This window comes from Pinus tabuliformis, chromosome 8 (genome assembly GCF_031772625.1).
Source record: "Pinus tabuliformis cultivar Carrire ecotype Pingquan chromosome 8, CPIR1, whole genome shotgun sequence".
Lineage (NCBI taxonomy): Eukaryota > Viridiplantae > Streptophyta > Pinopsida > Pinales > Pinaceae > Pinus > Pinus tabuliformis.
The window spans coordinates 86,413,845-86,558,023 of record NC_142294.1 but is presented as its reverse complement, the minus strand read 5'-3'; the positions used below and the strand labels follow the sequence as shown (position 1 = coordinate 86,558,023).

The 144,179-nt window shown below is 40.6% G+C and overlaps 1 pseudogene; it reads left to right on the top strand.

Moving 5' to 3' along the window:
• Window positions 1-27,791: 27,791 nt before the first annotated feature.
• On the top strand, window positions 27,792-138,990 carry LOC149234262 (glyceraldehyde-3-phosphate dehydrogenase A, chloroplastic-like; annotated as a pseudogene).
• Window positions 138,991-144,179: the final 5,189 nt, after the last annotated feature.

Here is a 144,179-nt window from a genome sequence, read left to right as displayed (position 1 = left end):
GGGGGCTACCGAGTTTAGTAACTAGCGCTAGAAGACTGCTGTCACATGAGCATTATGCCAACAGAGTAAACAACTATGCCTCCAATCAGATCACAACATCCTCGAGCACATCAGAAGAAACAGGGCCTCCATCTGGACAAAGTCTCTATGACAAACTAGAAAATCTGTTCTACATTGCACATTAGATAAACCACCTATTTGAAGTCCAGCCCAATTTTTATAGATACACTGAAGCTGATGAAACACTGATAAAGATACAAAGACATCAGCTTCCTACAGAGGATTGGTGGAGAGGAATGATGGAGATATTGCTCAGGTAGATTTTATTTTAAATTCTTTTTGTCAGCTACAGGTCAGCACATACAGATGGCACAGTCCACCTGTCAAAAGAGAAGAAAAAGCAGTGCAAGGCAGAAACAAAATGGTCACTATAGCTCATTGAATGGAAAGAAACTGAGCACCGATGATGAAGACCAAGATAGCAACAAACAGTGTATCAGCATCAGGACAGCGCACGCAGAATGAATACGCAGCAAGTAGCCGACTCACGCAGCCCAGAAAATTCAAAATATCTCTGACTAATTAGACAGCTGGCACATTCATATTTATTACAGCATTTATTCCTTCATTTACTACTTCTTGAGAGTTGGTAAAGAAAGTTATGAGTTCAAAGACTTATCTTCATGATATTTTGTATCACCATTTTGTATAAATACCTCCCCACAATATGTATTTGGGGTTGGTGATTTTCTCTCTAAGCTACGCTGTAATTTCTGAGACTTCTTAATACAAATGGTTGTTGAAGTTCATGGTTTCTAAGCTGTCTGAACGTGCAAATGGTGTTCTGGGACCTGCTACTAAATTCCTGAGTCATTCGATGGAACACTAAGTTATTCTAAACTTCGTTTTATATTTTTTGTGTTTACAAATTTCACATATGTTTCATAATCTTGATAACAGGGAAAAAGAATAGCCCAGGATTTGTTTAATTACACCCTGTACTCAATTTCTATTATTACTTATGTTTTCCTCAGAATTAGTCATAGATATGAATTCTTAACTGCTCATGTTTGTACTAATTCTTTCACTTTGAATACTGTTTAGGAATTCTTAACTGCTCTTGGACAATACTCATGCACTTTCCCTCTGCCAGCTTAATGAAAGATTCTTGATTGCCTTTCATTCCCTGACTTCATTCCATCCTTTCACATTTGAAAATTGTTCCTAGACTGCCTACCTTGCTCTGTAGCATTACCACTTACCCCAAGAAGCATTTTCAGCTATACACCATCCTTGACTCCATGGCCCAATGGAATAGATTATCTTAGACTTTCTCCTCAGCTCTGCTTGGAATCACCATCCAACAAACTCAAAACATTTAAAACCTGTGCACCATAACTAGCCTAAAACCCACCAAAACAAAGCTAAACTACAAAGAGAGAGCCCTCTCTGATTGCAGGTAGGCTAGGACCTGCAGCTAAAAGATTGGTTAGTGGTTAGAATACTGTAAAAAACTTTGATCTTAAAACATTTCTAGAAAATACCAAAAACAAATTTAGAAGTTGGCTCCAAAGAAAAAAACTCGCTACACCAGGTCAAACCCTGACCCAGATCCTCCAGCTGTTTTTGAAAATCCCAACTTGATCCCTAAGGCCCTTAGGAAACAAGAAGAACAAGAAAATTATGTTGATTCCGACCCTGAAACAGTTCAATAGAACTATATCCCGACTCCTGCTAAACCCATAGTCCGTCCTCACATTACTGCAGCTTCTCCTAGCTCTTCATTCACCTCCCAAAGCACCTTCTCCACTCCTCCATTGACTGCACATATTTCAACTCCTGTCCCTGCTATCCCAGCCGTCCCATTGCTTTCGGTTGTCCCATTTATCCCTGTAAATATGGCAAATATATATGCTCCTTTATAGTTACCTGGAAATCCTGGGGCTATGCCTCAAGATTATCAAAGTAAGATCACCTATTTTGATGGTACTGGTACATATACAACTCAACAGCATATCAAGAAAATGCAAGACTATTTTTAGAACTATGAAATGTATGATGATGATGTGAGAATGAAGATTTCCGTCCAAAGTCTAACTCGTGATGTTAGGACTTGGTTTAGAGCACTTGCTGCAAACTCTATAGCCAATCCTGATGCCCTTTATCAGTCATTTTTGAATAGGTGGGAAAAGAAGAAGGATCCACTGCATATCCTATCAGAGTATGACAGTATAAAAAGAGGCCCACAAGAAACTGTCCTAGATTATTGTGCTAGATTCAACAGTGTATATAATGCTATCCCTCAAAACCTTAGACCTCCACCTGACTTAGCCTTAATCAAATTCCCTAATGGATTTGATTCTGACATGGCATATCAACTGAGGGAAAGAGCCCCTCCAACCTTAGCAGACATGCAGAATATAGCTGTTAGTGTAGAGGCAAATCTCATTGCTAAAAGAAATCGGGCAAGAGCTGAAAGAAGAACAACTTTCAAGGAAGAACCTTCAGCATTTGAACAAAAGCTTGATGCAATCATCAAAGGTATGGACAGACTTGGAGATAGAGTAGAGACCATTGAAAGGAAATCATCTTGGGAAGGGCAGCCAAGTAACACAACAAGGAACCCAAATTTTAGAAAAAACCAAAATCCAAATGTTGGGAGGGCTGGCCCTGACCAGAACATTAGACCTCCATTTCAAGAGAACTATGCCGAAGCCTCAACATCTAGTGAACCAACAGAGGACCCTCACATCAACTTAATGGGTTTAGGCAGTGAACAACAAGTCTTTCTAACACAAGAAGATCAAGAGGCCCATAATTTCAACAAATTTCAAACCAAATCAGGAGAGTCATTTGACTTTAGAGAAGGTTATGATGCAGCAATCTATGAGGTACATAAACAATACAAGTTGAGAAGTAGAACCATAGATGTGCCTGAACCTAGCAAGCTCAAAGATACTAAACAGCCAAAGAAAGCAAAAGATAAAACTGTCCTGACAGAACTCCCTGCCAAAACAGACCTAAATCCAAAGGAAGTCACTGTTGAGGACATATCAGATGAACAACCCTCAAAAAACCAGCCATACACACCCTCTCCTCCAAAAGAAAATGTAACCGGCCCTCCTGAAAACAATTTCAAAACAATTTTAATTCGGAACAACACTCATGATGAAGAGAAGGTCGCTGAAGGTTCAGCTGAAAAGGAAAAACCTGTTGTCCATAATGCAAAAGTGCAAATAGAAAAACCTTTTAACTTAGAAACAGAAATAGGGAAGCTGAAAATATCTATTCCTCTTTCTGAATTAGCCAAACATGAATTTTACAGACAGCAAATCAATAGGTCACTGCAAATACCAGAGAATAGGGATGCAGTCAATTTTCTTGATGATCAAAGCAGTAGATGGAGTGGTTCCTCCATTCTATGTAAGCTTAAAAATTCATGACAAGGTGCTCCATAATGCTATGTTTGATTCAGGAGCTTCCCACAATCTAATGCCTAAATCTGTGATGGAAAGACTGGACCTAGACATCACAAGACCCTAAAAAGATTTGTTCTCATTTGATTCCAGCCAGGTTAGGTGTCTTTGCCTAATCAAAGACCTTTGTGTATCCTTAGTCCAATATCCAGCTAAGATAATCTTGATGGATGTGGTAGTAGCTGACATTCCACCCAAGTATGGTATGCTTTTGTCAAGATCTTGGGGTGCAAAACTCCAAGGATCTTTACAACTGGACATGTCCTATGTCACTATTTCATTCTTTGGACAGCCAAAGAGATTATACCGAGAAACACTAATGAAATATGTGGTTAGTAGTCAAGAAAAGCCCCAAAACTTCCCCATCTATTCTTTGCTTTCCGATATGGATTCATTCATTTTATACAATGCTGACATGTGTCCTAGAGCTGATGTCAAAATCCTGAAAACAACAAAAACAGAAAGCATAAATCAACGATCTATTGTCCAAGATCAAAAAGTCTTAATGTGATTGATACAACAAAGCAAATTGACATATCACATGAGTTGCAAGAGTCAAACCTGCTCACTGAACAAGCTTCTGAAACTATTAAGGCTAGTCATAAACAAGAGATCTTGTGGTACTTAGAGTTTGATGGGTCTGTGAACAAATTAGGAGCAGGGGCAAGGGTTGGGATGCACAACTTGCAAAATGACCTTGCTGAAGGTCATGCATATAGGTTAAACTTTAGATGCACAAACAATATGGCCGAATATGAAGCCCTTTTACTAGGACTCAAATTGATCAGAGGTCTAGGGGAAGCCAACGTCTCAATTTTACAGGATTCAGATCTCATCATACAACAGATGAAGGGAAATTTTGTCACAAACAATCTTAGGTTGAGACCTTACAGAGGGGAAGCCATTGAAATACTTAACACTTTCTTAGAATCTCAACTCACCAAAATTCCAAGAAAGCACAACTTACATGCTCATAGCTTGGCAACCTTTGCTAGCACTTGCAAGCTCCCTTTTGAGCCCAATCACCACTTTACTGCCGAAATCAAACATAGACCTGCTGTCCTAGATAATGTCAAAAATTGGTAGGTCTTTGAAAATGATACACAGATAAATAACTTCCTGACTTTGAAAGAGGAATTCTCTGGCATAAACATTGATACTAGCACTATGGATGACCAACAACAAATAGAAAAAATTGAACAAAACATATCTGCTGAAACAACAAATTTGATTTTACACCCAACGACTTTTGATGACAAAAATTTACAAGAGCTAAAGCAAACAGACCTTGATGAAATAACTGAGGCAGAAGCTGAAGTAATTGAACTAAAAGACAATTTTCTGCCCACAGGCTTAACTCCTTTGGAGGATTTATTCGATTCAAATGATATTCCAAGGAAGCCAAAAATGCAATCACTCAATGCAGAAATTGAGGACTGTAACATTGGAATCACAGAAAACCCCAAAATGGTAAAACTGTCAAAAACATTGCCTGCTGATCAGAAACTAAAATACATTGACTTGTTCAAGCAATTCTAAGATGTCTTTGCCTGGAGTTACGAGGATCTCAAGTCCTATGATACTTCAGTCATCCAACACACTATACCTTTGAAAGAGAATCAAAAACCTTTTAAACAAAAGCTTAGAAGGGTGAATCCTATCCTCCTTCCCTTGATTGAAAAAGAAGTTAAGCGTATGTATGAAGCAGGAATCATTGCACCAATCAGGTTCTCAGAATGGATTTCAAATCTAGTGCCTACTAGGAAGAAAACTGGAGACATAAGACTGTGTGTTGACTTGAGAAATTTGAATAAAGTATCTCTCAAAGACCACTACCCCTTACCAAAAATGGACCATATCTTACAAAGGGTAGTAGGAGCCTCTAGGATCTCACTGTTAGATGGTTTCTCCAGATTCAATCAGATCTTAGTACACCCGGATGACCAAGACAAAATTGCCTTTACAACACCTTGGGGAACCTTCAAATATGTCAAAATGACTTTTGGACTCAAAAATGCAGGGGCCACTTTTCAAAGAGCAATGGATATAGCCTTTGCCAAAGAGATCCATGATTTATTAGTCATATACCTTGATGATCTCACTGTTTTTTCAAAATCAGACCAAGAACATTTAGAACACTTAAGGCAAGTGTTCCTAATTTGCAGAAAATACGGCATATCATTAAACCCAAAGAAATCATTGTTTGGCCTAGAGGAAGGTAAACTCCTAGGTCACATAATTTCAAAAGATGGTATTAGGATCGATCCAGACAGAATTCAAGCTATCCTTCAAGTGCTTCATCCAAGAAACATCAAAGAATTGCAAGCTTTTTTAGGAAAGATCAATTTCCTAAGGAGATTCATTCTGAATCTAGCTGAACTAACCAGACTATTAAACAATATGCTCAAGAAAGATTCTAAAGTCAAATGGACGATGGAAGCTAAACAGGCCGTTGAGAACATCAAAAAAGCTTTGAAAAAAACACCAGTCCTCACAAATCCCAGGTTTGATAGAGATTTCATCATCTTTTCCTTTGCATCTAAACATATTATTGCTGCTGTCCTATTGCAAAAGGATGACCAAGGATGTGAGAAGCCCATCGCTTTCTTTAGCAAAGCCCTTAGATATGCTCCCTTAAAATACCAGATCATGGAAAAATAGGCCTATGCCCTTGTAAAAGCCATCAAGGACTTCAGAGTTTATATCTTATACTCACATGTGATAGCCTATGTTCCAAATGCTGTGGTTAAGGATATTTTAACTCAATAAGGTATTGAAAGTAAAAGGGGAAAATGGATCGCCAACATCTTAGAGTATGACATTGAAATCAAGCCTACAAAACTCATAAAAGGACAAGGGCTAGCCAAATTAATGACTGAAACCAACTTTCAAGCCCTTGATATCAATCAACTGGACAACAAACAGGAGATGGCGACTCCACCAATCAGTCAAGCCTTTTTACAATCACCTTGGTATGCTGACATATGTTTTGTATTATTAAACCTGCAAGCTCCTCCAGGGTTGTCCAGAACTAAAAAGAGATTCTTGAAAATGAAGGTATCAAAGTTTTGTATTATAGACAATGTATTATTTTGGAAAAATCATGAAGGTATCTTGCTTAATTGCCTAACATTGGATGAAACTGACAAAGTCCTCAAGGAATTTCATGCAGGTGACTGTGGAGGACACTTATACTGGAAATCAACAGCTGATAAAATCCTAAGGGCTGGATTTTATTGGCCCTCCCTGTTTTCTGATGTGAAAAAATTTGTAATGTCTTGCCATAAATGCCAGATCTTTGAAGGCAAGAGAAAGCTGTTACCTTTACCCCTCAAACCTATTTCAACTGAAAGACCATTTCAACAATGGGGTTTAGACTTCATTGGTGAAATTCACCCCTCCTCTTCTGGCCAACATAGGTGGATTTTGACTGCCACAGACTATTTTACCAAATGGATAGAAGCCATCCCTTGTAGGCAAGCCAATGACTCAATTATTATGCAATTTTTAGAAACCAACATCTTGTCTAGATTTGGCTGTCCAGAAAAAATTATTACAGACAATGCTGCTGCATTCAAATCCAAAAGAATGATCAGTTTTTGCCACAAATACCACGTCACCTTAGGCCACTCCACAGCCTATTATCCTCAAGGTAATGGCTTAGCGGAGTCTTCCAACAAACGCCTCATCAACATCATCAAAAAGGTCTTGGAGGAGAATAAGAAAAATTGGCATAAAAAACTTGTGAATGCACTATGGGCAGACAGATTGACCACCAAAAGATCCATTGGAACAAGTCCATATGAATTGGTTTATGGAATGGAGGCAAGATTCCCTTCATCTTTGGGAATCCCTGTAATCAAGTTGCTGCAAGAAATACAAGCAGAGCCTAATGATATTCAGAGAAGGATCAATCAAACTATTCACTTGCAGCAGACAAGAGAGGAAGTATATCAGAGAACCCGGGTTTTACAAGATAAACTCAAAAAAATCTTTGACAAAAGAACAAAAGCTGAGGACTTCTTTATAGGAAACAAAGTGCTAAGATGGGACTCTAGGAGAGAAGATAAAGGGAAACATGGAAAATTTGATTTTCTCTGGCAGGGACCTTATGTTATTCATGTTGTACAAGGTAACAACACCTACTTTCTGAAGAGTTTGGATGGCATAGATACTGAGGAAGGCCCAGTCAATGGGCAAATGCACAAGCACTATTTTGATTCCCTTTGATCAGCATAACATGACTGTATATTGTACATAAATATTTGTATTTCCAGCAGTTTTTATTTACAACAATTAGACAAGAAACAAGATGCAGCAGATTTTGAAGCTAAAAGTCAAGGAATACACCACTTTGGGTGTATATTTTCAAATCACAACAAAGGATCAAGAAGAAGACATGGGAACCACTTAAATTATGATAAATACTCAGAAAATCCAGCAAAGACAGAGCTGTAATTTTGCACCAATCAGCTCATAAAGAATGCACACATGCTATAAAGGTTCAGATCATTGGTTTCCAGCAGAAGGAAGTTTTGGATTACAGCAACCCATCGAAAATAAGGCAATCTGACCTGTTGTTCTTGGCTTTTCACCAAGAAAAGCCATCCCCAAGTGGAGCCACTGTTAGGTTCCTATACCAATAGGTTTCATTTTTCATGATTGACCAGGGAAGTGCCAAATATGTTCATCTTTTCATGCTGCAAAGGTTCCATATTTTGTATACAGATAAAGAAAATAAAAAATGAAAAGAGGGTATGCCCTAAAAGAACAATCAAAGGGCAAGCAAAATGAATTGGTCATAAAAAATAACAGAAATTAACCCCAAACCAAAATACCAGGAAAGTGTGCTAGCTCAAGTGCCACTACTGTTCCATTTTTGAAGAACTTACAGTCATGAGTGATTTACTCACATTTGATGGATGGTCCAACAGCTCAATCTGGGCCACTCCATATTTAAATTTGTTGTTGTAGAATAGGGAATGAATATCTGTCCAAACAGTTCAAGCTTGGCAGATGAGTAGCCAGGTAGAGAAATCAAGGAGCCCAACTGCTTAATCTGGGCCCTTGGAAGAAATAAGGGTAGATTCAGATAGAAGGGCAGTCAAAAGAAAAGAGGACAATCAGGGTTTGCTAGTTCAAATGCACCCAATCCAAAGGAAGGAAAATTGCTAGGAGAATTAGGCTGGGTAGGTAGTTTGAGGTTGCAGAAGCAGGTTTATAACCACTTTGTCTTGTCAAAGAGAGACTCATATCATCAGTGACATAAGTACCAAGGCAATTGTTGGACTGAAGAACAAATGGAAGCATGACTAATTTCTGCTTCATTCCCCACAAATCTTTTACTAACATCCCCTCAAGGGCCTTGGGATCTTCCTAATAGTCCAGTTCACTTCATTTTATGAGAAATGATTAATTGATCTCTGAAATGACTTAGTGAAAAGAAGCCACATTTCTTGTGTAAAATGGTCATTCCGTATTCCTTTCACTTCCTTGTGCCTAAGTTTTTTCACTCCACATACTTAGCATTTCATTCATTCAATTTCAATCCATAAAGCCATATTAACTTCTAACTCTATTATTTAGCTCCCCAACTCATTTCCCTATCCCTATTATACAAAAAACTATATAAAAACCCAAAAATAGTAAATATTCCCACCCCTTGGCACTATAGCCATATAACCTAAGTCCGGGGAAATGCTAAGTTCATTTGGGGCTTGTATTAATCCCCTCCGCGTCCTTTTACCTTGGGATTGATTTAACATTTGGTTAAATTAATAACCATGTTAACCCCTTCCTAAACCATAATTTATTTACCCTCCGCGCTCATACATACTTTGGGTTTCGTTTTAATATTTGATTAAACGGATAAACCATAACCCTTGGCGCCCAAAACCCACATAACCAAAGTTTTACCCCCGCGGTGTTTTATATAATATTTAATATATGGGCGGGTCCCCACGCCATATCGTACTCGCAACTTTGCATCCCGTCAACCCTCCAATCTGCCCTCCCAAATCCGACGGCCCTCGCCAATTTTGGAGCTACCCCGCTGTACGAGGGTTAGCTCTCGATAGATGGCGGTTTTCTCGCCGTATGTGGGGACGCGTGGCCCATTTCGATTGCAGCAGGCCCGCACTAACACATACCGCCCCCGTACCAAAGGCAGTTCGATACCAAACCGCTTACCGCCTGTCCTCTCCACCACCCATGTCAGCTCTGCATCGGGTCTCGCGTCATCACTCCCACTGCTGTACAGTCCGCCGTGGCTGCCCCGTCACCAATCCACGCCAGGCGCCATGTTACCCGCTGTACCTTGCTACCGTGCCATTTTACGTCACGCTGACGTCAGCACGAAAAAGCACCAAAAGCCCGCAAAAGCACAAATTTTCGTTAAAAACCAATGAAAGTGATGCTTTGTTGTTTTTTACGTGACCAATAGCGAAAGCCTCTACATGCAAATCACGTCCAACCTGCTTTCGACGTTCCAGTCTGCTACCCGGGCGTAGTCAACCTGCAATCCGACCTCCTCGGCTCTGCCTGCAACCGCATTTCATAGTACAACCTCCAAAAACAGGTATTTACCGAGGAAACGCCTGTAACCCTGTTTTTCTTAGTTTCTCTGCAAAAATCGCCAATACACCTAAATTCAATTTGAAGACATTGGCACCCGCGAGCTTCTCCTCTCTGCCCCACTGTATAACCTGATTTACGACCAAAACCTCGCAACTCTGTCACCATCTGATAAAATTTCCATTAAAGCTCGAAATCTAGCCCCTGGTCACCTGCAAAATCACTAAAGAAAACCAGCAAAATCCCGCTTTCTCCTCTATTTTCGAACTCACTTGTTGCAGAGCCCTACATACTCTTTATTTTCCCTTGAATTCTACTCAGTAGAAACATCTTTACACAGAATTCAAAATTGTAGCAATTTTGCTAAAAACCTATTGCCAGCACCTCGTTTCCTGTTCACATACCAACTTAAAATCCAGTTATAAACACTGTGGACCATGGAGGCTCCACTGGCCTTAAATATTGCCCCCTTGAATGCACCGCATAAGAACTTAGAGTGGCTACCCCTTGCTGACAGGGATTTCCAAATAAGGGAAACAGTTGAACTGTGAAACAAATATCACATTGAAACCTTTTGTGAGATAAGGAAAAGATATAGAAGCAATATTGATGTCCTTGGTATCTGGGAGTCCAACATGCCAATATATTATCTCCCACAACTAAATGTATTCCCTGATCTCATCCATCAATGTTGTGAGAATTATGAGCCCACTCAAAGAGCAGTTTTGGCTCCATCTGGGACTGTTTTGTTTCACATCACCCCTCAACCGATAAATGAGATGCTAAACTTTGAGCCAACAAAGCCTCTGGTTCCTCTCTCCATGAAACTTCTACTTGACCAAGGTGCCAAACTACCCAGCTCAGAGATCACAAGGATTGCCCAGCTGTTCATGCAACCAGATTGTCAGCCCCGGAAAACTCCTCCTTATCTACATGTTTGGTTCAATGAAACAGGGAGAATGCTAGTAGACATGATATCCTGCATCTTAGGATTCAAAACCGGTGAGTTTGTTGATGACACAATCTTAGTGATGGTGTGCTCCAGGACAGCCCCCTGCTGTCCAGTATGATTATGCCACCTTCATAGCTGACACGATCCATGAGCAATTCATGAACCTGGAGAGAGAAAGAGTGTTCAAGTACACCTCATACATATATCATTTGCTGCTGTACTATCAGCCTGATAGCTTCCCAGGTTTCCTCAAAAAATTGGATGCTAAGGGGGAGCGAAGGTCTGTAATATTTTGGTCATCACTCTGCCACCATGTTTATTACTCTCCATATACCTACTGTGAGTTTATTGACCTATTTATACATCCAACTTCTTCCTTACTGGTGAGCACTCCTCTTCCTAGACTCACTGATGAGATGCAAAAGATTCTACAGCTCTCCAAAAGCTACAATATTGGTGACTGGTATTTTTACCAAAACCACATAGTAATCAGGATTTATGGCTGTGAATTAGCCCCCTACAGACTGCCAAAATTTGTCCCTATGAGACTATTTGCCTTGGAATACTTTTGGCAATTTGGTAATTCAGATATGATTCATTTATATGGCAAAAGAAAAAAGGCACAGCTCAAGATAAGACATCAATTGGGCCCATTTATTTTTAAAAAAGGAGAAGAAGCCTGGGAAGAGGCAGATAAGATTTTGAAAAACTTTCTGTTGCTAAAACAAAGCTTTTATTGGGCACCTTATGACCCCAATCACTTCATAGCCTTTAGAATGATCAAAATACAAGCTTGCAAGATATGTACACTGCAATATCCCTGAAATTGAACAATATGCTAATCAACAAAAATGGGTAGAGGTCACACTAGTTGAGGAACTTTCTGAAGAAGAGATAGCAGAAAAAGCAATCAAAGACCTTGAAAAAGCAGTTGACCTGGAATCTTTTGGACAGGTATTTTTCACAGCTCCTCGGCATCTTGGAGGAGGCACCTCATCTGCTACTGCTTCCCAATAGCCTACCCAAGAAAGTGCTCCACTAGCGGGGACAACTAAAGGAAAAGAAGTGCAGGATTCAAAACAACAAGTGCATCATTCTGAGTAGCAAGAGACAATGGCAGACTGACCAGTTGCTACATATGAAAAAATTCAAGGGCAAGATCCTTCAACTCAAGCAAAAGCAACTAAAATCCCAGTATTACAAACGCCTCTCAATGAGCAAAGGACCAAGAAAAGGGATAGACAAGAAGAGACACCTCCAGGGATATCTACAGATCAGCAAGGAGAAAAGAGACAAAGATTGAATCCTTATTCAGAGGAAGAAATTCCAGAGGGACCAACTGAACAACAAGCTCCCCCAAGCATGGAAACATCAGCTAGCTCCTTTCAACAGGAGCAAGAAAGACAATATGGGGTGGAGGTTACATCCACCAGGCAACAGAGTAGACAGGGCTCTGACATCAAAAAAGCATCATTGATATCAAGGCTAGAAATGAGCCAGTGAGGTACCAGCTCTACAACCAATTGCTAAGGATGGCTCCCACTAATCAGCAAAGGCTAATGGCAGCCTATGACATCCAAGAAGGGAAAATGACTCTCAGTCATTTTATACCTATAATGCAGCAACCACAATTAGCTGCTGACTATATCAGAACCAATCTGGAAGTTCTCTCCAAAGATATACATCCGATGGACCAGATTGAATTGCAGAAGAAGACAGGGAAAATGGTATATTCTACCTTGGAAGACAAAACACTGTTGGCCCATAGATTGCAAAATTCTCTGCACAATACTTCTGCCCAACTAGAATTGGAGAAAGCCTCATCACAGGCCAAGGACAATAGAATCAAGTCCTTGGAGGAGATCATCATAGAGTTGGGACATGATCCCCAGGATCCGAAGGGCATTCAGGCCTTGATCAAAAAGAAAGAGGAAGACATAGCAGCCCTCAGAAGACAACTCAGGCTACCAGCTACACTACATCCTCAAGCCATAGAGATAGCACAACAAAAGGAAGAGCAGGATGTGGTAACTTTGATTATGAGCTTGCACAATAGGTTGATAGAAACAGAGAGTGCCTTTGAGGCATCATTGCAAGGAAGACAGGGAGACTTTGCCTCTCAGCCAACTCAAACAGCTCACATTCTTACAGCTTCTCCTCCCATGGCCACCACAACAGTCCCTCCCACTACTCAAACATCAGAAGCAGGTACCTCAAGTTCAGCACCAGTTTCAGCGACAACAACAGTAGTAGTAGAGCAAGAGGCCAGCCTAAGTATGGAGGGGATGATGAAAGAAATTAAAGCCCTGGAAGTGCAAATGGCAGAATTAAGAGAGGCGAAAGAAAAGCTGGCTAAAATTGAGGAAAAATATGACAAGTCAAAGCAGGATGTAGCTGAGACGACAAGGGAAGTGAAAGCCCTGGAAAAAAGGATTAAGGAGCTAGAAAAAGAGCTTACACTTGATGGGACCCTAGTTGAGGTCAAGAAAATTTTGTGGGCCAAGATTGGCCAATCCATTACAGACCAATTGCAATCCATTGAAACCATTCATGAGCAAATGGATTTGATAGGCTTGGCTCAGTTTGAAAATCAAAAGGTTAGAGCATCTTTGGGAAATATGCCTGAGCAAGCTAATAGAATGATCCAATTCCTAAACACTCACACCAAAGAGTAGTTGGCAGCAATAGGAATCAGGAACAGGACTGATACTATCTTGCTAGTAAAGAGCGTGCTGACCCTAAGGAATTTTGTGCAAACTTTAGAAAGAAAATGCCAAGAAATGCAGGTAGAGGTGAATGAATTCAGAATAAAGTTTGCAGCATTGCAGAGCAGGGGGCTACCGAGTTTAGTAACTAGCACTTGAACACTGTTGTCACATGAGCATTACGCCAACAGAGTAAACAACTATGCCTCCAATCAGATCACGACGTCCTCGAGCACATCAGAAGAAATAGGGCCTCCATCTGGACAAAGTCTCTATGACAAATTAGAAAATCTGTTCTACATTGCACATGAGATAAACCACCTATTTGAAGTCCAGCCCAATTTTTATAGATACACTGAAGCTGATGAAACACTGATAAAGATATAAAGACATCAGCTGCCTACAGAGGATTGGTGGAGAGGAATGATGGAGATATTGCTCAGGTAGATTTTATTTTAAATTCTTTTTGTCAGGTACAGGTCAGCACATACAGATGGCATGGTCCACCTGTCAAAAGAGAAGAAAAGCAGTGCAAGGTAGAAAAGGAATGGTCACTACAGCTCATTGAATGCAAAGAAGCTGAGCACCGATGATGAAGACCAAGACAACAACAAACAGCGTATCAGCATCAGGACAGCACACACATAATGAATACGCAGCAAGTAGCCGACTCACGCAACCCAGAAAAGTCAAAATATCTCTGACTAATTAGATAGCTGGCACATTCATATTTATTACAGCATTTATTCCTTCATTTACTACTTCTTGAGAGTTGTTAAAGAAAGTTATGAGTTCAAAGACTTATCTTCATGATATTTTGTATCACCTTTTTGTATAAATACCTCCCCACAATATGTATTTGGGGTTGGCGATTTTCTCTCTAAGCTACGTTGTAATTTCTGAGACTTCTTAATACAAATGGCTGTTGAAGTTCATGGTTTCTGAGCTGTCTGAACGTGCAAATGGTGTTCTGGGACCTGCTACTGAATTCCTGAGTCATTCGATGGAACAATAAGTTATTCTAAACTTCGTTTTAGGTTTTCTGTGTTTACAAATTTCACATATGTTTCATAATCTTGATAACAGGGAAAAAGAATAGCCTAAGATTGTTTAATTACACCCTGTACTCAATCTCTATTATTACTTATGTTTTCCTCAGAATTAGTCATAGATATGAATTCTTAACTGCTCATGTTTGTACTAATTCTTTCACTTTGAATACTGTTTAGGAATTCTTAACTTCTCCTGGAAAATATTCATACACGTTCCCTCTGCCAGCTTAATGAAAGATTCTTGATTGCCTTTCATTCCCTGACTTCATTCCATCATTTCAGATTTGAAAATTGTTCCTAGACTGCCTACCTTGCTCTGTAGCATTACCACTTACCCCAAGAAGCATTTTTAGCTGTACACAATCCTTGACTCCATGGCCCAATGGAATAGATTATCTTAGACTTTCTCCTCAGCTCTGCTTGGAATCACCATCCAACAAACTCAAAACAAAAACCTGTGCATCATAACTAGCCTAAAACCCACCAAAACAAACCTAAATTACAAAGAGAGAGCCCTCTCTGGTTGTAGGTAGGCTAGGACCTGCAGCTAAAAGATTGGTTAGTGGTTACCTCAGCCGTATTCCCTTCAGGAGGCAGGGAACAACCTGAGTGATAACATCATTGGCGACTCCACTGGGGAACTGAATGATTGTTTACAATTGTTGTCCATTTTCTAAAGCTACAAATGGAGCCTGAAGTTAGCCAGGTAGCCTTTGAAACTGTCTTTGCTCTGCATGGAGAGGAGTAGATAAAAGCTGCTTCAATCAATCTCCAGTATAGTTTTAGGCTATAAGCAGCTGTTCCAAAAGATTTGATCAGTTTCCCTGTTTCAAAATATTCAAAGGAAAAACTCAAAGCATCCTATAACTCAAAGAACTATCTGTAGAATACTATAAAAAACTTTGATCTTAAAACATTTCCGGAAAATACCAAAAAAAAAATTAGAAGCTGGCTCCAAAGAATAAAACTTGGTACACCAAGTCAATCCCTGACCCAGATCCTCTAGCTGTTTTTGAAAATCCCAACTTGATCCCTAAGGCCCTTAGGAAAGAAGAAGAACAAGAAAATTTTGTTGATTCTGACCCTGAAACAGTTCAACAGAACTATATCACGACTCCTGCTAAAGCCACAGTCTGTCCTCACATTACTGCAGCTTCTCCTAGCTCTTCATTCACCTCCCAAAGCACCTTCTCCACTCCTCCATTCACTGCACATATTTCAACTCCTGTCCCTGTTGTCCCACCCATCCCATTGCTTCCGGTTGTCCCATTTATCCCTGTAAATATGGCAAATAGATATGCTCCTTTACAGTTACCTGGAAATCCTGGGGCTATGCCTAAAGATTATCAAAGTAATATCACCTATTTTGATGGTACTGGTACATATACAGCTCAACAGCATACAAAGAAAATGCAAGACTATTTTGAGAACTATGAAATTGATGATGATGATGTGAGGATGAAGATTTTCGTCCAAAGTCTAATTGGCGATGTTAGGACTTGGTTTAGAGCACTTGCTGCAAACTCTATAGCCAATCCTGATGCCCTTTATCAGTAATTTTTGAATAGGTGGGAAAAGAAGAAGGATCCACGGCATATCCTATCAGAGTATGACAGTATAAAAAGAGGCCCACAAGAAACTGTCCTAGATTATTGTGCTAGATTCAACAGTGTATACAACGCTATCCCTCAAAACCTTAGACCTCCACCTGACTTAGCCTTAATCATATTACCTAATGGATTTGATTCTGACATGGCATATCAACTGAGGGAAAGAGCCCCTCCTATTTATAGCAGTCCCTAGTCTATCTATAGGAACTAAAATTAATTTTGGTCTTAACAGTAGTTGGAAATATTAATTAATTAATTAAGTTGAGTTAATTAGTTAAGGAAATTCGAATTTGAAGTCTTTGTGAGCATGCACATGAGTTGTCCCACTGATTGAGGAATTTATCCTTAATTTCCACCACTGATTGAGGGAATAAGTATGAGTTCGATAATGAGAGAATCAGTTGACTTAGTTCTAACTAGTCAAGTCCAGTTAGATTATTTTAATAAGTTGTTAAAATAATAAAATGTAGTTTGTTAATGCTTGCATGCATGTGACAACTATTATTTTAGATAACTGAGAATTCACTCATGGATAACTGTTGCATGTCAGTTCTGTCAAAGACCTAGTTGAGATAAGATGTGGGACAGTGTACTATCAGATGCTTGGATATTTCTAAAAAGTATTCCTTGCATGGAGAAGGATCTATTATAGGAGATTTGAGGACTTTTGGCCTATATATTGAGGCCTAGGTAGTCCATGATTTTCATCTTCTGATTGAAGATCATCAGAATCCTCTAATTACAGAGAGAGCAGGATAGTTATTGAGTTGATTCTTTTTGTATGTGGTTCAGGATCTCCACTTAATTGATAATACATGGTTGGGGTTTCATGCTGGTGCTTTCCCCTGGATATATCTTGTGTTATGTGTGATTATTTCTCTTGATCAGTTATGAATTTTTCTACTTGATGTTGCTCATGAATTTGATTATGATTCCGCTTAATGTTTTGTAGAAGTAGAACAAGTATTCTGCTTTAGGACATTGCATATATCGGTTTTTTCTACAGGTGAAATTTCTACAATTGTCGGTTGCATTACTAGCACTTTGAGCATTAGGGTTGGGACAAATGATCTGGAGCCCTGAAACAGATTGGGTTTATTAGAGATTGTTGGTTGAGTTACTAGTTCCTGGAGCCCTGGATAACTTGGGTAGAGACTGATCTAGTTGTTTCTAATGATTTTTAGACCGTATAGGTCAAATCCCTGTGGTTTTGGGTTGAGGTGGTTTGGCCTCTAGAAGCCTTGGATGGTTTTATTTTGGTTTAAGCCATTCATGCTTGGAATATGGCACGGGGGTGATTGGCTGCAAGAGAGATTTGGTCTAGTCTAATCTATGGTTGGGTGGTACGTGGAAGTCCTTGACTTGGTTGGAATTTTCATATGTTAATATGAGATATTTTCCTATTGTGATTTATGAGCACTTATGTTGGTTATTATGTGATCTTAAGGTTGATTTTCCATGCTTTCTATTCTAGTTGTATGTTGGTTATATGTTGCATTCCATCTATGGCTCTTGTCATGTTTTGATAAGTTATTGAATGGTTCATAAATGCATGGGCTAACAAGTGTTCTTGTTGCTAGCTTGTGAGGGCATGGAACCTTCTTGGTGATTCTCAGATGTAGTTTAGAGCCTCATGATCAAACATGCATTCATGACTTGTAGCTTTTATGTTTACCATATATTTGACGGAATGTATATAATGGATTAGGAATGTCTAGGTCAAGTTCTTACTTGAGTTTTGATTATTTTTCTTTGTCATCATCATGTCATGTTTCTGGAAAGGTACAGGTAGTTTTGGGCAGTGTTCTAGAGGCTAGCCTAGAAAAGTGGCTCACATCTCGGAACTGCTGGCACAGAACTGGAGTGTTTAGGTCATAACCACATGAAATCAAACTTATGAGTATGGTTATAGCTTGATCTAGGTGGATATTGGTGGCCACCTTCCTATTCAACCTAGACTTCCAGTCAGTTTCATATGTTTCCTTGATTATAGCATCATTTACTATTTTTAGCAGTTTTTCGGGTCCTGAAAATCCGGAGCTGTTTTGACCCCCTAAACGACGCGTTTTTGAGGTCTATAGTAGGACCCATGTCATAGGAAAGCACCTGTGGAAACTCCTATAGTACTCTGAGAGATATTTCCAATGAGGTATCGTACGCACCAAATGGAGATCATATTGCCAAGTTACCACCCCGAGAAGTTGGCTACCCAACTAACCCTAACACGACCCACAAACTCTTGGTGTTTCATCTCGTGGGGCTAGTGTTCTTATTTTTTAGGGTTTTCCCTTATTGTTTAATAAAAAAAAGTCCCTTGAGCCTCATTTTAGCACAATTCAGAGGCATGTAGCCACCACATCTCTTCTCATAGATAAGCTACCATCGCCTGAGCTAGTTTATTTCCATTTTTTATGTAAGCATAGATTAGTTCTTTGATATTAATGAAATGAATTTTTATTTCTACCACATCTCTGTTTTTATGTGTATATCTATATTTTTTTTGCGTTCCTACATAAGTATGGACCAGTGGTATGAGAGAAGTCTTCTCTCTCTCTATTTTTCTTTACATGTCTCCAACAAGGTCAGGGTATAAGGAGTTAGGGATTGAATTGGTTGAGCCTTTGCAAGACTAGCCTTACAAACTTTGATGGCCTCCCATGGTGAAACAAAAGAAATATGAGGGGGTAGGAGATCCTTTCAAAATAATTCTCGAGGAAGCCCTCGAGTGATAGAGGAACATGATGATGGATAACTTTTTGCAGATCCATCGACGGCTACCCACAGGTGACACATCTTCATCCAACAACCACTCTAGAGGTGCCACTCCTTTTAAGGTACAAGTTAACTTTGACATTCCCATATTTGAAGGATCGATAGATGCAAACACCATAGATAGATGGTTAAATTTTTTGCAAGGATATTTTTCCATTCATGACTTTTCCAATTGGGAAAATATTACCTTTGCACTACTCAAAGCCACCCCACATGTCAAGGACTGGTGGGAAACCTGCTATGAGTAAAACGACGAGAGGGAATCCTCACTATTTTCAGATGCACCCACTTGGAATTATTTTTGAGATTCCATCAAGGAAAAATATTACACTTTCGGGAGCTATGAAGATAAATACATAAAGTGGACCACACTCCGGTAGGGAAGGGACCAAGATGTGTCTGAGTTCACAAATATTTTTCATACCCTTCGCATGAAACTGGGTACCAAGGATTCTGAGTGGCATTTGGTAATTTAGTATAAAAATTGTTTACACAAGTACATCCAAGATGAGATGGAATTCCTAGACATCTCCTTGCTTGGTGCCACCTATTAATACATTGTCAAGATCAAGAGGAAATTTAAATAGAAGAAGCGAGACTTTGGATTTGTGAATCCAAAGCAAGGGAAAGGTGCCCCCAAACCACATAAGAAAGGACAAAGCCAAGGCGGGTTGACCTAGGACAACCCACCGAAGCTGCAAGAAAAGAAAAATACCACGAAGATAAAGAAGGACACAGGGAAACGGTTTTTGTTCCATAAGATCCCCACTCACAACACAAGTGAGTACCAAGCCAAGCAGTCAATGGTGTCCGAGCTGAAGGATTCTAAATCAGGTGCATGTTCCAACTCTAAGTTAGAACCTGACAACAGGAATGACAAAGGGAATCAGATTATTGATGTGGATCCTAGTGCCACCATTGCCACCACAAGGATCTAGAAGGTTGAGACCGAAGCTCCACAGGATGGGGAGTGGCTCTTTCACTCATAGATGTGGGTGAAGGGTTCTACATTGTAGTTTATTATCAACAACGGAAGCCAAAAGAACCTCATTTCAACAAAGGTCATGAAGTAGTTGAGCGTATCGACCACACCACACCAGTAGTCATACACCATCAGATGGATTCAGCAAGGGAGAGATCTCAGCGTTAGCCAATAATGTCACCTTTCCTACTGCATCAATCCCTTTATATATGAGGTATTGTGTGATGTTTCTCCTCTTCAAGTTTGTGATGTATTATTAGGCCAACCATACCTATGGAAGCAACATGCTGTATATGATTCTAGGCCTTGCACTGTCATTATTTACTTGGGCAATAAGTTATACATGATACTAGAGGTAGCTCCTTCTACCATCATCTCTTTGATCTCTGTGAAGTAATGCAGCAAGATCATTTCCCAAACCAAGAAATTTGTCTTCCTTATCATTCTCCTTAAGGGAAAGAAGAAGATTGTGGCCACATCCACAACCTCCAGATAAGGCTCCTCCACATGGTAGCATCAAATGGATAAGGTCGTCGAAGAGTATAGGTACATCTTCAGCTCACCCATAGGGGTACCCCTACATTGTTAGGTTAAGAGCTCCATCAATCTGATCCCAAGAACACGCTACCCAACAGACCCATCTACTGATGCTTTGTTATGAAGAACGAAGAAATTTAGAGGAATATTCAAGAGTTTTTGTAGAAAGGACACATCAAGCCAAGTTCATCACCCTGTGGGAGTCCAATCATGTTGGTAGAAAATAAATATGACACCTAGAGACTCTGTACTGACTATCGAGTGCTGAATAATATCACTGTCTAGAATTGGTATCTAATCCCACAGATTGATGACTTTCTGGGCCAGCTCAAGGGAGCCAAACATTTCAGTAAGATTGACTTGAAGTCTGGATACCACCAGGTGCCAATTGAAACCTCTGATGTGTGGAAGTCTTCCTTCAAATCCAAGGAGGGCCTTTTTGAATGGTTAGTCATTCCTTTCGGGTTGACGAAAGACCCCACAACCTTCATGCAGCTAATGGAAGACATATTGCATCCATTTACCAACTCATTCATGGTAGTTTACCTAGATGACATCTTGCAACCCTTTACCAACTTGTTCATGGTAGTTTACCTGGGTGACATCCTGATATTTAGTCAGAGTTGGGAAGAGTACATACACCATATCCGATAAGTCCTCCAAACCCCGTGATAACGAAAATTGTGTGCCAATTTGGAGAAATGTACTTTTGGTATGAACCAGGTTTGATATTTTGGGTACATCATTAATGAGAAGGGTTTACATGTGGACCCAACAAAGATACAATTTATTCGATATTAGCCAGCCCTAACCACTCTAATAGAGGTCTGCAGCTTTCTAGGACTTGCCAATTTATAACACATGTTCATGCTGGGATTCTCTCATATCACTTGGCATTTGAGTTAAGTCACCAAGAGTGGAGCGAAAGAAAAAGTTATTTTGGTCTGAATCCCAAAATAAGGTATTTGTTAAGTTAAATCATCGCCTCTACTCTGCACCAGTGATCACATTACCAGACCAGCACCAACCATTTGAAATTGAGACAGATGCTTATGACTACACTATTGGGTGCAGTTATTACCTAGCAGAGGCATCCAGTGGCATATCACAGTTAGACACTTTTGGATACAGTTCGAAAGTATCCCAATTATGACAAAGAGATGTATTCTATTATTCAGGCCTGCCAAAAATTGAATAATTACATTTTGGGGAAGGAAACGGTCATCCACACAGATCACTCACCCCTACAGTTCATACAGAAACAAGGGAAGTTGCAGAACGAAAGCCATTAGAAATATTCCATTTGAACATCAAGTACAAAAAGGGCAACACCAATAATGTTATAGACTGTCTCAGCCAACCACTGGTCATGTCTCTAACCACTGTGCTTGACTCTTGTGGGCACGAGACTTCAGGGTGGCACATATTTACAAGAGCTATCCAGAATTTGACAACACCTACCAGATTCTCCTCGAAGGCAAGCAAGTTCTAGATTTTAACCTCCAAGGGAATTGTTATGTCACATGGGACACATCTATATTCCTACAAGAAAGCATGCCAAGATGATTTGGGAGGTGCTCTACAGTCAGGTCGTTAGACATTTCAGCATAGAGAAAACAGTGATAGTGCTACAAAAGTACTTTTATTGGCCAAACCTTTGACAAGATTTTGGGAAGTACATCAGATCCTACACCGCCTACGCCATTTCCAAACCAACAATAAAGAATCAAGGCCTATATATGCCTATGACTACTCCCACTTGGTCTTGGGAATCCATCTCCATTGATTACATGTCGGGCCTTCCTTCTACTAAGCATGGTAATGACTACGTCTTCGTGGTTGTCAACAAATTCTCTAAGATGGTCATTCTAATGGCCTGCAAGAAGAGTATCATAGCAGAAGTCACTGCTAAGCTCTTCTTTGAATGAGTGTGGGTACATTTTGGGATCCCATAGTCCATTATCTCAGATTGGGACAAATATTCTTGAGTATATTTTGTTCAAGCCTCTGGTTGATGCTAGATACCAAGCTCACTAGGTCCATGACCTTCCACCCCCAAACTGATGACCAAATAGAGGTCATCAACATGATGATCGTGCACATTTTTCATATGTACAGCTCGAAACATCCACCCATATGGGATGAAATCCTCCCCTATGTCCAACATAGCTACAATAGAGCTATCCATAGCTCCAATGGCCACAACCCTTTTTAGGTGGGGTTAGGATTCCCGCCACTATGTCCCATTGATGTGTCCATACCATTTGGAGCTACTAAAGCATATTCGGCTCATGTCCACTCCAAATCTCACTAGGCTAAAAACTTCATTGAGCACATGCATCACATATGCCAGCAAGTCCATCACATATTGGAAAGAGCCAATGCTAAGTAGAAGCAATGTCATGATCAACATCGAGTGCCACACGAGTTCCAGGTGGGTGACAAAGTTTGGTTACATTTGCAGAAGGAGCGCCTCGTCATGCCCAACCATAAGCTTCGACTGCTTGGATATGGGTCATACACTATCACCAAGGTTGTAGGGGACAATTCCTTCGAGCTCATCATTCCACTATTCCTTAGTCTGCACCCAGTATTCAATGTTGAGCTATTGCCACCATACTTTCCTCCATTGTTGAACACATCCAATGTCGCAGAGCATCTAACACCAACAAACCTCAACCTAGGTTGCATTAAGTAGGCCACAACTGATAGGATCACGGACACACATATTAAGACCACTCGCCAGTAGAGGATCCACCTATATTTAGTTGTCAAAGCATGCCATCTCCTTCACTACGGAAACTGGTTCACTAGGGACCAGGTTCAACAGAAATTTCCTCACCTCATGGAGGCTCTGCATGCAATGGGGACCATTTCTTCCTAAGGGTCAAGGACTAATCCAGTTGGATATGGGTGGCCACCCACCTATTCCACCTATACCTCCAACTAGCTTCATATTCTTCCTTGATTATAACAACATTTAATATTTTTAGCATTTTTTTTGGGTCTTGAACTTCTAAAGTTGTTTTGACCTGCTAAACATAGTTTTCTTGAGGTCCTAAGCAGGCCCATAGCCATAGGTAGGGGCCTATAGGAAATCCCATAGTATTTAGAGAGATATTTCTGATGAGGTATCATACGCCCCAAACAAAGATCATATGACCAAGTTACGACCCCAGGAAGTTGGCTTCCCAACTAACCTCAATGGGGCCCACCAACTCTTTGCGTTTCATCTCCTGAGGTTAGGTTTTTGGTTGTTTAGGGTTTTCCCTTGTTGTTCAATAATAAAAAGACCCTTGAGCCTCATTGTAACATAGTTCAGAAGCATGTAGTTGTCACATCTCTTCTCATAGATAAGATACCATCACCTAAGCTAGTTTATTTCCATTATCTATGTAAGCATAGTCTTGTTCTTTGATATTAATGAAATGAAGTTTTATTTCTGTTGCATCTTTGTGTTTATGTGTATATCTATATTTTTTTATGTTCCTGCATTAGTCTAGATCAGTGGTATCAGAGCGGTAATCTCTTTCTCTATTTTTCTTTGCATGTCCCCAACGAGGTCAGGGTATAAGGAGTTAGGGATCGAATTGGTTGAACCTTTTCAAGAACAACTTTGAAAATCTCGATGACCTCCCATGGCAGAAGAAAATAAATATGATGGGGTAGGATATCCTTTCAAAATATTGCACGAGGAATCCCTTGAGCAATAAAGGAACACGATGATGGATAACTTTTCCCAAATCCTTCGACGGCTACTCTGGATGCGCCACTCCTTTTAAGTTATAAGTTAACTATGACATTCCCATATTTGAAGGACATACAGATCTATATGTCATAGATAGATGGTTAAATATGTTGGAAGGATATTTTTCAGTTCATGACTTTTCCAATTGGGAAAATATTACCTTTGCACTCCTTAATGCTGCCCCACATGTAAAGAACTGGTGGGAAACCTACTATGAATAAAAAGATGACAGGGAATCCTCAATTTTTTCATCCGCACCCACTTGGAATTATTTTCGAGATGCCATCAAGGAACAATATTACCCTTTTGATAGCTATGACATTAAATACATAAAGTGGACCATGTTGTAGGAGGGAACGGACCAAGATGTGCCCGAGTTCACAAATATTTTCCATACACTTCGCACAAAGTTGGGTATCAAGGATTCTGAGTGGAATTTGGTACCCAAGTACCATGGATGTCTACGAAAGTACATCCAGGATGATATGGAGTTCCTAGACATCTCCTCCCTTGGCACCTCCTATTGATATGCTATCAATATCGAGAAGAAATTTAAACATAAGAAGTGAGACTTTGGATCTGTGAATCCAAAGCAAGGGAAGGGAACCCCAAAACCACAAAGCAAAGGAAAAATCCAAGGCAGGGTGATCCAGGACAACCCACCAAATCCACAAGTAAAGAACAACACCACAAAGGTAAAGAAAGACATAGGGAAATGGTGTGAGTTCCATAAGAGCCCCACTCACAACACAAGTGAGTGTTGAGGCAACCAGTCACTAGTGGCTGAGTTGAAGGCTTTCAAATTAGATGCATGTTTTTAATATGAGTCAGTACCCAACAAGGGGAATGAAAAAGGGAAACAAATTATTGATGCATAGCCTAGTGCCACCGTTACCACCACCAAGATCCAGAAGGCTGAGCCCGATGATCGAGATGAGGGGGAGAAAATCTTCCACTCACAAATGTGGGTGAATGGTTCTCTACTGCAGTTCATTATTGACAGTGGAAGCCAAAAGAACCTCATTTCAATAGAGGTTGTGAAGCGGTTGGGCATACTGCCCACACCACATTCACAGTCATACACCATCGGGTGGCCTCACCAAGGGCGAGGAATTTGTGTCAGCCAATAGTGTCACCTTCCGTAAAGAATCAAGCCCTTCATAGATGATTTATTGTGTGATGTTACTCCTCTTGAAGTTTGTGATGTATTATTAGGTTGTTGTTGCTGTGACAAACACCCTCCAAATTTTTCATACACTAAAATTTTGGAGCCTACTGTGGATCTTGTGATCGGTCATTCCATAGTCACTTCTTTGTTAGTTGATGCTTTTAAGCTCCCTTCTTGGATCAAAAGTGTTGAAGTCATGTGCTCACCCATGCTCATTACGCAACAAGTTCATGAGCACATAATTTTTTGCAAGCTTGGACAATCATAACATGTTCCATTAAGACTATGTACGTGCGATTTCTAATCCATGTCGATAGTCATTACGCATAGACAACGACATTTTCTCACATTCTAGTTGCGTTTGTACTTCTATTTCGGTGATCTTTTCAAACTATCGCTTCCGCACAGCTTTGTTTTCGCGAGTGTCACTTTCATTTTTTTGGTTGTCATTTTTTTCTTGCTTTCACTCTAAGTAGTGTCATTTTCATGTCATATTTCCTCTGCTGTGTGTTACTTTCAATGTCATTCACATATCAACGAATTCATTCATAGTTTGGCAATTGTCGTCTTTTGCATGTTAGATATCACACAATGTAGGAATGTTTGTTCTGGTGGTTTCAATAGGTTACCTCTATTTGAATGAGTTGGTCTAACCATGTAAACATCAGTCACACTCATTCCCAAAGTTTTAAACATTATCACACAAGTGTCGTCACGGTGATCTCAAAGTGCATCTTAAGTGTCACACTTGTCGTAAAGATGGAACATGAAGGGAAATCTCAAAGTGCATCTTAAGTGTCACACTTGTCATAAAGATGGAACATGGAGGGAAATGCATTGTTCATGTGTCATGGATGATCTATGTTATTGTGTCATAAAGTATTTTAAGTGTGTGACCATAGTCAAAGTTTTATCACTATTCACATCAGTCTCGCCAGTGTCACACTTAGCCATTTCTGGAAAATTTTCCCGACCAAGCAACCTAGCTTCACCCATCCACCCTAAACTGTGAACTATGCAGTTTAAATCCTCTAGCTGTAACATTCCCCTTTGGCACTACATAATGCACAGTTCATGCCTCCGAGGACCATATAAATTTTTAGGGGTGAATTTTAGCCCATGGGCGAAACTTAAGGGGTTTCATATTTTATAGGGGTAAATTTTTAAAATTACACACCTTTCAATAGTTAACCAAAAAGAAAAATAAATGATTATTATATTTTAGCCAATTAAAAATAGGGCAGATAAACATTGTAAAGCCTACTTTGCCAGATTTGGTTGTAGAATTTTCTTGGCATCGCTAGATTTCTGGTTTGGCCATAGAATTTTCTTCTTGGCATTGCCCTGATTTCTAGTAATAGGACTGGTTAGGGGCTTTTTCCATTCCTTGGAAAACAAAAACTAGGTTGTATTCTCCCTGGATTTTAGGGTACATGGGTTAGCAGTTTGATTCGTTGAATTTGCATTGCATTTGACCAGCATCTAAGGTATCTTATAGCATTTGGCCCTCATTGGCACTAGGATTGGTTGACTCTAGCCGAATGAGATATATAAAATGGAGGAGCTAGTAAAATTGGACCTCTCAGCCAATGATTTCTCTGGGGACATTCCTGGATTTAGACAGTTGCCTAAGCTTGAGGTATTGTTCTTGCACTCTAACCTGCTAAATGGTACTAACATGATGAATGGTATTGTTCTCTCCTTCCTTGGAAATCTCTCTTTGTTGAAAAACTTAACACTGGCCTACAACCCTCTGGATCGAGGGGTAATCCCACATTAACTCGGGAACTTGTCAACGTTGCAGTACTTGTGGATGAAAAATTGCAGTTTAGTAAGCGAAATTTCAGAGTCAATAGGGGATATAAGAGATATGGTACACTTGGACCTCTCACATAATCATTTATCTGGAAGGATCCCCAACATGTTGATGGCCTTTTCAAAGATGAAAAATTTATTTCTATATAAGAACAATTTATATGGACCAATTCCAGATGATATCAACAATCTTAAGAGTCTTATGAATTTGGATCTGTCAATGAATGAGCTAAATGGAAGCATCCCCATTTGGATTGGAGATTTGACAAACCTAGAGACACTATAGTTATACAACAACAAACTCTCTAGCTCTATACCCTCTCGGCTTGATAAGCTTACTAATTTAGTCCATCTCAATCTTTTTACCAATAAGCACACAAGAATACTGTAGCAGAGGGAGTATGGCCTCAACTACACTCTCCATGGCTATTGTGGCCAACTATAGCAACAATCATGCATATTTTCATGTATACTCTACTTCCCATGCCACTCACCATCCATATCATTCAAAATTACAAGATGACACCATATGGATGTTTGCTTATTCTTGCATTATTCTCTGCTAGATAATAATCTGTTCATGTAGGTTTTTCTAACATACAGTGTTGTTTCATTTCATTGCAGTTGCCATAATGCTAATGCACCATTAGAATTTTGTGTGCTGATGCAAAATTGCCTAACCAAATGAAAGAATGATGAGTGAATATTACTTGGCAATTCATTAATTTATATGGGTTTTTACTACATGAAGTATTGGATGGTGGTACTGAGCTTATTGTAGTCAGTTTGATTATTATTCAGTTCAAACAAGTATATTTGTTTTTGTTTGTTAGTTGCATTAGGATTTGGGGTTGAATTTGTAATTGACGTGTCACGTGCTATTGTTAATGGGCAGACTTCAGGGAAGGGATTCTCCAAATACTCAAGTCTCAAGAGCTCCAGTGGCTTCCCTTGCCTAAGGAAATACAACAAGGACTTGGTTTCAGTAGTTGCATTCCAAACTAATGCGGTGAGGATATGTTCACACTTTTGATAATATCCCATATATGATTGTGAGTCACCACCACTGTTGTTGGTCTAATTAGTAGATTTCTTGGTCTGATAATGGCAAAGTGGCATTGTGATAGTAAAGCAAGTTATAGAAAATTAGGAGCTTCCCACAGTGGAAATTTTCTCCATGCTGGACATCACACTGTTATATGTGTAGGTGATCACACTATTGATTGTCTTAGTAGTTATCTTCCACAATGGCCACTTTGGTGTCTCTGAATATTGTTTTGTTGTATAATTGTGATAGTTGTGAGTGTAGAGATCATTTTTCTCTATGTGGATGTCATATTTCCATCCTTTTATTACATTTACATGCATGGTTTAGCTGGGGTTAGTTGAACTAGTTGTCGCCAATGTCATTGGGGATTTACAAGAAATACCATCTACTTATGTGAGGAAACATTCCTTGGATTTCCCCAAAAATGGATCTCTTTACCATTGATCTAGTTTTTGAGAAATCACTTTGCTTTGAGATTATTCAATGGTATCTACGGGACTATTTTTGCTGGATCAAAACCACTCAAGCTTGTCTTGATGTTGTTTTAGATTGTAAAATTGTCAGACTGATTTATATGTGTATGCAGTTGATTTCAGATTGTTGTGATCATGGTGGTTGTTCATATTGAGGTCACTTGACAATCTAGCTACAATTTGGTTTATATGGATGTTAGAGTTTGATCTAGAGCTTAAATTTCTTTATGATTCTTGGTCACTACATCCTATTTTTTTGTGTATAGGGAGAGAAACGGATGCTTAGATTACTAGGGGATGAAATTGCATTCCTTTACATAAAAGAAAATCACTACATCAAAATCCCCTCTCCCATGCTTAACTGTGCCACCACAGAAAATATTAAGCACCATTCAGTAAGTCAATTATTGGCTAATTACTTTTCCATATTGTCCCTTGGATGAGAATAAACCAATATTCAATGGACAGGATGAAAAGGCAGTAAGCCAATAATAGGCTTACTACATGGTGCTTAATATTTTCCGTGGTAGAAGATCAAGTGCAAGTGATCTAGCACTTGGATCTCTTGTATATTTACATTGCAAGGCTATTGAGTCAAAAATTGATATTCTTTCCAGTATAGAAATCTAATTTTTAGGAAGGTCTTTGAAGGTTCAGACTCATCTTTTTCACAATAGAAAGTGAAGAGTGGCCATCCTGATTAATTACCAGGCATGCCATGTAGATTATCACCCACCAGGTATCTCTAAGGTAGCGCACTGCGAACTTGAAAATACCCAAACACCTTTTGTGGACAGGCGTCTCAGAAAAACATGCACAACATCTTCTAGTTTCTATAGTTTCTGCAATTTCCTACTGTGAAACCTGATTTAATTAGTCTTCCTTTAGTAAGGAGCTGAGTAGTTTGTTTTTCCTATGTGATAGTCATCACATTGTTGCATGATTATATATGTAAGTCCTACTCTCTTTTTTATGATTGCTACACTATTGTTTGGAGAGCTTGCTTTATTTCATTATGTTTAACCTGGCATACAATTATGTTGTTGTAATTTAATTACCCCTAGTGATTTAGAGCTCATATCACAGTTCACCATCCAATTATCACACATATAATTGGGTGTCATTTCATCACTGTTTGATTGTTGATGTGTTGTATGCAGAGGGAAAATATGAAGTAGAAGACATATTTATTATAAATACAAGTAGTATTTTCATGTTAAGCCAGGCATTTAGGAAAAACATACGTTATATCAAAGTTATACTTTGGCTACCTCTTTGAAGTGTGGGAAGAACAACGAGTGTAATATTGTTGTCTATAGTATGTACAGGTCTTGTATGGCTCTCTTCATTGTATTGAATTTTCTACAAGATACGCAGTAGAAACCAATTTTCTGATTTGATAATTACTACTTAATGATCTTCAAATAGTTTATCTAATGTCACTGATATCATTGAGAAATTATGCACAAACGATTTCAACAATAAATACAGAGGAAACAATAAAGATCATAAAGATACAACCATGCACGATAGTGACAAAATTTTTTCCCTTGGAAACCCAAGCTTGGGAGAAAACCTAACAACTCTTCTTCTAGGAGAAATCTTCAACAAGGTTTACAATTCCAAATTGTCTAGATATATGTGGCAAAAATCCAAGTCCAAAATTCAGTCAAATTCATTCTCTATCTGCTCCCACGTGTGGTTGTTATAGAAGAGAGATGATGATGATAATTAATCAAATGAAGTATTGCATTATGTATATATATACAAGTCGAATGGGCACATTTACCCCAGGGGACACGTCCCTTCATGAGCTGGGTCGACTTGTCCTTTTTGAGCCTACATGAAGCCCAATAAAAAATTAATTTTTTATTTGTATTTTCATAAATATTCTAGGTCGACTTAGGAGGCCTCTTGGCATGTGGGAATACCTCCTGACACTATGCAAAAATCAAAACTTTTTCTTAGTGAGGGAGATATTCCCCTTGGCTGCAACAGATTTCCCCTTAGCTGAAATTTCTCCTCCATAAGAAAAGTTCATGAGCTTGCTATGTTGATTTATGTCTATAGATAACTCCATCTTGGAGTGGGAAATGTGAGTATCTAGGGAATTTCACCTCTGGCCAAAATATTTTATGGCTCCTTAGACAAATGTATCAATCTCTTCTGGTCAAAGTCCCCTTCTAGTTTCTTAGGAGAGAATCTTCCCTTGGACCATTCAGCCTCAGCCAAAATCCTTTATGGATTCTCAGGTGAATTACATCTATCTCCTCTAGTCAAAGTCCTTTATGACCTAGCCAAGTCGTTATGGCTTCTTAGGAGAAGTTTTGTCCAATCCTGTAAACTTCCCGTATAATTTCCTTGGGCCATTCACCTTTCTAGTCAAAGTCCTTTAGGAACTATCCAAGTCCTTCTAGCTTCTCAGGTGAATGTATCCATCTCCCCTGGACAAAGTACTTTAGGACCCAGCAAAAATCTTTTATGACCTAGCCAAAATACTTTATGGCTTGAGGAGATGGCCTGCCCTAATCCTACAAAGAAATCAACCCTTCCTCTCAACAAGGGAGACTTTCTGCATCATGCAAAGCTTGTCTATGAAGTATACAAACTTCACTATAGAAAGAGGCTTGGTGAGAATGTATGCAATCTGCTCATCTGTGTATGCATACTGCAAATCCAATACTCCTTTCTGCACCATGTCTCGGATGAAGTGACCTGATCAAATATTCCTGCAAGAAGCTTTTGAAGTCATATTGTTTCACAACTTGCGACATAAGCTACGATATACTCTGTCTCTTATGTATTGGGTGCAAGAGAAGTCAACTTCCTGCTGAACCAAGGTATCATAGCTGATCCCAAGCTAAAGAAGCACCATGATGTGCTATTTTTTTCCTCTACACTCCCAACCCAATCTGAATCCATATATCCCTGCAAATTCACTTCACCACCTGAGACATATATCAAACCATATCTATTGTATCATGCAAGTACCTTTGCCATGAGTTTTGACAACCCAATGTATCTACCTCAACTCGACCATATATTGGCTTAGGGTGTTCAGTGCAAAGAAAATATCAAGCCTGGTGTTAACCAACTATATCAAGAATCCAATCAATTTCTTGTACATCGTGATATCCACCAAATCTAAATCTCCAATCCCAATAAATAGTGTATCTTTCTAGAATCCATCATTTCAATCTTCGAGGCCAACTCCCTCTGACACTAAAGAAGGCCTTCCTGTGGTAGTCATGGTTTCTCCCTCTGTCACAGAAGCAAATCCTCCTATCACTGTTGCTCCCTCTGTCATGCAAGAAATTATTTTTGTTGTTATTGATCCCTCTATCATGTAATTAAGTCCTTTTGCTATTTGACATTGTCTCCTCCAATAAGGCATATTTCTCTTAGAGACCTTCTGTCTCTGAGATCTTGACAATCTCAACCCATGACAGCCTCTTTGGAAGGTTTCTCCTTCCACTCTGCTTGACTATCTGCTCCCTCGGTACTAGAAGCTCTTCTGGTCATCTAGCATAGTCTTGGATGTCTATACAATTTCTCCCTCTCGAACACCAATCACTTTTGTTGAGTTTATGTTCGAGCCCTTAGGTCATACAAGAAATTATCCATTAGATACTGGAGCAAGAAAAATCCTTGTGGTACACTCCCTCTTATTGGGAGAACCCTCTTGCCACAAACTTTTCTTTATTCTTATAGAGGCTACCATCTATTACCATAATCATTTCCTTGGGAGCCTTCAGAATGCACATGCAAACCTCATTCAGGAGGCCATGGAAGAAACAAATATAACCAAGCAAAAATTATAAAGACAAGAGGTTGACCAAGGAATAAAGATAATAATAATAATATTCAAGGGAGAAAGATAGGAATTATTTATCTCTTGATTAAAAAAAAAGAAACTGTTGAGGGTTGTACGAAATTGTCAACTCCTTCTTGATCCTTGCCTCCTTGCATAAATCAATGAAGTCCATCTGCAATATCATCAAGCTTGGATTCCTTATATTCATCTGAAGTGGATGCTCATCCTCGTCCTTAACATTCATCTACTAATGCATTCTACTTTCCATTCTTGCATGATCTGTAAGAGATAGGGTTTCTTCATCCTACAGATTAGGTTTAGCAAGCCATTCATTGAGTTATCTAGCCACACCAAAGGCTTAACAACAAGATAGCATCAAGTACAATTCCACCCTTGGATATTCTGCTTTCATTCCACAAGCTATCAAGGAGATAAACAAAGTAATCATCTCACAAATTCCACTTGCATCCAACACTCCAAGTCTTGCTCTAAGGTTTGATTCCACAAGCCCTAAGACTTTCAACAAGTATAAAGACTTCAAGACAAATAAAAAACTTCTCATGTCCCTGATCATAACAACCACTTATCACCTATTTGTTTTCCCTTTTGTTCATTGTTGATTAGCCTACTTTTGCAGCCTCAAACCTATTCAACCTTGGCCTAACACAGGCCTGCAAGTCTACCTTTGACCTTCAACAACCTTCCTTTCCTCAACCCTTCAGGTTGTAGCCTTTTTCTTTGCATCACTTTCCTAGTTGCACAACCAACTCAACCAGCCTTCTTAGTAGTCTCCAATAGGTTTTGGTACCCTTGTTGATGTCCTAAAATGCCTTGCAGCCACCTTCTCTTCCTCATTATGTGTGTTTATACTTCAAACACAACCCAAAAACTTCCCTTCTGCTTGTGGCCAGACACCTTGTGGCTATTAGCCCTCAACCAAGTTGAAAAGACTCAATACAAGCCTCACGGATGCCTTCTTTCAGCTCTGTCCAACCTTCAGTTTCCCTAATTCAAGTCTATATAGCTTCATGGATACCCTATTGCAGACTTGTGGAACCTTCCTATGCTTGTCACCCTACGACCAGGCCTACATCCCTTGGCCTTATTTATGCAGCCCCAGACCTAACTAGACCTCGATTAACTTGTTTGGATAGACCTTTGACTTAGCTATTCCAGAATAAATCTCCTTGTTTGTTCCTTAATTTGACCTCTTCTAGCTTGTTGTCTGTGGCTCCTTCTAGGGCTCTCTTGCTCCACAAATGAAGTCCCTCTCCCTTGTCTCTTAGGCTGACTTTAGTGGTTTTTCTCTCTGTAGGTTTTAACCCTGTACATAAATTACCTGCATGCAAATTCTAAAACATAGAAAATAAACAATGCGAGAGCATAACACATAAAACACATATACACAAATATTTTCCCCTGGATCCGAAAACTGAGACTACCAGATTGATTTTTCATTATGTTCCTTTCAATGTTACAATAAATATATATACATGCCTAAGCATCCAATACCATGGACCGAAAACCATCGTGTCCAAAACCATGTGTGAAAACCATGCACAAAACCATAGGTAGGTTCGCCCTACCTAATATAGGGTCCAAAATAAATTTCCCCAGGGCACTGGTGCCCCGAGTCATGGAAAGAATATAACAAAACCCAACATTCTCCCACTTGTTGTTTTCTTTCCACAGGGGGACACAGGATAGCTTAGTCATTTATCCAGCCCTACAATACCCATTATTTATCTACACCAACTGAACTTCTCAGAGCTCACAGATTTTGTCAATGCATCTGTAGTATTCTTCAAAGTGTCCACCTTTACCAACAACACCTTTTTGTCTTCTATCATATCCCTCACAAAGTAATACTGAACATTAATGTGTTTTGTCTTTGAATGATAAGCAGGGTTCTTTTCTAAGAAAATTGCACTTTGGTTGTCACAGTCTATCCTTATAGCTCCCTATATGTTATCGGGAAAACTAATGTCCATTCAGAGCTACAAGTCCCACTAAGATGGGTAGCTATCTTAGAAACAAACAAACTAAAGTCACTTGTGTTTTCCTTTATGAGAGATAGATGAGAGAGAAGTAAAGAGTACCAACCTCAGTCTTTCGCTAGTCTCCTTGCTCGTTTCCTCTCTCCCTTGATAGATATTTCGCCACTCCTTTCTCACTTGTCCTGCTTCAAAGAACACCTGTAGAGTCAACGCAACAAAATACCATCAAAGCATAGAGATCTATAACCATAAACAATGTAGGATCATATGTACATTAACCATATAAATGCATATACAAATACAAGATTCAGAGATACACAATCATATGGAGGAAAGCTCAAATAGCTTTATTGATAGAAGTAGTAGAAGAGAGGATTACAACCAGGCTGTCTGATCCAGTATCATCCTCCCAGCATGAAAGCCCTCTTCACCTCATACAAAGCAAGATCACCCAACAATGTCTTCAAAGAGAAACCAATAGCACTTCCTTGCAAATTACAAAATTCCAGCCTTTGGATCTCTTGGATGAGGGATCCATATATAGATGTTTACAGCAGAGTCAGTCAGCTTCTGGGATTTTTATTAGTGTCATTTCACTAATAGTTCTTGGTTCCACTTGGAGATTTCAGATCTCTTACTCATCCCTGGGCGAATTTAGAGAGGCAAGTGTCATATGAGCAGTTTCTAGAAGATTCTTTGGCTTTCCACCTAGCAAACTGCTTCTGCCATTTGTCTGCTCTGGCTCATCGCACCCTACAGAAGGGATTTCCAGTATGCATCGCACCTCCCATGTGTAATAGGTGAGATGAATCGCACCCTATGCATGGAGCAGTCTGTATGGTCCAGTTTTGACCAATTCTGAGTTGTTTTTCATGGAGAACTTATGGGAGATGATGTAATCAGTTGACCTTGTTTCTTTAGGGTATGAAACAACACTTTTAGGGGTTTAGAAACCCTTGGTTTATGGACATATGTGATTGGGGTTGCAGTGCCCAAATATGTCTATAACAGTTGCCCCTTAAAGCATGAGGTCGTAAATCTTTTGATGTCGAGTGAAATGCTTTATAATGAGGATCCGAGGTTTTTCAAACTGGAAGGTGACCTGTAATAAGATACAAAACAATACATTATCTTCACAATATTTTCATGATCTAGCTGAGGCGGGCATTCCCATGCTTAGCTTTATAAATTCATATTCATGTACATAAGACAAACAATTGTCTGTGTGGCAGACCGATGATTCTGGTAGAGCCATCATCCTTTAGTTTGGATGATTATCTATGCAGCTGTGATTTACATTTGATGTCTTTATTTTCCTGAATATATCGCAGCCCAGATGGATGAAACTAGATCCGGGGTCTTCAAAATTGTTCAATCTTCACCCGAAGTACAAGTCGATCCATGCGAAAGGATGTTCTGATGTAAAACATGGACAGACATTGCCTGATTACCAGCCAATGATGTAAGTTGTTAACAGGCGCGAGAGGAATCACCGATAATGATGATGACCCTCAAGGTACTGCAATACAATTCACGTGGTGTGAATACATGAGTTGATGTCGAACGCCACATGAAATCTTTCGATCAAAGGCCATTGATGTAAACCTGTTGCTAGAAGTGAGAAACTTGCCATTGAGGCATGCAAGCTTCAAAGTACTGAAAGGGTTTTCCCTAAGTCAACTTCTTGGATAATGAGCTAATGTCGACAAGAAGTGACCCATCGTAGGAGGGCCTTAATGAATCCCACATCTACAACATGGAACAAAGCAAATGATTTTGTGGAGGTGAAAACAATATGATGATACAAGGTTCAGGGGGGTAGTCATGAAAAATGGAGAGTGAAGGTATTGTAGCGGATGAGATGTTAGCTAGGTTGGTGAATTCTCTAAGCGACTTCTCTTGAACATATTGGCGACACTGAAATGGATTGGTAGAGTTAACCCCAAAAATGGATGGTACGGTGGACCAATGGTGATATGACCGGTGAACGGAATAACCCAACCCGACTCAATCACGGTGACAGAGTGAAAGTGTCATGTTCAAGAGCGACCTGCTACCAATGAAGCTATTCAAGTTTTCTTCCCCTTTTTCCTCAGTCATTGCTGACTAGTACCTCTTTACTTTTGTCAAGCTTTAGGAGGATAACATATGCTTGTTCTATAATTTTCCATTCAGGAAAACCAGTCGCTATGTTTTAACGAGCCTAGCGACAGTGAAACTCGCTCTTGTCTGCATGGACAAGTTTGTCACTGTTGTTTTAACAAGTTTAACGACAAATATAACTCAGTACTTTTCAATTTTAGAGAGTCTAAAAAGAGATGTAAAGGCAACTCTAGTGGTCCTTTTTCGTAATGTAATCCCTTAAGTCCGAAAAAGTGTAAAATAATATGAAAGGGATGATTTTTTGATAGTTTTGACGAGCCGAACAAGACAAGCGCTCGATATTTTTGTGTAATAATCCCTTAGGTCCAAAAAGATTAAAATCTAGAGGAGGGATGGCACTTCCGATTACTTTAACGAGCTGGAGAGGCCAATTGCTCGGCAATCTTTTCATATTTTACGAGTCAGATGAAAAGAGCTTAAAGGAGACTTGTTTTTTTGAGGAACGAGTGATATTTTTGGATAGAAACTGGTTCCAGGTAAGGTTTGGAACTTTTCAATCATGGCAGTGTAAAGAAGGTGGCTAATAGAATCACTCGTCACAGATGTTCCTCAAAAGGGGTAAACAATCAAATGGAGGCGTATGATTGGCTAAAAAAGAGTGGAGGTGATGGCAAGAACACGACCGAGGTTCGAAAGATGATAATTATTCGATCACAATGGTTATTTACTGAAGGTGGGGTTCATTTTTTAATGAGCTTAAACTCTATGGGAACATTTGCTCATTGCTAGGTTTATTTTTTGATGATCTTGAACTTCGCGTAAAATTTCCCATGGCAAGGTTTATTTTTTAACGAGCTTGAACTTTGCGTAAAACTGCTCGTGCAAGTCGTATAATAAGGGTGTCTCATGAGTAGGTTCATTTTTTAGGGAGCTTGCCCCATGTGCAACTTTGCTCCGAAGCCTTTCGTTATGCAAGCTAGGAATGACCAACCTATGAGTCTAAAGGGTTAAGAGCCTACAAAATAAGAAAATAAATGGTCACTTTTCACTTGCATGCAAAAAGGTTTGCATGCCCCCAGGTATAAAGTAGAGTTTCCAGGTTACCATATGGAAGTTCTTGCATTAGCAAGATTGTTCCATCTGCGTCGTAGACAAAACACTTCCTTGGCGATGTCCATCGAAATAGACAAAGGTGAATGGTGGGAGCTTCCACTCACATAACGTTTGACGAGGGAATATTTTTCCAGTCTGAATCCATTTTCCTAAACAGACAGAGGTATCAGACTAGTCATATTCCTACGCGGAAACCTGCCTTATATCTGGGATTTTTCTGCCGAAGCAGACCAGGGTGCATGCCTCCTGGGTTTTAGTCACAATCACCGAATCACTCGCGATCATCAGGTGGATGGACTAGAGATTGATGAGACATTCCTTGTGCAAAAAGACCAGTTAGGGATGGCATTTGACTAATAGCTGTGTTTGAACCAGGGAAGGAAAGTTGGTCAACTAGGTGGACCACTTTGCCTTCATGTGGAAAACACATCACTCAGAAGGGTGAGGAAACAATAGCTCCCATGCTATAAATGTAGTCACGCCCAAGGAGTATATTGTAATCTAGAGGTCCTTGAACTACCATCACATTTAGATGAATGGTTTTCCTTCTCAAAGTTATAGGCAAATTTGGAAGGATCCCTAACGGTCGACTGGTTCCTTTGTTGAAGCCTGTCAGATTTCAAATCTCAGGCAGAAGCAATGGTGAACCAAGTGCTTTCCAGGCAGTTGAGGAAAGGACACTCACAAATCCCCTTCATCTATAATAGTACCAACCATGATCATTCTGTAAGCTTGTACTATGATTTGGAATGGTACATTAGATGGTAGGCGGGGTCTGCCTAGTAGATTCCAATCGAAGAAAACGACTAGATTTCTTGGAGGTGGGACCAAATAAATGGCCAGATAAATTTCTGACAAACTTCCTTCTTGTGGTAAAGGAATGGGTAGATTGCCCCCATGTTCATCGGAGTCTGCGTTTACGAAGAGAATTTGAACGGTGTCATTCTCGTTCTCCTTGGTGATAGTATCATCTAAAGGTGGACCCTCTAAAGACAAGATTGTGTCGACTGATGTCTCGACCTATTGACTTTGGTCCAGTGTGGACTCAGAGGGTTTATCTTTAATGATAGGTGCTTTGATTGACAACAATGGTGTGTCAGTCAGATTTTCAACTAGCGATGGACTCGGCAAGAGTTTTTTGTATTTGGGAGGAAGTCACTGCGGTGAAGCAGGATGCTTATCCAAGACTCTCTTAGCTTCATCTAGGAAGGGAAAACGGTGGAGGGCATGATCACCTTCACATAGCCTACAAGGAAATTTGGATCTTCCTTTTTGTCCATTGACTTCGTTTTCACTAGTTGACGGTGTGCTCTTAACATGATCATCAACGGTTGAAGACACTAGATTGTGCAAGCGGGGAGACCAGTCCCTCAAGATCTATGGGATGCAGGGACAATCTCAATGATAGTGGTCTCCCTTGCAAATGACACATGGAGATTTAGGTTTGGAAGGTGTAGTGTGTGGATTTTCGCCAGATGATGTATGGTTGCCCCCTTTTGCTGTTGGATTCTTCTTCTTCTTCTCCTTCCCTTTCTTCTTCTTCTCAGTTACTTGGTTTTTAGTGTGACTAGCTTCACCAAGCAAAGAGGAAGAAGGAGAGGGAGAAACAAATGAAGTAGAAGGTTGGGGAGCAACTTCATCTGGTTGTTGATTGGATTGCTGAGGAATTGCGGTGTTTTGAATGACAGAGGTTGAGAAAAGCCATACTGGCAGGTCAATTCTGAGTTCTGGAAGGGACAATGTGGCCATGTGTGGAGCACCAACATCCCCCTAAGAGGAGAAGGGACTAGGACTCCCCCCAAGGGGAAATCCTTGATTGGTAGTCTCCATTTTCTCAACCTAAGACCAACGAGGGAACAATGACGTTATTCCGATTAAAATAAATTTTATGACGCTTTAACACAAATTGCTTTTTCAATTTTTAAGAGTCGAGAAAAAGCTAAAGATGACTCTAGTCACCTTCGATTTTTAATGAGCCTGAAGTGACAAGTGCTCAGATGGACCTTTTCTTTTAAGGAGTCTGAAAAGGAATGAAAGTGACTACTCTAGAAATCTAGACAGAGGGATTACCAAACCAATCGCAAAACTGCAGAATAATTTTTACGATATGGCAGTCAATCTTCCCGAATGCTCTATTCAGTGCATTGCGATCGATAGGGCGGTAGACACGGCTTCCTAAGGATAAAGGATGTAGCCTATTATGGTTTCCCAATATATACTCGATGGTACATGGGAGCACAAGTCCATACTAGCACTTGTTGTCTCAAATAGGAGGAATCACCCAACCTACGATGAAAGCGATAGTTACCAGGCTTTACGACACCGGAATACGTCTCTAGCCTAGACTTCTAGATGTTGTGCATTAGGTTCCAAAGCGTTTTTATGTTCATTGAAGTTTATTTTACAATTGATCTTTCTTAAGAATTTTTCCTTTAAGGTTCACCGTGTGATGTAGATATACAATTCCTAAATATGCAATTGAAGATGATAAATAGTCATTTACTTTCTTTTTGCAAGGAAAATCCTAGCTACTAAGGAAATAGAAATGAAATTCTTTCAACATAGAGTAGAGAGCACACACTAGATGCACTTTTCCTAAATCAACTTCAACATGCAGTCTTAATGCAAATGCACATGCATGTATTGTTTTTCAGTTTCCTTAATGTTAGAATGACAAAAAGAAAAAAAAGTATAGATCTAAACTATCTTCTTTCAAAGCGACAGTACTAACAATTTTCTTTTCAAAAAACCAAAGTAAAGCCAAGATGACACTTTGCGATTCGAATTTAAAATTGCTTTCGACACTTGAAATACTAATGCTTCAAATCAAATACTATGGCAAAAGTGTAATCGACTATCTAAAAGAGGAATTCTTTGTGACACTCTTTTTCTTGACTGAAAACGACACTTGCGACACTTTCAAATCAAAATACGACAGTTCGATTAAGCTACTATTTGCCAAGGAGAACTCTAACTGATGAAAAATACATAAAAAACATTCACAATTCCTTCTGATGGAGGCTGAATAATACAAAGGAAAATGGTTTCAACAGAGATATACTGATCATAGACAGCAAAACTACTAAATAAAGCTGAAGACAATGAAGGAAAAACCAAAATCTGGAGGTAGAAACAATCTCATTCAATCATCACACTTGTAACATAGGGAAACAAGGATGCATCTCACCTACAATAGACGGGAGGTGCGATGCATCTAGGTTGCCAAGAAGAGACAATGCGATGGACCAGGGACGAGACTGAGCTTGGTTTTCACTCACAGTTTGCAGCTAAGTTCAGGGATTTAGGCTGAGCTAATGATTGTCAGTAAACACAAAGTATAGGGGCTGATCTAATGAGGTTATTTGAGCTACCACCAAGGCACTTAGGATGTTTGCAAGTCAGATGTTTAGTCCATAAACCAACCTGGAGATTGACTGAAGTAGCGTTGATCTACTTTGCAGTTGCATAGAAAAAGCAGTTCGAAGGCTAGCTGGCTTAACTTCAGGCTCCGTCTGTGGTTTATAAAGAAAACAACAGTAACAAAACAAACAAACTATTCACTCCCTAGTGGAGTCGCCATTTTGTTATCGAGAAAACTAGTGTCCATTCAAAGCTGCTAGTCCCACAAAGACGGGTAGCTATCTTAGAAACAAACAAACTAAAGTCACTTGTGTTTTCCTTTATGAGAGATAGATGAAAGAGAAGCAAAGAGTACCAACCTCAGTCTTTCGCTAGTCTCCTTGCTCGTTTCCTCTCTCCCTTGATATAGATTTCGCCACTCCTTTCTCACTTGTCCCACTTCAAAGAACACCTGTAGAGTCAAGGCAGCAAAATACCATCAAAGCATAGAGATCTATAACCATAAACAATGTAGGATCATATCTACATTAACCATATAAATGTTGGAAATAATACTGAGAGGGGGGGTGAATCAATATTATCAAGTTCTTTTAACAAATCTTCCTTATTTACACTTTGAATTATTTTTGCAAATCAGTACCATAAAATAATGAGCATGAACAAGAAAAACAGATAGTCACACCAAAGAACACCAGATATAAGGTGGAAACCCAATGTGGGTGAAAACCACCTGCTGCAATATGTCTCTATCTTCTTTCAAATTAGAAACTCCTTTTACAATGATTTTGTACTGGTGCAGTCCTTTAGCAGTACTCAGGCTGCAACCTGCAGAGAGCTACAACTCTCTCTCATTTTCCAGTCTCTCCTGGAAGGGAGCTACAACCCCATACTTCTTTTCTTACAAGGACCACTTTTCATAAATTTTCAAACTGGATCCATAAACATCAAATGATCATCAAGTACATGTAAATTGCACAGTCAACTGCAGTAACCAGATCAACAATAACAGAACTAAACCCAGAACACCTTATCAACAGAAAAATTCAGTCAACAGAAGATCTTAAGACAGATACGCAGTTTTTCTTTCTCTGGCCTGCGTCGCTACGCACTTCACCTTCTGCTTCCCTACGTATACCCGCAGAGAGCCTTCTGCTGCACGGCGTACCTACGCACTGCTTCTTCAATCGAGCTGCGTACTGTTACTGTAGGTACGCACCCAGAGACACTATCGCGCCGCGTACTGCTACTGAAGCCACGCACTCATAGATACTATCGCGCCGCGTACGTTTATTGGGCGTACGCACCTGAACCTCTGTCACGCTGCGTACCCACGCAGTTCTGCTTCTTCTGCTCAGCGTACCCACGCAGCTCTCCTGTTTCTCCTCTGCGTACCCACGCAGTTCTGCTTCTTCTGCTCTGCGTACTCACGCACTTGCACCGTTATTCACCTGCGTACTTCTGATTAGGGCCGAATTGGCAGCTCACCAGTGTACCATAGTTAGTCGGATGCCCAGATCTGATCATGCGCTCGAGAGATCACCCTTCACAGATTCGCTTTCAACTTCACTTTCATATAGATCAAGCTTTTAAGACAGTAACCCAATATTTCAGATCTTAAGATATTCAATTTGCAAAGATACTTAGCCAAGTGAACTCCTTTGCTTTATATAGGCAAGCTCCTCCTAAAATCATGGATCAATACCGTAGATAACCAATACCAAGGGCCCAAAAACATGGGGCTCAATAATAATAATAATATAAAACAATACCACGGGCCAAAACCATAGAATCAAGAGCGGCGGGCTAAATACCACGGGCCAAACATAGGAAACCCCACGTGAACGCGCTTCTCTGCCTTGAAGTAAGTGAAACTGGGGGTACGCACCTTCTGAACGGGTGACCTGCGTGTCTGGCCGCGGTCCCTTCATGGTGTACCTGCGTGTACGCATCTTCTGAACTGTTCTCCTGCGTACTTCTTAATTTTCAACATTTTGAGAGCCTGATCAGAGCATTGCCACTTGGGGGTGTTGCCATCAAGTACAACATCTGTAACATAGAGCCATACCAGAATCATAATGCCAACAATCTCCCCCTTTGGACTTGATGGCAACCTCAAAATCTTCAGCTTCATTCTCCCCCTTTGACATCAAGGGCAAAGGGTTATGCTCCCCCTAAGAGCATGCTCCCCCTGAATATGAACCAGATCTGCAAAGAAGAACCATAATCCACCAAACACCATAAATGACCATGAAAGAGATAGAGACATATTGCAGCTATATTCAGACCAGCTTCCATGATCTCCTTCTGTACATCCTCCATAATGCCAACAATGCATTATATGCTCCCCCTGAACCTGTGCCATTCAATCTTCAACCAATCAGCCACCCAGCACATGTACGCATATACCCCAGATGAACCATGCGTACAACCATCAATCAGAAGAGATTCAACAATAAGATGATGCATCAACAACCCCCAGCTTTTGCCTGAGGTATTCAAAAGTCTCCCTGGGCAATGGTTTGGTGAGTATATCAGCAACTTGTTCCTTAGAAGGAACATACTGCAACTTGACCTTTTGTTCAAGCACTTGTTCTCAGAGAAAATGATACTTGATTGGTATGTGCTTGGTTTTTGAATGCATGACTGGGTTCTTTGAGATGCTGATTGCACTTGTGTTATCACATAAGATGGAGATAGGTGGTGTACAAGTGATTTGAAAATCCTGCAAGTTCTGCATCATCCAAAGGAGTTGAGTGCAGCAAGATGCAGCAGCAACATATTCCGCTTCAGCTGTAGACAAGGCAATCGAACTCTGTTTCTTGCTGAACCAAGATACTAGTCTGGAACCCATAAAGAACGCACCACCACTTGTGCTCTTCCTGTCATCCACGCTTCCGGCCCAATCTGCATCCGTATAAGCATGAAGTGTGAGATCTGTATCTGTAGGATACCATAAGCCATAATTTTTTGTCCCTTGAAGATATTTGAAAATTCTCTTCACTGCCTGAAAATGAGTCTCCTTCGGATTTGCCTGAAATCTTCCAACTATTCCAACTGCATGCATGATGTCCAGTCGGGTACCTGTCAAATAAAGTAAACTTCCAATCATAGATCTATAGGTTGGTTGATGGACTGCTGCAAATTCATCATTTGCACTGAGGCTACATCCTGTGACCATGGGTGTACATACTGGTTTTGCATCTTCCATGCCATATTTCTTCAAAATCTGTTTGAGATACTTGGTTTGAGACAAAAAGATCCCTCCTTCTTTTTGTTGGATTTGCAAACCAAGAAAATATGTCAGTTCTCCCAGCAAGGACATTTCGAATTCTTTCTGCATCACTAAGGCAAAGCTTTGACTCATAGCTTCTTCATTGCTGCCAAAGATAATGTCATCTACATACACAACAAGTATTAGCAATTTGTCATTTTCAACTTTTATATAAAGATTGCTATCTGCTGATCCTTTTGAAAAACCTTGTTGATGAAGATATTTGTCCAAACGATAGTACCAAGCCCTTGGAGCTTGTTTGAGACCATAGAGAGCCTTTTTCAATCTGCATACAAGATTTGGATCATTTCCAAGAATGAACCCATCTGGTTGCTCAATGTATACTTCTTCTTCCAAGTCTCCATTCAGAAAGGCTGATTTCACGTCCATTTGAAATACTTTGAAGTTTTGAAAGCTTGAGAGAGCAAGGAACATTCGGATGGCCTCAAGACTTGCAACAGGAGCAAAGGTTTCTTCAAAGTCTATTCCTTCTTGCTGTGCATACCCTTTACAAACAAGTCTGGCCTTGTTTCTAATTACTTCTCCATTTTCATTCAATTTATTTTTGAAGACCCATTTTGTTCCGATAACATTCTTATCCTTTGGTCTAGGAATCAGCTCCCAAGTGTTGTTCTTTTCGATCTGCTCAAGTTATTCATCCATTGCTTTCACCCAACATTCATTTTTGCATGCCTCTTTCACATTTTGTGGTTCAGTGGAGGAGAGTAATGCCAAATAGCTTGAAGCTTCTGCAACTGTTCTTCTTGTTTGTACACCTGCTTCTTTCTGCCCCACAATCTGAGATTCTGGATGATTCTTCTGAACATATCTGGATGGATTCTTCTCTTCTATTCTTGTCTGCTCCTCTGGTTCTTCTTGAGGTTCTTCTTCTTCATCATTCTGTCTTTGAGGGTAGCCTTCATCTTCTTCGATGTCTTCATGATGTACTTGCCTAGGAATGTATCCCTTCTCATCAACCACTACATCAATGCTGTCAACAATTCTGCCAAGTCTTTTATTGTAGCATTTGTATGCTTTGCCATGTGGAGAATAACCAAGAAGAATGCCTTCATCTGCTCTAGGTTCAAGTTTGCCAAGTTGCTCATCAGTATTCTTAATATAACATTTGCTCCCAAAGATTTTGAAGTGCTTTACCGAAGGAGTCTCACCACACCAGAGCTCATGAGGGGTGTGAGTGCTGTTCACCCGGACATTTGTTTTTTTGAGAATAACAACCACAACATGTGCAGCTTCACCCCAGAAAGTTGTGGGAGTTCCCGACTCATCAAGCATAGCACGAGCCATTTGTTGGACTGTTCTGTTCATTCTTTCCACAACTCCATTTTGTTGAGGAGTTCTAGCTGTAGAGAATTCTCTTCTTATCCCATGTTCTTCACAGAAATCGAAAAATTCATTTGAGGTAAACTCCCCACCTCTGTCGGATCTAAGGCACTTAATTTTGTATCCTGATTCATTTTCAACCAAGGCTTTGAAGGATTTGAATTTTTCGAATGCTTCATCTTTGTGCTTCATAAGTCCTAACCAGACAAACCTGGAGAAATCGTCAATGAATAATATCAAGTATTCTTCTCCTCGAGGTGTCCTTTTCCTGAATGGACCACATGTATCTGTATGAACTAGCTCAAGAGGCATGCTAGCTGATCCTTCCTTCTCTCGAAAGTTAGTTCTGGTTTGTTTTCCAAACTGACATGATTTGCATATGGTGTTGTCTGGAATTTTGATATCTGGAAGATCGCGAACTGCCTGATATCTGCATGCTTTCCTTATTTGTGGAAAGCTTAGATGCCCCAACCTCCGATGCCATAACCAGTGTTCATCATCCTTGCTTAGATAGCATTGTTGTTGTCCTTCTTCAAATATGTATAGATTATTTGGAGTTCTTTTACCTTTGATCACCGTTTTACCTGTATCAAGATCACGAACAAGACATCCATTTGTTCTAAATATCACCTCGGTTCCTTGATCACACATCTGGCTGACACTTAGAAGATTATGTTTCAATCCATCAACATACAAAACATTTCCAGCCTTGACCTTTTCTTTTAACTGAGCAATGCCTTTTCCTTTTATAGTTGCAGGAGTATCATTTCCAAAAGAAACTTTCTTTCCCTTTTCTAGAGCAGAATATGACTCAAGTTTTTCTTTATCACCTGTCATATGCTTCGAACATCCACTGTCAATGTACCATAGATTTTCCTGTCCCTCTGCATAAAATGCTATCCCACGTCTTTCTGTTTGTGGTTCCTTTATTCTCCATGTTTTGGTGCTTGAGGCTTGTTCCTTTGTCCGCTGAAACCTGCTCCTGCATTCAGAATCTTCATGACCAAAGTTATTGCAAATAGAACATTCAACTTCATTTTCAAGAGCCGAAAAGTTGTTATAGGTCCTTTTTGTAATCCCGGTCATACTTCTTTGTTTTTGAGCTTCTCTAGTCATGATTGTTTTATATGCGACACATTGAGCTACTTTGTGACCAAAATTATGGCAAGAGAAACATTGTCCATTGAAGAAACTTCTGTGGTTATCAAATCTACTGGCCAAATGATTGTAATTTCTATTGTCATCCATTCTTGAACCAAATTGAGAAGATTTTACCTGTGGCTGGTTGTAGCTTTTGTTCACTCTTAAGACGGATTGCCCCTGATAGTCTTTGTTTGCAATTCGTCCCTGCTTTACCTGATGGTCTCCATTGTGCTTTTGCTCATTCCTTCTTGCTACATCAAGATAACTTTTTGAGGTGGATGTTTGAGAAGTTTCTCCATTATAGCCCAGACCTGTCTTGTTTAGTGGAGAACGCTGAACATTGATAATCTCATCCAAAGTTTCAGATCCTTTGACAAACTTAAGATTAATAGCTTTTGTTTTCTCAATCTCTTTTCTAAGACCAACAATTTCACCTTCTAATTTTTCAAGATGTTTTTCCTTTTCATCAATTTGAAATTGTAGAGTATCAATGATCATATTATTTTCTTCTATACATCTCTTGAGTCTAGTAATTTCTTCATAAAGGCTATCCACATCTATAGCATCCATATAATCATCATCTTCAAATGCCATTAACAGTTTATAGTCATTACCTCGTTCATCTTCTTCACTATTTGATAGACCATCACTATCTTCATGAATGTAGTAGCTTTTCTTATTTGCACTCTATTTCTTGTTCCATCTAGCAGGTTCCTTTCCTTTATCCTTATAAGGACATTTTGCAGCATAATGACCTACTCTTCCACAAGCAAAGCATTTAAAAGGTAACTTACCTCTGAACCTTCCAGAACCCCTTTGAAGATTTCTGACAAAATTTGATTCTTCTTCTTCTTCTTCTGGCACGTGACTTGCTTCATAATAATCTCCTTTGCCTGAAGCCTTGAAAGCAGCTTCTCTTCTGTCTGATGGAACTCCCTTTCTCATTTCATAAGCAGTTAGAATTCCGTGTAGCTGAGACATAGTAAGAATTCGTAGATTTTCCTTTTCTTCTATTGCAGACACTTTAGATTCAAACTTGGGGGACAATGATCTTAGAACTTTTTCAACCACAATAGCCTCTTTTATTTCTTCACCCAAGTTTTTCATGCAATTAACAATCTCATCTACCCGAAGAAAATAGTTAGCCACACTTTCATCATTATACATCCTGAGATTCTCATACTGAATCCTGAGAGTTTGAAGTTTAGCACACTTTACTTGTTAATCTCCTTCGTAGCTCAAGACAATCTTGTCCCATATTTCTTTTGCGGATTTATATTGCATAACCTTTACGAATTCTGTTTGAGATAAGCATCCCAGTAAAGTATTGACTGCTTTAGCATTTGTTTCATATTTCTTCTTTTCGGCCGTATCTGTAGGAGTAGCTGAAGGAAAAGTGTAGCCTGTATCTATGATATCCCAAACTTCTGTACCAAGAGATTGATAGGCAGTAACTCTTACCTTCCAATAATTGAAGTTTGTCCCATCAAAGATTGGTGGCCTGATTGATGCTTCCCTCTCGTAGTTGCTCATGATGAATGATCTTCCTTCAAGCGATCAAGCTTCTCCGAAGGACCTGCTCTGATACCAATTGTTGGAAATAATACTGAGAGGGGGGGTGAATCAGTATTATCAAGTTCTTTTAACAAATCTTCCTTATTTACACTTTGAATTATTTTTGCAAATCAGTACCATAAAATAATGAGCATGAACAAGAAAAATAGATAGTCACACAAAGAACACTAGATATAAGGTGGAAACCCAATGTGGGTGAAAACCACCTGCTGCAATATGTCTCTATCTTCTTTCAAATTAGAAACTCCTTTTACAATGATTTTGTACTGGTGCAGTCCTTTACCAGTACGCAGGCTGCAACCTGCAGAGAGCTACAACTCTCTCTCGTTTTCTAGTCTCTCCTGGAAGGGAGCTACAACCCCATACTTCTTTTCTTACAAGGACCACTTTTCATAAATTTTCAAACTGGATCCATAAACATCAAATGATCATCAAGTACATGTAAATTGCACAGTCAACTGCAGTAACCAAATCAACAATAACAGAACTAAACCCAGAACACCTTATCAACAGAAAAATTCAGTCAACAGAAGATCTTAAGATAGATACGCAGTTTTTCTTTCTCTGGCCTGCGTCGCTACGCACTTCACCTTCTGCTTCCCTATGTATACCCGCAGAGAGCCTTCTACTTCACGACGTACCTACGCACTGCTTCTTCAATCGAGCTGCGTACTGTTACTGCAGGTACGCACCCAGAGACACTATCGCGCCGCGTACTGCTACTGAAGCCACGCACTCATAGATACTATCGCGCCGCGTACTTTTACTGGGTGTACGCACCTGAACCTCCGTAGCGCTGCGTACCCACACAATTCTGCTTCTTCTGCTCTGCGTACCCACGCAGCTCTCCTGTTTCTCCTCTGTGTACCCACGCAGTTCTGCTTCTTCTGCTCTGCGTACTCACGTACTTGCACCGTTATTCACCTACGTACTTCTGATTAGGGCCGAATTGGCAGTTCACCAGTGTACCACAGTTAGTCGGATGCCCAGATCTGATCATGCGCTCGAGAGATCACCCTTCACAGATTCGCTTTCAACTTCACTTTCATATAGATCAACCTTTTAAGACAGTAACCCAATATTTCAGATCTTAAGATATTCAATTTGCAAAGATACTTAGCCAAGTGAACTCCTTTGCTTTATATAGGCAAGCTCCTCCTAAAATCATGGATCAATACCGTAGATAACCAATACCAGGGGCCCAAAAACATGGGGCTCAATAATAATAATAATATAAAACAATACCACGGGCCAAAACCATAGAATCAAGAGCGGCGGGCTAAATACCACGGGCCAAACATAGGAAACCCCACGTGAACGCGCTTCTCTGCCTTGAAGTAAGTGAAACTGGGGGTATGCACCTTCTGAACGGGTGACCTGCGTGTCTGGTCGCGGTCCCTTCACAGTGTACCTGCGTGTATGCATCTTCTGAACTGTTCTACTGCGTACTTCTTAATTTTCAACATTTTGAGAGCCTGATCAGAGCATTGCCACTTGGGGGTGTTGCCATCAAGTACAACATCTGTAACATAGAGCCATACCAGAATCATAATGCCAACAATAAATACATATACAAATACAAGATTCAGAGATACACAAGCATATGGAGGAAAACTCAAATAGCTTTATTGATAGAAGTAGTAGAAGAGAGGATTACAACCAGGTTGTCTGATCCAACATCATCCTCCTAGCATGAAAGCCCTCTTCACCTCATACAAAGTAAGATCACCCAACAATGTCTTCAAAGAGAAACCAACAACACTTCCTTGCAAATTACAAAATTCCAGCCTCCGGATCTCTTAGATGAGGGATCCATATATAGATGTTTATAGGAGAGTGAGTCAGCTTCTGGGATTTTTATTAGTGTCATTTCACTGATAGTTCTTGGTTCCACTTGGAGATTTCAGATCTCTTACTCATCCCTGGGCGAATTCAAAGAGACAAGTGTCATATGAGCAGTTTCTAGAAGATTCTCTGGCTTTCCACCTAGCAAACTGCTTCTGCCATTTGTCTGTTCTCGCTCATCGCACCCTACAGAAGGGCTTTCCAATATGCATCGCACCCTATGCATGGAGCAGTCTCTATGGTCCAATTTTGACCAGTTCTAAGTAGTTTTTCATGGAGAACTTCTGGGAGATGATTTAATCAGCTGACTTTGTTCCTTTAGGGTATGAAACAAAAATTTTAGGGGTTTAGAAGCCCTTGGTTTATGGACATATGTGATTGGGGTTACAGTGCCCAAATATGTCTATAACACTATACCAACCCCATACTTAAACACAATCTCTGCAACCAAACTGCTTCCTTGCTTGCATCAGTGGCTGCCATGTATTCTACCTCTGTAGTTGATAATGCCACTACAGATTGTTTCTTACTCATCCAACTGACTGCACCTCCAAATAGGTTAAACACATATCCACTTGATCTTCTCTGATCCAAATCTCCAGCCCAGTCTACATCAACAAAGCCATGAATATCCAAAACTCTTTCCAATCCTGGTCTTCCTTGGTAGCACAAACCATAATCACTAGAGCCACGCAAATACCTATAAACCCGCTTCATTGTTGTCCAATGCTCCTTTCCTGGTTTTGACATAAACCTGCTCAATACTCCCACTGCATGTGCAATGTATGGTCGAGTACGGACCATCGCATACATCAAGCTATCAAATACACTTGCATATGGAACACGGGACATGTCCTCTTCCTCTTCTTGTGTCTTGGGACACTGTTCAGTAGACAACCTTACACCAATAGGAATAGGAACCTTCACTGGTTTACTATCTTGCATATTGAACCTTTGCAGTATTGTCTCACCATCCTTCCTCTAGTTTAACCAGAGCTTCCTCTTTGCCCGATCTCTTTTAATTTCCATGCCCAAAATATAGTTTGTAGCACCAAGATCTTTCATGTCGAATTTGGAGGACAATTGGGTCTTCAAATCCTAGATAATTTCTTTGTCATTTCCAACTAGCAACATATCATCCACATACAAGACCAGATAAATAACACGGTCACCAATTAATTTAAAATACACATAGTGATCTACCTTGCTTCTGGTGAAGCCAAGTCCCCGTATATTTGTATCAAATTTCCGATACCACATCCTTGGTGACTGTTTTAACCGATACAGAGACTTCTTTAACTTGCATACCAGTTATTTCTTACCCTTCATTGTAAAACCTTCAGGTTACTTCATGTATATCTCTTCTTCCGAATCCCCATGAAGAAATGTTGTCTTCACATCCATCTATTCTACTTCAAAATCGAACGCAGCAGCGACACATAACAGTAATCTAATAGAAGCTACCTTGACAATAGGAGAAAAAATATCACCAAAATCAATTCTCGGCACCTGGGAATAACCTTTTGCTACCAATGGAGCTTTGTGTTTCTCCACCTTTCCTTCTACATTTCTTTTCTTCTTGAACACCCATTTGATGCCAATGGGTTTCCGTCCATCCGGCAACTCCACTAGATCCGAAGCCTCATTTTTGTGCAAAGATGCCATTTCATGAACCATGGCCTCTTTCCAGAGTTTTCCATCCTCTGAATCTACTGCTTCCTTCATAGTTTTAGGGTGATCATCAGTAATAGATAAATCAAAATTTGAACAGAAAGCAGATGGACTATACCTTTCTGCCTACCTTCTTTCTCGAACTTATCTTCTCACAACCAAAGTTTGTGGCTCTTCATCTTCTGATTCCTCTTCTCCTGTAGAGTCTGATTCTTCCTCCTTTAGTTCAAACTCTATCTTCTTAAGTTCCTTTGATGGGACTTCATGTTTAATAACATCTTTAACCTCTCTGAACACCACATCTCATCTATACACAACCTTCCTTGTTACTAGGTTCCAAAGCTTATAACCCATTAAACCATCCTTATACCTAATAAATATGCACTTTTTAGATTTACTATCCAACTTTTTTCTTTTCTCCTTTGGAACATGTACATATGCATCACATCCAAATACCCTCAGATGTGAAAGAGAAGGTTTCTTGCTAGTCCATACCTCTTGTGGAGTCTTATCCTCCAATGCTGATGAAGGTGACCTATTTTTGGGTAGCGGATCCCCCCATAGCAGATTTTTGGGGCTTGTAGCCCATATTTTGGTCAAAAGTAATGTTAGACCCCGTGAAATGTGGGCACGGAGCGTGAGATTCTAGGGTTGTCCACCCTAAAATATTGTAATTTAATATATAATGTGTCCACCTACCCATGGTCCACGAACCATGGGAATGTACGAATAGAGAGAGGCTCTAAGTGTAGAAGGTTGGTCTTCTTTGTTCCTCTCTATCTATACTTCATAAAGGAAAAATGAAAGTAGCTTTACTTTGTTTGTTTCTAAGGCAGCTATCACACCTTAGTGGGATAAGCAGTTTTGAGTAGACACTTTTCCCTGTAACAAAATGGCGACTCCGCTGGGGACGAATTAGTTTGTTTGTTTATCTTCCTTGTTGTCTATTTCATAAACTTACAGACGGAGTCTGAAGTCGTGCCAGGTAGCTTTTGAACTGCATTTGCTATGCAAATGCAAAGTAGATAAATGCCGCTTCAGTCGATCTCCAGGATCTATTTATGATTCAAACAACTGATTCACAAACTCTCTAAATTGCCCCTTGTGGTAGCTCTTAGATCCTCCTTAGATCTACCCCTGATTGTTGCATTACTGATTACCATTTGCTCGGCCAAAACCCATGAACTGAACTGCGAACTATGACCCGAAACCCAAGCAAAGTCTCGTTTCTGGCCTGGCGCAGGTATTGTTCTGAGAATCTGAAATTCAGCGCACTTCCCGAGTGTAGTAGGTGCGCTACATTTCAAATTCCCTGTGTTACAGGTGCACTGATTAGACTAGGCATTGTTCAATTTTGGTTTCTGTGATTCATTCTTTCCAATTCTATTCATGAATTTTGCTGCCAGTGATCAGTATATCTCTGTCTGAGACCCCTTTTCCTTGCTGTTAGTTTGTTGAGTCATTTTCAGTTCTCCTTTGCAAAAAGTAACATAATCGCATTGTCGTCCTTTGATTTGAAAGTGTCGCAAGTGTCGATTTCAATCATAGGAAAGAGTTTGATTGCTGTTGATAGTCGGTTATCCTGTTACTATTGTTTTTGGTCTGAATTTGTAATTTTTCTAGTGTCGAAAACAAGTATTCATTTCAAAATCGTAAGGTGTTGTGATTGTCTCCATTTTTGATTTCGAAAAGAAACTTGTTGATATCTGTCGCTTGAAAAGTAATTCAGATTTGTGCATCAACTTTCTTTTTATCATTCATATACTAAGAAAGTCGAAAACAAATACATGCATGTGCATTTGCATTTAGACAGTCTGATTGGTTTGATTTAGGAAAGTGCATTTAGAGTGTGCTCTTTTCTCTTTGTGAAAGAATTCAGTCTTTCTTTCCTTAGTAGCTAAGATTTTCATTGCACAAAGAAGATAAAAAGATTGTTTATCATCTTAGATTGCATTTTAGGAATTACATCTACATCTCGCGGTGAACCTGAAAGGCAAACTTCATAAACAAGATCAACTATAAAATAAATTCAATGAATCTAACAATGCTTTGGAACCTAACGCACAACATTTAGAAGTCTAGGCTAGAGACGTATTCTGGCGTCGTAAAGCCTGGTAACTGTTGTTCTCACTGATGGTTGGGTGATTCCTCCACTTTGAGACGATAAGTGCCAATATGGACCTGTGCTCCCACGTACTGTCGAGTATATTTTGGGAGACCACAATAGGCTTAATCCTTTATCCATAGGAAGCCGTGTCTGCCGCCCTATCGATCGCAATGCACTGAACACAGCATTCGGGAAGATTGACTGCCGTACCGTAAAAAGTATTCTGCAGTTTTGCGATTGGTTTGGTAATCCCTCTACCTAGATTTCCAGAGCAGTGCCTTTCGTTCCTTTTCAGACTCTTTAATAGAAAAGGTCCATCTGAGCACTTGTCACTTCAGGCTCATTAAAAATCGAAGACGACTAGAGTCATCTTTTGTTTTTTCTCGACTCTTAAAAATTGAAAAAACAAGTTGTGTCAAAGCGTCTAAAATTTATTTTAAATGGAATATTCATTACCCTTTCCTACGTTGATCTTGGGTTGAGGAAATGGAATCCACCAACCAAGGAATTCCCCTTGGAGGAAATCCTAGTCCCTTCTCCTCTTGGGGAGATGTTGGTGCACCCCATATGGCCACATTGTCGCTTCCAAGACTGACAATTGGCTTTCCTGTATGGCTCTTCTCAACCTCTGTCGTTCAGAACACCGCAATTCCTGAACAATCGAGTCAGCAAATAGACAATTCCAGAGTTACCCTCCAACCTTCTAATTCCTCCAATTCTTCCTCTCCTCCTTCCTCTTCGCTTGATGGGGCTGGTAAAGCCAAAAGTCAAGTACCTAAGAAGAAGAAAGAAAAGAAGAAGAAAGAGAAGAAGAAGAAGGAGCCAAAGGCGAATGGGGGAAAACGAGCGTCATCTAGCGAAAATCCACACACTGCACCGACCAGGCCTAAATCGCCATGTGTCATTTGCAAAGGAGACCAATATCATAGAGATTGTCCTTGCATCCCTCGGATCTTAAGGGACTGGTCTCCTCGTTTGCACAATTCGGTGTTGTCAACCTCTGGTGATCATGTTGAAAACACACCGTCGACTAGTGAAAGTGAAGCCCCAGGACAAAAAGGAAAATATAGATTTCCTTGTAAACTGTGCGAAGGCGATCATGCCGTCCACCATTGTCCCTTCTTAGATGAGGCTAAAAGAGTTTTTGACGATCATCCGGTTTCACTGTTACGACTTCCTCCTGGATATAAAAAACTCTTGCTGAGTCCATCACTAGTTGAAAATCCGGCTGGCCCGTTCAAGTGGTCGGCTGAAGCATCTATCATTGAAGGCAAACCATCTGAACCCATACCAGACGAAAGTCAAAAGGTCGAGGCGGCAGTTGACCCGGTCTTGCCTTTAGAGGTTCCATCTTCAGATGATACAGTCACCAAAGAGAACAAGGATGACACCGTCCAAATTCTTTTTGTAAGCACAGACTCCAATGAACATGGGGGCAATTTACCCGTTCCTTTATCGCAGGAAGGAAGTTCGTCAGAGTCATACCCGACCGTCTATTCGGTCCCACCTCCAAGCAACCTAGTTGTCTCCTTTGATTGGAATCAACTAGGCAGACCCCATTTACCAGCTAGCATACCATTCTGAATCATTATTCAAATATATAGAATGGTTATGGCTGGTACCATCATAGATGAAGGGGCTTCTGTGAGTATCCTTTCCTCGACTGCTTGGAAAGCGCTTGGTTCGCCATCACTTTTGCCTGAGATGAGAAATCTAACAGGCTTTGATAAAGGAACCAGTCGACCGTTAGGGATCCTTCCCAATGTGTCAATAACATTGAGACGGAAAATCGTTCAAATGAACATAATGGTAGTCCAAGGACCCCTGGATTATAATCTACTCCTTGGACGAGACTATATTTATTGCATGGGAGCGATTGTCTCCTCACTCTTTAGAGTAATGTGTTTTCCACACGAAGGAAGAGTGGTCAAGCTCGTAGACCAGCTTTCATTACCCAGATCACACAGAGCAAATAGTCACATACCATCCCTAAATGGTGTTTTCACGCAAGAAATGTCTCAACCTCCAGTACGTCTGCCTGATGAGCGCAAGTGATTCGGGGGACATGACTGAAACCCAGGGGTCATGCAACCTGGCCTGCTTCGGCAGGAAAACTTTGGGTATAGGGTAGGTTTCCGCGAGAAAATATGACTAGTCTGTACTCCCGTCTGTGATTGGAAGAGGGGGTTATTCTGGAATAAGATTCTCTTGTCAAAGTTATGTGGGTTGGCAAGCATCGCCACTCACCTTTGTTTATTTCGATAAACATCGTCGAAGAAGTGTTTTGTTTACATAGTAAATAAAACAATCTTTGGTAACCTGTAAGAGGTAGACCTCTCCCGGTAAAACAAATGTTTTAATGGAAGGAAGAAGGGGTAACCTTGAAACTCTGTTTTATACCTGGGGGCATGCAAACCTTTTGGCATGCAAGCGAAGAGCGACTATTTATTTTTTTAAATTTGTAGGTCCTCTAACCCTTTAAACTCGTAGGATTGGTCGTTTCCTAACTTGCATAAAGAAAGGATGTGGGGCAAAACTCTAAAAGTTGCCGTTTTTATATATGAGACATTCTTATCACACAACTGGATTAATCGAGCAGTTTTAGCACGGACTTCATGCTCGTTAAAAAATAAACATAAGCAATGAGCACATGTTCCTCCAGAGTTTAAGCTCATTAAAAAATGAACCAATTTCCGGTAAATAACCATCGTGAATGTAATACTTCAGCCTTTAAAGCCTTGGTCGTGTTTGCACCGTCACCTCCATTTTTGCATTGGCCGATCATTCACCTCCATTTGATTGTTTACCCATTTTGAGGAACAGCTGTGAAGAGTGATCTCACTAGCCATCCTTGTAACACTGCCGTGATTGGAAAATTCCAAACCTTACCTGGAATTAGTAGCTACCCATTTTATCACTCGTTCCTCAAAAGACGAGTCTCCTTTAAGCTCTTTTCATTTGACTCGTAAAATATGAAAAGATTTCCGAGCCATTGGCCTCTCCAGCTCGTTAAAGGGACCGGAAGTGCTATCCCTCCTCTAAATTTTAATCTTTTTGGACCTGAGGGATTATTACACAAAAAGATCGAGCGCTTGTTTTGTTCGGCTCATTAAAAGTATCGAAAATTCATCTCTTCTGTATTTTTTTATACTTTTTTGGACTTAATGGATTAGATGATGAAAAATGAATTTTGGAGTTTCCTTTACGTTCCTTTTCAGACTCTCTAAAATTGAAAAGGACTGAGTTATCTTTGTCATTAAACTCGTTAAAATTTTAATAGCGACAAACTTGTCTATAGACGAGAACGAGTTTCACTATTGCTAGGCTCATTAAAACATAGCGATGGGTTTGCCTGAAGGGAAAATTATAGAACAAGCATATGTTATCCTCCTCAAGCTTGATAAAAATAAAGAGGTACTGGTCAGCAATGACTGGGCAAAAATTGGGAAGAAAACTTGAAGAAACTTTGTTGGTAGCAAGTCGCTCTTGAACATGACACTTTCACTCCGCATCCAAGTCGGGTTGGGTTGTTTCATTCACCAGTAACATCACCATGGTCCCATCATACCATCCACATTTGGGGTTAATGCTACCAATCCATCACGTCAGTGTCACCGATATGTTCAAGAGAAGTCATTCAGAGAATTCACCTGTGTCTCACCCACTACAATACATTTATACTCCATTCTTTCATGACTTCCACCCTGAACCTTATATCACCAGATCGTTTTCACCTCCATTAAAATCATTTGTTTCGTTCCGTGTCATTGATGTGGGATTCATTAAGGCCCTCCTGTGATGGATCGCTTCTTGTTGACATCAGCTCATTATCCAAGAAGTTGATCTAGGAACGCCCCATTCAGTACTTTGAAGCTTACATGCCTCAATGGCAAGTTTCTCACTTCCGGCGACAGGTTTACATCAATGAACTTCGACCAAAAGATTTTGCGTGGTGTTTGACGCCAAGTCCTTTATTCACACCACGTGAATTGTACTACAGTACCTTGAGGGTCATTATCATTATCGGTGATTCCTCTCGCGCTTGTTAACAACTTACATTATTGGCTGGTAATCAAGCGATGTCTTTCCATGTTCGACTCCAGAACATCTCTCACATGGATAGACTTGTACTTTGAGGGAAGATCAAACGAGATTGAAGACCCTGGATCTAGTTTCATCCATCCGGCTGCGATATATATTCAGGAAAATAAAGACATCAAATGTACATCATTGCTGCAAAGATAATCATCCAATCAAAGGGATGATGGCTCTATCAGAATCATCAGTCTACACTCAGACGATTGTCTGTCCTATGTACATGAAAATGAATTTATAAAGCTGAGCATGGGAATGCCCGCCTCAGCTAGATCATGAAAATATTATGAATATAATGTATTGTATTGTATCTTATTACAGGTCTCCTCCCAGCTTGAAAGAACTTCGGATCCTCATAATAAAGCATTTCACCCGACATCAAAGGATTAACGACCTCATGCTTTAGGGGCAACTGTTATAGACATTTTTGGGCACTACAACCCCAAGCATGAAATGTCCATAAACCAAGGGCTCCTAAGTCCCTAAAAGTGTTGTTCTAACCCCTAAAGTAACAAGGTCAACTGATTACAGCTTCTCCCAGAAGTTCTCCATGAAAAATTGCTCAGAATTGGTCAAAACAGGATCATTTCAGCTGCTCCACAGGCCAAGTGCATTGCATCTCACCTAAATACACTGTGTGGGTGTGTTGCATTTCAAAAATCCCTTCTATGGGGTGAGATGGGCGAGAAATGACAAATGGCAATGTCATTCCGCGAGGTGGAGAGGCAATGGAAGCTTCCAGAAACTTCTCCTGTGACACTTGCCTCTCTGAATTCGACCAAGGATGAGTAAGAGATCATCAATCTCCAAGTGGAAGCAAGAACTATCAGAGGGAAGACACTAATCAAATCACAAGATGACTCATCTCCCTTACAGATATCTATATATGGATCCCTCATCCCAGAGATCCAGAGGCTGGAATTTTGCATATTGTAAGGAATTGCTGTTGGTTTCTTGAGACAAACATTAGATTGTTGGGTGATCTAAGCTTTGTATGAGGTGAAGAGGGGCTTCCTTGCTGAGAGGTTGATGCTGAGTCAGAACAACTGGTTGTAACTCCTCTTGGCTCTTTCTTGTTTATCAATAAAAGTTATTCAAGTTTTCCTCCATACTCTTCTGTCATTTATGTTTGCTGCATTTGTATGGCCAATTTACATCTGATCCTAGATTGTTTATGATTATAGATCCATGTTCTTGTATAGTGTTGTGCTACTGTGATCTTACAGGTACTCTGTGAAGCTGGGCATGCAAGGGAACAAGTAGCGAAAGACTATCAAGGAAGAGAGGAATCAAACCAGGAGATTAGCGCAAGATAGAGGTTGGTATTCTTTGTTCCTCTCTATCTATACTTCATAAAGGAAAAACGAAAGTAGCTTTACTTTGTTTGTTTCTAAGGCAGCTATCACACCTTAGTGGGATAAGCAGTTCTGAGTAGACACTTTTCCCTGTAACAAAGGAGAGGCTCTACAGCTGTGTGCACAGAGGCTTGGTAGAGTCCACAGGTGTGTGCGCGAACCCCTACAGCTAAGTGTGTAGGGCAGAGTTGGGATTGTAATGGAACAGAAGTTAATAAAAGATAAGTTGATTCTGAAATATTGTGCATCTGCTTGTGGATCTGTTTGTTTACGCTTTTGTTATATTCTTATGCATCTCTTTACAAGTTTATGATTGCGCGTAGTTGTTATGAATGTTGAAATATCAATAAGAATATTGGGCCCATAAAATTAAGTCAGATCTATAATAATAACACAGTAAGGATAAAGGATCTAGATAGCACCTCTTCACACTCTTTACAGAGCTACGTGAAGGTCAGACAACTAAGCGGGACAGTGCAAGCATGCAGGATCGGTTCGCGAACTTCCCAGACTTCATCAAGACATCCCTAGGGTGTGGAAACCTAGTTCCAGCACCCTCCCATACTACCTCGGGTGAGACCTCAGTCCGCGCAACGCAGATTGTTGCCGAAATGGCCAGTAGTTTCAGGATTTGTTTGGCTAAATCACTTCTGAACTTGGGTGAGGCCCCAACAAGCCAAAAAATGGTTCCATTGCTGGGACCGGGATCTACCTAAGGGATGTCTGATGTTAGAAGAATGGAATCCTGTGAAGAAGGAAATTGAAGATTGGTTGGATCAGAAGTTTCACGAGTTCGTGACACAAGAAAATAGAACTCTACAGATGTCTGAGAAGAGGTGGCTGGATCGCTACATATATACGAAAATCCATGAGATATTCTTCACGTCCTTCTCTTCAGAGTTATATGATTGGATCATGAGGTTAGCCAATAGCCAGGGAAGGTATAAGCTCGATCAATCGATAGTGTGGACTCTGGAGTTAGTGCGCAGACTAGAGGCATCAGAAGATAAGATCATGTGGATTGTTGATCATTGGCTCGATCAAATAATAGGAGGATTTATCGTTGAGTTTGCGGTAGACACAATGGTGAGCTATAACGAAGCAGAATGACGGTTTCTCAAGGGACCGCGAGGTAGGTACATCAAATTCCTAAATACCTGGATTAAGATGTTGTTATGTGAAAAGTGGGTTATGCAAATATATTTATGTTTGGAACGATGCAGAGCAGAAATATCTACAAAGGTATTGAAGGATTATGAAACAGTCCTTTAATTTCACCCCCACGAGAGAGCAAGGAAGAGTGCGCTCAGGTTTCCCCGAGAAGTGCAGTCAATTTTATAAGGTAGCACATTCTGCAGTTATCACCTCCACTTACGCCTTCACCCGCTTCACCTACTTCACCTCCATCTTCACCCACCCCACCTCCACCACCCCCACTGATCCGAATTGGATCCTAGAACACTCTCTAAGTTTTCATGACTATTTCAAATTATGCCAAAAGATTCAAGTCTTAAAAGGATCGAGTTATCAAAAGGATCCTTGTGACAGTTGTAGTTGTGGCTAGAGCGGAGAAACGAGGACCCTTGATTGAGCGCGCAGACCGTTGGCCCATGGTGATGCGCATTGGCGCAAATTGGAAAAACCGGAGGCCAATTCGAGAAATGGGGGTGGATTCTGATACGTAATTAGCGCTAAAGTGCTAATTGCATATCACAGGGCATCCCACTTAGTGAAGGAAATCCGCAAAGCGCCTGGACCCAGAATGATTGTGAAATACGAAAAAGTAATGCGTTCAGTTCCATAGCACAGGATTCCACAAAACTGGTAGGATATCGGAAGGCCTCGAGGTGGTAAGTGGTTTAGACCGAGTCCCACCCAGTGCCACACATTGAGTGACACGCATCTAATGGATGAGAGAGAAAACTGCTCGCATCGGATGGGTAAAAATCATGCAACTTGCTTGCTCGATATGAATGATGACTGTAGGATCTGGAGGGCCCAGATAAATGGTGGAGGCACATCCCGATAAATGACCGGATTTGGTGAGGTTATGAAGAAAGATTACAAGGGATTTAAAGTCTGACGTGGACGATGAGTTGGAAAAATATTCGTGTTCACAGGTGATCTTGAGGCAAACAGAAATAACGACCATTCAAATATGATTCAAGGAACCTGAGACACTCAGTTTGTTAGGAAACAGGTGGCCACCTCCCTGTGAGGTGTTACACAGTGATGATGACGTCGAATAGGGTAATTCCAACAGATGAGAGGCAGGAGAACCAGAACATCGAGAAGCAGAAATGAATAGTCAGAAAGCAGAATGGCCTTAAAACCATGAACTAACAGAGACAGACAGTAAGGAGAGTTAGTGAAGGCAGAAAGCTGAGAGCAGAGAACCGAAGAAGCTGAGCTGACCTGAGGGCAGCATCGAGCCAGAAAGAGCCAGAGAGTGCCAGAGACTTTGTGAACTTCGGAGAAGACTTGAGAGATTCAAGAGAAGTCCCTTGTGTATAGCCTGTCATGTATGAGTCTCAGATAGGGCTCATACCCCTGTGACCAATAGAGGTCGAGTTCAGTAAGGAGATTATGTGTACTCCAGAGACTTGGGGGATCCAAGTCCAATCCTATTGATTTAAATTTTTTTAGTGAGACTCAAATTGAGCTCACTGTTGTAAAAATATACTTTGAAAACATAATAGAGAGGCCACCACTGAAGGTTGGACTAGAAGACGTAGCCCAGTAGTGTTGGGTGAACTCCTTATTAAACTTGTTGCGTTTACATGTTTGCATGTTATGTTTTCTCTAACTGCTTTAGTGTTTATTTATTTCACAATATTATCGATCTGTTGCATGAAGTAACATAGGCACATCGATGCACACAAGTCTATAATACCTTTAATTATTTATACTGGATAAATTCTAGATCAAGTGGTATCAGAGCTCAAGTTTTATTAAGGTTAGACAATTTGTGCTGGATTTATTGTTGAATGCTAACTAGATCAAATCTTAAATTAAGAGAAGAATAGTTGGTTGAAGCTAACCCAAAAATAGGAAGAGTCTATACTAGGAGGAAAATTTCGGAAGAAGAAGTTCCACTAGAATCAAACCCTCAGTTCCTGGAAAGCTTCATGACCATGAGAACCATGGTAGAAGAAATGTATAGAGAATTTAAGAAAAGTAAAGATGAAGATTCATCAAAATGAGATAAAGAAGCAGAAGAATCTTTCTTCCATGACCATTCTAAACACAAGGGGAAAGAAGAAAAACTGCCCACTCCTCCTGAAAGTCCTAGAAATAAAAGAAAAGCATCCTTGATTAAATTAGATGTTAAATTTGATTTGGCTATTTATGATGGAGAGTTGAATGCAAAGAAGCTAGATAAATGGATTAGACAGATTGATGTGTATTGTAGAGTACAAAATATTGATTCAGACAGTAGCAAGATTCAGTTGGCTAGGCTATGCCTGGGAGGCACTGCCTTGGTATGGTGGAAAGGCAAGACCCAAGCTGACTTGAAGAAACATGGTAAAATTCTTTCTGTCTGGGGTGAATTTGTTTCTATAATCAAAAAGCAATTTTATCCACTAGCCTATATGCAACAAGCCATGATGAGCTAGCAAACTCTTCGCCAATTGAAAGGGAAAAGTGTACAAGGCTACACTCAAGAATTTAGGAAAAGAGCTTTGATTCTAGGAATTTATTTAGACTCACCTTAAACTTTGTTGAAGTATATAGGTGGTCCACATAGCTATTTAAAGCACACCATTCTCATGTTTAATCCCACTAGCATAGATGAGGTATCTGTTCAGGCTACACATCTAGAAGCTAGAGGCAAGAATGTGAACCCAGAAGTTGGGGGATCATCCAAACCCACTACAAGCAAATATAAGGAAAAGAGAAACCAGAAATGGAAAGAGAGGAAGACAAATATTGTACAAAAGACCAAACCTTCCTGCACTCACTGTAAGAAGGATGGGCATGATGATGAACATTGTTGGATTCTGCATCTGGAGCTAAATCCCAAGAAATTCGATGGCAAAAAAAAGAAGACTGTTGCAGCTATTCAAAAGGACTTGGGGTCAGACTCAGGGGATGAAACAACGATTGCAGCCACAGGTATAAAAGGTAAGAATTCTGAAGCATCTACTAGTAATTCTACACAATCCACTGATAATGAAGAAAATGAGAGGAAAAGACATGAGCTTTTTCATATTCGAGTTATTTCCAAGCATCAAAAGATTGATACTTTGTTTGATAGTGGCTCACAAGTAAATTTAATTTCTGAAGCAATTGTAAAGAAGCTGGGATTACTAACTACACCTCACAAGAAACCATATCCATTAGGTTGGTTATGTGATAAAGCACAGCTACAAGTGACGAGACAATGTAAACTTAAGTTTTCTTTTGGGTCAGCATTTGTAGATGAGGTTGAGTTAGATATCATTCCTTTGGATATATGTGGAATTGTTTTAGGAAGTCCTTACTTGTATGATAGGAAAGCTATTTTCTATAGAGATGAGAACAAGTATCTACTCATTAATGATGGAATCGAATATTTTGTAAGAGCTCATAGACTCAAAAAAAATTATACTCTCATAAACTCAAGGTAGATGAAAAGAATTGTAAACTCATGCAAACAATTTTTACTGATGGTTGTAAAGGAAAGGAAACATGATAAAACCAGTATATTTGAGGGCTGTAATGCTAAACAACAAGCTGAGTTAGAAAAAGTTGTTTCAGAATATGATATACTATTTCAAGAACCTAAAGTTCTACCACCCAAAAAGGAAATAGTGCATGATATTAATTTGCAGCAAGATGCTTCATTGCCTAACATCGGAATGTACAGGTTGTCCACTTTAGAGAAGGCAGAAATCAAGAAGCAGGTATAGGAGCTGCTCAAGAAAGGGTTCATAAGGCCTAGCACATCACCATGTGGGTCTCCAATTGTCTTGGTGAGAAAGAATGATGGCTCATGGAGAATGTGCATTGATTACCGAGCACTGAACAAAATAACGATCAAGAATCGTTATCCTCTTCCTCGCATAGATGATCTATTAGATCAGTTGAAAGAAGCTATTTCCAATTTAGACTTGCCTAGTGGCTATCATCAGGTCAGAGTTGCAGAGCAAGATGCATGGAAGACTGCTTTCAAAACGAAGCAGGGATTGTATGAGTGGTTAGTGATTCCTTTTGGCTTAACTAATGCTCCTGCTACTTTTGTGAGAGTAATGAATGATGTACTCAGACCTTTTATTGATGACTTTGTAATTGTATACTTAGATGATATTCTTGTATTTAGTAAAACATGGGAAGAACATTTGAAGCATGTAAAGCAGATATTAGATGTTTTGAGAAAAGAGAATTTGCATGTTAAGCTCTCAAAATGTGAATTTGGCGAAACATATTTGAATTATTTGGTTCATATTGTAGGGGGTGGTGAATTGAAGATAGATTCCTCTAAAGTGGTAGTCATTATTAACTGGTCTAAACCCAAATCTGCTACAGAAGTTAGAAGCTTCCTCGGAGTAGCACAATATTGGAGAAAGTTTATTGCTAACTTTTCCTTGATTGTAGCTCCCTTACATGCATTAATAGGATTGAATAAGGTGTTTTAGTGGGGAGGCAAACAACAGAAAGCCTTTGACACCTTGAAAGAAAAGATTAGTACAACACCAGTACTAGCACTGCCTGATCTTCAAAGACCATTTGAAATTTAAATGGATGCCATTGACTATGCCATGGGAGCAGTGTTGATGCAGCACAGTAAACCCATATGTTATCATTTTGAGACATTTAATTCTACAGTAGTAAATTATCCCACATATGATAAAGAATTGTATGCATTAGTACAGAGTGTGAAAAAGTGGAAACATTATTTAATGGGCAAAGAGACAGTTATACATACTAACCATAAACCACTTCAATATCTGCACTTAGAAACTAAGTTGCAGCAATCAAGACACTATAGGTGGATGGGTTTTCTACAAAAATTTCATCTTGTCATCAGATATAAAAATGGCATACACAATAAAGTTGCAGATATGTTGTCTAGACCAATAATAAATGCATCCACTATAATTAAGCATAATTCAGTATTACATGAAAGCTACATTGAACAGTATGCTCAAGATATAGATTTTAAAGATGTATATGCAACTTTAAGTCATGGAAAACAAGTAGAAGAATTGGATTATCACATAAAGGATCGACTCTTGTATCATTTGGGAGATGCATTCCTCAAACATAAAGAGTAAAGATATTTAGAGAAGCACACACTTCTCTAATATCAGGTCACTTTGGTGTAAGTAAAACAATTGCACAGCCGCAAAGATTTTGTTATTGGCCAAAAATGAATGAAACCGTTTCTAGATATGTAAGAGGGTGTACCATGTGTGCTAAAGCCAAGCCCAACAATAGAAAACTAGGCTTGTACACTCCACTGCCAGTACCCTCTCACCCTTGGGAAAGTGTTTCCATGGACTTCGTTGGGGGATTGCCTAAATCTGGGATGTTGTTGTGGATAGGTTCAATAAAATTTGTATTTTAATACCTTGTGACAAACAGATTACAGCTGAACAAACTGCCAAGTTGTTCTTTCAACATGTATGGGTTCATTTTGGATTACCCACTTCCATTATATCTGATCGAGATTCTCAATTTGTTGGGAAATTTTGGTCGAGTATGTTGGAATTAATGGACACCAGACTAAAGAAGAGCACAAATTTTCATCCACAAACAGATGGCCAAACAGAAGTGGTCAACAGGATAGTTATCCAGTTCCTTAGAGGCTATTGTAGCAAGCATCCAAAGCTTTGGGATGAAAATTTGTGTTATGTGTAGCATGCTTACAACCGAGCTAAACATTCTTCTACACAAAGATCTCCTTTTGAGATCTATTTTGGTTTCACACCAAGGTATCCCTTGGATTTTGTCTATTGTAAAGACATAGCAGTTGATGGACATAGTGATGTGGACAAGGCAACCAAGTTCATTGAACAAATCCAAGAGATTCACCAGGCAGTACAGGAACGGCTGGAAAAGAGCCAAGCCAAGTACAAGGCAAGGCATGATAAGCATCGAATTGAGCATAGTTTCCAATTTGGTGATCAATTCTGGCTGTATATCAGCAAAGATAGAATGCAAGGTGAAGGTAAGAAGCTAAAACCAATAAGGTATGGACCTTTCAAGATACTTGATAAAATTAGTGAGAATGCCTTTCGCCTTGATTTACCAGCTTACATGCACATCTACTCAGTTGTTAATGCAGACAGCTTGAGACCCTTCGTTAATTGAAGATCCCGAAGAGCCGAGTAAATTGCCTTCTGTTGATGATCTATAACCTGAATATCTCAATGAGTTGCAGGAAGATACAGTCTTGGATAGGAAGGTGAGAACTACTCGTAGAGGGGATGTTGAGTACCTGAGGATTGGACTCAAAGGTTCAAAACCAAGCAGTGCTTAATGGGTAGAAATTGAGCAAGCGACGAAACAGTATCCTCATTTGATTGGCGCTTAAAAACCAACTTTTGGTGGTCCAAAAGCTTTTTCAGTGGGAATGTCATGATCCAAATTGGATCTTAGAACACTCTCTAAGTTTCCATGACTGTTTCAAATTATGCCAAAAGATTCAAGTTTTAAAAGGATTTAGTTATTAGAAGGAATCCTCATGACAGTTGCACTTGTGGCTAGAGCGGAGCAATGAGGACCCTCAGTCGAGCGCGCAGACTGTTGGCCCATGGTGACATGTGTTGGTGCAAATTGGCAAAACCGGAGGCCAATTTGAGAAACGGGGTAGATTCTGATACGTGATTAGTGCTAAAGTGCTAATCGCCTATCGCAGGGCATCCCCCTCAATGAAGGAAAGCCCCGAAGTGCCTAGAGCCGAAATGATTGCGAAATATGGAAATGTAATGTGTTCAGTTCCGTAGCACGGGATTCCACAAAACCGTCATGATATCAGAAGGCCTCAAGGCGATAAGTGGTTTAGACTAAGTCTCGCTTGATGCCACACATCAAGTGACACGCGTCTAGTGGATAAGAGAGAAAATTGCCCGCATCGGACAGGTAAACATCACGCAACTTGCCCCCCCGATATGAACGATGACCGTAGGATCCGGAGGGCCCAGATCAATGGTGGAGGCACATCCCGATAAATGACCGGATTTGGCGAGGTTATAAATCAATATTACAAGGGATTTGAAGTCCGACATGGACGATGGGTTGGAAAAATATTCATGTTCGCAGGCGATCTTGAGGCAAATGGAAATAACAACCATTCAAATACAATTCAAGGAACTTGACATGCTGAGTTTGTTAGGAAACAGGTGGCCACCTCCCTGTGAGGCCTTACACGGTGATGATGACGCTGAATAGGGGAATTCCAACAGATGAGAGGCCACCATTGAAGGCTGGACCAAAAGACGTAGCCCAAGAGTGTTGTGTGAACTCCTTATTAAACTTGTTACGTTTACATGTTTGTGTGTTATGTTTTCTCTAACTGCTTCAGTGTCTATGTATTTCGCAATCTTATCGATCCGTTGCGTAAAGTAACATAGGCACATTGATGCACACAAGTCTGTAATACCTTTAATTATTTATCCTAGATAAATTCCAGATCACCCATAGTTCAGCATGGCAAGCGCGATCAAGCTACCCATATTTAGAGGAGTAGGGAATGAGGATCCGGACCAGTTCTAGTTCGTGGTAAGATCAGTGTGGGAAGCACAAGGGGTCACGAATGACAACATTAAGAAGGCCACATTGGTAAGCGCGCTGCAGGATCGCGCGATGACATGGTATATCAAGCACTCAAGTGATCACCCACATGTAGGAATAGGGGAGATCCAGAATGCGTTGAACAGAGAATTTAGCTGGCCGAAATTAGAGACATAGTGAATCATCGGATTTAAAGAGGCCACAATGCTTCCAGGTGAGACCCCCTGGGATTTGGATCAGAGACTGAAGAGTACGATCCACGAGGCTAATATGACGCTAACGGATGTGCAACATTGCGCATGGTTTGTGGCGTCTCTGACACCACACCTGAGGACGGCGTTGTCACAACAGAAGCTTTCAACCCAGGCTGAAGTGTTGAAAATGGCAATGAGGTTGCATGAAACACCGATGTAGGATCTGGGGTTGGGAGTCCAACAAATCCACGTGTGACTATAGAATCTATGCCTGGAGATGCAGAGTTTGAAGCAGGATAGGGCATCGCGGCTAGAAGCACGTGAAGAAGTGTGATGCATAAAATGTAAAGGCCAAGGCCACGATAAGGATCACTGTCTAGTATTCGCGAACTACTTGGTAGCAGGGGGACCAATTTCGTTGAGACCAGAGGCATAGGTAGGGCCAAGTGCGGTACCCACGCTCTGGTGCGCGATCTGTCAGGTAGGAGGAAAGCACACGACGGAAAACTGTCATTTGTTGCAGAAGTATACACAGACTCCCCAAAAGCTATTTTGCAATTTTTGTAGATTGGTGGCCCATGACAAGCATACTTGTCACAACTACGAGTTAATGATGGAGCGGACCCTAGCGTATAGAATGCAGGCGAAAACGCAAGGCCTCAACCCAGCCGCAGGGATGGCGCGCACTGGATTTCAAGGGCAAGGTTGAGGACGAGGAGGAATGGGGCCAGGAAGGGGCTGCAGACAATTAATCTATTACAATTGTGGGGGACCGGGGCACTACGCCTGTGACCGTACCAACCCGACCAGACTATCTTGTTCATACTGTGCTCAATTCGATCATGAAGCAGTAGATTGTCCTATGTTGATCATGCAGATGCGAGAGAAAGGGGTACTTCAGCCTACTCTGACACAGAATATTCAAATGATGATGTTTGAACCGTGCGAAGAAGATCCAAATGTGAATATGTTGCTCAAAAGTGGTGCGACCACAGGGGAAGATAAGGGCAAGTAGCTCAAGGAATATACATGGGTTCGCAAGGCTCCTACAAAGGAACCTGATTTTGACTTGGAACACGCAAAGGAGACTTTTCTGGAAGCTAAGAAGAGCTTCGCGGAGGCCTCTACCTCAAGCAGTAAGGATCAACCAGAGCCACGAATGGATCCTTCTATGCTTACTACCTTTTTAGAGACATGCATGAAACTGTTGCGCGATAATAAGGGAGTTAAAGGACTACAACAGCTGATAACTAGGTGTGTAGGGTCAGGTGAACTGCACGTAGTCCGGAAACTAGGAATGCATACATTACGCACTGGGAGGGAAATGAGATTAACAATACAGATTGGTGAATATGAAATGGATCACGTAATCCTAGACCTGGGTTCGGACGCGAATGTGTTGCCAAAGCAAACATGGGAACGCATGGGCAGGCCTGCATTATAGTGGTCCCCTATTCAATTACTAATGGCGAACTAACAAAAGGTCTTGCACATGGGAAGGTTGCAAGGGGTAACAATGGACATCGAAGGCACGAGCACGCAGACGAATTTATGACACCGGAATACGTCTCTAGCCTAGAATTCTAGATGTTGTGCATTAGGTTCCAAAGCGTTCTTATGTTCATTGAAGTTTATTTTACAATTGATCTTTCTTAAGAACTTTGCCTTTAAGGTTCACCGTGTGATGTAGATATACAATTCCTAAATATGCAATCGAAGGTGATAAATAGTCGTTTACTTTCTTTTTGCAATGAAAATCCTAGCTACTAAGGAAATAGAAATGAAATTCTTTCAACATAGAGTAGAGAGCACACACTAGATGCACTTTTCCTAAATCAACTTCAACATGCAGTCTTAATGCAAATGCACATGCATGTATTGTTTTTCAGTTTCCTTAATGTTAGAATGACAAAAATAAGAAAAAGTATATATCTAAACTATCTTCTTTCAAAGCGATAGTACTAACAATTTTCTTTTCAAAAAACAAAAGTAAAGCCAAGACGACACTTTGCGATTCAAATTTAAAATTGCTTTCAACACTTGAAATACTAATGTTTCAAATCAAATACTATGGCAAAAGTGTAATCGACTATCTAAAAGAGGAATGCTTTGTGACACTCTTTTTCTTGACTGAAAATGACACTTGCGACACTTTCAAATCAAAATACGACAGTTCGATTAAGCTACTATTTGCCAAGGAGAACTGTAACTGATGAAAAATACATAAAAAACATTCACAATTCCTTCTGATGGAGGCTGAATAATGCAAAGGAAAATGGTTTCAACAGAGATATACTGATCATAGACAACAAAACTACTAAATAAAGCTGAAGACAATGAAGGAAAAACCAAAATCTGGAGGTAGAAACAATCTCATTCAATCATCACACTTGTAACATAGGGAAACAAGGATGCATCTCACCTACAACAGACGGGAGGTGCGATGCATCTAGGTTGCCAAGAAGAGATAGTGCGATGGACCAGGGATGAGACTGAGCTTGGTTTTCACTCACAGTTTGCAGCTAAGTTCAGGGATTTAGGTTGAGCTAATGATTGTCAGTAAACACAAGGTATAGGGGCTGATCTAATGAGGTTATTTGAGTTACCACCAGGGCACTTAGGATGTTTGCAAGTCAGATGTTTAGTCCATAAACCAACCTGGAGATTGACTGAAGTAGTGTTGATCTACTTTGCAGTTGCATAGCAAAAGCAGTTCGAAGGCCAGCTGGCTTAACTTTAGGCTCTGTCTGTGGTTTATAAAGAAAACAATAGTAACAAAACAAACAAACTATTCGCTCCCCAGTGGAGTCGCCATTTTGTTATCGAGAAAACTAGTGTCCATTCAGAGCTGCTAGTCCCACTAAGATGGGTAGCTATCTTAGAAACAAACAAACTAAAGTCACTTGTGTTTTCTTTTATGAGAGATATATGAGAGAGAAGCAAAGAGTACCAACCTCAGTCTTTCGCTAGTCTCCTTGCTCGTTTCCTCTCTCCCTTGATATAGATTTCGCCACTCCTTTCTCACTTGTCCCGCTTCAAAGAACACCTGTAGAGTCAAGGCAGCAAAATACCATCAAAGCATAGAGATCTATAACCATAAACAATGTAGGATCATATGTACATTAACCATATAAATGCATATACAAATACAAGATTCAGAGATACACAGGCATATGGAGGAAAACTCAAATAGCTTTATTGATAGAAGTAGTAGAAGAGAGGATTACAACCAGGCTGTCTGATACAACATCATCCTCCTAGCATGAAAGCCCTCTTCACCTCATACAAAGCAAGATCACCCAACAATGTCTTCAAAGAGAAACCAACAACACTTCCTTGCAAATTACAAAATTACAGCCTCCGCATCTCTTAGATGAGGGATCCATATATAGATGTTTACAGGAGAGTGAGTCAGCTTCTGGGATTTTTATTAGTGTCATTTCACTGATAGTTCTTGGTTCCACTTGGAGATTTTAGATCTCTTACTCATCCCTGGGCGATTCAAAGAGACAAGTGTCATATGAGCAGTTTCTAGAAGATTTTCTGGCTTTCCACCTAGGAAACTGCTTCTGCCATTTGTCTTTTCTCGCTCATCGCACCCTACAGAAGGGCTTTCCAGTATGCATCGCACCCCCCGTGTGTAATAGGTGAGATGCATCGCACCCTATGCATGGAGTAGTCTGTATGGTCCAGTTTTGACCAGTTCTAAGTAGTTTTTCATGGAGAACTTCTGGGAGATGATGTAATCAGCTGACTTTGTTCCTTTAGGGTATGAAACAAAAATTTTAGGGGTTTATAAGCCCTTGGTTTATGGACATATGTGATTGGGTTACAGTGCCCAAATATGTCTATAACACTATACCAACCCCATACTTAAACACAATCTCTGCAACCAAACTGCTTCCTTGCTTGCATGAGTGGCTGCCATGTATTCTACCTCTGTAGTTGATAATGCCACTACAGATTGTTTCTTACTCATCCAACTGACTGTACCTCCAAATAGGTTAAACACATATCCACTTGATCTTCTCTAATCCAAATCTCCAGCCCAGTCTACATCAACAAAGCCATGAATATCCAAAACTCTTTCCAATCCTGGTATTCCTTGGTAGCACAAACCATAATCACTAGTGCCACACAAATACTTGTAAACCCGCTTCATTGTTGTCCAATGCTCCTTTCCTGGTTTTGACATAAACCTGCTCAATACTCCCACTGCATGTGCAATGTATGGTCGAGTACAGACCATCGCATACATCAGGCTATCGAATACACTTGCATATGCAACACGAGACATGTCCTCTTCCTCTTCTTGTGTCTTGGGACATTGTTCAGTAGACAACCTTACACCAATAGGAATAGGAACCTTCACTGGTTTACTATCCTGCATATTGAACCTTTGCAGTATTGTCTCGCCATACTTCCTCTAGTTTAACCAGAGCTTCATCTTTGCCCGATCTCTTTTAATTTCCATGCCCAAAATATAGTTTGCAGCACCAAGATCTTTCATGTCGAATTTGGAGGACAATTGGGTCTTCAAATCCTAGATAATTTCTTTGTCATTTCCAACTAGCAACATATCATCCACATACAAGACCAGATAAATAACACAGTCACCAATTAATTTAAAATACACATAGTGATCTACCTTGCTTCTGGTGAAGCCAAGTCCCCGTATATATGTATCAAATTTCTGATACCACATCCTTGGTGACTGTTTTAACCGATACAAAGACTTATTTAACTTGCATACCAATTATTTCTTACCCTTCATTGTAAAACCTTCAGGTTACTTCATGTATATCTCTTCTTCGGAATCCCCATGAAGAAATGTTGTCTTCACATCCATCTATTCTACTTCAAAATCGAATGCAGCAACAACACATAACAGTAATCTAATAGAAGCTACCTTGGCAACAGGAGAAAAAATATCACCAAAATCAATTCTCGGCACCTGGGAATAACCTTTTGCTACCAACCGAGCTTTGTGTTTCTCCACCTTTCCTTATACATTTCTTTTCTTCTTGAACACCCATTTGATGCCAATGGGTTTCCGTCCATCTGGCAACTCCACCAGATCCGAAGCCTCATTTTTGTGCAAAGATGCCATTTCATGAACCATGGCCTCTTTCCAGAGTTTTCCATCCTTTGAATCTACTGCTTCCTTCATAGTTTTAGGATCATCATTAGTAATAGATAAATCAAAATTTGAACAGAAAGCAGATGGACTATACCTTTCTACCTACCTTCTTTCTCGAACTTATCTTCTCACAACCAGAGTTTGTGGCTCTTCATATTCTGATTCCTCTTCTCCTGTAGAGTCTGATTCTTCCTCCTTTAGTTCAAACTCTATCTTCTTAAGTTCCTTTGATGGGATTTCATGTTTAATAACATCTTTAACCTCTCTGAACACCACATATCATCTATACACAACCTTCCTTGTTACACAAAAATATCGTCACCATGATTATTTGCAGTCAGTATGGGTCTATAATCACTTGTACTGTCCTCCTAAGCAAGTCTCAGACCTCAGCTCTTCAAGTCAAGCTTTGAAAATGAGAGAAAGACATTAAAAATCAATGAAACTCTAGTTCTGCACTTTCTCTCACTATTACCTGCAGTCCTACACATTCTGTTTACAAAAACTGCGGACCTGCCCGCTCTGTCCCTAAAGGTGTGGGTGCGGACCCCTGTGAAAGTCAAAAGGCGCAAGTTTTATCTTAAAAAAACTCACTTTGGGTTAATTCTAGAGGATTCTAGAAGGAATTTTGACGTGGATTGTTCGCTCTGAGGTGGTTCATGCATCCCAAAAGAGAAGGAGCTAATCCCTTGATGAGAGGCGTTATCCCTTTAAAGGAGGGCTTTATCCCTTTGAAGGAGGACCTAGTAACCTCCCTCCATTGCACTATAAATTTAGGCATTGGGCTGATTGCTGGGGAGGTTAGAAGCTGAACATTTTTTAGGGTAAATGCTGGTGAAATCAAGACTTCCTAGTTGAGCTTAAGAGGAGAGATCACATACCTTTTTGGCTTCATTGGGGAGTGAGTGAAACTTGTCAAAGTAGAGGAGAATTATTGCTGGACCCTGGGAGGAGCTTGTATAGCGTCAAGGCACAGGTTGTAAAGCTCTTCTTCTTTTGAATTAATACAATCAAAGTCATTTTTCTCAACAAGTATCTCATGTTATTTGTTTCATGGACTCCTTGACTTTCATGTTAAATATGTTTTATGATATTGGCTTTTCAGGTGCTATTTAATTTGTTTGCCTTGTTTGTGTTTGCAGATTCGCGACAAAGGAGCTCATTTGGATCGAAGGAGCGAGAGCATCCACAAACTTGCGTTGGACCTAAGGTAGGCCCTAAAAACACTTGTTTGCCATTGTTTATAAAAGCATATTTAGAGAAAGATAGTGTCTGGTTGGTTTGCTTGTCATTAGGTCTTCTTTAGATTCTAGGAAGGTCTATCTTGTCCACAAGATCGACTTATTCCGTGCGACAAAATGGCGACTCCACTGGGGAATTGATTGTTTTCCTTTTTTTTACTTTGACCTGAGAAACTATGTTTTTGTTTTTGTTTTTGGCTTGTTGTGTGTAAAATTGGGTAGAGTTTGTGGATCTAGGGTTATTTTTCGTTTTTCATAGCTTTGGGAGAGGATCGCACCCTAGCCTTTTGACACAATGCGTACCTATCCGCACCTTTTCTTTTAGCACAGAGCGGGACCGCACCTGTGTTAACTGTGGGCCTGCGGACCCTGTCAAAATTTTGAAAAACCTAAGATTTCCTCTATTAGTCAGCTTAGTTTTTGTTTAGAAATTGTTATCCACTGCCCAGACCTGCATATAACCTGTCAGAAGCTTTCCTTAGGTTGATTTCATTAGTGTTAGGGTTTTAGGTGAAATTCCTAGGAGTTTTGCTTGTTGGGTTTGTTTTTGATTTTGGTTGTGTAGTGGCTCTAAGCTTAGAAGTTGTAGGGACTTCAGATCACCTTGGTGTCTACCAGCCTTCTTATGAATCTGATCATTTATGAAATCTCCCCTTGTTGAGGAATCCGCTTTGAGTTTTCTCTTTACAAAACTTCGAAAAGCTTGTGTTTAAAAGTTTGGATTTTTATTTTCAAAAAGAAAACAAAATTTGTTGTTCTTGACTGATTTGTGATTTTGCATAAATTGGTCCTTAGCTTACATCTAGCTAAGTAAAACATCCTTAAAAAATACATCTTGTAGGCTTTGACTTCAAATAGGTTTTTATAATTTATAGATCTCAAAGTTAGTCATTTCTATAGTTTTGAGTGTTTTATAAAAAATAAAAAAAAATCTCTTTTGAAAAAAGTTTATTTTTGTAGTGGTTGAGTGCTTTGAAACGAAAAAGGGAAATTTTTGTGAAATAACTAGTTGCCTCGTTTTGAGTGCATTGGAAAAGGAAAAAAGCTCTTCTTTTAATTTGTTTATTAAGAAGGATTTGTGTTTACAAAATATTTGCATTCTCAAACTCTTTCTTAGTTTAGAAGTTCATCGAAGAGAAAAAGATTGTTTAAATCATCTTAGGTGCATTTTTAGTGATTTTGAGTCAAGTCTTCATACCACGAGTTTCATCTCTTCACCTTTTGACTTAAACAAAAACCAATAAAAAATAATGCTTAAAGTAAAATTCATCTAGTAACATTTTTATTTCTAGGGCTCTGATACACCAACTTAGCTTAGGCTAGTGTCTTGGAGTAGGAGAGTAATTAACTCTCCAAGACAGTAAAAACAAACAAGTAGCTACATCTTGTGGTAGGGAAGAAATCCAATTGTTGCATTTATGCTCTGGGAAAGCTCCTCTTAAAGGAGAAGCACGAGATCATGTCCAAACCAGTGTGGGAATCAATCCTTCCCCATTGGGAACGACGCCAGATATTCACATATTAAAAAAGGTAAACCTCGGATTAACCATTGTCGAGGAGCCTGAGGTCACTTGTTGGTAAACCTTGGATTATGTCAAGGAGCCTTCAAGGGGATTGAGCTTGCTACTCTGCCCTTGCGTGCGTATCAGATCGTATATTGTTCCCCCAAGTACATTTGTTTCAGTTGGTAACCTTAGTGGCCATATTCTTTAGGATTCTTCCTGAGGTGACAGTGGTGGGAAGATCCCACTATACCTAGAGCAGAAATCGGCTAGACTCACTTGGATTTTCTGGGGGGTTCTCTTCACTTGAAACAGTTAAGTGAGGCAAACTTGTGCCAGTCTATTCATTAAGCAGGTTGCCGGGGTAACTATTCCAACTGCCATTTCTGTATTGAACTTTGTGACGTTGGATTTCATCACCAACTAGTGTTTTCAGTACGGAAAGTTACTGTTTGTGTGTATTTGATCTCCTAGATTCTTTAGGCGTGTGATTCAAATTTTTTGGTTCTTTAGAGGCTTTAGGTGGTTTTCATTGAGATTTTACTTTGTTTGCGTGTGAAGTAGTTAAAAGTTTTTAACCGTGGCTGAATTACCAAGGCAGTCCCGTAGACTTTGGGGCCAACCTCCTGAGGTTTTATCCATGGCTGAATTACTGAGGAAGTCCCGTAGACTTCGGGGCCAACCTCTTGAGGAAGTCCCGAGCCAACTTGAAGGCTTGAAAGTCCTCGTAACTCCTAGAGACAGTAGAGTTGGGTCACCTCAAGAAGGAGAATCTTCTTTGATAGTACATCCTGATTTTCAAACGTTAGTGGCAGATTATAATCCACAGTCAGTGTCTGTTTCCGAAGTTACTGGTAGCTTTTCATCTACTAGTGATATAGGTGAGGAAGCTGAAATATCCGAGCCTGAAAGTGAATTTGCTGCTACTCCGACATCGAGGTTTGTTTCTCTAGCTTCTAGTGGTCCTGGTTCACCTAGGGTAGAAAGAGTAATCACCCAAGATCTTACTTCTGGACTTATTGCTATTGAAGAACTTGCTACTCCGGAAGAAGAAGTAGGCATCCCTATCCCTGAAAATCAACCTGTTATTGAGCTAAGGGAGCGTGAATCAATTTTTTACAGTCCACCTAGGAGCAGTACTTGGTATCTTTCTTTGACTAATTTTTTAGAAAACTCAGTGTTAAGTTTTTCACCACCTCACATTCCTTATCACCCAACATCTAGAGGTTATTATCCTCCGTTAAATATGTCAAGGCAGTCATCCATGTTTACTCAATCGCCTGAATCCTTTTTGTACGGCAGTCCTTTTGTTCCCTCTGGGTATTACTCCCTTTCTGGTACTTTTTCGGGAGCATCTCCTCAACCCATTGAGCAATGGTTATTAACTGGAAACAATGGTACTAAGCTGTTGAGCGTAGAAGACATTCTCATGATGTCAGGTTATATTCCCAATCCTCAACCTCAGGGTGGCCAGTTACCGCCTGGGGGGCAGCCTCAATTATCGCCTGGGGGGCAACCTCAAGGTACCCAATTTGCATCTGGGGGGCAACCTCAAGGACAGTACATACCTACGGGATAGTACATTCCTCAAGGTCAACCCCAGACTTAATATGTACCCCAAGGTCAACCCCAGTATCAGTACGTGCCTCAAGGGTATCAACCCCAAGGTCAGTACTCGAACCAAGGTTTCCAACTACCCTCCGGTCAAACGTATGTGCAAGGAACGGGAAATGTACCTTTCAATTATCAATCCTACCCTCAACCTGGTTATGGTCCTCAATATTCTCAACCTGTTATGGGTCAGTACCCTGGAATGAATATAGTGTGGGATCCATCGCAAACTCAACAGGTGTTGCAACCAAATGTACAGTTGTCATCTCAAACTGGACAACCCTTAGTTTCTGGTACACCCCAGCAACCAGTCCAGTCTAACATTCAAACTTCTGTACCTTCAGTAGTTTCTCAGTCTGGGCCTAGTACACCTCATACTCTGCCTCAAACAACTGCTACAACTACCGCAACATCTGTTCAATCTACCCCACCTACTTATGGAGTATCAACAGCTCTGGTTTCTACTGTTCCTGTATCTACTCCTCAGACATCTTTACCACCATCTGGATCTACGATTAAAACTTCAGTTCAGGTGCCTGTAGGACAACCTAGTTCAAGTACGGTTGTCACAAGTCAACCACAATTTACTTATCAACCGTACCAGGGACAGTACCAATTCAGTCCTGCTGTGCAGCAGCCAGTCTATCAGTATCAACCATACCCTGGGTACACTTATCAACAACCTCAACAACCCTAGTACGGTCCGGTTAATCGTGGTTTTCCGGGAGGATACAATATCCCAAATGCAATTCCTATTCCTAGTTACCCTGGATATCCTCCTCCTGGGGCTGGTCTCATGACCCAGAGTTTTAGGGACCCTAATCATCAGTTACCGTTTATCGCAACTTTGGACTTGCCTGACTTGTCGCGCGTAACAAACGATCCCATTAATTATCTTCTGTTTTGGCCGCCAATGCCGAATAAGTTGCCCAGTGACATTCCTAAGTTCGAAGGTAAATCAGGAGAGGACCCATCGAACCATGTGATGACTTACCACCTCTGGTGTGCGTCTAACTCCATTTCAGATGATTCAATCCGTCTTAGACTTTTCCAGTGCACTTTAATTGGTCTCGCAGCCAAGTGGTACATTGAGTTACCGCGAGGCACTTTTTATAATTTTAGTCAGTTAGCTACCTCGTTTTTAACTCATTTTCAGTTGCCAGTCTGATATGACAATGGCACGGAATTTTGAACTTCGTTAAAACAATCGACATCCACTTACATTTCAGATCATCTTCATGAGTGGAGACGTCGACGGCGTTTAGTGAAGGTGTTTATTCCGGATCAGATCTTGGCTGAGTGGTTTGTAAAATCTTTGTTGCCAAAGATCACTGAAGATGTAGCTAAAGCCGGAGTTACATGAGAAAATCCCCGATCTTCCCAAGCAAAATCAAATCGCTACAGCTCCTTCGGGATCTCATGCTGCCGATGGTATGATTGGTACGGTTAACACTAAAAGTAAGAAGAAATCTTCCAAGAATTCTTCTCCTATCATAACCTTGCCTAATTCCCCAACATGAGATTCTTCTGCAGAGATTTCCGTCGATATTCACATTGTAGAGTCATCTACAGCCAAATCAAAATCCGGTGGGAAGAAGAAAGGAAAGAAGAAGAATAAAACGGACAAAAATTCAAAGGAGAAACCTGAAAAATCGGAATCCAATGATGAAAAGTGCAAACCTCGTTATCCTTGTCTCATTTGTGACGATGAACATTTTACAAGAGACTGCCCTCATCATGCAGAGGTTGCGAAGATTGTCAGAGGTTCCCAAACTCTTGTTGTTTTGAAGGATCCTTTTCTAGCTCAAGACAGTAAGATGATAGGTTCGTCCTCGAGTGCCAATGAAGAACCCATACTGATGATGTCCCATGTTAGGATTGCGACTCGATCGCAAGATTATGGTAGTAAAAGTCCTGTTGATGGTAAAGAAGCAAAATCTTCTCATTCCAATCCATCAACCTCAGCTCCCGGTTTCGATCCACTACAGATCGAGAAACCTAATCCAGACTTGGTAATCAAACTGCCTACCAAGTGTATACTTCGAAAGTCAGCTTTCAATCCACATGCGAGAGCAGCTCAGAACTATAACATTGTTGAGGATTTAGCTGTTTCACCCTCAGCAATGTCGGTTTTAGAAGTGCTACAATCATGTCCAGCACAACGTAAATTACTTTTGTCAACTATAGGAGTTGTTGACGTTCAGGACTCGAACATAATAATTTTCAATCTAGAAAATAGTACACCGCGTTTGCCTCATCAAATGGCTTTCTAGATCCCAGTGATAGTAAAAAACAGGCCTATTCATCGGACTGTAATTGATGAGGGAGCCTCAACTTGTATTATGTCGATACAGTGTTGGAGATCGCTTGGTTCTCCTTCGCTAAATCAATCCCCGACGATTCTAAAGGCCTTTGACAGCCGTGGGTTTCATCCTTTTGGCATTCTACAGGATTTGCCTATAGGGGTTGAAGGAAAAACTATTAGTCTAGATGTGGAGGTGGTTGATGCCCCTCTACATTACAACCTTCTCTTGGGTTGAAGTTGGTCTTACGCTATGACAACGGTCGTTTCATCGGTCTTTCGAGTAATAAAGTTTCCACATAATGGAAAGATCATAACAATAGACCAGCTGGCTTACTTTTCTTCCGACCCAGCCTCTTCTGAAAGTATTTAGCATGTCGGTAAAACGACTATCCCATACAAGGATGTTGGAGTAGGACTAGTTAAAGATGCCGGTTTAGTGGGAACTTTTCCTTTTCCTCCGATCAACGCATCATCTTCATTTGCAACCATTCATATGATTACATCAGACACCATTGTTTATGATGATCCTTGGATCATTCCTTCTGAATCTGAGATAGAATTATTTGGTGATGTCATGCCTTTGAGTCCATATGAAATTGCGTATGAGGCCGTGCAATCATTTACCGACCCATCTTCAACCGAAATTGACTTCATGAATGTGGTCCGTGAGGAATCACTTTTCACATCAACCTCGGATTTAATCGCGTTTTCTGAACTTGTTCACTCTGACGAGCAAATTCGTGAAATCCTATGTGTAGATGATTTACCATGGGAAGATCGCCATCACAGATCTTCGTTTTTACTCGAGAATGATCATTTTGAAAATGATTTCTCATCAATTTTTACGACTGAATATGTCAAGGAACCTTAGAATCCAATGAAACATCCTGATTCAGAGTTAAATTTGGGAAACATCTCTCGAACTATTCCTATTGACATTTCGGTTAAGCCCGGAATTGTTGAGAACATTCATATAGGTGCCTCATGTACAGATGACGAAATTCAAATATATAAGGCCCTATTTCAAGAATTCCGCGACGTGTTTGCCTGGTCCTATGAGGAAATGCCAGGAATTGATCCCGTGATTGTTGTTCATGAGATCAAGACTTACCTGGACGCTAAACCCGTCCGGCAACGTTTGCGTCAGATTCACCCAAGAAAAGCTGCTGCAATTAAAGCAGAAGTTGAAAAATTACTCAAAGCAGGTTTCATTTATCCAATCCCGTTAACGGATTGGGTATCGAATATTGTTCCGGTTAACAAAAAGTAGGGAACAATAAGAATATGCATCGATTATAGGGACATTAATCGAGCCTATCCAAAGCACAATTACCCAACTCCCCATATCGATCAAATTATTGATGATTGTGCCGGCAACGAAATATTCTCCTTCATGGATGGTTTTTCCGGATACAATCAAATCAATATTCTACCTGCGGATCAACCAAAAACGGCTTTCATTTGTCCATGGGGGACATTTGCTTATTGCAAGTTACCTTTTGGGCTTAAGAATGCCAGAGCAACTTTTCAAAGGGCCATGTCTTATGCGTTTCATGACATCAAGCACATTGTGCAACTGTATCTCGATGACTTGCTTGCTCATTCATTACATCGAGCTGATCACCTCGTTCATTTACGAGCAATCTTTATGAGGTGTAGGCATTATCGGATTCGGTTGAACCCACACAAATGTGTCTTCTGTATAGAAACGGGTCGATTGCTGGGTTTGTAGTTTCGAAAGCCGGCATTCACGTCGATCCCTCGAAGGTCGAAGCTATCGTCAAATTGCCTCCTCCTTCGAGTCTTCGCCAACTCCAAAGTTTGTAAGGGAAATCAAACTTTTTACGATGATTCATTCCTAACTACACCGAGGTTACAAAGGGTTTTACCCGGTTGTTGAAACAGAATACTCCATTCTATTGGGATGAGATAGCTCAGAAATCTTTTGATGCACTTAAACACGCGTTGAACCATGCACCGTTATTGCATCCTCCCAACTACAACCAGGATTACTTCTTGTATCTCGCCGCCTCTCATTCCACCATTGGAATGGTTTTAGTTTAGGAAGATGAATTCGGAACTGAACATGTGATATATTATCTTAGTCGAACTTTAAATCCAATTGAGCTAAAATACTCACATGTGGAGAAATTGGCATTGGCAGCTATTCAAGCTGTCCAACGTTTTCGTCACTACATTTTACTACGTAAAACTACAGTAATTTCGGATTGCAACCCTATGATCTACATTTTGACCAAGCAATTGCTAGGGGGCAAGTACTCTAAATGGATTGTTATCCTGTAGGAGTTCGACTTGGAATTTGAGAAATCCAAGTCTAAGAAATCTTTAGTTTTTGCAGAGTTAATGTGTGACTTCCCGCGTGCTCACACGAAAACTGTGGCGGAGGAGCCCATTGCGGACGAATCCTTGTGTCTAATCAGTACTTTAGATCCGTGGTATGGGGATATCATCGTTTATCTCCAGACCCAATCCTTTCGGCCAAAAATTTCAAGGTCAGAACGTCGGAAAATACGATTCCAGTCCCAACAATTTAGGATTATTGGAGATACTCTTTATCGCTGTGGGCCGGACTCTGTGTTTCGACGTTGCTTAACTGACGAGGAAGCTGAAAGGGTTCTAAATGACTGTCACTCTGGAGTGTGTGGTGGTCATATGTCTGGGTATGCCACAACCCAAAAGATATTGCACGCTGGCTACTTCTGGCCGTCTTTATTTAAAGATTGTATTACGGTGGTCCGAAAATGCCACAACTACCAAATTTTTGATCGAAAGATGCGCGTTCCACCTGCTCTTCTCCACCCTATAATTTCCGTTGGTCCTTTTGCCAAATGGGGTATCAATTTTATTACATGTAACCCTCACTCGGCCGGGGGGCATGCGTATATCATCCTTGCGGTAGATTATTTTACCAAGTGGGCCGAGGCGATGCCTACATTTGAGGTAGACGGCAAGACAGCTGCAATTTTCGTGTTCAATCATATAATTGCTAGGTTTGGTGTCCCGCAAGCGATAATCACTGATCATGGGCGTCATTTTCGAAACGTTATGATGACCGAACTTACAGGCCAGCTTGGTTTACGTCACAATAGTTCAACCCCTTATTATCCACAAGCTAATGGTCTGGTTGAATCCATCAACAAAGTTTTAGTCATCATGATCCGACAAATCATTGGGATTCATCGGTCGAATTGGCATAACATGCTATTTTCAGCGCTTTCGGCATACCGAACTTCAGTAAAAACATCAACAGGGTTCACTCCTTTCCAACTAGTTTATGGTCTGGAAGCTGTGTTACCCATTGAATGCGAAATCCCATCACTGCAAATGGCCATTGAGTTACTTCTAGCCAGTTCCGAAGAGGAAAAGTGTTTGTTATACTTGGCTCAATTAGATGAGAATCGACGTGATGTTGCATTGGCGATCGAGACTGACGCAAAACGCATGAAAGCTCAGTATGATCTAAATGTGACCCCTCGAAATTTTTTGCAAGGAGATCTAGTCTTAGTTTACGATCAAGCTAATGATAAATTAGGCGCTGGAAAATTCGTTCCTATGTGGCATGGTCCCTATGTTGTCAAGCGAAAGCTAGCAAAAGGGGCCTATGAATTGGTAGACTTTGACGGGGACTCTTTGGGTAAACCCAGAAATGGTCTTTGCTTGAAGAGGTATTATGCTTAAAGAATGGGTACAGAGATTTTTAGTTAGAATAGTTTTTCTTTCTAGCTGGTGTGTTTTAGTTTAAACAGTGTGCTTAGCTTAGAGAGTGTTTTTTCGTCATTATTCCTGCTTATCTTGGTTTTACTCTTGATATTGCAGATGGCGATGCCTCTCCAAACATACGTTGGTTTCGCTGATGGTGCTTGTCGTAATACATGGAACATTTCTTCCGCAGCTTGGGTTATCTATTCGCCCTCTGATGAGTTAGTATCTATGCATGGGGTAAGCCTCGGTAAAACAACAAACAACATTGCTGAGTATAGTGCAGTGATTGAGTTATTATCTGAATCTATTTCATTTCGGATTCGGAGTTTGATAGTGAGGTTAGATTCTGAACTCGTTGTATTATAGCTTAATAGAGTGTATGCCATTAGAAATCCAGTGTTATTAAGATTATTTTTGAGAGTGCGTCTCTTGGAACGTGAATTTTATTATATTGAATATCAGCATATTCCAAGATCTTTAAATACATTAGCAGATGCAATTGCTTCTCGAATGTTAAATAGACATTTGCAATAATCATACATGTAAATTTAAAACCATTCCATAACATGATTTACAAGATAAGCCGGTAATAGTGATATATATATAGGAGTGTGTCAAAAAATACATCGTCCTCGATCATAGGTTGAAAAACACCTTATGATCGGCAAAAATGATAAGTACAAAAAACAAAAATGTCATATGTTCCCACAATAGGCGATCATCCTATCACTGGTGATGATCTCGATAAGAAACCACTGCACGGGCCACCTTGCAAAGGAACCTCCTAAAAGGTCCCGGGACCCCAATCACATAGCGCTGAAGTCGACGAGGAATGTCATCTATAGTGGTCTCCAGAATATCTCCTGTCAAGCGCTCGAGATGACCCTCCAACTCGGCCAAAACCTCTGTTGATTCGTCCTGTGGGGCTGGCGCGGCTGCAATTGGTTGTTTCCTCTCGTAAGGCCAGAGAGCGGCTGGTCGCTGTGGACCCACATCTGCATTTCAAACTTTTGTTATCAGTTTTGAGACAATGGAAAAATAAAAAAAAAATTAAAATAGGAATGTTGAAAATGATTTTACCTGAGTCATCCCACTGCTCTCCTGGTGGAAGAGCCATGTCTCAGTCACCACGAAAATATACCCTAGTGTAAGGGAAGTCCTGAATAGAAAAGACCTGGTTTTCTAACCATTGGAAATACTCAGGTTTGAATCGAGCAACCTCTGTCCTCTCATCCGGGTGATGGGCCATAACTACGACCCATCGCATCAGTTTGGGCTCTCGAGGAAGCCCAGCTCCAACAGTAAGGTGCTGCGGGATCAACATGGGAACCCTCTCCAGGCCAAAACTCACAACCAAAGCCCCATAACCAAAAGTCTTTGGTTGTTCGTTCTTGGCCCTGGTCAGTTGGCCTTTCAGATTGGCCAACACAGCATCGCACCAGTTGAAGATGGTGCCTCGAAAGCAATCAACTGCCATACGCATCTGGGATCCGGTGGCAATATGTAATGTGGCAGCCCCGCAAAGTCTGGTGACAGTAAACGCAATCACCATGAGTTCAAGATGGGATATGGTCTTTATGTATATCCCTTTGTCTCTAGCCTGGCTGTTGCAGTACTCTAGCCGGAGGCTATCGACAGACTGGCCACCTGGCCTAGCCCCAAACAGAGTCAAGTCTTCGCCTCTCTTAGGCAAACCAGTCAAGAAATATATGTCTGCCAGCTCGATTTCGAGCTGGTGGCCACCAATGAAGAAGCACTGGTCCTGTATGCTCCATTTGTCAACCAACCACTGTAAGAAATGCACCTGAGCCCTCATGCCAGGAATGGCCCAGAATTTGTACAAGCCGCACACCCTCAAAGCATCAAGTGAAGGCTGATGATTCCATGCGGAAGCATCCACGTCCTCATGCTCTCGTTCACACCAATCTAGCATGATGTACTCTCTGCATCAAGTATAAAGATAAATTAAACTGCTAGAAATTATTTTGTTTGGTCAAATTTTGAGAATTTTTGGGTTAAAAACCCTTGCGACGGGGACCGCACCCTCCGGGTTAGACACAGTGCGTGGGACCGCACTTTGTCTACATGGAAGGTGCGGACCCCTGGCTTTTTCCCATTGGAGAAAAAGTCAGGGTCCGTAGGTCAGCAATGGTAAACCTGCGAGCCCCCGCGCGCGGGTTTTAAGCCTAAAAACCCTCCCAAAAATGAAATGAATGACTAAAACAAAATTGAAATGGTTAAAAATGAAGAGTAGGATGATGTGGATTACCTGGAGAAGACGGAATTCGATTCCGACGGTTGGATTTTCCGCAATCTTCACGGGAAGTTTTCTGAACAAAAGCATTATTTTCTCACCCAAAACTCAAACGGTAAAAATGAATTGACGAAGGCCCTTTTTATAAGTTTTTTGAGTAAATAAATTGCAAATTTGTTTATGTTTCACTTTGGAAAGGTATTTTTGCGACATTTTTATCCATTTCAAACAGGTATGAGTAATGTTTGCGTCTTGTTCAGGATAACGGATTATTCAGGTGAAATCTATCATTTTCGACGGAAAAACATTTAGAGTCACCTTTAAGATCTTTTCTGACTCCTGAAACATGAAAAGATTGCCGAGTTTTTCTTTTAAACTCGTTAAAACATAATCAAAAAGACGGTCCACTTATAGCTCTTTTCTGACCGTAAAAACATGAAAAGATTGCCGGATTTTTGTCGTTTCAAATTCGATATTGGTTATAAAACGATGTGTCGTTGATCGCATTTTTACTTTTTCGGGTCAAAGGCACTAATGACGAAAAGTACTCCTTGGTCGTAAAAGATCAAGAGGTTCTCTCAAGTATTATTTTATACTTTTTTGGGCTTGAGAGACACAAATTTACGAAAAAGGTCAACCTTGGAGTTTTCTTAATTTTTTTCAGACTCTCTAAAATTGAAAAACGCCGAGTTTCTCCTATACTGGACTCGTTAAAATTTCACAGTAAAGGACTTGTTCAATTACAAACAGGAACGAACCACTCCTTCTTAGGGTTCAAATTTAAACTAAGTTGGACTCATCTGAAGGATGAGCTTATAATCAAGCAAATGTTATCCTCCTCAAGCTTGTCAAAAATAAAGAGGTACTTGCCAGAAATGGTGGGGGAAAAGAGAGAAAAATGAGCTTGTTTGTCATACTTTGTAACCACTCTTGAACACGACACTTTTATTCACCTGGGTTTGGAAATCCTTTGCCTAACAGTTGATCAAACAACATTGAAAGTCTTCATCTGGTTTCTGGGTATTAACTTTGGGTCAATTGTCACCAAACCATCTGTCGTGTTGTTATGTGTTCAAGAGGTCACTGCCAATAAGCCATTCATCTGCAAAATATCTGTCATCCATCTTGACCATCCCTGAGTCAGTCCTTGCAACTAAATTTCTTCAGCTTGATCTATGATTTCGTGTTGTGGGCTTGCCTGCAACGGATCGCTTTCTATCGACTTCAGCTCATTATCTAGAAAGATGATCTAGAAATCCTCAGCACCTTGAGATCTGCATGCCTCAATGGCAGGTTTCTCGCCTTTGACGACAGATTGCATCATCGACCTTCGATCAAAGGATTCCGTGACATGTTCGACATCAACACATTTATTCACATTTCATGGATTGTAGTGAGTACTTTGAGAGCCATTGACATCACTGGTGATTTCTCTCACACTTGTTAACAGTTTACATCATTGACTGGTAATCAAGTGGTTTCTACCATGTTCGACATCAACACGTTTATTCGCATGGATAGAATCGTACTGTTTCGGGAAGTAGAAATGAAGACCCTAGATCTAGTTTCCACAATCCGGGCTGCGAGGAATTTTGTATTCATTATATAATGGACTATTCATAAACAGATGGCTATGTCCATACTATGTCCACATGAGTCTATACTTGTGATGTTTTACAAGATCATTCCTGTATCAGAGTAGTAGTTAGTTTTCTAGTCAGTTTTGATCTGAGTATGGGAATGCCCACCTCAATGATGATATGATCTCATATATATATCTTGCATTGAATGTTTTTACAGGTTCCAACCAGGCCCTCCATAAAGTACTTCACTCTTCCTAAATGATAAATGAAATCCTCATCTACTACAGACTTCGCACTTTAGGGGGCAATCTGTTACACAAAAATATCATCACCATGATTATTTGCAGTCAATATGGGTCTATCATCACTTGTACTGTCCTCCTAAGCAAGTCTCAGACCTCATCTCTTCAAGTCAAGCTTTGAAAATGAGAGAAAGACATTAAAAATCAATGAAACTCTGGTTCTACACTTTCTCTCACTATTACCTGCAGTCTTGCACCTTCTGTTTACAAAAACTGCGGACCTGCCCGCTCTGTCCCTAAAGGTGTGGGTGCGGACCCCTGTGAAAGTCAAAAGGCGCAAGTTTTATCTTAAAAAAACTCACTTTGGGTTAATTCTAGAGGATTCTAGAAGGAATTTTGACATGGATTGTTCACTCTGAGGTGGTTCATGCATCCCAAAGAGAAGGAGCTAATCCCTTGATGAGAGGAGTTGTCCCTTTGAAGGAGGGCTTTATCCCTTTGAAGGAGGACCTAGTAACCTCCCTCCATTGCACTATAAATTCAGGCATTGGGCTGGTTGCTGGGGAGGTTAGAAGCTGAACATTTTTTAGGGTAAATGCTGGTGAAATCAAGACTTCCTAGTTGAGCTTAAGAGGAGAGATCACATACCTTTTTGGCTTCATTGGGGAGTGAGTGAAACTTGTCAAAGTAGAGGAGACTTCTTGCTGGACCCTAGGAGGAGCTTGCACAGCGTCAAGGCACAAGTTGTAAAGTTCTTCTTCTTTTGAATTAATACAATCAAACTCATTTTTCTCAACAAGTATCTCATGTTATTTGTTTCATGGACTCCTTGACTTTCATGTTAAATATGTTTTATAATATTGGCTTTTTAGGTGCTATTTAATTTGTTTGCCTTATTTGTGTTTGCAGATTCGCGACAAAGGAGCTCATTTGGATCGAAGGAGCGAGGGCTTCCACAAACTTGCGTTGGACCTAAGGTAGGCCCTAAAAACATTTGTTTGCCATTGTTTATAAAAGAATATTTAGAGAAAGATAGTGTCTGGTTGGTTTGCTTGTCATTAGGTCTTCTTTAGATTCTAGGAAGGTCTATCTTGTCTGCAAGATCGACTTATTCCGTGTGACATTCCTTGTTACTGGGTTCCAAAGCTTATAACCCATTAAACCATCCTTATACCCAATAAATATGCACTTTTTAGATTTACTATCCAGCTTTGTTCTTTTCTCCTTTGGAACATGTACATATGCATCACATCCAAATACCCTCAGATGTGAAAGAGAAGTTTTCTTGCCAGTCCAAACCTCTTGTGGAGTCTTATCCTCCAACGCTGATGAAGGTGACCTATTGTTGGGTAGCGGATCCCCCCATAGCAGATTTTTGCGGCTTGTAGCCCAAATTTTGGTCAAAAGTAATGTAAGACCCCGTGAAATGTGGGCACGGAGCGTGAGAGTCTAAGGTTGTCCACCCTAAAATATTGTAATTTAATATAGAATTTTTGCACCTACCCATGGTCCACGGACCATGGGAATGTACAAATAGGCTCTAAGTGTAGAAGGGAGTTTTAGTCTTGATCTTAACTGTGATGGGTTTCTGAATAAAGATTTTGTTCTGAGTCCGTAAGTCTGAGTCTGTAAGTCCGAGTCTTGCATTGTAGTAGTAAGTAGAGGCTCTACAGCTGTGTGCACAGAGGCTTGGTAGAGTCCACAGGTGTGTGCGTGAATCCCTGCAGCTAAGTGCGTAGGGCGGAGTTGGGATTGTAATGGAACAGAAGTTAATAAAAGATAAGTTGATTCTAAAATATTGTGCATCTACTTGTGGATCTGTGTGTTTACACTTCTGTTATATTCTTATGAATCTCTTTACAATTCTATGATTGCGCGCAGTTGTTATGAATGTTGAAATATCAATAAGAATACTGGGCCCATAAAATTAAGTCAGATCTATAATAATAACACAGTAAGGATAAAGGATCTAGATAGCGCCTCTTCACACTCTTTACAAAGCTACGCGAAGGTCAAACAACTAAGCGGGACAACGCAAGCGCGCAGGATCGGTTCGCGAACTTCCCAGACTTCATCAAGACATCCCTAGGGTGCAGAAACCTAGTTCCAACACCCTCCCATACTACCTTGGGTGAGACCTCAGTCCGCGCACCGCAGACTGTTGCCGAAATGGCTAGTAGTTTCAAGATTTGTTTGGCTAAATCACTTCTGAACCTAGGTCAGGCCCCAACAAGCCAAGAAATGGTTCCATTGCTGGGACCGGGATCTACCTAAGGGATGTCTGATGTCGGAACACTGGAATCCTGTGAAGAAGGAAATTGAAGATTGGTTGGATCAGAAGTTTCACGAGTTCGTGACACAAGAAAATAGAACTCTGCAGATATCTGAGAAGAGGTGGCTGGATCACTATGTATATACAGAAATCCATGACATATTCTTCACATCCTTCTCTTCAGAGTTATATGATTGGATCATGAGGTTAGCCAACAGCCAGGGAAGGTATAAGCTCGATCAATCGATAGTGTGGACTTTGGAGTTAGTGCGCAGACTAGAGGCATCAGAAGATAAGATCATGCGGGTTGTTGATCATTGGCTCGATCAAATAATAGGAGGATTTATCACTGAGTTTGCGGTAGACACAATGGTGAGCTATAACAAAGCAGAATGACAGTTTCTCAAGGGACCGCAAGGTAGGTACATCAAATCCCTGAATACCTAGATTAAGATGTTGTTTTGTTATGTGAAAAGTGGGTTATGCGAATATATTTATGTTTAGAACGATGCAGAGCAGAAATATCTACAAAGGTATTGAAGAATTAGGAAACAGTCCTTTAATTTCACCCCCGCGAGAGAGCAAGGAAGAGCGCGCTAAGGTTTCCCTGAGAAGTGCAGTCAATTAGATAAGGTAGCGCATTCCGCAGTTATCACCTCCACTTACGCCTTCACCCGCTTCACCTACCTCACCTCCATCTTCACCCACCCCACCTCCACCACCCCCACTGATCCGAATTGGATCCTAGAACACTCTCTAAGTTTTCATGACTGTTTCAAATTATGCCAAAAGATTCAAGTCTTAAAAGGATCGAGTTATCAAAAGGAATCCTTGTGACAGTTGCAGTTGTGGCTAGAGCGGAGCAACGAGGACCCTCAATCGAGCGCGCAGACCGTTGGCCCATGGTGATGCGCGTTGGCGCAAATTGGAAAAACCGGAGGCCAATTCGAGAAATGGGGGTGGATTCTGATACGTAATTAGCGCTAAAGTGCTAATTGCATATCGCAGGGAATCTCACTCAGTGAAGGAAAGCCCCAAAGCGCCCGGACCCAGAATGATTGTGAAATACGAAAAAGTAATGCATTCAGTTCCATAGCGCAGGATTCCACAAAACTGGTAGGATATCAGAAGGCCTCGAGGCGGTAAGTGGTTTAGATCGAGTCCCTCCCAATGCCACACATTGAGTGACACGCATCTGATGGATGAGAGAGAAAACCGCCCGCATCGGATGGGTAAACGTCATGCAACTTGCCCGCTCGATATGAACGATGACCGTAGGATCTGGAGGGCCCAGATAAATGGTGGAGGCACATCCCGATAAATGACCAGATTTGGAGAGGTTATAAAGAAATATTACAAGGGATTTGAAGTCTGACGTGGACGATGAGTTGGAAAAATATTCATGTTCACAGGCAATCTTGAAGCAAATAGAAATAATGATCATTCAAATACGATTGAAGGAACCTGACATGCTCAGTTTGTTAGGAAATAGGTGGCCACCTCCCTGTGAGGTGTTACACAATGATGATGACATCGAATAGGGTAATTCCAACAGAAGAGAGGCAGGAGAACCAGAACGTCGAGAAGCAGAAACGAATAGTCAGAAAGCAGAATGGCCTTAAAACCATGAACTAACAGAGACAGACAGTAAGGAGAGTTAGTGAAGGCAGAAAGCCGAGAGTAGATAACAGAAGAAGCTGAGCTGACCTGAGGGCAGCATCGAGCCAGAAAGAGCCAGAGAGGGTCAGAGAGTTTGTGAACTTCGGAGAAGACTTGAGAGATTCAAGAGAAGTCCCCTGTGTATAGCCTGTCATGTATGAGTCTCAGATAGGGCTCATACCCCTGTGACCAATAGAGGTCGAGTTCACTAAGGAGAGTCTGTGTACTCCAGAGACTTGGGGGATCCAAGTCCAATCCTACTGATTTAAATCTATTTAGTGAGACTCAAATTGAGCTCGCTGTTGTAAAACTCTACTTTTAAAACATAATAGAGAGGCCACCACTGAAGGTTGGACCAGAAGACGTAGCCCAGTAGTGTTGGGTGAACTCCTTATTAAACTTGTTGCATTTACATGTTTGCATGTTATGTTTTCTCTAACTGCTTTAGTGTCTATTTATTTTGCAATATCATCGATTCGTTGCATGAAGTAACATAGGCACATCGATGCACGCAAGTCTGTAATAACTTTAATTATCTATCCTGGATAAATTCCAGATCAAGTGGTATCAGAGCTCAAGTTTTATTAAGGTTAGACAATTTGTGCTGGATTTATTGTTGAATGCTAACTAGATCAAATCTTAAATTAAGAGAAGATTAGTTGGTTGAAGCTAACCCAGAAATAGGAAGAGTCTATACTAGGAGGAAAATTTCAGAAGAAGAAGTTCCACTAGAATCAAACCCTCAGTTCCTGGAAATCTTCATGACCATGAGAGCTATGGTAGAAGAAATGTATAGAGAATTTAAGAAAAGTAAAGATGAAGATTCATCAAAATGAGATAAAGAAGCAGAAGAATCTTTCTTCCATGACCATTCTAAAGGCAAGGGGAAAGAAGAAAAACTGCCCACTCCTCCTGAAAGTCCTGAAAATAAAAGAAAAGCATCCTTGATTAAATTAGATGTTAAATTTGATTTGCCTATTTATGATGGAGAGTTGAATGCAGAGAAGCTAGATAACTGGATTAGACAGATTGATGTGTATTGTAGAGTACAAAATATTGATTCAGACAGTAGCAAGATTCAGTTGGCTAGCCTACGCCTGGGAGGCACTGCCTTGGTATGGTGGGAAGGCAGGACCCAAGCTGACTTGAAGAAACATGGTAAAATTCTTTCTGTCTGGGGTGAATTTGTTTCTACAATCAAAAAGCAATTTTATCCACTAGCCTATATGCAACAAGCCATGATGAGCTGGCAAACTCTTCGCCAATTGAAAGGGAAAAGTGTACAAGGCTACACTCAAGAATTTAGGAAAAGAGCTTTGATTCTAGGAATTTCTTTAGACTCACCTGAAACTTTGTTGAAGTATATAGGTGGTCTACATAGCTATTTAAAGCACACCATTCTCATGTTTAATCCCACTAGCATAGATGAGGTATCTGTTCAGGCTACACATCTAGAAGCTAGAGGCAAGAATGTGAACCCAGAAGTTGGGGGATCATCCAAACCCACTACAAGCAAAAATAAGGAAAAGAGAAAACAGAAATGGAAAGAGAGGAAGACAAATATTGTACAAAAGACCAAACCTTCCTGCACTCACTGCAAGAAGGATGGGCATGATGATGAACACTGTTGGATTCTGCATCCGGAGCTAAAACCCAAGAAATTCGATGGCAAGAAGAAGAAGACTGTTGCAGCTATTCAAAAGGATTTGGGGTCAGACTCAGGGGATGAAACAACGATTGCAGCCACAAGTATAAAAGGTAATAATTCTGAAGCATCTACTAGTAATTCTACACAATCCACTGATAATGAAGAAAATGAGAGGAAAAGACATGAGCTTTTTCATATTTGAGTTATTTCCAAGCATCAAAAGATTCATACTTTGTTTGATAGTGGCTCACAAGTAGATTTAATTTCTGAAGCAATTGTAAAGAAGCTGGGATTACTAACTACACCTCACAAGAAACCATATCCATTAGGTTGGTTATGTGATAAAGCACATCTACAAGTGACGAGACAATGTAAACTTAAGTTTTCTTTTGGATCAGCATTTGTAGATGAGGTTGAGTTAGATATCATTCCTTTGGATATATGTGGAATTTTTTTAGGAAGTCCTTACTTGTATGATAGGAAAGCTATTTTCTATAGAGATGAGAACAAGTATCTACTCATTAAAGATGGAATCGAATATTTTGTAAGAGCTCATAGACTCAAAAAAAATTATACTCTCATAAACTCAAGGTAGATGAAAAGAATTGTAAACTCATGCAAACAATTTTTACTGATGGTTTTAAAGGAAAGGAAACCTTATAAAACCAGTATATTTGAGGGCTGTAATGCTAAACAATAAGCTGAGTTAGAAAAAGTTGTTTCAGAATATGATATACTATTTCAAGAACCTAAAGTTCTGCCACCCAGAAAGGAAATAGTGCATGACATTAATTTGCAGCAAGATGCTTCAATGCCTAACATCGGAATGTACAGGTTGTCCGCTTTAGAGAATGCAGAAATCAAGAAGCAGGTATAGGAGCTGCTCAAGAAAGGGTTCATAAGGCCTAGCACATCACCATGTGGGTCTCCAATTGTCTTGGTGAGAAAGAAAGATGGCTCATGGAGAATGTGCATTGATTACCGAGCACTGAACAAAATAACGATCAAGAATCGTTATCCTCTTCCTCGCATAGATGATCTATTAGATCAGTTGAAAGAAGCTATTTATTTTTCCAATTTAGACTTGCATAGTGGCTATCATCAGGTCAGAGTTGCAGAGCAAGATGCATGGAAGACTGCTTTCAAAACGAAGCAGGGATTGTATGAGTGGTTAGTGATTCCTTTTGGCTTAACTAATGCTCCTGCTACTTTCATGAGAGTAATGAATGATGTACTCAGACCTTTTATTGATGATTTTGTAATTGTATACTTGGATGATATTCTTGTATTTAGTAAAACATGGGAAGAACATTTGAAGCATGTAAAGCAGACATTAGATGTTTTGAGAAAAGAGAATTTGCATGTTAAGCTCTCAAAATGTGAATTTGGCAAAACATATTTGAATTATTTGGGTCATATTGTAGGGGGTGGTGAATTGAAGATAGATCCCTCTAAAGTGGCAGTCATTATTAACTGGCCTAAACCCAAATCTGCTACAGAAGTTAGAAGCTTCCTAGGAGCAGCACAGTATTGGAGAAAGTTTATTGCTAACTTTTCCTTGATTGTAGCTCCCTTACATGCATTAATAGGATTGAATAAGGTGTTTAAGTGGGGAGGCAAACAACAGAAAGCCTTTGACACCTTGAAAGAAAAGATTAGTACAACACCAGTACTAGCACTGCCTGATATTCAAAGACCATTTGAAATTTAAATGGATGCCATTGACTATGCCATGGGAGCAGTGTTGATGCAGCACAGTGAACCCATATGTTATCATTTTGAGACATTTAATTCTACAGTAGTAAATTATCCCACATATGATAAGGAATTGTATGCATTAGTACAGAGTGTGAAAAAGTGGAAACATTATTTAATGGTGAAAGAGACAGTTATACATACTAACCATAAACCACTTCAATATTTGCACTCAGAAACTAAGTTGCAGCAATCAAGACACTATAGGTGGATGGGTTTTCTACAACAATTTAATCTTGTCATCAGATATAAAAATGGCATACACAATAAAGTTGCAGATATGTTGTCTAGACCAATAATAAATGCATCCACTATACTTAAGCATAATTCAGTATTACATGAAAGCTACATTGAACAGTATGCTCAAGATATAGATTTTAAAGATGTATATGCAACTTTAAGTCATGGAAAACAAGTAGAAGAATTGGATTATCACATAAAGGACCGACTCTTGTATCATTTGGGAGATGCATTCCTCAAACATAAAGAGTAGAGATAATTCGAGAAGCACACACTTCTCTAATATCAGGTCACTTTGGTGTAAGTAAAACAGTTGCATAGCCGCAAAGATTTTGTTATTGGCCAAAAATGAATGAAACCGTTTCTAGATATGTAAGAGGGTGTACCATGTGTGCTAAAAGCAAGCCCAACAATAGAAAACTAGGCTTGTACACTCCACTGCCAGTACCCTCTCACCCTTGGGAAAGTGTTTCCATGGACTTCGTTGGGGGATTGCCTAAATCTGGGATGTTGTTGTGGATAGGTTTAACAAAATTTGTATTTTAATACCTTGTGACAAATAGATTACAGCTGAACAACTGCCAAGTTGTTCTTTCAACATGTATGGGTTCATTTTGGATTACCCATTTCCATTATATCTGATCGAGATTCCCGATTTGTTGGGAAATTTTGGTCGAGTATGTGGGAATTAATGGACACCAGACTAAAGAAGAGCACAACCTTTCATCCGAAAACAGATGGACAAACAGAAGTGGTCAACAGGATAGTGATCCAGTTGCTTAGAGGCTATTGCAGCAAGCATCCCAAGCTTTGGGATGAAAATTTGTGTTATGTGCAGCATGCTTACAACCGAGCTAAACATTCTTCTACACAAATATCTCCTTTTGAGATCTGTTTTGGTTTCACACCAAGGTCTCCCTTGGATTTTGTCTATTGTAAAGACATAGCAGTTGATAGACACAGTGATGTGGACAAGGCAACCAAGTTCATTGAACAAATCCGAGAGATTCACCAGGCAGTACAGGAACGGCTGGAAAAGAGCCAAGCCAAGTACAAGGCAAGGCATGATAAGCATCGAATTGAGCATAGTTTCCAAGTTGGTGATCAATTCTGGATGTATATCAGCAAAGATAGAATGCAAGGTGAAGATAAGAAGCTAAAACCAATAAGGTATGGACCTTTCAAGATACTTGATAAAATTAGTGAGAATGCCTTTCGCCTTGATTTACCAGCTTACATGCACATCTACTCAGTTGTTAATGCAGAGAGCTTGAGACTATTTGAACCTTCGTTAATTGAAGATCCCGAAGAGCTGAGTAAATTGCCTTCTGTTGATGATCTATTACCTGAATATCTTAATGAGTTGTAGGAAGATACAGTCTTGGACAGGAAGGTGAGAACTACTTGTAGAGGGGATGTTGAGTACCTGAGGATTGGACTCAAAGGTTCAAAACCAAGTAGTGCTCAATGGGTAGAAATTGAGCAAGCGAGGAAACAGTATCCTCATTTTATTACCACTTAAAAACCAACTTTTAGTGGTCCAAAAGCTTTTTCAGTGGGAATGTCATGATCCAAACTGGATCCTAGAACACTCTCTAAGTTTTCATGACTGTTTCAAATTATGCCAAAAGATTCAAGTTTTAAAAGGATCTAGTTATCAGAAGGAATCCTCATGACAGTTGCACTTGTGGCTAGAGCGGAGCAACGAGGACCCTCAGTCGAGCGCGCAGACTGTTGGCCCATGGTGACATGTGTTGGCCCAAATTGGCAAAACCGGAGGCCAATTCGAGAAACAGGGTAGATTCTAATATGCGATTAGTGCTAAAGTGCTAATCGCCTATCGCAGGGCATCCCCCTCAATGAAGGAAAGCCCCGAAGTGCCTGGATCCGGAATGATTGTGAAATATGGAAATGTAATGTGTTCGGTTCCGTAGCACGGGATTCCACAAAACCGGCATGATATCGGAAGGCCTCAAGGCGGTAAGTGGTTTAGACTGAGTCTCGCCTGATGCCACACATCAAGTGACACACGTCTGGCGGATAAGAGAGAAAACTGCCCGCATCGGACAGGTAAACATCACGCAACTTTCCCCCCCGATATGAACGATAACTGTTGGATCTGGAGGGCCCAGATCAATGGTGGAGGCACAGCTCGATAAATGACCAGATTTGGTGAGGTTATAAAGCAATATTACAAGGGATTTGAAGTCCGACGTGGACGATGAGTTGGAAAAATATTCGTGTTCGCGGGCGATCTTGAGGCAAATGGAAATAACAACCATTCAAATATGATTCAAGGAACCTGACATGCTCAGTTTGTTAGGAAACAGGTGGCCACCTCCCTGTGAGGTGTTACATAGTGATGATGACGCTGAACAGGGGAATTCCAACAGATGAGAGGTAGGAGAACCAGAACGTCGGGAAGTGGAAATGAACAGTCAGAAAGAAGAATGGATTTAAAGCCATGAACTGACAGAGATAGATAGTAAGGAGAGTTAGTGAAGGCAGAAAGCCAAGAGTAGAGAATAGAAGAAGTCGAGGTGACATAAGGGCAGCATCAAGCGAGACGGAGCCAAAGAGGGTGAGAGAGTCTGTGAACTCCGGAGAATACTTGAGAGATTCAAGTGAACTCCCCTATGTATAGTCTGTCATGTATGAGTCTCAGATAGGGTTCATACCCTGTGACCAATAGAGGTCGAGTTCAATAAGGAGAGTCTATGTACTCCAGAGACTTGGGGGATCCAAGTCCAATCCTACTGATTTAAATCTATTTAGTGAGACTCAAATGAGCTCACTGTTGTAAAACTCTGCTTTGAAAACATAATAGAGAAGCCACCATTGAAGGCTGGACCAAAAGACGTAGCCCAAGAGTGTTGTGTGAACTCCTTATTAAACTTGTTGCGTTTACATGTTTGTGTGTTATGTTTTCTCTAACTGCTTCAGTGTCTATGTATTTCGCAATCTTATCGATCCGTTGCATAAAGTACCATAGGCACATTGATGCACACAAGTCTGTAATACCTTTAATTATTTATCCTGGATAAATTCTAGATCACCCATAGTTCAGCATGGCAAGCGCGATCAAGCTACCCATATTTAGAGGAGTAGGGAATGAGGATCTGAACCAGTTCTGGTTCGTGGTAAGATCAGTGTGGGAAGCACAAGGGGTCACGAATGACAACATTAAGAAGGCCACATCGGTAAGCGTGCTGCTGGATCGCGCGCTGACGTGGTATATCAAGCACTGAAGTGATCACCCAAATGTAGGAATAGGGGAGATCCAGAATGCGTTGAACAGAGAATTTAGCTAGCCAAAATTAGAGACACAGTGAATCATCGGATTTAAAGAGGTCACAATGCTTCCAGGTGAGACCCCCTGGGATTTGGATCAGAGACTGAAGAGTACGATCCACGAGGCTAATATGACGCTAACGGATGTGCAACATTGCGCATGGTTTGTGGCGTCTCTGACACCACACCTGAGGACGGCGTTGTCACAACAGAAGCTTTCAACCCAGGCTGAAGTGTTGAAAATGGCAATGAGGTTGCATGAAACACCGATGTAGGATCTAGGGTTGGGAGTCCAACAAATCCACGTGCGACTATAAAATCTATGCCTAGAGATGCAGAGTTTGAAGCAGGATAGGGCATCGCGGCCGGAAGCGCGCGAAGAAGTGTTATGCATAAAATGTAAATGCCAGGGCCACGATAAGGATCACTGTCTAGTATTCGCGAACTACTTGGTAGGAGGGGGACCAATGTCGTTGAGACCAGAGGCATAGGTAGGGCCAAGTGCGGCACCCATGCTCTAGTGCGCGATCTGTCAGGTGGGAGGAAAGCACACGACGGACAACTGTCATTTGTTGCAGAAGTATACACAGACTCCCCAAAAGCTATTTTGCAATTTTTGTAGATCGGTGGCCCATGACAAGCATACTTGTCACAACTACGAGTTAATGATGGAGCAGACCCTAGCGTATAGAATGCAGATGAAAACGCAAGGCCTCAACCCAGCCACAGGGATGGCGCGCACTGGATTTCAAGGGCAAGGTCGAGGACGAGGAGGAATGGGGCCAGGAAGGGGCTGCGGACAATTAATCTATTACAATTGTGGGGGATCGGGGCACTACGCCTGTGATTGTACCAACCCGACCAGACTATCTTGTTCATACTGTGCTCAATTCGATCATGAAGCAGTAGATTGTCCTATGTTGATCGCGCAGATGTGAGAGAAAGGGGTACTTCAGCCTACTTCGACACAAAATATTCAAATGATGAGGTTTGAACCGTGCGAAGAAGATACAAATGTGAATATGTTTCTCAAAAGTGGTGCGACCACAGGGGAAGATAAGGGCAAGTAGCTCGAGGAAGATACATGGGTTCGCAAGGCTCCTACAAAGGAACCTGATTTTGACTTGGAACACACAAAGGAGACTTTTCTTGAAGCTAAGAAGAGCTTCGCGAAGGCCTCTACCTCAAGCAGTAAGGATCAACCAGAGCCAGGAATGGATCCTTCTATGCTTACTACCTTTTTAGAGACATGCATGAAACTGTTGCGTGATAATAAGGGAGTTAAAGGACTACAACAGCTGATAACTAGGTGTGCAGGGTCAGGTGAACCGCACAAAGTCCGGAAACTAGGAATGCATACATTACGCACCGGGAGGGAAATGAGATAAACAATGCAAATTGGTGAATATGAAATGGATCACGTAATCCTAGACCTGGGTTCGGACGCGAATGTGTTGCCAAAGCAAACATGGGAATGCATGAGCAGGCCTACATTATAGTGGTCCCCTATTCAATTACTAATGGTGAACTAACAAAAGATCTTGCACATGGGAAGGTTGCAAGGGGTAACAATGGACATCGAAGGCACGAGCACGCAGACGAACTTTGAGGTAATAGATATTTTGGATGACAACAACCCTTACCCCACGTTGCTAGGAATAGACTGGGCCACTGATATGAATGGAGTCATCAACCTAAAAAAGTGGAAGATGATATTCGAGAAAAAGTCTCTATGCGTAGTAGTTCCGCTAGATCCAACCGAAGTAGCACGCTCCACTAAACTTGTGCGCAATGATGATAGAGACGATGAGCTAGATTGCATTTACAAGATAACGGTGCAAGACCAATATCGGGTGAACCCGACTACATATGGGAGAATCTCATGGGAGTGCGACAGTTCCTGTACTTCGGATTCAGATGAAGAGATAGAACGCTAGCAGAACCAGTTGCACTAAGTGACAACGCTGAATTGCAACATGATGATTAGATCACTATGGTGCGTGATGACCGAAGCAAGGGAACTGCCAACATATGATGGGGTAACAGGAGTAAATGAATTCTTAGACAAATTTGAAAGTATAGTAGCAGAATAACAACGGTATGGTGCGCTGGAATGGGCATTGCGCGCGACACCCACATGATGGTGGAATACACACCAAAAGAATATTGGAAACTGGCGTGAATGTAGAAGACAAATGTGCTTACGATTTGGAAGTTCGCAGCGACAAACGCAAGCCGGGCAGCCAGGATGAAGCGGTTTGCACGCCCACCTGTGTCGATGGGTGCAGACATGTCCTGTGCAAACACTTCCCAGACTAAGGATCGAAAATCAGAACCCGACACGGCAGTAGGGAAGGCAACGCACTCCACAAATAGTCTGTGATAGAGCATTCAAAAAGATATGCAGAGTCATGAACAGAGTTTACCAGTTGAGACGAACCGACTGGGACCTGCATGTACCAGCTATTCGATGGGCCTATAGGACCATAAGAAAAAACCGTAGTGTGGAAATGACCCCAACACTGACAAGAAGAGATGAAACTAGGAGAATAGAGTAGAATCCCCAGACCACAACTCCCATAGTTGGGACAAGACGCAAGGACATGGGTAAAGGAATTAGGCAATTATAGGAAACCATTCGGTGAGGGAGCTTGAAAATTTGTGAACTCGACGAAGATTGGGCACAGCTGAGGAAGAAAAGCATGACATTGGATGAAGAAATCAGCGAATTGGAAACCAAAGTCGTGCAAGCAGGCCACAAGAAACTAAGCATGATGGGACCAAGTCTAGCTAGCCCTACTATTGCATTAGAAGGAGTTGCAACCCTGCTACCATGGCTGTGATGAACATTACTAAATAGAGGAGCATACCATACAAAGAAGAATGCTATGCACTACCAGATGCAAGGGTATTTAAAGGATGCCCACGACCTCGAGCTAGTAGGAAAAGTGAAGCCTCGCACCATGGGTACGACCCCCTGACTATCTATAGGAAGCACAGTCTTAGCACTCCAAGCAGTTGAAAGAAGGCGCAGGACTATAAATGAGTCTACAGGAGAGCTGCATAAGAAGGAGGTTCCATGTAGGGCCAGTATGTCACAGGGGTTGCGGTCACGCGTAAGAGGCTGCGCTATTGCGTGGGTAGGTTGGGAGGTGACTATTGATATCATTGTTCATGACAAGAGGTCCAATTTAAGGCAGAAAGGAGCAGGCAGTGGGCCATTAAGACATGAATTAAGAGCTAGCTTCGAGACGATTTGCCACCAAGAAGGTATTAATGACTTAAAAGTGGAGGGAATGGTTGAATTCAAATTCAAATGTTACTATAAAATCCCTTGGGGTAGCCTCGAGGCAACACTTGGTTGTTTGAGATTTGAGCCAGTACAGAGCATTGAGCACCAAGCTACCTTGCCACTCATGAGTACGCGACTAAATGGATCCAGTGTAGAAATGATGATGGTTGTGAGAACCAGAGTGCGATTCGCGAAAGTTATCCCAGAGCCCCGTGTGACCCAGGAGGAGCCTGGAGAGGCAGCAGCTACACCAGAGGTTCCAAAGTCCCCACGCATGTCACGACCACGGAAAGACAAGAAGCCAATGGTGCCAGTCTGAGTATCACCACAGAACCCACAATTTAGTAAATTGTCAGTGGTAGAGAAGGGCAAAGGTGTCACTGTTGAAACAGAGGAAGAGGAAGAAGATTTGCAAGCCCTGATCACCCAAATTGAAGCACAGGACGATGAGGTAGAGAATGTTTCCCAAGTACCTTCGGTGATAAAATTACCTCCCTACATCTCCCCATGGAAAGGGATAGCCAAGATACTGAAGGACCTGGAGGCTACAGAGAGTGCACTCCAGAGCCCGCTTCTTCTAGATGAAATAAGGTTTGAAGGTCTACCGCTGGGACAAGTACCTAATATAAAGTTCGAAGATTGGGACCTCACGGACAGCGAGAAATTCCCATAGTTGGCCGTGGAGCAATTATTGCAACAGAAATGGTTATGCGGTGTGGAGAAGGCTGGGTTACTACACCTGCGGTGGATACCCCACTACCAATGCATGCCCATCACAATTTTTGTCATCCAGCAGCTACTGTGTCTAGTACATGATGGATATCTCTGGCTAGAGGAGTCGATTCCCATCACGGCTGATTTAATTCACCGGATTTCTCAGCTGCCCATCAAAGGAAACAATCCCGCAGCCATAGCAGGAAATAGCAGTGACTTGGCCCTCGTGGAAGCTATGAAGGCCAAATAGAAGCTGGAGAAGAGGAAGCGAGGGTATGTAATAGCAAGAATCAAGGAAAAAGGGGTGCATGTAGCCACCCAGCTACTAGCCAGCAAGCTAATGAGGAAATGTCACACAAATGAGGTGCCAACATCTATAATTGCATTGGCAGAGCAGTGTGCAGAGGGGGTCCAGTTCAACTGGGTGCAGTTTCTCTGTGATGAGATTTTGACAAATTGTAGGGAAGCCCAGGAGCAGGGTAAGACCTTCCGCTATGCGTGGCTGCCCTTATCCATCCTGTTGGTTGCTAGGGAGCTGCTGGAGGATAGCCAATTTCCCACCATTGAGAGGAACCTACCTGAGGCCGTGAGGTACACCTTGCTCTGGGCAACGAAAGACGTGATGAGGATTCGCGAGATAAAAGTGTTTTGGGCATTCGTAGAGGTGAGCTTACGAACATGGATCAACCGCAAGTCATGCTTGTCCCCGACAGTATATAACAGTTTGCAAAGCACAGCAGAATTCAAGGTGGATATGCATAACCTGTATATCCAGGCGTGCAAGGATCCAACCTGAGCATGGGTAAAGCTGTCGTTCATTGCAACAAATGATGCAATCTTCGACGTGATGGCGTCATGGTCTCCAGAGTGGTGCGCCCTGAACTTGGAAGAACAGGAAAAGATCGTAGCACAACAGTGGAAGAGGGAGACCAAGCTGCGCATCGCAAAGGTGGTGGAGAAAAAGCGCCAAGAACAAGAAGTGGCCATGCAGTAGAAAGCGGCTGAGGCAACAGCGACAGTGCAGATGGTAGAAACCACAACTGTGCCCACTGAAGAGAACGAGGAAGGTCAGGAAATGTCCACGGAGCAGGACATATAGGGGAGGCTGAGGCAAAGGAACACACAACAAAATTGACCCAACTCAAGGGGCCACGCGTCCAGGAGAAGCCAACCGCATGGAAGAAGACAAAGACAACGAAGACCTCTGAGGGAGCCCTTCTTGACAGTGGCAAACCGGTTCACAATGTCACCAGGGATACCCTTGAAGAATTAATGACGGAGTAGACAACTGTGTTGGGGGCACTCAGAGCGCAGTTGCAGGCATTACAAATGCGACCCTGAGGAGTGATGACACCACACCTTGCGGAAGGTGCATCTGAAGCTGAATAGATGTTGCGCACCTGCACAACGAACAAGTTGGTGTTACCATAAGGCACCGTCTTTGCAGAAGCCAAAGGTGACATGAGGGGCTGGGGGTTGAATTTGGCTGCCCTTCCCAGAGAAACCCTATACCAGCTGTAGGATGGGGTAACTAATAAGCTTCGCACCAGGGAGGGCCATGCTCTCCAAGTCTTGAGTGAGCAGAAGGTAAATTTAGAATAGCTCAGCATGCAACACAACAACTTGGTCACACAAAACCAGGAATTAGAACAGGCCATGGAGGAGGCCTGTAGCAGCATACCAGAGTTGGCCATTCCAGCGGCACTCCCCACCACGGAAAATATTCACCAATTGGCAGCTGGAGTCCACAAGACCCAAGAGGAGGTTGCGAAGGTTCAGTTGGAGCTAAAATTGCAAATCACGGAGTTGCGACTGAAGGTGCAACCCTCTACACCCCCGGAAGTCAGAGAGAAGTGCCACCACGCCATTCAATCAGGGTTGGAAGTGATAGAGCACGTTGTATAGGACTGCATGGTATTGTTCGATCAGTCCCTCTTCACGCTCACTTCAATGCAGGAGGACCCAATGCTACAACAATTAGAGATAGAAGTGTGGGAGTTACTGCAGGCCTATGACAATGTCTGGGGGACCGCGCAGACAGTTTCCCTTACTCAACTATTGGCCAAGATGAGGGAGGCCCAGGCTCTGAAAGAATAGGTGGACGACACACGCCAGAAAGAAGCACGGCTTAAAGCATGCATCTAGGCTTGGCTCGAGGAAGCATTCACGGTCATCACCACAATCGAGGGGAACTTAGCCCAGATGCAGGATACATATGTGCAAAGGCAAGAGGGTTCCTCTGACAATGATGCATCATAGAGTCGCAGATAATCAATACAGCAGACAGCGGAAGAATGTGTGGCAGACGTCCGTGAAGCACAGAAGTTGCTGGGTGGACTCCGAGCAAAGATCACCGTACCAGCCGAGTGACTCAGGATGAGTCACGATGATTGTGTTGGGGTCCTGTTGGGCAACGGAACCCCCCATAGTGGATTTTTGGGGCTTGTAGCCTGAATTTTGGTCAAAAGTAATGTAAGACCCCGCGAAATGTGGGTGCAGAGCGCGAGAGTCTAGAGTTGTCTGCCCTAAAATGTTGTAATTTAATATAGAATGTGTCAGCCTACCCATGGTCCGCGGACCAAGGGAATGTATGAATAAAGTGAGGCTCTAAGTGTAGAAGGGAGTTTAAGGCTTGCTCTTAAGTGTGATGGGTTTTTGAATAAAGATTTCATTCTGAGTCTGTAAGTTCGAGTCTTGGGTTGTAGTAGTAAGGAGAGGCTCTGCAGCTGTGTGCACAGAGGCCTGGTAGAGTCCGCAGCTATGTGTGCGGACCCCTGCAGCTGAGTGTACAGGGCGGAGTTGGGATTGTAACGGAACAAAAGTTAATAAAAGATAAGTTGATTCTAAAATATTGTGCATCTGCTTGTAGATCTGTGTGTTTACACTTCTGTTATATTCTTATGCATCTCTTTACAAGTTTATGATTGCGCGCACTTGTTATGAATGTTGAAAGATTAATAAGAATATTGGGCCCACAAAATTAAGTCAGATCTATAATAATAACACAGTAAGGATAAAGGATCTAGACATCACCTCTTCATGCTCTTTACAGAGCTACACGAAGGTTAGACAGCTGCGCGAGGCAGCGCAAGTGCGCAGGATCGGTTCGCGAACTTCCTAGACTTCATTAAGACATCCCTAGGGTGCAGAAACCTGGTTCCAGCACCCTCCCATACTACCTCAGGTGAGACCTCAGTCCACACACCACAAATTGTTTCCGAAAGGGATGGTATTTTCAGGATTTGTTTGGATAAATCACTTCTGAACCTGGGTCAGGCCCCAACAAGCCAACACCTATTGACTAGGTAGCATGCAGTCTCCACCGCCTCTGCCCAGAATTCCTGTCCTAACCTGGCACCACTAACCATGCTTCTTGTCATTTCCATCAACGTCTTGTTCATTCTTTCTGCAACTCCATTTTTCTCAGGTGTATATGGTGTAGTCTTCTACCGTGCTATACCACACTTCTTATATAATTCTTCAAATTTATTACCGCAAAACTATCCACAGTTATCTATCCTCAACACCTTTATCTTCTTCTCTGTCTGGTTTTCCACCAGAGCCTTAAATTCTTTAAACTTGTCAAAGACTTTAGATTTCTTCTTGAGGAAATATATCCATGTATTCCTTGAGAAGTCAACTATAAATGATACATAGTACATAGACTTACCCAGTGATGGAATGTTCATAGGTCCAAACACATCACTGTGCACAATCTCTAATATCTGTTTCACCCTCTTACCATGAGAGGGGAAACTTACTCAATTTTTCTTCTTATATACACAATTTTCGTAGAAATAAAAATCTAGAGAGCTATTAGTCATACCTTATCCCATACCTTTACCATGAAGTATTCGAAGGCCCTTCTCTCCAATATCTCCAAGCCTTTGATGCCATAGCATGGTCTTTTATCCAGAGACCACTATATTTTCTGCTCCACTTTCAGAAAGAATAGAACTATTACACCCATCAACAATAATGCTACCTTGTAGCTCATACAGAGTTCCAATCCGAACTCCTTGCATCAATACTAGTGCTCCTTGAACCATCTTGCACGTACCTTTCTTGGACACTGTTTTTACACTTACATCATCTAGCTTTCTTACAGAAATCAGATTTCTGGCTAATGCAGGAATATGCAGAACACCTGGAAGTGTTCTAACCCTTCCACCTTGCAACTTCAACTTGACTTTTCCATGACCACTGATTCTAGCCTTCCTATCATCCCCCAAGAAGACATCACCACCATCATATTTCTCATACTCATAGAACCACTCTCTATGGGGAGTGAAGTGAAAGGATGCACCTGAGTCAATCAACCATGCCTCATGATCTACATGTGTACTTGAAGAAGCCAAGTACACATCCCCACCTTCATCTGAGGTGGTTTTCGCCTCTGCAAAAGGAGCATCATCAGATCCCTTTCCTTTGTTAGGAGCTTTAGATTTACAGTTCCCTTTGTAGTGCCCTTCCTTTCCACATTTCCAGAACACCACCTTTACAGGTTTTCCTGGAGATTTAGATCTCCCTCTAGATTTAGACCTCCCACTCGATGGATTATTTTTGCTTTTGTCCTGGGACCGTCCTCGTATAGACAAGGCATCACTATTCTGGCTCTCCATATTTTTCCTTCTAATCTCCTTCATCGGCAAGGATGAGACTATTTCATCAAACTGCAAGGTAGTTGCATTGCTACATATTGCAATAACCAGACTATCCCACGAATCTGGTAGAGAACACAACAAAATATTGCACTTATATTAATTTGAAATTTTAATATTAACAGACAATAACTCACTTACCACAGTATTAAATTCATTCAGATCATCTGTCACCGAGTCTCCATCTTTCATCCTCAGGTTATACATCTTTTTCTGTAGGAACAATTTATTCAATAGAGACTTAGATTGGTACAAATTCCCTAACTTGTCCCATAAAGCCTTCATCATGGCTTCCCCTGATACATTCAGCAATATTGTATCTAAGACACACAATCATATTGTTCTCTTTGCCTTTTGATCCAACTTTTTCAATTCCTCATCGGACACTCCCGTTGGTTTAGTACCCGAATCTACTATGATCCACTGATCTTTGTCTACCAACAGATCCTCCATCTTGAGTTTCCACAACTCAAAACTCTGAGCATTACATTTCTTGATCTCTATATTTCCACTGCTCGCCATCTTCTTTCACCACCAGAATCGATCCCATAGATCTCCCACTCAGCAGGGTATACCACAGGCCCGAGCAGAACCCCTCAGCAACAAAGGCTTCCCCTTGAAGCCAAAACATCTCTGATACCAAATGTAGGTTTTAACCCCGTACAAAAATTACTTGCATACGAATTCTAAAACACAGAAAATAAACAATGCGAGAGCATAACACATAAGACACATATACACAGAGATTTTCCCCTGGATCCCAAAACCGGGACTACTAGATTGATTTTTCATTATGTTCCTTTCAATTTTATAATACATATATATACATGTTGAAGCATCCAATACCATGCACTGAAAACCATCGCGTCCAAAACCATGTGTGAAAACCATGCACAAAACCATAGGTAGGTTCACCCTACCTAATATAGGGTCCAAAACAAATTTCCCTGGGGTGCTGCCCCAGATCCTGTAGAGGTGGGTTACCTGCCCCCCTCAAACTTCATGTGACCCCCCCGCTACGCAATCGGCACAATGAAGGGGGGGCTCCAACCCTCCTCTAATCCCCCGGTTAACTAGGGTGGCTGGTCGTGGAAAGAATATAACACACCCCAACACTCTCAACAAAGCATTGATTCCATGTTGAATTTTCTACAAGATACATAATAGAAACCAATCTTTTGATCTGATAATTACTACCTAATGATCTTCAAACAATTTATCTAATGCCACTAATATCATTGAGCAATTATATATAGAATATTTCAACAGTAAATACAGCAGAAACAACAATGATCATAAAGAGACATCCATGCACAATAGAGGCAACACGTTTTCCATTGGGAACCCAAACTTGAGAGAAAACCCAAGAACACTTCTTCTAAGGAGAAATTATTCTTCAACAAGGTTTACAATTCCAAATTGTCTAGACATTTGGGCCAATAATCCAAGTCCAAACTTCATTCAAATTCATCCTCTATCTGCTCCCACGTGTGATTGTTATAGAAGAGAGATGATGATGATGAGTGATCAAATGAAATGTCACATCATGCATATATATACAAGTCAAATGGGTGAATTTACCCCTAAGGACACATTCCTTCATGAGCTGGGGCCAACTTATCTTTTTTGAGCCTACATGAACCCTAATAAAAATTTGAAATTTTATTTTTACTTTCATAAATCTTCTAGGCTGACTTAGGAGGCCTCTTGGCATGTGAGAATACCTCCCAATGCTACACAAAAGTCAACACATTCTTCTATGGTACTAATGATTGTATGTCCTTGTGTCACTTAAAAAAATTATTGGTAGTAGTTGCTTTGGTTTATATGGAGGTCGGTTTTCTCTCTGAACTGTCATAGGGGCCTAATTGAAGTTCATTTTGTTGTGTGTTTGTTGCATGGTTCATCAGATTTATGTGCATGAAGGTTAACTCTTAAATTGTATCATGATCATTGTATTGAGGTTTCGATGTCACTAGGTTTATTAACAATATGATTTTCAGCCTCACTTATGTTGGTACTTTGTACTAATAATTATTCATGATACTCGTATGTGTAGAAATATAGATTATCTAGACTCTAATTATTTTATGTTTTGGAGTTTTTGGTGACAATTTGGCAAAACAATTTTTGATCAGAAAGTGGTTTTTTTGTTATTTAAGATACATTTTTAATATAAGAATGTATTTAGTGCCCTGAAAAACCTAGGGGCACTCAATTTGTGCTGAGTTTACCAATCAAACTTGTAATTCCAACAAATTACTGTCAGATTTCAGGCAAATTTGACTAAACAAATATTAAGGCTTTTGATCATTCTATTGGTATGCTGATTTAATGTATTTATATGATTGATGCCCTAGTCCATGCAGGGGTTAGACACTTCGAGCTTGTTATAGTATTGCAAGCAGAGATTACTTGTTTAATGATTGTCCTTGGTGTATATGGATCTCACTTTGCAAATTATGTTTCATCACATTAAATGTGTGTATCATATTTTCATGGTAAACAACAAACTAATCTGGTTTTTTGTCCTCTTGCCCTTGTCCTTTCATTCCAGTTAGGATCATCTGGACAAAAAAGGGGCGTAGTGGAGGAAAAGATAAAAGTTGTAATCAATGTGTTTGGAAGGATTGGTCACGATTTTCTGCGATGTTGGCACGGTCAAAAGGACTCCCCTTTGGATGTGGTTGTCATCAATGACACTGGAGGTGTTAAATAGGCCTCAAATTTTCTCAAATATGATTCTATTCTTCGAACCTTTGACACAAATGTGCAGATAGTAGGAAATGATGGCATTTCGGTAGATGGCAAGGTCATCAAAGTTTTATAAGATCAGAGCCCTATAAATGTAGGTTTTAACCCCGTACAGAAATTACCTGCATACGAATTCTAAATCACAGAAAAATAAACAATGTGAGAGCATAACACATAAAATACATATACACAGAAATTTTCCCCTGGCTCCCAAAACCGGGACTACCAGCTTGATTTTTCATTATATTCCTTTCAATGTTACAATACATATTTATACATGCAGAAGCATCCAATACCATGGACCGAAAACCATCGCGTCCAAAACCATGGACCGAAAAACCATAGGTAGGTTCACCCAACCTAATATAGGGTCCAAAAAAAAAATTCCCGGGGCACTGCCCCGGACCCCGTAGAGGGGGGCTACTGCCCCCCTCAAACCCCCAAGACAAGGGGGGCCACTACCCCCCCACTGCGCAATCGACGCAACAAAGGGGGGCTCCGCCCCCCCTCTAACCCCCCGGTTCACTACGTAGGTTAGTCGTGGAAAGAATATAAAACAACCCAACAATCTCCCACTTGTTGTTTTCTTTCCACAAGGGGGCACAGGAGAGCTTAGTCATTTTTCCAGCCCTGAAATGCCCATTGTTTCTCTACACCAAGAGAATTTCTCAGAGCTCACAGCTTTTGTCAATGCATCTGCAGTATTCTTCAAAGTGTCCACCTTTACCAGCAACACCTTTTTGTCTTCTATCATATCCCTCACAAAGTGATACTGAACATCAATGTGCTTTGTCTTTGAATGATAAGCAGGGTTCTTTGCCAAGAAAATTGCACTTTGGCTGTCACAGTCTATTCTTATAGCTCCCTGTACTAACCCCATACTTGAACACAATCTCTGCAACCAAACTGTTTCCTTGCTTGCATGAGTGGCTGCCATGTATTCTGCCTCTGTAGTTGATAGTGCCACTACAGATTGTTTCTTACTCATCCAACTGTCTGCACCTCCAAATAGGTTAAACACATACCCACTTGTAGATCTTCTCTGATCCAGATCTCCAACCCAGTCTGCATCAACAAAGCCATGAATACCCAACACTATCTAATCCTGGTCTTCCTTTGTAGCCCAAACCATAATCACTAGTGCCACGCAAATACCTGAAAACCCGCTTCACTGTTGTCCAGTGCTCCTTCCCTGGTTTTGACATAAACCTGCTCAATACTCCCACTGCATGTGCAATGTCTGGTCTAGTACAGATCATTGCATACATCAGGCTACTGACTGCACTCGCATATGGAACATGGGACATGTCCTCTTCCTCTTCTTGTGTCTTGGGACACTGTTCAGCAGATAACCTCACACCTACATGAATAGGAACCTTCACCGGTTTACTATCCTGCATATTAAACCTCTGCAGTATTGTCTTGACATACTTCCTCTGGTTTAACCAGAGCTTCCTCTTTGCCCAATCTCTTTTAATTTCCATGCCCAAAATATAGTTTGCAGCACCAAGATCTTTCATGTCGAATTTGGAGGACAATTGGGTCTTCAAATCCTGGATAATTTCTTTGTCATTTCCAACCAGCAACATATCATCCACATACAAGACCAGATAAATAACACGGTCACCAATTAATTTAAAATAAACACAGTGATCTGCTTTTCTTCTGGTGAAGCCAAGTCCCCGTATAAATGTATCAAATTTTTGATACCACATCCTTGGTGACTGTTTTAACCCATATAGAGACTTCTTTAACTTGCATACGAGTTCTTTCTTACCCTTCACCGCAAAGCCTTCAGGTTGCTTCATGTAGATTTCCTCTTCCAAATCCCCGTGAAGAAATGTTGTCTTCACATCCATCTGTTCTACCTCAAAATCAAAAGCAGTAGCAACAGATAAAAGTAACCTAATAGAAGTTACCTTGGCAACAGGAGAAAAAATATCACCAAAATCAATTCCCGGCACCTGGGAATAACCTTTTGCTACCAACCAAGATTTGTATTTCTCCACCTTCCCTTCTGCATTTGTCTTCTTTTTGAACACCCATTTGCTGCCAATGGGTTTCCTTCTAGCCGGCAACTCCACCAGATCCCAAGCCTCATTTTTGTGCAAAGATGCCATTTCATCAACCATCGCCTCTTTCCAGAGTTTTCCATCCTCTGAATCCACTGCTTCCTTCACAGTTCTAGGATCATCATCAGTAACAGACAAAGAAAAATTTGAACAGAAAGCAAATGGACTATACCTTTCTGACTGCCTTCTATCTCGAATTGATCTTCTCAGAGCCAGAGTTTGTGGCTCTTCATCTTCTGATTCCTCCTCTATTGTAGAGTCTGATTCTTCCTCCTTTAGCTCAAACTCTATCTTCTCAAGTTTCTTTGGTTGGACTTCATGTTTAATAACATCTTTTACCTCTCTGAACACCACATCTCAGCTATACACAACCTTCCATGTGACTGGGTTCCAAAGCTTATAACCCTTTAAACCATCCTTATACCCAATAAAGATGCACTTTTCAGATTTACTATCCAACTTGGTTCGTTTCTCCTTTGGAACATGTACATATGCATCACATCCAAATACCCTCAGATGTGAAAGAGAGGGTTTCTTACCAGTCCATACTTCTTGTGGAGTCTTATCCTCCAACGTTGATGAAGGTGACCTGTTGACCAAGTAACATGCAGTATCCATCGCGTCTGCCCAGAATTCCTGTCCTAACCCTGCACCACTGAGCATACTTCTCGCCCTTTCCATCAACGTCTTATTCATTCTTTCTGCAACTCCATTTTGCTGAGGTGTATATGGAGTAGTCTTCTACCGTGCTATACCACACTTCTTACAAAATTCTTCAAATTCCTTGCTGCAAAACTCTCCACCATTATCTGTCCTCAGCACCTTTATCTTCTTCTCTGTCTGATTTTCCACCAGAGCCTTAAATTCTTTAAACCTGTCAAAGACTTCAGATTTCTTCTTAAGGAAATATATCCATGTATTCCTTGAGAAGTCATCTATAAATGATACATAGTACACAAACTTACCCAGTGATGGAACTTTCATAGGTCCAAACACATCACTGTGCACAAGCTCTAATATCTGTTTCGCCCTCTTAGCACCTGAGGGGAAACTCACCCGATTCTGCTTCCTATATACACAATTTTCACAGAAATCAAAATCCAGAGAGCTATTACTCATACCTTCTACCATACCTTTACCATGAAGTATTTGAAGGCCCTTCTCTCCAATATGTCCAAGCCTTTGATGCCACAGCATGGTCTTCTCTCCAGAGACCACTAGATTTTCAGCTCCACTTTCAGGAACCACAGAACTGTTGCACCCATCAACAACAGTGCTACCTTGCAACTTGTACAGAGTTCTAGTCCGAACTCCCCGCATCAATACCAGTGCTCCCCGAACCATCTTTAGGTATCCTTCTCGAACACTGTTTTACACCTGCATCATCCAACTTTCTTACAGAAATCAGATTTCTGGCCAATGCAGGAATATGCAGAACACTCGGAAGTGTTCTAACCCTTCCACCTTGCAACTTCAACTTTACTTTTCCGCGACCAATGATTCTAGCCTTCCTATCATCTCCTAAGAAGACATCACCACCATTGTATTTCTCATACTCGCAGAACCACTCTCTATGGGGAGTGAAGTGAAAGGATGCACCTGAGTCAATCAACCATGCCTCATGATCTACATGTGTACTTGAAGAAGCCAAGTACACATCCCCACCTTCATCTGAGGTGGTTTTCGCCTCTGCAAAAGGAGCATCATCAGATCCCTTTCCTTTATCAGGAGCTTTAGATTTACAGTCCCTTTTGAAGTGCCCTTCCTTTGCACATTTCCATCACACCACCTTTACAGGTTCTCCTAGAGATTTAGATCTCCCACTCAATGACTTATTTTTGTTTCTATTCTGGGACCGTCCTCGTACAGACAAGGCATCACCATTATGGCTCTCCATATTTTTCCGTCTCATCTCCTCCGTCAGCAAGGCTGAGACTATTTCATCAAACTGCAAAGCAGTTGCATTGCTACCTATTGCAATAACCAGACTATCCCACGAATCTGGTAGAGAACACAACAAACTGATGCACTTATCTTCATCTGAAATTTTAATATCAACAGACGCTAATTGACTTACCATAGTATTAAATGCGTTCAGATGCTCTGTCACCGAGTCTCCATCTTTCATCCTCAGGTTATACAGCTTTTTCCGCAGGAATAGTTTATTCACCAGAGACTTAGATTGGTACAAAGTCCCTAACTTGTCCCACAAAGCCTTCACCGTAGCTTCCCCTGATACATTCAGCAATACTGAATCTCAGACACACAATCGTAATGTGCTCTTTGCCTTCCGATCCAACTTCTTCCATTCTTCATCGGTCACTCCTGTTGGTTTAGTACCTAGATCTACCGCGATCCACTGATCTTTATCCACCAACAGATCCTCCATCTTGAGTTTCCACAACTCAAAACTCTGAGCATTGAACTTCTCGATCTCTATCTTTCTGCTACTCGCCATCTTCTTTCACCACCAGAATCGATCTCGCAGATCTCCCACTGAACAGGGTCTACCACAGGCCCGATTGAAACCCCTCAGCAACAAAGGCGTCCCCTTGAAGCCAAAATAGCTCTGATACCAAATGTAGGTTTTAACCCCATACAGAAATTACCTGCATACGAATTCTAAATCACAGAAAAATAAACAATGTGAGAGCATAACACATAAAACACATATACACAGAGATTTTCCCCTCGATCCCAAAACCGGGACTACTAGCTTGATTTTTCATTATATTCCTTTCAATGTTACATTACATATTTATACATGCCGAAGCATCCAATACCATGGACCGAAAACCATCGCGTCCAAAACCATGGACCGAAAAACCATAGGTAGGTTCGCCCAACCTAATATAGGGTCCAAAAAAAAAAATTCCCGGGGCGCTGCCCTAGACCCCGTAGAGGGGGGCTACCACCCCCCTCAAACCCCCCGGACAGGGGGGGCTCCGCCCCCCCTCTAATCCCCTAGTTCACTACGTAGGTTAGTCATGGAAAGAATATAACACAACCCAACAATAAATCTGCCACATAAGTAAGTACATGAAACTAATTATTTGTATAGGATTATAGGTTAATGCTACAGATTCCTGATGTTTACACTTGGGGTTAGCATATATTGAAATTCTTTGGGATAATTATTGGTTCATTCAAAAATCAATAATTAGAGAATTGTGAAATTAACATGTTCAACACTTAACAAGATCCCTTGGGTCTCAATTAGATTACTCAAATGCACTAACTGTAATAAACATGGTCAATTCTTTATTTTCTATGCATATTATTTTGGTTGCTTAGGTGAACTTGGCTTGACGACTGAAAGAAATCAGAATAGAGAATGAAAGACTTGATTTAACAAAATATAAGCATGTGCATTGCAAATTTACTAAGCCTGTGCATTGCAAATTTTCTCATTAGCATATTTTAAGGGTAATTTTTAACTATTTCAAGTTTTGGAGTTTTTGGTCAAACATTTTTTTGTCAAATTATGATATTTTGTTATTTAAAATGTGTTTTGGCTTGCATATATGGATTCGGAACCTAAAAAACCTATAGAACACTCGAATTCTGGAAATATCACAATTCAAACTTACAATTTCAACAAATTCCTACTTAATTCTGAACAAATTCCACTGAAAAATATGCCCAAAACAACTCCAAAACCTATAACAAATAGACTACTAGCAGAGGCAACAACAACCGTCGCTGCAAAAAAATTGATAAATCTGTATAATACTAGGTAGCCTTCCAGGATTATTATATAGAGATAATTGATGCTTCTCAGCTCATGACAAAATGCTTCATATTGTATTTGTAGGGACTATGTGATTGATTTGGTCATAGAAGGCACTGGCGTGTTTGTTGACAGGGAAGGTGTTGATAAGCATCTCCAGGTTGGGGCAAAGAAGGTTTTGATCACAGCTCCTAGAAAGGGAGATATTCCTACATATGTTTGTGGTGTGAACAAGGAAAAATATAATCTTGCAGAAGAAATTATTAGCAATGCCTCCATCACTACTAATTGTCTGGCTCCTTTCGTTAAAGTTCTAGACCAGAAATTCGGTTAGTGTCATATAGTTAAATAGAACAAACAATATATTCATTGTTTCCCCAATGTCATGTTGAAATCTAACATATCATTTTCTACTGTTGATCACCATAGTTTATCTGGATTTAAAATGGAATTTTTTAGTTCCTATTTGAGGAAATTTCTTTGTTCCTGTTCAATATGTGTTAGGCGCAAGATCCCCAAAGGGCAATTTTGGGGATAAAAGCCCATATTTTGGTCCAATTTTGTAATCCAAATGTAAAGACTCCACATTTTGTAGTCGCGGAGTGCGTAGATGTTAAAGAGTCATATGGTTGTCTGCCCTTATTTTGGAAATGTAATGTCGGCTGTAGAAGATCTACCCATGGTCCGCGGACCATGGGATTGTATAAATAGAGCTAAGATCTAAGTAGTTTGAAGAAAAGGAATCGATAATCATGAAGGATTGAGTCATAACTTTAGAACAAAAGTCTAAGTTTGGGTCATAGCGTAGGTAGAGGCTCTGCAGTTGAGTGCACAAAGGCCTAGAAGTCCATAGCTGAGTGTGCGGACCCCTGCAACTGAGTGCGTGGGGCGGGTCGAGTCTGTAATTATCAATAAAGAGAAGTATTCTACAATTTCTGCGTCTTTATTTCCTGTTTATGCATCTATTATATTGGGTATGAATTTCACTTATAATGTTTATATGATGTGTGAATGTATGTAAATGTATCAGTTAAGTGAACGCAAGTAAGAACATATGTTTATGCGAAGCTAACTAAGATCTGTTAATAGGATAAGAAAGACACTTAGCCTAGTTTGGGAGATATCGCAGTTTGCTTCCCTAGCAACGCAAAAGTATATTAGCCCCTGGTTAGGGCTGCACGGACACTGATTGTACCCTTTCGCGAAGGTAAGAAAGGGTGGAACAAAGGGATAAGAAATCTACATGAAGGTAGGTATAGACGGGATAAACCGACATCACAACCATCTCAAGGGTGCGGAAACTTGGTTCTAGCATCCCCCCATACTGCTTCGGGTGAGACTTCGGTCCGCGCTCTGTGGGATGATGCTGAAAGGGCTAGTAGTGTAGGGATTTTTTTGGATAACTAATGTTGAACCTGGTTCAGGGCCCCACAAGCCAAAAAATGGTTCCATTCCTCAGACCAGAATCTGCATAAGAGATGTGTGATGTCATATCACTGGAATCCAACTAAGAAAAAAATCAAGGCTGGTTGGACAGAAGGATCCACGAGTTCGCAGCACAAGAAAACAAAAATTTGCGACTTTCAAAAGAACAGTGGTTGGATTGATACCTATATACGGAGATCCAAGAAATCTTTTCACCTCATTTCCTACTGAGCTATACGAGTGGATCGCGAAGCTAGCAGATAACCAAGGAAGGTGGAAACTTGACGATCCTATTGTGTGGACCCAAAGCTAGTGAGAAGGTTGGAAGCATCAGAGAATAAGATCGCTCACGCTGTCGATCATTGGCTCGATCGCATCATAGGAGGATTTGTGACTAAATTCGTGGTCGACACCTCAATCATCTATAGTCAAGTAGAGCAACGCTTTTTCAAAGGACCGAGAGGTAAGTATTCAAAATCTCTAAATACTTGGATTAAAATGTTGTTGTGCAAAAAATGGGTTATGCAGCTACCTTGATATTCAGGACTACGCAAAGTAGAAGATTTTACAGAAACGAAGGAAATAAGGGCCCAAAGCATAGCCCCTTGATTTCACCTCCCCGAGAGGACGAATAAGGGATCTCGAAGGTCTCTCCATGAAGTGCTATTCAGTTGATAAGACAAGGATTTCCATGAATACCACCTCCGACCACACTGCCTCTGTCTTCACTGCCATCACCTCCAATTTCACCCGTACCGTCTCCACCTCCACCGTGATTCAGTATGGAAAACAAAGTGAAGTTTCCTTTGTTCAAAGGCTTGGGAAATGAGCACCTGGACCAATTTTGGTTCGTTGGGAGAGCTATATGGGAATCTCAAGGTGTTACAAATGATGACATAAAGAAGGCAATGTTGGTTAGTGCTTTGCAAGATCGCACGCTAACCTGGTATATTAAGTACTCCAGCGATAACCCGAATGCTAGAGTAGTGGACATTCAAGCAGCAATGAATAGGGAATTTAGCAGGCCTAAATCTAAAGTGCAGTCAATTGTGGGATTCAAAGAGATTGCAATGCTACCAGGCGAGATGCCTTGGGAACTAGATTAGAGGCTGAAATGTAAAATTTGTGAAGCCAACATGAATTTAACAGATGGACAACATCGCGAGTGGTTTGTGGCTTCACTACTACCACACTTAAGGAGTGCGCTTTCGCAATAGAAGATAACAACTTAGGCAGAGACCTTGGAGATTTCCATGAGACTACATGAGACCTTGATGCATGACCCTAATCTAGGAGTCTAGAAAATCCACGCGCAGTTGAAAAATTTGTGCCTTGAGATGAAAAGTCTGAAGTAGGATAGGATGGTTCAGCTAGAAGTCCGCAAAGAGGTATGGTGTTTGAAATGCAAGAGTCAGGGTCATGACAAAGGCCACTACCTAGTCTTCATAAATTACCTTGCAGGAGGAGGACAGTTGCCTTTAAGGCTAGAAGCTCAAGCAGGACCTAGCGCGGCACCTGCTTTATGGTGCGCTATCTGTCAGGTATCCAAAAAACATCCCATTGACAACTGTCACTTGCTACGGAAGTATGTGCAAGAACTGCAACAGTTGTTCTACAACTTTTGTAGGTCAGTAGGACATGATGAGCATACTTGTAGGAGCTATGAATTGATGATGGAAAAAACTCCTGCCTACAGGGTTCAGGCCAAAATGGAGCTCCTCGACCATAATGCAGGGATGGAATGGACAAGATTTCAGGGGCGCGAACGAAGCCGAGGTGGAGGAGGACCTGGTAGAGGTCAAGGATAGTTGATCTTCTACAATTACGAGGGGACAAGACACTATGCCCGTGATTGCACTAATCCAACGCACCCATCGTGCAAGTATTGCACATTGTTTGATCATGAAATAGAAGATTTTCCTATGCTGATAGCTAGGATATGTGACAAAGGGGCGCTACCACCTCCCCGACTCAGAACCTGTAGATGATGAGGTCTGAGCTGTGCAAGGAAGATCCAAACGTAAATATAGTGCTCCAGAGTGGAAATGCGATGGGAGATGACAAAGGGAAATAGCCAGAAGAAAGTACATGGGTTCACAAGGCCCCAACAAAAGAGGCTGAGTTTGACTTGGAGCACACTCGGGAAGCATTCATGGAAGCTAAGAGGAGCTTCGTTGAGGCCTCCACTTCAGGAAGCAAGAATAAGCTTGAGCCGGAGATGGACCCCTCTATGCTCACAACTTTCCTGGAAACCTGTATGAAGTTACTGCGCGACATTAAGATTGTGAAAGGGTTACAAGAACTTATCAATAGATGTGCTGGGACCACGCTAGGTGAACCGCATATAGTCCACAAGATCGGAAAGCATAAGACAAGGATGGGGCGTGAAATGAGACTCACCGTGCAGATCAGAGAATACGAAATGGATCAAGTCATTCTGGATTTGGGATCAGATGCGAATGTACTACCAAAGCAGACTTGGGAGTGAATGGGGCGACCTATGCTGCAATGGTCTCTGATTCAGCTAAGGATGGTGAATCAGCAGAAAATCATACCCATGGGGCGGCTGCAGGGAGTGACCGTGGATATTGAGGGAGCAAGCACGCTGGCAAATTTTGAAGTAATAGAGATTGTTGATGACAACAAACCCTACCCTGTGCTCCTGGGAATTGAATGGGTTACTGATATGAATGGGGTAATCAATCTGAAGAAGTGAAAGATGATCTTTGAGAAGAAATCACTGCGCGTAATAATACCCCTGGATCCTACTAAAGGATCACGCTATACAGAACCAGTCTGCGACTATGAAAGTGATGATGATTTGGACTGCGTCTATAAGATAACAGTGTGAGACCAAGATTGGGTGAATCCCACCATGGATGGACAGATTACATGGGAGCATGATAGTTCCTACACTTTGGATTCTGATGAAGAAATAGAATGCTGGCAGAATTGGTTACACGAAGTAAGTACGCTGAATTGCAATATGATGACCCAGTTGCTATGTTGTGTGTCATCAGAGGTAAGAAATATACCTACTTATGATGGACTGAATGAGGTAGATATATTTTTGGATGCATTTGAAAGGGAGGTGCCAAAAAAGCAACGCTTCCAAGCCTTGGACTGGGCACTACGCGCTACACCTATAAGATGGTGTGGTACGCACAAGGGAAGCTTTTATGATTGGAACAAATATAGGAGGATGATGAGAGCACGATTTGGGAAGCCTAAGATGCGACTGAGAAACTAGTACGATGGGAAGGATGATCCACGTGTGCATCTGGCCAAATGGACGCAGGCTTATGGAGAAAAGCCTCAACCTGAGTGGGTGCAGCTGTTCTGTCATACCCTGGATGTTATCCCAATGAATTGGTATATAGAAACAAAGCTCCGCCATAGGATAGGTGAATGGGATATCTTGCGCAAAGGATTCATGATGACATTCAGTTTTGAGGATGGGTTTGACAGTATTGATGATGCGCTACAAGAGGTGAAAGCAGCCATCTTTGGGATACCGTAGGATCCTTTAGACCTGACGCAGCTTGAATGGGCTATCAGCTGACTCACGCGCTGGAATGTTATAATGTAACTGCTAAAGAAGAGGACGAGGATCCATGGAAAATTAACATTCCAGAGATAGAAGGCCACCGCGAGGTTCAAGGACCACATATTGACAACCCTGATATAACCACACCGGTGAAAACTAAACAGGTGAACATTCGTACGGAGGAAGAACCCAAATTCACCAAGATTGGAGACTACTGGGATGACGTGATGGTAGATAAGGTCGCTGAATTACTCCGTGAATATCAGGACTTATTCCTGACCAAGTTTACGGATTTGAAAGGAATAATTGGAGATCTAGGAGTGATGAAGATCACATTAAAGCTTGAAGAAAAGCCAGTTAAGAAGAGGCCTTACTGCCTAAACCCTAAATACAAGGAGAAGGTCCGCTTAGAGCTAGCCCAAATGCTAGTGCCAAGCATCATTGAGCCTGTGGAGGAATCCGATTGGGTAAGCCCAATGGTGGTGCAAGAGAAGAAGCAGAAGGATGAGATAAGGATATGCGTGGATCCCAGAAAACTGAATGATGCTTGTGTGCATGATCCTTTCCCAACTCCGTTCACGGATGATGTGTTGGACAATGTAGGCAGTTAAGAAGCATATTCTTTCACTGATGGGTTCTCTGGGTACCACCAAATCAAAATCGCACTAGAGGATAGGAGCAAGACAACCTTCGTGACTGAGTGGGGTTTCTTTGAATATAATGTAATGCCATTTGGTTGTTGCATCATTCAAGGAATTTATTTATAAGTTCTTGGAGGTCTATTTTGATAATTGGATTGTATTTGGGCTAGTTAAGCGCCATGTAGTGATCTTTCACTTGATGTTGGATACCTGTCGAAGATACCAGATCACGCTCAACCTCAAGAAGTGTCTATTTTGCGTTCCTTTTGGGAACCTATTGGGGCATGTGGTTTGCAGGAAAGGGATGATGGTAGACCCCGTGAAGATCGCGGTAATTCTGAACTTGGAAGCACCTAGGAGTGTGAAACAATTGCACACTACTTTGGGACATATAGGATATTACAGAAAGTTTATCAAAGGCTATGCCCAGATCACCACGCCAATGGAAAAATTGTTGAAGAAAGATGTCACATTTTGCTGGAACGATGACTGTAAGACAAGCTTGGATATATTGAAAGAAAATATGGTTACCGTGTCGATTCTAGTCTTCCCAAACTGGAAGAATTAGTTTCATGTACATGTTGACACATCGTGTATAGCGCTGGGGGTAGTACTAACACATGATGGTGGAGAAGGTTTGGACCACCCTATCGCATTCACAAGTCACAGATTATCCAAAGTAGAGAAGAACTATTCCCCCACTGAGCGCGAAGGCCTAGCTATGGTGTATGCGCACCAGAAGTATCGAGACTACTTACTAGGAGGCCAATTTAGGATGTATATGGATAACTCCGTGCTGAAGTACCTAGTCAATAAGCCTGTGTTGGGGGGATAAATCTACAGATGGCTCTTATTTTTCCAACAGTATGATTTTGAAGTTGTTGTGAAGCCTGGACGATTGAATGCGAGACTAGACCATCTGTCACGCATCGAAACAAGGGAGGAACCTACTAATTTGGAGGAAGGATTACCTGATGCGCAGCTCTTTGCTGTGTGTGTTGTGGATGGACATTTTGAGGATATAATACACTTCCTAACAACAGGAAATGCGCCTGAAGGATACTCTGTCCAGAAAAAGAAGGAATTAGTGGTGCACATGGTAGACTTCTCTGTCATTGTTGGGCATCTATACAAAATGGGGAATGATGAAATACTGCGAAGGTATGTACCTGAGTTTGAATGAAGCAGCATCCTTGTGGATGCTCATGGGGGTGTTGCTGGAGGACATTATGTAGGGAGAGAAACTATGCAGAAGATTCTACGTGCAGGGTTGTGGTGGCCAACCCTTCATCAGGATTCAAAATCATATTGCAAGGCATGCGATGTATGTCAAAGAACAGGTAGGCCATCGCAGAGGGATGAAATGCCTTTGAATCCACAAATGACATTGCAACCTTTCGAAAAATGGGCAATAGATTTTGTAGGACCCATTCAGCCTCAAGGAAAGACAGGAGCGAGGTACATTATCACTGCGATGGAGTATTTGACTCGTTGGGAAGAAGCGCATCTAGTGAAGGATTGCATGGGCACGACTGCTGCGAAGTTTTTATTTGAGCATGTACTGATGTGATTTGGATGTCCAAATATCTTGATGAGCGATCGAGGTACACACTTCTTAAATGAGACGATCAATGCACTAACAGAGGAATTTCAGGTGTATCAACAAAAGAGCACACCTTATCACCCACAGGCCAATGGGACAGTAGAGGCATTCAAAAAAGTGCTTGAAACCACACTGACCAAGGTTTGCAATGCTCAGCGAAGTGATTGGGACCGTTGCATACCTGCAGTGTTATGGGCTTATCAGATGATGTGCAAGAAGCTAACAGGACAGACACCCCTTAGGTTGGTATACGGGGTTGAAGCGGTGATGCCTATGGAATACATCGTGCCTAGTCTATGCATAGTAGTGCTCACGGGTATGACAGATCAAGGAGCCCTTGAAGAGAGGGTTGCACAGTTGGATGAGCTTGAAGAAGAGTGATTTTTGGCTGATTTCACGAGCAGGTCCAAAAGCAGCATGAAAATGCGTGGCACGATCAACATATCAAGCTGCACACATTCAAGGTAAACGATCTGGTTTTGTTGTATGATAGTAAGTTTGATAAATTCCCTGCAAAATTCAGGATGCACTGGTTAGGGCCTTATGTTATTAAGGAGATTACCGATGGTGGCGCGATCCAATTGGTTAAGTTTAATGGAGAACCCTTCCCAGGAAGGGTGAATGGTAGTCGCTTGAAGCCATACACCACCGATCCAGCCATGTGACTATATGAAAGTAGCACAGTCTTAGTGCTCTAGGCAGCCGAAAGGAGGCACGGGACTATAAACTACACTGCCCAAGTTGGGGAGCTATGTGATGTCAGGACTACGCAAAGGAGAAAAGTGTCACAGGGTCTGCAATAGTGTGAAGACAGCTGCGCTAGCATGGAGGTCCGCCAGAAAGTGACCGTTAAAGTCACTATTTACGATTTGATGGTCGGTTTGAGGCCAAATGGAGAAGGCGGGAGGCATTTAAGGCGATATTTATGGGCTAGATTCTTGAAACTTTGCCGCAAATCTAGCATTAATGGGCCGAATGTGGGGGGAACGGTCGAATTCGAATTCAAAATGCCCTATAAATTACAAGTGGCTGTCTAGCGAAAAACACTTGGAATTTTGAAAATTCAGTTGTTGTGCTATCAAGTGTGTATGGACCTTTTGAATTTTGTGGCTTTGAGAGCAAGTTTAGTGTTTGAAACATTGCTGAAGGAGACGCAGGACCTCCTGACTAGAATGATGTCAACACCCGAGGAAGCCGTGCAGGAAATTGTGGTAGTAGAAGCCCCAGAGAGCACTGGACTGATAGTTGAGGTCCCTAAATCACCTAGAACACTGAGACCTAAGAAGGATAAGCAGGCTATGATCTTGGTGCGCGTCTCACCAAGAAACCCACAGAGGACCAAGCTCACCTTGCAAGAAAATGGGAAGTCCATTAATCCGATGGTCGATGAGGAAGAATTTGAAGAAATCCTGGTGGATGAGGAGGACGTGGAAATGGAAGTTGAAACCCAGGGTGTAGACCCTATTACCTAGTTACCAGAATATATTCCTCCGTGCAAGGGTAAATCCAAGGTGCCGAAGGACATAGATGAGAGTAAGAGCTCTCTGCAAACTCTGTTGCTCTCTAGACAATATTGTTTTTCAGGGGCCGCACTTAGGGTGGGTTCCTGTCCTAAATTTTGAAGATTGGGACCTTGCGGACCATGAGAAATTCCTGCATTTAGCAACGGAGTAGCTAATGCGCCGATGGATTGACGCGATGGCTCGAATGATTGAATTGGATCTGCGCACTTGGATCAAGGGTGTAGAAAAAACTGGTTTGCTAAACCTGTTCTGGGTGTCGCATTACCACTGCGCCCCAATGACTATCTTCGTCATTAGGAAGCTACTGTACTTGGTGAATGATGGGTGTTTGTGGTTGGAGGAGTCCATTCCCATCACAGACCACTCGATTCATTGGATCACACGGCTGTCGTACTCAGGGGAGGATCCAACCAATATATCAGAAGGAAAAGGTGGTGAGTTGGCCCTCGCGGAAGCGATGAAGAAGAAGTTCAAGTTGGAGAAGAAGAAGTCAGCATATGCCATCTCCAGCATTAGAAACCCTATAGTCAAGGTCGCAACACAAATTTTAGCAGGAAAAGTGATGCGAAAGTGTCGCATGGATGAGGTGCCTGTGCCTGTGATTGCACTAGTGGCCCAATGCGCAGAAGGAGTCCAGTTCAATTGGGCGAATTATCTATGCGGCAAGTTCCTTGCGAACTGTCGCGAGGCACAGGAGCAGGGCAAGACATTTCACTATGCGTGGCTCATGTTGTCACTCGTACTAGTGGCATGGGAGTTGCCAGAAGACAGCCAATTCCCTTTAGTCAAGCCAAACCTTCCAAAGGCAGTGAAGTATGCTTCAGTGTGGGAAACCAAGGACACGAAGCATATCAAAGAAAGTAAGATCTTTTGGGTCTTAATGGAGATGAGTATCCGGATGGGGATCAATCACAAGACGTGGTTGTCGCCCACAGTATATGCCAGTTTGTAGAGCTTTGTAGAGTTCAAAGAAGATTTCCACCATGTGTTTATCAGGGCACAGAAGGACGCTACGAAGAGATGGCATAACCTACCATATCTGGCGACTGATGATCTAATTTTCGCAGTCCTCAAATCTTGGCCGCTAGAGTGGCATGCTCCAGTTGACTCTGCAGTGGAAATGGACAAGTCCGCCATGCAATGCAAGAACGAAGAAACAAAGCTATGAATGATGCAACTAGTGGAGAAGCGTAGAAAAGAGGAAGTAGGGGCTAAGGCCTAGGCAGTGCGCGACACTGCGAAATTGGCAGGACAACAGAAAACAGGAGGAGAAGAGCGCGAAGGACAGAAGTCACCTTCGCCCAGGACTGAGGCAGAAATAGATACAAAAAAAGGTTGTGCGAACCCGCAGGCGATGTCCACCCAACTCAAGCATCTTTGACAGTGAGAGAAGGTAGTGCCATGAAAGAAAACCATGGCATCAAACACATCCTTCAACCCAATCACCCTCACAGAGGGGGATTTGCATGATATCGTAGAAACGGTGAGGGATGTCACCGTGGAGGCCCTCCAATAGTTTGAAGAGCAGCAGCAGTTGGTATTGGGGGCTCTCCTGATAGAGCTGCAGGAGTTGCAGGTTCACACTCCATAGGCTAGCACAGTGTCCACCAGCCTTGCGATTGGAACTTCAGCTGTTGAGGAGATGTTGTGCACAAGGGTGACAAACACGATAGTGCTACCAGACGGGGAACTTACTACAGAGAATGAGGTCGACAGGCCCATGGTCAACAGCTTGAAAGGGGTAGGATTAAATATGGCCACACTCCCTCGGGAGACGCTATACCTCTTGCAGGATGGAGTCACCGTGGAACTCAGGGCCTGAGAGAGTCACGCTCTACAGGTGATGAGCGACCAGCACATCAACATCGAGTAGTTGGGCCTGCAGTGCAACGAGGCACTAGAATAGAACAAGCAGTTCATGTAGGTAGTGGAGGAAGCTTGCCGGATGGTCCTGGAGTTGCACATTCAGGAAGAAGAACTGGTGGAGGCGCGCATCTATAAGTTAGCCACAGGGGTGTTCGACACCCGAGCAGAGATGGTCAGGGTTCAGCTAGAGTTGAACCTACAAATCGCAGAATTGTAGTTGAGTGCTCAACCTTCGACTCCACCAGAAGTTAGGGAACATTGTACCACCGCGGTTACAACAATGATAGCGGTGGTTGACAGTGCAGTGGAAAACTGCATGCAGCTTTTTGAACAGTCATTCAAGGTCCTAACCACCCTGTAGGAGGACCCAAGTGTAGAGCTCCCAGAGACAGAGGCACACGAGCTACAGCAAAAATATGACAAGATCAATGGGATTGCCTAGACAGTTTACAGAGGCCCGCACGGATGCAGGCGATAAAGGCGCTCAAGGAACAGGTGGATGTTGCTCGGCATAAAGAAGCAGTCTTAAAAGTGTGCCTACAACCATGGATACACGAGGCTTATGCGATCATAGCCTCCATTGAAGGAAAGCTCGTGCAACTACAGGCAGCTCAGCAAAAGATTTAGGGCAGCAGTTCAGTAGCAGTCACCGAGCAGCGAGTGGAAGAAGTCCAGCAGATAGCCGCTCAGTGCGCTGCTGAGGTTGTGGTGATCCAACACAGGGTTACCCCTACTTACACTCACAGTAAAAATGTAAAATGCATACTCACACTTGTCCCAGGTATTTAACTCTCTAAGGAGTCAAAATCTTTAACCTTCAATGGTTAAGGTCCTATTCATCAGTTCCTTTATATCGGAACTCAACCACCCCGCTTTAACCTTCTATCGGGACGTTAAACCTCCTCATAACCTTCATTATCCCTTAACCCGCACATATATGAAATTTCCCCTCTTTAAACCTTGGTTAATATATATTTATCGCATAAAACCTTCCATCCTTTGATAACGTTGATTTATATATAAAACCTCACATATGCGTGCTTAACCCTTTATAACCATTTACAAAGGAAATATGTGCCAACCATACCTTTTTGCTTTATACGGCTTCTGCACGTCTCTCGAGGTTTCACCTTTATCGCAATTGGGTATCGGCTCCTCTACGGTTCACATTAATACAGTCTCTATCGCACCCGATATGCGATATTCCAATATCGGACTTCAAACTTTATACGTCCGCTTCCATAATTCGTCAGGTTTGCTCCTTCATACCTTTCCACAATGCTCCAATGATCTCTGAGCACCTCCGGTCGCCGATAAATGCTTTCTCGCTATCGACGAATCGTAATTTCACAGTCCACCAGTCTTTGACCTCTATCTAATGCGATTGCAATTAGATCGCGATCGTTGATCAGGGTCTCGATCCAACGGTCGATATCTTTTCTCGATGCAAAGTCGCTTGACAACCCTCCGCCATTGATCTTCACTTAGTAGATCCAACGGTCTACCATGAATTCAGATAGACAACAGGCATGGGTTTTAACCGCCTGATAAAGCGGTTTCCACTCTTCACTTATCTACTACGTGTCGCGTTATGAATGGAATCAGAAGGCTAACCTTCAATACCATTTACCACCTCTTTGCCACTCGAAATACCACTTAAGGTTATAAACCTGCCTTCCTTTGTTAAATTTCGTCGATGCGATATTTCAACCCTACCTCATGCGACATGATTTGGACCATTGATCTATAAGATCCAACGGTTACTGTGTACTAACACTTCACTTCTCCATTCATCCCTTTCTCTATATTTTACGCTATCTCTTCAGCGTTTTCTCTATGGTTCGGGTTTTTCTTCAGGTTTCTTCAAAGGGTTCCACTGCTCAACTTCCTCTGAGCTTTACTCTTCTGCGAATTCTCACTTCGCTACCTCTCCCCAGAGCTTCACTCTGATCTTCCACTAGATTCAATGATCCATTTATGACTCCTCTGAATCATTTTTTTCCTCTGCGTATCCTTCAGAATTCTTCCTGCAACCCTGTTACAGATCCTATGAATTCACATGTAATTCATTCATAAAATAGTCATTTCACACACTTACACAGCTAGGAATAAACCTCTGTATATATAAGTATAAACAAATGATTACATTTGAGACTTCCCTGTCTCTCACAGGCATGTTCTTCAATATGAGTGGCCTCCTCCTCTACTCTACCCATAGGCTTACATTTATACTAGAAAGCTCTGTTGAATTAATTCTGGTTCCCCTCCTAAATCTACTGAACTGACTCCTAAATCCTCTATGTCCACTTCTAACTTCATTTAATTCCTAAAAACTCTCTCTCGTTCCTCGAATCATGAAACTGCTTAAGAGTTATAATTGACTTTTAACTCTTTTGTCTTTATTAACCACTAATGTTCTCATTTATTTGAGAGAATTTAGAAAACACCTCACATTATCTAATTAATTCCTATTCTATGTACTCAAAATCCTAAATATTACATTAATTCATCACTTAGGAATCCAACTTCCTTAAAATACATGACCCCCTATGTCTACTTAATTATAATGATTTTTTATTGGGTTGAATGCTCCTACATCAGACTCCTAAACTAGAAAATATTCATGATCTCCTGATCATGTGTCTTCTGATATTTGTCTTCCTAGATCCCATACTTTGTTTTGTAACTGTCCAAATGTCTTGTTCCTTTGCTGTTGTTGTACTTTTGTTGTCTTCTATTCCATCTTCTTCTCTTTGTCAATCAGGTTCATGCTCTGATTGATCATTCTTCTTGTTGCCATAATTTTTCTCCCTATGGCTTGTTTCATCATCAGCTGCCACAATTCTTCAATCTCTGTCTCCAGTTTATCCTTGGACTGGTCCATGTTCTGTCCCTTACTTCTTCCACTTTCTATTTGCTTCAAGTTGTTGCTGTTGTCCACTAACTCTTCAAACTCCTGTTGGTTACTTTCACTTTGTAGTTTTTGGTTTAATTTTGCTTCTTCTTTTGCTTTTTTTCCAACTTTTCCTTTGCTTACTACCTCCCTATCATCCTTACCCTCTTTCATGATTATTTCTGTCTGCACTGAATCATGAATTTCCAACATTCTCTCCAGCAATTGAGAATCTTTGTTCCATGGATTGGATTCTTCCACAGAATCTTCTTATTTCATCTTCATTTGGTTGTTCATTTGTGCCAAATTTCCTCTATCATTTGCAACAAAACCTGCACTCACAAAACACTTGTTAAAATAAAAAACATAAGACTTTTGTGCCTTATCTTCCTTTGGAAACAATTCAGTTTGTTGCTATGTTTCTTTCTCCTCTATCAGTACATCAGTATGCTGTGTTGAATTCTCAAAAGAGCTCATGAGACTGTCAACTAGTCTCTCTTCCACATCATCTGCTCTAATGATGTCTTCCTACTCTTTTCCACCGTAGTGAACTCCTTCCTTTGCAGTGTCAATCTGCTGAACTTTCATATCCATCTCCTTTTTCTTATGATTGTCATTCATGACAATGTTTTTGTTTTCCTTTTTCAACAATCTCTCTTGAACATCTATCCTCTGTTTTTCCAACTCCTTTCTTTGAAAGTCTAATTTTCTATATAACTCAATAATTTCAATTGGAGTAGAATTTGGAAATTTCACACAAGTTTCCATACCTTCCCTTGTTATTGATAAATCATCAGATGTCCTTTTTCCCTTTGCTAAGTCTTTTTCATAGACTTCTCCTTCCTTAACATCTTTCAGTAGATGTCCTTCTTCTTCAGTATATTTTGTCTTGTTGTCTCTCTGTAACTCTTCTCCCAGAGTTATCCTTGTCTCATCATCTTCATTAGTATTCTCCTGAATTTGTTTTTCATCAATAACATTAATAAAACTCATTTGACTACCTTTCTGAGACAATATTCCTTCATTCTTCCTCAGAATAAGATCCTAATTCCTCATCTCCATGACAGCTTCTATAGACTCATCCATATACTTTTTCTTTTGTATGCAATCAAGTTCTTCTTCTTCTGAGAAGTTTTCTTTGTCACCTTTTACTTCTAGATCTTCATCTCCTCTGAAGATATCTTCAAAAGGTTGCTTTTCTCCTACAATACTTGCCATCATACACAAACTATTAGTTTTAAAAACAAAAGACCCTGTGGTCTCATTGGATGCTTCAGCCATCATGTCTCTTTGTTGTTCAAAGTTCTCTTTATGACTCAGAAATTCTTCAATGGTCTCCTCTTAAATATGTTGAAAAGTGTGCAACAAGAAATGCTTGTTGAGAATGCAACAAGATAATGGAGCTTAGTGAAAAGAGTCGCCTTCACTAAGTGGGACCACAAGAAAATTATGGCGCAATTTCTATTTTTTATCACAGTATGAGTGATCACAGTGTGGGTGACCACAATGTGAGTGATCACAGTGTGAGTGATCAAAGTCTATTTTTAGACTGGCTGTCAAAAATAGAAAAGTCAAGTATTATTGTCTCATAATAATATTTGGACTATAAACTTGATCTTATTCTCTTGGAGCACTTCAGGATGAGCTACGGATGTGGTACATGCAGATCCCAGAGGGAAATACGTGGTTACCTATGGGATGACTAATATTTGCATGCAGGACTTCAGTTAGAACTCAAGTGAGTTGAGTTTAGTGGACTGGAGGTGCAGTTGATGGAGTTGTGTTCAGTTTAGCTTTGTTAAACTAGTTGTATTTAGTCTAACTGATCAATAGACTAGAGATGAGTTGGGTGAATTAGTTATTAATTAATTCACAAGTTATTAACTCATAATGCAACTATAGAATACATCAGTTAACTCAGTTGCATGTCAGTGCATGTTTAGTTCAGTAGGGACAGGTGTTAGAGGATCAGATTGCTATCAGTTGTGACTATAGTCGTGCATGATGATTTGCACAATCAGAGGGATTGAGTATGCCAATGAATTGGCCAATATCAAGAATTGTAGCCTGTGCTCACATCCAACACAGTTTGAGTGATTCTTTGCAGGTGAAATACGAGTTTGGTAAACCATTCTCATCAGTTCTTAAGCAGGTATTGAGCTGGAGAGGCAGGCAACCAGTGGAATAGATTTGGAGATCAGATCTGAGTTGTATTGTGTGTAACAGGTGGAGCTGGTACTTGATTGCTTGTGATAAGCATTGTACTTTGTAATGTTACATGTTCTCAATCATTAATATACAGATAGTGTGGGGTTTTTAGCAAGATGCTTTCCCCGGGAAAACATTGTGTTGATATGTGTGATTGATGCTTCTATGTGCGCCTGTGAATGTTTATGCTTCTGTAAATTGATGATCAACATAGAGGAAGTTATGTATTATGCATGTTCCGCTTATAAGTGTATAATCAGGATAATCTCTATGAATATGTGTCATATTATTCAAAATTTCTACAAAATATTCTCAAGCCCTTCACTTGGTTGCTTTATATCTTCCCCCAACTATATATGAGACCTATCTATCTCATCTTCTTCCAGAACAGAATTTAGATTCTACTTGTATTCTTCTTCCTTTATGACAATATCAACAAATTGTCCTTCTTTACATGTTTCACCTGCAAACATACACAAATTGTCAGATTTAAAACCATGTGACCCTTTGGCCTCACTTGAAATTTCAGTCTTCAAGTCTTCATCTTCAGACATCATCTCCTCATGTTGTTTTGAACTATTCCAATAGTCCATGAGATCTTCACTTTATCTCCATTTTTTAGCTTCAGTGTAGTCTTCACTTTCTTCCAGAATTTCTCCCTGTTCTGGTTCACAAATGGACTCTTCCATTTCTGACTCAACTTCCTTGAGTTTTTCCCTCAGCCGCTTTACTTGCTTTGTCTGTAGCCTTCTCTACATCTCATGCCATTCCATTGGCTTCTTCCTTAATACCCAACCTTGTCTCTGCTTTTCCTCTAGTATTCTCCTTAATCTATCGAGTTGATCTTTTAACTCTGCAATCTATTTTTCAATTTCCTCTTGACTCGTCCTCTTGCCATCTGCTTTGGCATTCTTCTTCTCATATCTTCTGTTGTGGCTTCTCTCTAAACCTTTACTATGACTATCAGTAGTCATCTTCTTCTCCTCTTCCTTCATGAGCTCCTCACTCATCTGCAATAAGCCTCTACAACAGCTAGTCCTCTTCGTTGCAATCTTACCTCACTAAGCTCTCCTCACTCAGTCTTTTGGTAAGCATGGGTCCTCTGTTTGGAACCTCCTTTTGAGCAACACCTTTGCTCCTTCTAGGCTTTTGCAATCTCTCACTCTCTCTTGAGAACACTTCAGTTGTCCTCTCTGTCCAATCTCTTGTTGGATTTTTTAGGTTCACTGCCACTTTTTCTTCAGAGTGTTTTCCTTACTCTATCTTCAAGAACACATCTGGTTCTCCTCTCACAGCTTCTCTTGCTGTCCTTTGCTGAGATGTTTCATCTGCAACCACAATCTTCAATTTCAATTTGAAACAAAACACACTATCTTACCTCCAAGATCTATGTATGATCTTATTCTCCCATTCTTCTGTACTTTGAATGGATTGTCCTTTGTTTGGTCTCCAAGTCCTCTTTCCTTCAGAACTTGTACTAAGAAATCTTGCTCTCACTTTTCTTCAAGGAATCCTCTATTCCTGTCTACTCCAAGCCTCTGCTGGAACTACTACAATCTCCCAAGAACTCCAAAAGTTCCCCTACAATCTTCTGTTGTAGCCTCTATGATTCATCAATTAACTTTATGCACATTACCTTATTCTGTGTGCAAACTCCTTTTCATAGGAAATCCTTCCCCACTCTGATTACAATTCTACTCTGACACCAAATGATGCAGGGTTACCAGGGAAATTTTAAGAACCCCCCCAAATTTACATGTATAATAAATGGGCGAATCTCCATGGTATATAGGAAAAATGGAAGGCGATTTTATCAATAATATGATATGTATATATAATTTTTTGGCGAATCTCTCACCAGGCATGGTGAATATTTTACTCAATTATAAAATCTTGTGTTTATTGAATACACAAATGAAATCATTGCATTTCTTTAAAATATCTTTTGAAATCAAAATTACCGAAATTACATATCAATAACCTAGTGGGTGTAGGATAAAATTCACCCATGCCATTCACAGAAAGCATGAGAAAAAACCTAATACTATATATAAAACCAAGAAAAATTCAAATTCATCACTTCTAGGGACCTCATAACCACCCTGCTAATACACAAGTATGTTCATGTTTGCAATTAGAAAAATTACCCAAATTACAATCTGTTTACTCCAGCATATGTTGGAAAGTTATTGAAGGATTTGTTTCAGTTTAAAACAGAAGTATACAAATATACTTGTCCAATGTTTATGCATTAACCATTCACCTTAAGATGTTTTTACAATATAATTTCCTAAGTCTATTTAATATCTTCATTATCATAAAAACCAACCTATATCCATCTTAACTCCACATCTACCACTCTTAGGGGGATGAAATCTATTTATCCCTCTGAGCACTTGGTAGACCCAAAATTAAGATGGATCTAAGATGATAGAATTTCCCCTTTAAATAGTCTATGCTCACATGAATACCATGGTATTACCATGGGTCAATACCATGGGTTATCATTAACCTGGAGCTTAAAAATTACTATTAGTAATTTATAAAAATTAATAAAATTAATAGTTGATTTTTATTTTATTTTTTATTTTAACCAAGCTAAAATGTTTAACATACATTAAATTACAACATCCATTTTTATTCTTGATCGGATCAAATATTTTTTCACTCTATGCTAGTTTGCATATCACGATATTTGATACCTCTCGGGGGTTAGTAGATCCAGAGTAAAGATGGATCTATGCTTGTTTAATTCCCCCATTTAAATAGGCTACATTCTAGGTGAATACCATGGGTCAATACCATGTTCCATTTTGGTGAATACCATGGGTCAATACCATGTGCCATTTTTATTTTTATTAATACTAATATTAGGGTTAATAATGTTTTTTTGCATGGTATTAATAACAATCTAGTCCTTGGTATTTGTCCCATAGTATTTTGCCCATAGGTTTCACCTAAATATAACGCATTTTTTGAGTGTTCGTAAATATAAGGTGACTTATGGAGTAAATATAAAAAAATGTTTTATTGGTTTACCATACCTCTCATTTATTTGTATTTTTATTAATTTACCATACCTCTTTTACAAATATGGTATTTGGCCCTTTTGAGTAAGTATAAAAAGACGTTTTATTTATTTACCATACCTCCACTTTACTTATATTTTTATTTGTTTACACCCTTGCATGTATATAAGGTGACTTATGGAGTAAATATAAAAAATGTTTTATTTATTTACCATACCTCTCATTTATTTATATTTTTATTAATTTACTATACCTCTTTTATAAATATGGTATTTGGGCCTTTAGCCAATAGGATTCACTTAAATAAAACCTATTCTTGAAAATGGGCAAATGGAAGGTTGTAACTCCTAATTTCAAGGGCTAAATTTACCTTTTTTACCCTCTCCCTTAAAATAAGGTGGGCTATTTGAGGTGATTTGTAAAAATGTACTATGATACAAAATATTCACCCACTAAAAATTTAAAACCCTTAATTTCGCCAAAGGGCGAACATTCGCCCCTAAAATTGTCTATGAGGGTTACCCCCACTTACACCCATAGTACACATGTAAAATGCATACTCACACTTGTCCCAGGTATTTAACTCTCTAAGGAGTCAAAATCTTCAACCTTCAATGGTTAAGGCCCTATTCATCAGTTCCTTTATATCGGAACTCAACCACCCTGCTTCAACCTTCTATCGGGACTTTAAACCTCTTCATAACCTTCATTATCCCTTAACCTGAACATATATGATATTTCCCCTCTTTAAACCTTGGTTGATATATATTTATCGCATAAAACCTTCCATCCTTTGATAACGTTGATTTATATATAAAACCTCACATATGCGTGCTTAACCCTTTATAACCATTTACAAAGGAAATATGTGCCAACCATACCTTTTTTCTTTATACGGCTTCTGCATGTCTCTCGAGTTTTCACCTTTATCGCAATCGGGTATCGTCTCCTTCACGGTTCACATTAATACAATCTCTATCGCACCCGATATGCGATATTCCAATATCAGACTTCAAACTTTATACGTCTGCTTCCATAATTCGTCGGGTCCGCTCCTTCAGACCTTTCCACAGCGCTCCACCAATCTCCAAGCACCTTCGGTCGTTGATCAGCACTTTATCGCTATTGGCGCATCAACATTTCACAATCCACCAACCTTTGACCTCTGTCTAATGCGATTGTGATTAGATTGCGACTGTTGATCAGGGTCTTGATCCAACAGCCCATATCTTTTCCCGATGCAAAGTTGCTTGACAGCCCTCCACCATTGATCTTCACTTAGTAGATCCAACGGTCTACCATGAATTCGGATAGACAACAAGCATGGGTTTTAACTGCCCGATAAAGCGGTTTCCACTCTTCACTTCTCTGCTACGTGTCGCGTTATGAATGGAATCAGAAGGCTAACCTTCGATACCATTTACCACCTCTTTGCCACCTGAAATACCACTTAAGGTTATAAACCTGCCTTCCTTTGTTAAAGTTCGCTGATGCGATATTTCAATGCTACCTCATGCGACATGATTTGGACTGTTGATCTATAAGATCCAACGGTTGCTGTGTACTAACACTTCACTTCTCCATTTGTCCCTTTCTCTATATTTTACGCTATCTCTTCAGCGTTTTCTCTGTGGTTCAGGTTTTTCTTTAGGTTTCTTCAAAGGGTTCCATTGCTCAACTTCCTCTGAAATTTACTCTTCTGTGAATTCTCACTTCGCTACCTCTCCCCAAAGCTTCACTCTAATCTTCCACTAGATTCAATGATCCATTTATGACTCCTCTGAATCATTCTGTTCCTCTGCGTATCCTTTAGAATTCTGCCTGCAACCCTGTTACAGATCCTACATATTCACATGTAATTCATTCATAAAATACTCATTTCACACACTTACACAGCTAGGAATAAACCTTTGTATATATAAGTATAAACAAATGATTACATTCGAGACTTCCCTGTCTCTCATAGGCCTGTTCTTCAATATTAGTGGCCTCCTCCTCTACTCTACCTGTAGGCTTACATTTATACCAGAAAGCTTTGTTGAACTAATTCTGGTTCCCCTCCTAAATCTACTGAACTGACTCCTAAATCCTCTATGTCCACTTCTAACTTCATTTAATTCCTAAAAACTCTCTCTCGTTCCTCGAATCATGAAACTGCTTAAGAGTTATAATTGACTTTTAACTCTTTTGTCTTTATTAACCACTCATGTTCTCATTTATTTGAGAGCATTTACAAAACACCTCACATTATCTAATTAATTCCTATTCTATGTACTCAAAAGCCTAAATATTACATTAATTCATCACTTAGGAATCCAACTTCCTTAAAATACATGACCCCCTATGTCTACTTAATTACAATGATTTTCTCTTAGGTTGTATGCTCCTGCATCATGATCCAAATGGAGTTGGGAGGTCTTCGTGCTAAGATCTCTACACCTGTAGAGTGACTCGAGGGTGCGTTACGATGTTTCTGTTGGGGGCTTGTTGGGCGTGGGATCCCCCAAGCGCAGTTTTGGGGCTAAAAGCCCATATTTTGGTCCAATTTTGTAATCCAAATATAAAGACTCTACATTTTGTGGTCATGGAGCACGTAGATGTTAAAGAGTCATAGGGTTGTCCGCCCTTATTTTGGAAATGTAATGTCGGCTGTAGAAGATCTAAATAGAGCTAAGCTCTAAGAAGTTTGAAGAAAAGGAATCGATAATCATGAAGGATTGAGTCATAGCTTTAGATGAGAAGTCTACGTTTGGGTCATAGCGTAGGTAGAGGCTCTACAGCTGAGTGCGCAGAGGCGTAGAAGTCCACAGCTAAGTGCACGGACCCCTGCAGCTGAGCGCGCAAGGTGGGTTGAGTTTGTAATTGTCTGGAATTATCAATAAAGAGAAGTATTCTAGAATTTCTGCATCTTTATTTCCTGTTTAGCCGTCTGTTATATTTGGTATGAATTTCAATTATAATGCTTATATGATGCGCAAATGTATGTAAATGTATCGGTTAAGTGAACGCAAGTAAGAACATCTATTTACGTGAAGCTAACTAAGATTTGTTAATAGGATAAGAAAGACACTTAGCCTAGTTTGGGAGATATCTCAGTTCGCTACCCTAGCAGAGCGAAAGTATATCAGCCCCTGGTTAGGGCTGTGCAGAAGCTGATTGTACCCTTTCGCAAAGGTACTAAAGGTTGGAACAAAGATCTAAGCAACACGTGTGAAGGCAGGTATATCTGGGATAAACCAACATCACAACCATCTCAAGGGTGCGAAAACTTGGTTCCAGCATCCCCCCATACTGCTTTAGGTGAGACTTCAGTCTGCGCTTTGCAAGGTGATGCCAAAAGGGCCAATAGTGTAGGGATTTTTTTGGCTAACTAACGTTGAACCTGGGTCATGCCCCCACAAGCCAACAATATGCTTGCCAATGTACACCTAAATTTGTTTAGTGCAAGAATCATCAAGGGCACCATGACAACAACTCATTCATATACTAGTGATCAAATACTTCTTGATGCTAGTCAAAGAGATCTTATGTGCACCATAGCTACAGCCGTGAACATTGTCCCAATATCAACAGGAGCAGCAAAGGCAATGGCACTAATTCTCCCAAGTCTTAAAGGGAAACTGAATGGAATTGCTCTGAGAGTGTCAACACCCAATGTATCAGTTGTTGACGTGGTTTCTCAGGTGGAGAAGAAGACATTTGTAGAGGAGGTGAATGCAGTGTTCCAAGAAAGTGCAGATAAAGAGCTTAATGGTATCCTTGCATTGTGTGATGAGCCTCTAGTGTCAATAGATTTCATGTGTTAAGATGTCTCCTCAACTATGGATTCATCACTCACAATGGTGATGGGAGATGATATGTTGAAAGTGGTTTCTTGGTATGACAATGAATGTGGTTATTCACAAAGGGTTGTTGATTTGGCTGACATCGTTTCCAACAATTGGAAGTCTTAGACAATTAATTTATCCTTTCTCAACCTAAGTTGCTACATAACAAATATGGTTGTTTTTGTTTTCCATTATTATTTTCTATGAAATGATCCACTTAGTCTAATCTATGTAATGTATGTTTTATGTTGTTTATTTCATGACAACATTATGAATAGTTTTTCAAATTATATTACAATTTTTTGGTTTTTGCAAGGTGCTTTGCATAATTCTTTTTCCCCTCTATTGGTAAGCAATGCCTTATTCAACTTACTGACATAATAGTTTCAAGCTCATAGTGTGTATTTATTAATTTTATTTTTTGAATTACATTCTGAATCATAGAATATTTATATAAAAAAATTATTCAATTTGTTAATTTTTTTGAGAAATTGTGTATCATGATTGAAACCACTCATCTTGGTAAGTGGTATTGGGACTTAGAGGACAAGATAACATCCTTGCAAATCAATCCCTTGTGATGATTCACAACCATCAATTTTCACTCAATATCCATCATTTGATAAAGTGCAAGGGCGAGTTATGTGCCAAGAGGGAAAGGATGTGGGATTGGCCTTGCTTGTCACCTTAGCCTATGAAGAGGGGATAGGTAGATGAATGATAGAGGATGTGGGACCCTTTTCCCATTTGTAACAAAAATGGTGGGTGGTTTTATAGGATAAGGTGGCCAAGGAGGTGATGTTGCAACTTCTTAGGGTGACATGTGGACCTGAGGTGCCACATCAACAACCACATCGAAAACATCCCAGATCAACAAAACTTTCCCTATGTTAAAAAAACAAAAATAAATAAGTTTGGAGCCAAAATCTTATTTTGGCCATAATAGGAGAAAAAAACTCCAAGTTAGATGAAAATTTTGGGTTAAGTCTATAATGAGGAAAATCATAGAGGTGCGAATGAGGGCCATTAACCAATTATGCACCTGATCCTGCTTCATATATTTTGTTGAGAATTATCTTCTGGTCCTTCTTCATATCTCCAGTGTTACTACATGCATTGACAAATGATGTGTATGTTGGGTATCAAATGAGATGCCATGCTAAACCACTGCTACTCATACATCATCATGTATAGTAAGGTCAACACCAATATATCTTCCTTCCTTCCGATATTTTATGAATGGAATCCCCACATCATACTTATCTTTATTAAATGATTGTGAAAAAAATGGCATTGATTGTGTATCGCTGCTTCCAATTGCTTTGATCATTATGAAGAAAATGATCAAGCAACCTTTGAAAGGTCATGGTAGCATCTTCAAGTTCGTCATAGTCATAAGATGATGAACTCATTCTTGCAATGTATCTTCTCACGTCATTTTTCATGCAATGCTATCATCTATAGGGCACTCTTCATGCAAATATACACAGATACTCCATATGACAGTTACAAAGTAGGATTCTTACAAATCTTGTGAGGAAAAAAAAGGGTTTTTGCTTCATTTCTCCCCATTTAATACCCAATAGAATTGAGGGTACCAGTCTACAAAAAAGTAGATTCACCTTTGAAATGATGGAAAGGGTTGCTCCCTTGCAATAATTTCTCAAGTGAACATTTTGGAGATTAACTTGCCACTATGGGTGTCACTACATAAATGCAATTTTTTTCATAATAAAATAGGCATTCCAGTTTTTGTCTTCATAAATTAGAAAGTACTGTTGAGCATGTATTCCTTAACTTCTTCCTAGTTTGTAGTGTAAATCTTGTTTTACAAACATTACCTACCACCTCCATATATTCCCAACCAATATTGGAAAATTTTTCATAAAATTCCTCAAATCGAAGGTGTTAATTTAACTCCCACAATGACTTTGTATACCCTATCATTTAACTCCACCAAACTACAACTCGATTTAATTTGAAATAAAATTTATTTTAAATGTTCTCACTGTTGTTGCATTATCCCACCTACCATATGCAACATGAATGCTTGATAGAAGTTTATAAAATTCATAATTTCCAAGCTCTAAGTTGCAAAGGTGTTCCACTTTAACTCACCTACCTAAAAAATGCAATGAATTCAGGATGCATCAAACAAGGACCTACACAATAGGATAATTTTATAGTGTCATCTTTCTTAGTAAAGTCTTGAGTCTATCTAAAATAATATGAATGACCAAGATGATCAACTATGCAAAAATAATATTTTTGGCACAAGACTTCTAACTTGTGCTCTATCAATGTTTTTCCAGCTCTATCCATGAGTTTTGTATGAATGCAAGTACACAAAAGTAAAAGAGATTAATTTGGTAAAAGAGAGAAAGAAATAAATAATTACATCCTTATACTTGTTACAACAAATATAAATTCAAGATCAAGTGTAAGAAAATTCTAAATCCATGCAGATGTTAATTTGATATTAGCACTAACTGCAGTCAATAATCTGAATTAAATTAATTCTTTGTTAGAATGGAAAGAGGGAAGTGCGGTTAATATTATGAAATAAATTAAGAGAACAATAAAAATGTATCCAGAAAGGAGGCATATCTTTCAAACACAAAAGTAGCTATCTAGGTTGAAAAACAAACACCTAGCTATAGAACTCCACAAAGGAGGTCATTGAGGATTCTTAAATACATTAAGAGCACAATAAAGATGTAACTGAAAAGAAGACATATCCTTAAAATACAAAATTAGATATCTAGGTTGAAGCACAAACACCTAACTATATAACAACACAAAGGATATCGTTGAAGTATGTCAAGTAGAGGGATGGAATATTGGGAGAAAAATATCAGATTAATGAAACATATCAAAAGTTTATGTTGAGCTTAAAAGATTTAAATTGTTTAAGGGTATGGATAGCCTACAATAATATTCCTACCATTGACCTTTGGAGAGTTCATTTCACATAACAATCAATCAAAGTCTTTATGGTTTCTTAAAAGTAACCAAATGGTGTTAGAAAAAGCATATATGTTGATGAAAGACAAATAATCAACTAGAAGAGCTTGAATGTTTTTTTATTACCTGTAACCTACCTCCAAGTTCAAAACGGGTAAGAACCAAACTTTTCTCAAGCCATATTTATTCTTTGTGCCAACAGAAGTAGGGTGCTTGATAGCCTAGGGTGGGGGAGATCCCCATGTGTGGGTGTGTCACTAATACAACAAAATGAACAAAAAAAAGACATGATGTATTATTTATTTAAAGAATTTTACATAAAATAAAATGAAAATGGCATCATATTTATTTTAATTTCTATATTTATATTTTAAGAAATTATAAACTAACACAAATCCATCTTATCCTTAGATCTATTAAACATTGATAGGGATAAAAAAAGTCAAGGTGCAAACCTCAAACATCTTTTCTCACACCAATGGATATTGTTTGAACTAAAATTAGGGAATTGTAGCTATACCTATACAACTTGTTACAACAAAAAAATGGGAGAATTCTATCTCCAATACTCATATCCATCCATCTCCATCTCAAGATAGGCAGGATGATGATTTTTTGTTTTCACAAATTCCATTCTCTAACATAGCTACTTGGAAACTAATTATATAACAAGATACATAGATAGATCATACCTAATTTTTCAATAGGCCTCAAAGGAAGTACCCAAACTCGACAAGCAAGGATTGTAATCCCAATGCTTTATTCCATTTAAATTCTTGTTCTTGCATTTATTTCACAAATTTCCTCCCTCTCATGACTCGCATTTATTTCACAAATTTCCTCCCTCTCATGACTCGCATAGAGATTAATGTTTGTTTAACTACACTTGCATAAGTGAGAGTTAGAATGTCTTCCTTTGTTACCCCTAGGATGAGGGAACATATTCCCTCACTATCTCTAATCATTTTTCCTCCCATGGATTATGATTTTGTTGTTTCACCATTTTGCCCTTGTATTTCTTCTCCATTTTTTCATTTTTCGCCTTTTTTTATTTTTTGCACTTATCTTCTTACTATTAATTTTCTAAGGACTTATTATGGCTCATTTCCCACTCCTCAATCATATATTTATATTCCAATACATGACAAATATCTTTATATTCCATGTGAGGAATGTTGTGGAGGTAAATCCCCTCTGCGGACAGAGACGATCCCTACTAGCCCAGACCGGGTCTAGCAACAATCAAACAATGCTATCACGCAAGTTCCTAATTGCAAATTAAAGGTGGATGATGAGAACCTACTTGGATTCCAACGCTAATATTCGTAGAAGAGACGTTGCTCTCATTCCTTTGCCTCGGTCGGTCACAATCCCCACGATCTCCGTGATTGGACACCTGCACATGCAAAGAACAACACAAATACAAGCATAAAATCCAATAGATGCAATTATATATCAGTCAGAAAAGATATAACTCAACATCAATCATTACAAAGGACAATGAGAGTGGAACCATAATGATAGTCATCTATTATCGATAAATAACAAAGAAGAATACAACCATTGTTCTGACATCAAATCCTCCTTTGGCTGGGTAGTCAGCTACACAAGTCTTGCAAAGCTTGTTGGGATGGGAGACAAGCCTCTCTCTCTTTGGGTGACAAGAATCTCCTCACTTAGATTTGGCCTTATGGGTGCAAAGAAGGCTCTTGCAGCTTCAAACTCTCTGTCACAATGCTGGAATTACTGACTAGAACTACTGTAACTAGCTTGCTCAAGGCATAGAGACAAGCTCTTATAGATAGAGAGGAAAGAGATAGGATCAACCACATTATTCATGGGATTGGCTTTATCACTTAGAAACTTCCATGAAAGGTGGCAAACCACTTTCCCTTCTATGGAGATTCGAAGCCAAACCATCCTAACTCAACATAGATTCAGTTGGTGAATGGGTTGAAGAGAACCTTCGGGAGCTTGTTGGTTAGAAACTTTACTCAATTCGGTTGGCGCGAGTGCGACTCTGAGACAGAGTGCCAATGGCGCGCCCTATTTAGAGGATTTCCCTCATTGGCGCGGGCAGTGAACTGTGGACCCGCGCTAATGCAAAAAGAGCTGTTTTCATGGGTATTCTGCAGGAGATGTCTTTAGGGCATATGAAGCTCATACTTAGAGGAATATGATCCAAGTGGTTTCAGGTCATGTCACTTTTCACAGGTCCCGGAATGAGTCCTCCAGTGTACGGGTGAGGGGTAACAGGGACGGTGACAAACGGTGACAAATTGCTGTGTAACAGATGCCCCCTAAAGCATGAAGCCCGAGAGAGAGAGAGGGGTGAAATGCTTTACAAGAAC